The sequence below is a fragment of the Alosa alosa genome, chromosome 6 (assembly GCF_017589495.1).
Source record: "Alosa alosa isolate M-15738 ecotype Scorff River chromosome 6, AALO_Geno_1.1, whole genome shotgun sequence".
Taxonomy (NCBI): domain Eukaryota; kingdom Metazoa; phylum Chordata; class Actinopteri; order Clupeiformes; family Clupeidae; genus Alosa; species Alosa alosa.
This window is the reverse complement of record NC_063194.1, coordinates 25,051,632-25,195,810: the sequence shown is the minus strand read 5'-3', so window position 1 is coordinate 25,195,810 and position 144,179 is coordinate 25,051,632. Positions and strand designations below refer to the sequence as shown.

Sequence of the window (144,179 nt, the reverse complement as noted above, 5' to 3'; positions counted from 1 at the left end):
GTTATCCGCCCACCAGGGGTCATGGTTGCACTGCGTAGCGCTCATGGCATATCTTCTGACGTACTGTGCATCAGAGAACAACACCTCTAGCAAGTTCATGTAGTGTTTGTGAGTTCAGTGCTGACAACGTTGCATTCAGCGGTGGAAAAAACATTTTTTTTCTTCCAGTCATTTTCTATTCTCCTGTATGCTGAAATAAAGGCTGTTCTCTCTCATCCACAGAGCACTTTCCCTCATTTCACAACGGTGACCACATAATATGAAATCAAAGCATTATGTAATTCTGAAATGGAAGTGCGTGAACTCTTAACAACAGATGAGCATTCGTTTAATGGAGAGGTTTTGGTGCTTCAAGCAGGGTCACTTGACTGCTTATTATGCACTGTTAATACTTAATAAGCACATGTAATTCTAAAGCGTTACCAACAGGAAGATTAAATTTCTATGGATTCTTGTGAATATTTTAGTACCCAATATGTTGCATCTACTTATTGTGCTGCAGCTACATTGCAGCCAAAAGTCAGGGTAGCACCAAAAGCGGAGGAGGGGGAGGGGGGCATTTTGGATCAAATTTATTGAGACATAATAAAATGAATCTGAGAATGTAAAGCACTATACAGATTGTACATGAAAAAAGTTGTCATTTTTGGATTCCCAAGAGTCAAAGCTTTGAAATAACATTACACAATATTATGGTGCATCCTAGAACTCTGTTCTAGAATCTTTGGTGCATACAATTCACCCTTCGCTAAGTCCCGCCCTCCTTAGTTACTGTTGCTATGTCTGACAAGCTTTAGCACCCTGCACGTCTATTACATGGGGGAGAACCGGGACTTTTCAATGAAATGTAATTTACAAAGACATCGTACCACACTGAAAGCTAATATTTTGTCACTAGCAACCTACATCTGTCCTCTGTCAAATACAGTTGGAATTTCATCTCTGAACAAAATCGTTCATGAGTTATTTAAGCAAAAGTCGAATGTGCGTTTTGTTTCATTCGACTCTCCTGGCCAGAATGAATGGAACAGGCATGGGGGACGAAAGAAACATAACTCCCACAACTTCAATATTTGACAACATATCATGAATGGTACTTCAAATAGGTGTTATTATGACCGCCGCGCAGCGAAGCGGCGGTCATATAGGTTTATATAGGTTTTTTTTTTCGCATTCCCAAATTTCCGTCAAGGATTCCCGGAACACTGAAAGACCGGGGTACACAAAACTTGGTGGGCATGTAACCCCACATGGATAGCATGGAACCGTCGTTTTTCGTTTTGATCTGTAGCCCGTCCCGTCCCCTCCCCGCTGGACTGGACCCCCCGAAAGGAGGGTAGGGCAGACATAGTTCTCTGTGAATATCTTGAGAACTGTAGGGCCTAGGATGACCAATTTTTTCCGTATGTTTGCCTCCAGGGGTCATGTTAACCCATTTCATGTGCACACATGTGCACAAACAGATACACACATACATTCACAGTAATCATACGTATGACACATACTCACACAGTAGACATATGTACGCATGCATGCACAGGCACATACGCAGGCACACACACAAGCACACACACACACACACATAACATAAACATGTACATGCACACATGCACACAATTCAAGAATTTCTCAGAATTATGCACAGGCAAGATGGAGGTGGGCTTGTATAAAATGAATTTTACATGTGAAATCAATGAACTAATCATGTTTTGGTACTTGTTGTCTAGCAGATACCAGTGAGAATTGAGTGTGGATAATGCAATTTAGTGAGACAGTTAGAATTATAGGCCTTTCAGCGTGATTTATTTTTGTGGAAAAAATGTGCTGGACTGGGCGGCGGTCATATTTTGTACCGCTCTGCGGTACATCTAGTTTTAAATAGATTGCTGATGGGCTATACATCTTGGTGAACGTCTGTTAACAACTTCTTGCCGTTATCGTGAAGCGTGTATCTCGCGGTTATGGAAATTTCATGCAATATGCCATTTTTTACAGTTAGAACAATATGTGTTCCCAATTATATCATGTTGTTTCTATAGTGTAACATGTTATTTCACTGTGTCTTTACGTGGGTTAGGGCACCACACATCCAAATAAGTGCCCTTCATGACCCACAGGCTTTCAGTCTTCACAGGTTAACATGGCAAAACTCGAAAAGCGTGTCAGACCTTGTCAGACCGGTGCAAATTGAGTCCCGCCTGGCCTGTCTGAAAGCATCAGTGGCACTTGCTTTATAAGCCGAGCGGCCAGAGTGGGGTGACAGCTGGAACCCATGGGAGGAAGGCGGGGGAGGCAGGCCGTTGGCTGAATAGCCTTTCCTCTATAAACAAGAGGAGAGGAGGGTCCTGGGGCGCTGCTCGAAAATTTGGGCCCTATGGGGGGGGGGCTCTCTCGGGGCCCTCTGTCAGTGCTGGGCCCTTAGAATCGTCGCCCCTGGGAGGGTCTAGAGCAGGGGTGTCAAACTCGTAGGCCGGATTTGTTGGAATGAGACCTCGTGGTGGGCCATCATTGTTATGGTCATTATCATCATTATCATTTTCTGCATGGGTATCAGAGTGTTATGTAAGGGATAATGTATAGAACGCTGGTCATTACTGGGAAAATAAGTCCCTATTGTGGGCTTAACCGACCCGACGCCGCAGCGGAGGGGTCTTGTTCCACCCTGAAGGGACTTATTTTCACAGTAATGACCGGCGTTCTATACTAAACTATACAAATAGTTCTATACTAAACTATACAAATAGTTTAAACCTCGTAGTGCATTAACTTCTGTGAACAGACCACCGTGGAGTCCATTATCCCGCTTATTCCACTGTTGCCACTTGCGTTATGTTCATTTCCTGTTACAATTTAAACGTTTTAATCGCTAAAACTGTCTTGTTTGTAGAACTAATTTCTTCCGACACATATCAACTAATTTCTCAACTCACAGGACAAACTGCCGTTACTAGTTCTAAATGGATGGTTGCTACGGCCAAAGGCCAGTCGTTAGTTCTATCCAGTGTTGCCAGATGCCAGCAAGGTTTTCCAGCCCAAAACCTCGTCAAAAACCGCGAGAATGCACAAAAAACCGCCCAAATTTGCTTTTGCTTGTTTCTCATTTAAACACATTAAAATCATTAACAAGCTTTAAAATGACCCATTTTTCGACTTAGCCTATCCAATTTCAGAAACAATATTCAATCAAATGAACGCAAAAGTAGGCTACACGGACGTCAGACTATTATTCTATAAGCTTATTTTACGGAAAATAATGCAATAGGCTAAACATAGACTATTAATCTGTCTGTTTAGTGTCAATAGACGCTTGGAACAAAAGCATTCAGTAGGCTAGCCTAACATAAAAACATTGAGTGGATATATGAAGAGTGTCGACTCTTTGCAGATGCAGTGCGTTCATAACTGGTGGGCCAACTGTAGGCTACACAAAAAATATTTTCATAGGCCTACCCCAAATGTAGGCTAAAGGCTTGAGTTAAACTTGAGTCTGACACCTGTGATTTAGAACAATTAATTAATAGCCTACCTAGGCGTTATATATTCCCTGAGACAGGCAGTTAGGCCTAGAGTTTTCATGAAAATCGCGCTGAATAGGCTATTTAGGACAGTGTCAGTGCGCTCTTTGCAGAAGCAGTGCGGCCCATGCATGGCAACTACACGCAAAAAAATATATTTTCATACGCCAGATATAGGCTAAAGGCAAACTTGAGTTTGACACCTGTAATTTAGAACAATTAGTAGGCCTACCTGACAGGCAGTTAATCCTAGTTTTCATGAAAGTCGCGTTGAACGAACAGGGGTGTCAGTGCGCTCTTTGCAGAAGCAGAACGTTCATGCATGGGCCATCTCTACACAAAAAACATAGGCCTATGGCCCTAGGCCCTTCGTGAAAATCGCTTTGAGCAATTGTTATTAGGCCTAAAAATAATTAAAAAGTTCTAGTAGACCTAGGCTTTGTCAAACTTCCTCAACAACTGTCGGGCTGGACGGAACGTGGGCCGTAGTCCTATGTCAAGCCATTCAAGCAAGACCTGCACACATCCATCAACCCTGAAAGAAGGGTAAGTCCATCCTGTCTCAGAGGTAATCTTTCAGCAGTGTGCACATTCATGAAGAGATTGACTGTAATGACAAAATGCTCTTTGCCCACTTTGGCATATTGACATTGTCAGTCAGCTAGCTAAGTTTGAAAACCCCGCGAGCTGTGTGTTTGAATGGCGGTCTGCGCCAGAGTAGGGGAGAACCGGACTGAAACACTTTTTAATTAAACGTAATTTACAAAGACATCGTAAAACACTGAAAACTAATATTTTGTCACAAGCAAACTACATCGGTCCTCTGTCAAATACAGTTGCATTTTCAGCTCTGAACAAAACCATTCAGGATTTATTTAAGGAGAAATCGAACATGCGTTTTGTTTCATTCGTCCCTCCAGACCGGGATAAATGAAACGACATGGGGGACGAAAGAAACATACAGCTTAAACTTCCCACAACTTCAATATTTGACAACATCATGAATGGTACTTGAAATATGTGTTAATTTGGATAAATTACTGCTGGGCTTTACTGTCTGCTGTGAATATCTAACAACTAATTGCGGTCATTGTGAAGCGCATATCTCGCGGTTATGGAAATACCATGCACTATGCCATTTATATGGCTAGAATGCATGTTTCGATACATAAGGTGACGTGAGCTGAGAGTGTCTGTTGTGAGTTTAGGGGGGCACGTCAGCCAGAGGGTGTGTGAGTGAGTGAGTGAGAGACTGCTGCCTGCTGACCAGAGACGGTCGCTGGAAGAAGGGTCTGAAGTGCCTTTGTTTCGGCTACAAAAACCCGCCGAACTGATCCGAAACCAGCCCAATTTTTATACACCCGCCCAAACCCATTTTTGCCCGCAAAATAGATTGCAAAACCGCCCAATTGGGCGGGAAACCGCCCAATCTGGCAACCCTGGTTCTATCTCTCCCGTTGTCAAGCGGGGCGTATCCCAAGATTCTGATGAACTTTAGCTTTGAAACATCGCTATTTTACTTAGCCTGCTGTCATCCATCTAGCAAAAAGCCACCTCCGTCATATGCTACAATGTTGCAATGTTCTGAACGTCTGCATTTTACAGCTCAGATGCAACGTGACAGTTCATTTAAACTTCACAACGAGTTTGGCGAATTAATATACAAGTGTGATACGGCCAAAAAATGGATCTACTTCATAGGTGTGCAGATAACATACGGTTAATGGTCGTTCTAAATTACGTAGGACAATGGGAAATTCAACCAAGCAGTGGAATAAGTACAAATAATGTAGCCTACTGCTGTCATATACTGCTCTTTCTCTCTTGAAATGCCCTACTTCCATGTTAGTTTTTCTGCTTCTTCCTTCCTGAGGATGGTTTGTAGTGCTAGGTTATCAATTTATCATATCATAGAGATATTGCTTATTACACATTGTTGAAGACAACTGGATGTGATCTTTTTTTCTAATTTTTCCTTCCTACCTAAAACATCTGGGGGGCCGTAGGCTATGAAACCTGATGGCGGGCCTGATCTGGCTCCTGGGCGTTATGTTTGACACCCCTGGTCTAAAGACCCAAGGGACTTCAGCCTGTGACCTGCAGCCCACTGGTGGTTTGTGAAGGCATTGCAGGTGGTCCCTGCCCATGCATTCAATGATGTTGTTCACGGTGGGAATCTATTTGTTTTTCAGCAGTATAGGCTAGAGCAGGGGTCTCAAACTCCGGCCCGCGACCTATGTCAAAATACTAATGTAATCCGGCCCTTGAGGGTATTTTTAATTGCGACAAACAACAATACTAATTAAAATAGACGATAGATCCCAGTACGATGACAAATCTCATTTGTACTCTTCTCTATTACACTATTTACACTATTTGCTAGACATCCAGAGCTTGATTCAAACCCAAAATCGCTGCGCAAAGCTTTCAGGAAATACTTACATGCTAGAAACACGAAGACGTGCATTTGTTCGTAATGACGCGGAAGCGATGCAGGCCATAGTTTTGCACAAATTGAAGCAGAAATAGGCCTACACCAAATGCTGAAAAACGTTCACGTGTGATGAAGTCTTGGGTAGGCTATGTTATTCACCTATTCTGATTCTGAAGGAGAATGTCTGCCTTTTGGAGATTATGTTCGACCTTCTATTGACAGTGATAAGTCACGGACGGTGCGTCTGTGAATGGAGGTGCGTCTTTGCGTGTATACGACGGTGTTTACTAAGCACACCATGCTTATTTTATTTATAATAAAATATTATATAATTATATTATATTATTTATTTCGACCCTCTGTCCAACATAGCTTGGAGGTTTCAGTGGTAATCGTGATGATAGTGTCCGAAATGGATGTTGTACAGACAGCAGGGGTAGTTATTTGGTGTGAAACACACACATAGGGCTCTGAAGAACTACAAAGTCACCCGCGATAGGAACTGATTTGACCAGGATACTTTAATGTATAGGCTAGTAATAGTTTACTATTGTTGGTATACATCTTAGGCCTACTGTTTTCCTGTTAATTTGTTATGTGGGTAATATGACAACAAAGAAAGTAAACAAGCCATGAAAATGTTCAAGCCATGAAAATTTTGATATAAAAATCCAATGGTGTTGCTTTCTTAACCCTGACGCCTAGTTTGCCAGGTTTAAAAACGTTAGGAAAAGAAAATATTTTTATTTGGTGTGAAACACACACATAGGCCTACATGTTTTTATGTTTGTTTTTATAATTTATATTAATATTTATTTTATCATTATTTTATTTATAAGCTAAGGTTGCTAGCACAGGTGTCTAAAAATAGATAAAAAGACTTGCACTTTCTGTTTGTAGTCTTGTGTTTCAAAATACAGTATTTGAAAAAAAAACATGGCATTTTAGGAAATGAAATAGCCATTCTTTTTTTTTTGTATTATTCTTTAACACTGACGTGGCCCTCCAATCAGATGACATTGGCAGAAGTGGCCCTCAGCTCATTTGAGTTTGAGACCCCTGGGCTAGAGGCTGCTCTCTTCTTCAGCAGGGTGGTCTCTGGGTCTCAGTCTTGTTGCTTGTTTTTCTTCTGTCTTCTGGACAAAAGAGACAGCCAGTCTGTGAGTGCTGAGTGACAGCAGCCTATTTATTGTGTAGAACCTGAACTACTTGCTTGCTTGCTAAATGGATATCTTTTTTTAAAACGTACACTTCTCGGGCCCGTGCCAGATTACATTTGACACAGAACAATGCTGTTAAAAACTGCTAATTTGAATCTAATTACACATTTCTGATTTTTGAGGTACACTTAGTTTTCCACTTTCGTTCAATTAGACACAGTCTGTGCTAAAAGCAGTCAGTTGTTTTCATGTAATTTATCCTGTTGGGTTTCCAAGCGATGAACAGTTAGAGACCGTGTCGAGCATCATCAAGACTAGATGACATCAGGGATTGTTTGTTCTACCAGCCTGCAAATTTCCTCACCTTTCACTGTCCACGCTGGCCCTCTGGCAGAAGTGTGGTCAGATCTGCATTATTCAGTGGAAAGCATGGTTTGTTTGTGTTTACTCTTAGCCGCATGAAGAAAAATACATCCCTCCATTTCCTACCATTTGACAAATGAGGTGGCCAGGTGTCTCACCCTGACGGTCAGGTCCATTGTTATTCCATGCGGCCACAGAGCTCTTTATCTGAACTCCATGTGTGGGCCGTGGGTGTCTGGCGGATTCAGTGGAAGCGCTGTCGATATCCATTTCGGCTCTTAGTCGAAGGAAGAGCAATGGAACAGTCTGGAAAAGAATGCTTTCACATTCTGCATATTCCTTCAGCTGACAGCTTTCACACGGATTTTTATCATCGTGCCATTGTCTTCGTCAACATCAAGTCTCTGAATGAACAGCTGGAGACAGTTTGAACAGTTTGATTGACACTAACCCGGTCATAGGATATAATTGGTTTTCTTTTCAATGAACACCGAACAAAGGAAAGTCAAATTTAACAGGATAGAGACATTGATCTCTGAATAGGTATTGATTGTTGAAGAGAGTGAAAGTGCAGTATGTGCGTACTTTCCCCAAAAGAATGACGGATAAATGAGCCTCATGCTGACTAGTCATGCAGTGCTCAATAAAGTGGTGGCATAATGATAGATGACCAGTAAAACATCAGTTAGCCACACTCTGAAGAACCATGAAAGATTGGTGGCTTTTTAATGTCCAATGCCAGAGGTGTGCTGGTAAAAGTATGAGAAGTATGATGTAAAAGTAAAAGTATATATTAAGGCAATCAGTTTTAGTCTCAGGGCAATAAATTCAATTATGCGGACTGTGACTGCTATTACCCTAAATAATGTAAAACATTTCATTTCTGAATGCCCGTGTCCCACTGATCCGTAATAAGAAATGACTTATGATGTATTAGCGCTCGGTCTCCATTCTGTCCACCACTGCTTTCAGATTCATTTCGTGTGAGCTCTGCAACAGCACCAGTAACAGGGGAAACATGTATCCTGAAAAATACTTGCCGACGAGCAGACTTGCTAACCTATTCGACTACAACATGGAACAATACAGCTTGGGGGGCCACAGTGGGGGAGGGGAGGGGATTGATGTCTGTGACAGAGGATATTAAGACTGGATATTCCATTTGCTGGTGAGCTAAGGTCACTACAGGGGTCTTCTGTCAGGCAGGTTTTCTTTTGTATTCACTCAGCGTCCGTAAAGGGGTATTGGTCAAACTGCAGGGCTATAGATCTTGTAGGCAATTAGGCTGCTCCGGCTCCACTGGCTGAGCCCGAGTGCGGAGGAGAGGTGAAAAAGTGAAATCATTAAAAGAGCCAGCCAGGCTTCCGCCTCCTAAAAGAAGCCATCGCCACCACTGCCCTCGCCACCGCTACTACAGAGGGGCCACAGAGGAGCTGCCTGCTGGCTGCAATAAAGGAGGAGTGGAGGAGAGAACCTGTCAGGGACAGCAAGAATGCCTAGTGTCTGTGTGTGTGTCTGTGTCTGTGTCTGTGTGTGTCTGAGTCTGTGTCTGTGTGAGTGTGGGCACATATATGGTTATGGTTATGGGATTTGGGATTTGGCAGGCGCCTTTGCCCAAAGCGACACACAAATACAAAAACAACATAATATTTAAAATTTAACAGGGAACAGATTAGAATGTTGGTCAAACTATAATAAGGAGAATAGCAATAATAAACAACAATGTCAATTCAATCAATACCCTGATAAAATAAGCAATGAAAATGAGGGAAAAAGCAATAATAAACAATAATGTCCATTCAATCAATAATATAAAAACAATGACAAGGTAATACTACATTAAGGAGAATATCAATAATAAACAATAATGTCAAATTAATCAACAGCCTAATGGAAATAAAACAATATTATACAAACCATAACGCATAAGAAGCACTTAAAGAACTGTATACTGTATATATAAGTGCAACGTGGAGAAGACTGGCAGCATAGATTAATGATTATAAGGAGGCAGGGACAGAGTGTTGGCTGATTGTATGTGTGCCCTAAGTGCAGCCATTATTAATTTAGCTTCCTCGGCAAGAACGCCCACCGATGCCGTGTTGTTTGTGTCATCCTCCTGCAGCATAACACTAGCTGAGAAGAGAGCCTGCTTTTTAACTCCAGACAACGAGGGAGTCAGCTTACTGCTATGGAAGGCTGCTCCCTGCTCTCAGATCTCAGATCAGGACAGATTTAGGTGCAAGGTTGCTGGATATTTTGACTGGATATTGGGAAAAATACACAAATATGCCAAAATCATGGTCTAAGAAATGCTTGGATTGAAATCTACTCATTTCACAAAGTACGAGTGTTGTTTTTATTGAATGTTGATTTGTATTTTATGACCCTACATACTCACTGTTACCATTACCTGACCCCAGCAATGAACATGCTATATGTGGTACATAAGAAAAGAATTGGCTGAATTAATCATGCCTGTGCGCACAACTGCAAGGAAACTGCATTTGCAGCACCATGGTCGTCATAAACCACAGCCGGCACGACCGCCAACGGCGCAGACAAAGTCTACCATGCAATAGACACAGCTGGTTTACCCAAAAAGATCAATATTAGGATCAGATATTTCAGATATATTTGCTATCAGATACAGTAATTGCTGTGAGTGTAGGTGTTGCAGTTGTCGCCGCAAGACTGCTCACAAGGAAGCCTGATAGCAAAAGCTTTCAGCACCTGCAGTGTAGGAGTGACCAAGCCTGATAGGATTTAGTGTTTGTGTGTGTGTGTGTTTGTGTGTGTGAGAGAGAGAGAGAGAGAGAGAGAGAGAGAGAGAGAAAGAGAGGAATTTTCATTGGTAGAAATTGCATGTCAAGTAATGTAATGAGGCCATGGCCATGCAGTGAATAGCCTGCCAAGCCACTGGATCCACATCTGTGTTTGGTCAGATAAGGAGACAGGACACACGGGCTAAAACATCCCTTTTGGTCACTTTTCTCAATAATGTTTCCTGGGAATCAAGACTCTCATCAGATTAACAAAGGTGCCATGGAGAGGGCCTTAATGAACTCTATTTTCAGCGACTGAGTTCCCACCACAAATAAGCGCTACCTCCGGCACAGACACGGCCCTAGTCGAAGTCCATCTTGTGTGGCCATGTCAGATCAGAGTCCATGCTACGTGAGTCTCCACTTTAGACCATCACTGATCATTGATTGGTCCAAAAGTCAAAAGGAGGAGCTTTTAGGTTTCATCGGGCCTTGTTCAAACCAAACACAAACCATATAATTAATATATTACAGTGATCTTTCATGCAGTAGGAATTTGCATATTCTTTAGAGGCCGTTTCCCAGACAAGCATTGCGCGATGGACACATCACAGTCCATTACAAATGACGTACTTCTGTTTTAAACATTGAAGGAGTCAACACATGAACAAGTCAAGCTTTAAGGAGTTTCTGAAAACTAGCCATGTAGAAAACTCAGGCAAAATGTCAAACAGCCCATGAGTCTATAGCAGGCATGGTGATTTAGTGGAGGCTAGTTGGAACAACAGGTGTGTATCTCTCTCTCACATGAAAATGAGTATCAAAAAAAGAATTTAAAAAGTGTTGAATTGTTGCAGTGTTTCTTTTAAGCTTTGTTTTCACGACTTGATGAGAACCACTGGGTTGCAAAGGCAGGTACTGTATGTCTGTGCATCATCAGTATAGCTATGGTGCTGCTGACCACTGAAGCTCAGTCAATATTGATCTTAGTCACAGATTCATCAGGACAATTTTCACATCAGTGAAAATGAAATCAAATGAAACATCAGTGACAAATCCCACAGGGTCCTTTTCAGGTGCTAGCAGAGAGGTTTAGTATGTGATGTTCCTGCTCAGTCCCAAATATGAGTCCTCTGATAGTAGGTTAGTAATGCTAATGCATGCCTCATGATCAAAGCTTAACTTTCTCTCACTGGTAGAGCTTACTGCTCCTCTTCTATATAACAAGTAGGCTAATCCTATTCTTTTGATTTGATTGCCTCATTTGTAAAATCACACGTTAGCTTTAATTTGTAATTAAGACCACAATATTTGGACTTCATAGAGTTCATTTCAGTTAAGCATAGTTCCAATTAATGAAAACTTTCAGTCTACAATTGAGCGTTTTTCTTTATTCTCATAACAGTTCAAAGACATGGCAGTTAATTAGATAATGGATATGTTCAGCTGGAACCTGGAGCACTGCTGAGGACATTATGGTGGACTAATGGGGCTATAAGAATTAAGTGACACATTAGGTTGCATTTTAAGAGCCGCGAGAGCTCGGAATTGTTCACAGCAATCTGTGTCAAGTATGTGCTGGGAAGGAGGTCCATATTATTGTTCACAGGCCTAGCCTATATTAGCATTTTATATTCCACTGGCTCATTGTTTTTATAAATAATGCATGAACTTAGTGTCAGGTAGTTGATGAAGTCCACATTTTATGAATGATGATCATAATACTTCTTAGAATCAGAAAGATTTAGCTGTTCTTATAAAAAAAATAAGAGATAGTGGCCTGCCCATGCATCTATGGTTCCATTTTCTCGGGTCAAGGCACAGTTGTGTTTCTGCGTAAATCCTATGAACATGTAGACCTGCCCAGAAAAATCCCCTCTCCCAATTTTGCCACTACAGCTGTCTTGCTTTCTCAAATAAAAGATCATACTGTCAGGAAGCTGAATGTGATCAATGATTTGAAGGACAGCTATTCTGTGTGTAGAAGAATAATCAGCTTTGCGCCACAGGTTGGGTGTTTCTTCCCATCGCAGTACCCAAGGAAAAAGACTTTCTAAGTGACACTCAGTCAACAACACTCGATGATCATCATCGATATTTTATTTAGACAATGAAACCCATTCGACATGTATAATTCCTCAGTGCACAGCATCAGCACACCATGAGCTGAGAGCTGAGATGGAGCACCTTGCCCTGAAGGTCATGACTTCATTTTCAATTCAATGCTATCTTTGTCATTCATTGGGCGAATTGGCCCTATTTCATTTCACGGTCATATTATCACAGTGAGTCGTCAGCAGTAGGGTTCTCTGAAATGTTTTCAATGCTTTATGTGCTTTTGACTTTGCAGTTCTTTGTCCACTGTTGCCAAGCAGAGCAAATGAGACTTCCAAAGTCATGCCTGTCACAAGAAGACATAGGGCAGTAAGGGCAGGTGAGTTCCCAGCAGCATTAACATCTCATTAGTCAGTCCCTTCTGCCAGTCTGTGCTGACAGTGCCCTTCCTGCTACTTGCAGCCCTGGCTAATGAAGGCCAGAAGAATGAAAATATATTTGGTGCTTAGTTCACATGAGCTTTGAAATGAAAACATTAATTTCATCATGCCATTGTGCCATCCTGTAGGCTATTTAACTATAGCCGTCATTTTTTTGTTTAATGAGTGTTTCACAGAAACTCTAGTGTGCACTCAGCATATTCAGATCTCTTCACTCACTGTACCACTGGGTGAAAAGGCTCTGAATCAGGGGATATACTGACCGGATATTTTTTATGACATGCAGCATATCAGGAGCATCTTTGATCATATCCTGAGTTTTTAAGAATCAGTGAAAATATTGATTTATTTTGACTCCTGATATGCCAATGAGATATCAGGGGTATGCATACCCAAATCACAAGTCACACACACCATTTCTGGATATCTTTGGGTAGGTCTCCACCCTTGGATAGGCTTAGGCTATCATGTTAGATAGCCTAGGCCCAAGATCTGCCTAATTAAGTCACGCATGCCCTACGCCCAAAACGTACCATAAAACATCACTGATAGGCTATTTGCTGTTTGATTTCTATCTAATTTCGGACATTCAAAAAATAGACTATTTACAGTATAAAGACTACCTTTTTCAGGTCAAGGCTAGCCTACTTACCTAATTATTTTGGTTATGGTTCAATTTCAATGATATCTTTGAGATTTTATAGTTGCTATAGTCTGTAGGTCTAGCCTACTTTTTATGTATAATATGCATGAGATCTGTTGAAGGAATAAAGTCCACATTTTAAATTATCTGCTTTCCCCTTGTCCCCAATGCTGTCTGCCAAAACGAATTCGGTTCAGCTGGAGTTGCCACATAACAACAATACAAAGTTAAATTTAACAGTAGCCTAAACAATTTGAAGTAGGCCTACATTAAGAAGAATAGCAATAATAAACAACAATTCAATCAATAGCCTATAATGAAAATAAATACATACTATATGCTACAAACCATAACACATAAGAAAGGCTTATTAAACTTGTTAAAGTTGAGCATCTATAATTTCATACTATTTTAACATTACAAGCTTCCTTGTGGGCCAACACAATGGATCAATCATGTTGTAACTTGTCTATAAAACGTGGGTGACTGATAAACCAATGTTGATTTAATTAAGGAACAAGGCTTCAAATGAAATTGATGTCAAACTATATGAGAACCAATAATGTTAATAATCAGAATAGTAGTAATAGCCCACTTGGCTACTATGTTTTGACACTTCTACAAAATCAGTTTGGTAGTCAAATTTTAATGTAACTAAAATATGCAGGCCTAATAATGTCCACGATTTCTTATGCTTTGCCTCTCGATAAGCGCATGCGCACACACAGCATACCCATCCCCCACCCCTGACTGACTTTTCAAGGAACTCCTTGGTGGTGACTTCAACCGTCACTTTTCTGTCATGCATCTGACTGCAAGCTGTACAAACTCTGCCGTCATCATATCCAAGGTAAGAACTACAGTACTTTTGTATGCCAATTGAAAACTGGAATTAATTAGGAAAATACTGTTTTTAGCATTAATGTTAACCAAAACCGTTTGTTAACCGTCATGTTAGAATCAGCTAATGTTTGCTAGCTTGCGAGCTAACATCGCTAACGTTAGCTGCTAGCTGTTAATGTTAACTTTTCCAATAACTAACTTTACCATTGTGTGGAATATCTGGAATGGTAGTAATATCATATTCAACAATAAGTCTGTCTGAGATTTCGTTATGGATGTAAAATTTTAGTTTGAATGAAATGGCCAAGGCTATCAGGTACGAGTAGGTTAGCTAACCTAGCTATAACTTCTAGAAGCTACATTTATAGTGGCTGCTAATGACTATGCAGGCTAACGTGAACAGGGGGTTGACATACCTCGATATGATGCTGACAAGTGAAGGGATCTTTAGTTTGTGAAGGGTAACGTATAGTGTTATATTAAGCCATCCTTACACCAGAAGACTTGACCAGATTTGGGTAAGATTATTGAAAGATTGTAGTCTTTTGAGTAAAGCTTGAAAGCCAAATCTTGTCAAAGGTTTCTGATGTATGGGTAGCATTAGGCTTCTTCATTTCATAGCCCTTATTTGGTTGTACCTGACTTGTGCCAAGGCATGTGTTTATTTAAGATGCATGTGAGGGCATTAGTGCTTCAGTGATAGTCTTTTCACGTTATGTGTAAGCTTATTTTGCAATTTATTAATCTTAATTTCCCTCTGTTCTCTGTTTGCAGGCAGTGAGTTCTGAGGACTGCTTCCCTGAGAACACTGAGTGCATTCTGGAATATTCAAAATGTGTGCCACTTCCATACAAAAGAAGTTTCAATCCCGCAAGAGAGTTCACTCACCAGGTAGAGACAGACAGACAGACACACACACACACGTAGAATAGCAAATAACATTATAATGTGTGTGCATGTATTTGTGTCTGTTGCTGTGTTTAGTTTATCCCCTTTTTTCATGTGTCTGTTGTTATGACTGTAGTGGGCACCATCAACAGACCAGGGCAAAGTCGGTCTGTCCTGCTACTACTACATGCTACTTGACTATGTCTGGAAGCCATGGCTGCTGCCCTCAACATGCTGTGAGTGTTTGTGTGTTTTGAATGAGGGCTATGTCACTGTGCACACTCTAATTTGTTTGACAAAGGTGCAATGTAATGCATTAATACAGGAACTAATCATCATTATTGTCGTTTTTAATAATAGTCTTGAATTTTGAAGTTTAGCCATGTTTACCATTATGTTGGTGGTAATGTAAATAATGTGTTGAATATATGCCAAACTGAGCATAATCATAATTTAGTTAAATCTTATTTTCTATTTACAGAAACTGAAACCCTGACAAATAAACTGATACCAATAATTAACATTGATGGTGATGGTGGCAAGGATGCCTTCATAAGGTAATTATCATTTTTGTTTGAACACCTGATTGACTTACCAACTTATTTTTTAATGTTTGATTTTTATCTTAATCAACAATAACATAATGTATAGCAATTGATGTTTTATTTTTTTTTAGGTGCCATCCAGCAAGTCCCAGCCTGGAGCCAGAGGCTGGCACTGCACGTCAGATGGGGGAGGATCTATGCATCAGAAAGGTGGTTGAAGCAAGAAGGAAAGAGCTTCTGCAGACAGTGTTGCAATTAGGTATGATACTTTTGGAAATTTTGGTATGGAAAGTATCATACCTATCACTTTTTGATAGGTATGATACTTTTGGAAATTGATCTTAATGCCTTAATTAAAAAATTAGGAAAAATCCAACCTTTAATGACAGCAATTTTCTTTGTGAATGAATAATGTATCGTAAATAAATAAGTGTTCCTTAAAGGTTGGATTTTCTCTTTTTTTTTATTAAGGCATTAAGATCAGATGCTTTTTAAATGTATGTGTATGCTAAGGTTATATAAACTTATGAGCACAACTGTAATACATATCTCCATTACTTCTAACTATTGCACCTGACGTCTAGGCTGCTATTGTGGGTTTGCTTTTATTTGTCACACAAGCTGAGTTAATTATATTCACGGACAGGGTCAATTGTAACATATACTTTCTTTCTCTTTTTACAGACACCTGACTTTTACTGCCAAAGGGACCATCAGAGCACCTCTCCCTACCATCTATACCAGAAGAGTACGGACAAGGGCCCAAAATGTTTTAAAGGACGTTGCACGCCCAGACCATGGACTGTTTAAACCACTGTGGTCAAGCAGAAGTCTCTGTTCTCACCGAGGCAGGTCATTGAAAGGGGCGAAAGGTCACTCGTAAGCCCCCTACTGCAAGCAGAAAGCCATGTTGATTTGAATATTGATTGATAAATACAATAAAGGCCATGTAACAAATTTTATTGCCTGTCGTACAGTATATGAATTTTCATGGTAAAGTAAAATAAGTCATTGGGATTTAGCAGGTGTAAGTAAATAATGTAATTAAGTGTATGTAAAATTAATGTGAAATATTATTTAAGTTAAAGATGCACAATAAGCTCAGTGATGGTTATGTACTATCTCACATTTAAAACCATTACATAAATCACCATATATAAATCACATGATTAATTTTAAAAATAAAGGCATAAAGCCTATCGAAAAGCAAATAAAGGCATACACATAAATGCCTGCAAAATTAGCTGTATCTTGCAGTATATGGGCTGTATATGCGTAGTCCCATGTTTGACAAATCAGGGGGTATATGGGAACAAGTATATGGGAACCAACTGGTGGCCAAGGACACAGAGGGCTCAAATGTAACAATCTGAAACACGGCGCAAAGCTTATTCTTATTTTACACACAGTCAGTGGCGGATTTTGCGTCATGCGCTCCACTTTTATTATACCTTGCGCCCAGGGGTGTGGCAGAAGGTGTGGTCTGGCGCATTATCAAAAAATTGCTATCTTACACCCTCTAAAAATCTTTACGCCACTGACCAAGAGAAACCTGGTCAGAAATCCATGGCGAGTTGTTTATGTTATTTTAAGAGCGCATTATCAACAGTGATATTTGCGGATGCACAACGGGCATACAGCCTGCTTCTGTCATCCATGCAAAACATTACAAATGACATGATTGCAATGGGAAACATAATTATAATAAAGATATTAAGAAATACATCTGACAATGTGTAGTTATTTACCATCATTTGTAAACTGGGGCCTATTGCACAAAACTAGGATAAGGGATTAAGCCGGGATATCTTGGTTATTCTGGCTCAATTTATCCGTGATCCAGTTGCACAAAAGCGGGATAGGGGGCAGCAGGATATGTTATGGTATAAGTTACCATGGCGATTTATGCTAGCCTGCTCCAGACCAGGCTAAGTTCCAGGATCTATTTAATCTCATCCCTTATCTCAGTCAGCAGTCACCACAAACGGAAACCAATAGTTATTCCACTGCCCACTACACATTGTTATCACATATAACTAGACCCACTGTCATTATTTAAACGTTTGTGATCATTAATTAACTTTTACATATCGCCATTCCCGATCTGTCATGCGACAATGTGACGTCACGGGAGTGCCTAACCATTCAGTAGGGGTTAAGTCATTGAGAGACCTCAGACCCATCCAGACCAGCCTCAGTTGAGTCCAGGAAGTGACGTCAATTCCAGAAATAAGTACATAATTTACTTTTTATGGAGAATACAGCGGGAAAACACGTATTTTCTTTTACAGTTTATATTAAAAAAAATAGTCACATTAGGTAGAAGCTTTTTATTATTATTCGTAATTCACATTTATATTTATAACCGATCGTGACTGTCCACGTGATCTGCCAGAGTCAGCTGGGAGGAGCTCGTGACTCACGCATAGGGACTCACGCCAGATATACACGGGTTTCCCGTTTACCAACAAAACTAGATGCGCGCGCAGCCGTGAGGCAGAAGACGCTTGGTGGCCGTCCACAACATTATAAACTTAACCTAAATAGTCAGCTGCTGTAAGCTACAATCGGATTTTATTGTATACCACTATTGTCTCAATGATAACATCTCATTTCAGACTATATTTCAAAGTTTGCCGTTCATTAGTGTAGCAGGGTTAATTATGCTTCCCTGAATTTCCCCATCGTTTCTACAAGTTCTATGGACATATTTTGTAGTTTCCCACGCCTCTGAGGTACAGTAGGTCGTAGGGGGGTGTGGCTTGGATGTGGCAGGGGTTGGTTCCCGCGCTGAAGACCCCTTAAGTGTTCATGTAGCCCCCTCCTCTGCCTCTTTTGCTACTGTCCTGAGGCAGAGGTATGTGGAGTCTTGCATACAATACATCATATCTTTTATATACTTGTATTGTGCATTTTTCACAAATAACTGTTTTCTGGTGTTGCACACCTTATATACGAAGTTACGTTTGTTTAATCACTGTTTTATGTTAGCTCGTTACACAATGCATATTACCTCAGTTTTACATGCTACAGTCTGCTAACGTGGCTGCAGGTGTAGCGGCGTTAACTAGCTAGCTTTCAGACCTTCATACTGGTGAATTGACTGAATGTATTTAAACGTGGGTTACCTGTTTGATTGGCAGGAGCTGTGACGCGACTGGCTCGCTCCCTGCCTGATTTGTGTTTGTTTTGTCATATATTCCAGGTATGCCATGTTTGTTTTATGTACTTTTGTTGTTGTCTTTTCACATATACTTTTATGGCGATTCACGCAACTGCGTGTCTCGTGGTTTTGCCGCTCTCTTTTGCTACTGTCCTGAGGCAGAGGAGCTGTGATGCGACTGGCTCGCTCCCTGCCTGATTTGTGTTTGTTTTGTCATATATTCCAGAGAGCAATAAATATTAAAGCAAAGGTCGGTTGTGGCGTCCATCACTATTCCACTACAACACAACGCAGAGTGATTGAGGGAGGGGAGAGACGACCTCTGTTACATTTGCATTATTAATATAACATCGTATTTTGTCATTTTTGGCGAAGACATGCATTCCGTTAGGGATATTGAACATATTTAACATTCTCTAACCATCGTGATTTCGAATTGGTGCAGTTTTCAGCACAAAAACTCATTTTATTCTTTTGCTCTTTTGCATTGCTCTATGCTGTTCTATGGTGCTTTCTGCCTCTTGGTTGCGCACGTCTGTCCTTCCTATTCATTAACATGAAGATGACTGACGAAATAAATGACTATGTTTAATAAACCATTGTAGGCATACATTTAACAAGTTATCATTATATCACATCAATTAAGTGTTTTCTGTAGGCTAGGCTACTGTGTGACATGCTTTACACTACAGCATAAAATCAACAATAGGCTATCAACACGTTTGCAGTATCACTGTTGCAGAAATCACATACAAGAAGGCATCCTCTTGATTGTTTGTACATTTTTGCACATTCCAACATAAGGAAGCAGCATGAGGAAACTTGTCGTTTTTCTGCCTTATGTTCTAACTAATTTTACGAGTTTGCAGTATCACCGAGTAAAACAGCTGTTACAAGAGGGTTTGGCGTCCCTTTGTTATGATGCACTTTCTGCGACGGTCACTCGTCTCTAAATGACTTAACTCCATCTCTTACCATTTTGCGCGTGGTGGTCGCTGCACTAGTTGCAATATTCTCCTAAACAGAGGTGTTGCTGTTTGTTGCTGTTGTGAAAAGGCTATCGCTACCTACTTTACACCGTAGAAGAAGCAATGAAGCAGCTCTAGTTATGTCTAGTTGCCAAGGTGAATCTGTGATCGGTGGCAGGGTCTTTTTGAGGGAGCCGTGAGCGCGCACTTATCCAGGATAGGTTTCACCTGGCTTGATGAATCCGTGTCTGCTCATCCTGGCTTGCTCGTTGTGCAACCAATTAAGCCTGTACGCTCTTGTTTTGGATTCATTGAGAGCAGCTCAGTAACTTATCCCAGATGTCTTAATTCTGCTTTTGTGCAACAGATAAAATTGAGTAGGCACTTCACCAATAGTAGCAAGACGTGTAGGTGTTTAAATCGACAACAGTGCATGAATTGTCGTTCAATCAAAAACACGCAAAAGCACGCATCATCATTGAAAGAATATTTGGGTTGCTGAAAATGCGCTTCAGATGTTTGGATAAGTCAGGTGACACATTACAGTCCAGTCCTCAGAAAGTCGCAGCATTCTTTGTGTGTTGCATAACACCAAAAGCTGTTTTCGGTTCACGTGAAGCCTTTGCTTTCCCTGTCTCCTAACATCATTGTGGCGTTTACGGCATTGTGCAGCTGTTCTGGTGATGCCAGAAGATGAAGACACGCTCGCCGCGACCTCCTCCCACACCTGCTTAACCTGTTTTTGGTGGTGTTCTCGTGTCCCCGTAAATAGTGTGCTCGCAGGCCTTCACCTCACACACGAGCATGTCGGTTTCTTCCTGTCGTCTGGGTAACTGCACCGTTATAATAGCAATTTGCCATTCTTCAAGCGCACCTGGCTTTTTAAGGGAATGGGAGATAAGGGTCTGATTGGTTTATTGCATGTCACAGCCAAAACACACCTCTGGTTAATTAAAATAATTAGTACAACCTTTTTGAATGCGCCTGACATTTGATAACAAAACCAGCCCGAATGTGGACTGGGCACACCCCTAAATGTATTTAAGCTTTTTCGCCACTGACCACGTGTTTCTGATCGCCAAGGTAGAGCCCAGAAGGTCCTATCTTGGCGATCAGAAACGGATGGTCACAGGCGCAAACAGTGGCGCAAAAAGTGGGTATGTGCTATATGCGGCGCATAGGCGTGCAGAACCATGGGGGCGCCAAAACGATGATAAAAATAATAATAATAATAATAATAATAATATATTTGGTGTATTCTATATGTAGCTACTGTTGTACGTTTCTAAATCATTTCTGCATTTCCTCAATGTTAAATAACATTTTAGAGGACTAACAGGCTAGAGTAGGCGTCCTATCTCATAAGATTCTATCATAGAATTTTGACATAGAAGAGGAAATTAGAGCCGCCGGAGCTGAGTGAGCAGGTACGAGTAGTGAGTTTTCGTCTATGGAAAAAGATGGATAAAGCAAAAAAGCTGCTAAAATAGAAAAAGAAAGGGAAAATGAGATGGCATGGTAGGATTTAAAGTGTGACGTCTGTGCTTGGAAGCACACGTTTCATGTTCATGTTATTCATGTTACCAGGCTAACTAGCGTTTGCTAAGCATATGCCGATTGAAACAGCCTATATTCCATTCAGATAGCTAGGTGGGTACCATGCTCATACTGCACTTTTAAAGGGAAACTTGGCAGGATTTCCCCCTCTGCTGGAGAAATTGCACATTATGCTATTTCAAACTGTGTGAAAAGGTAATGATAAAGCATATGGATTTGTTTACAATCTAGCGAACTGTTAGCATAAGTTTGGCAGAACTACGTGGATGTTACAAGGTAAGAAACATGATTTAAAACGAGTTTCTTGTTTCTCACTTCTCTTTCTGGAACAGTAGTCTCAATGTTGCAAGGTTGGTTTTCCGCCTGGGGACACTAGGCGCAGCAGGGAAAGTCACCATTTTCACCGGAACAGGTCATTTAACCATCCAAATGATTTCTAAACGGGTTTATTAAGTTGAAATAGTTGCCAAGGTCCCCTTTAATGGTAGCCTGGGTGCCATTCCGAACTTAGTCCCGCCCCACGGGAAGTTCGGTCTGGCATTGCTCCATTGTGGGGCAAGTATGCTCGCCCTAAATCTGGCGGACCAATCAAATCAGGCTTTACGATGATGGACAGGTGAGCAACAGCACCTGGTCTATCACGTCATCTGAGCACGCTTAGATTAGGCTTATGTTTGAAACAAAAACGCTGTGGCTAGAAGGATACATGGCTTTTAAGACCACATATGGAAAATTCATATTATCTAATGAGTTTGTATCACTGAAAACGATTATTTCTGAAAACTTTGGCCAAAGTTGAGATGTCTGAAAACTGGTGGTTTCACTTTCATCAAGGGAAAACAGCGCTGTTGCATTGCAACATGTTCCCTCGTTCATTTGAAATCTCTGATTGACCACCTGTTCGAGGGATTTGCGACAGCCTTTACCAGCTGTTTAACATGTTTGTAGCATATCACTGTTCAACAGAATTATTTTTAAAAACGGAGGGGATATAGGAGAAGAAGGATGGTTCGTGTGTTTTCTTCCTACACCTCACGGTAAGCTATTTTGTTGTTCTGATTGGTTAGGTCTATCCAATTGAGTGCAGAGGCATTCCCCCCCCTGTATCGGTTGAAACACGCCCCATAATTACGTCCCAATGGAGCAGTATCAGACTCATATTCTGACTAGAATTTGAGTATGACAACGTCAGGCTACTTTAATGGCAAACTGCAAACAGAAATGTCACACTAGCAACAACTCATTACATGATTCCATTTCCTAACAATGAAGACTCCTTGTAATAACTTAATATTGTGCTGTCAATGTGGCGCAAACAAAGGCTAGAGTTGAATCAGCCTTATCCTTTGTGAGCAACAGCTGCTGGCAAAATGACGTTATGAGAACCGTTTAGACTCTCTTAAAGTGACAATGCGACATTTAACAATACTTCAAGTTCAAATCGGCAGAATTTCTTAAAAAATAATAATATGTAATACATTATTGGCCTTTTGTTTAACTTGTTTTACTTTTACTAGTTGTTTGTGGGTTTTTTTGGGGGGTGGAGGGGGGGCAATTTGTTGTTGCATACCCCTCAAAAAATGGGTAGCTGCGCCCCTGGGCGCAAAGCTTAAGGGTGTGTCCAGTCCACATTCAGCGTGATTTTGTGATTTGATGTCGGGCACATTGTTCAAAAGGGTTGTTCTTCAGTTTTTTAATAAGTCATGGGAATGTTTAGGGCATAACGTCCTTTAAACCAATGAGAGTGACATCTGTCATTCCCCTTAACACTGCCCATCCACTTCCCCTAATCCCTCAACACGCACATGTGGGCTACCATTCCCATCCTAATCAACATGTATATATCTATACAACAACCTCAATTAGGAACAAAATTACAACGGTCTCTTAAGGGGCTTAGGGGCCAGCCATGTGATATGAAATGTTCTGCAGGGCAAATTGAAACGTGACTAAACAATGTCTTTGTAAATTGCTGGACCAGGCGTCGCCCATCTCAGCGCTATGAAGACCAACTAAAACACTGGAGAGGAGATGTCACAGTGATTAAAACCAAGAGTTTTGTAAGAACACTGAAAGGCAGATGCACTACCGCATATAAACATCTATTTCCCTTATTTCTTCACAATGTGCGCCTTAAAACAAGATTAAAACAAGACATGAATGAAAGCACATTCTGCCTGCCACAGGGAGCACAGAATGGTAAAATGTGTCTTCTTACACATAGCAGGAGAAGTGTTAGCGATTGATAAGGTATTCCAGCATGAAAGCAGCACGTCTTGCACCTGTTGTTTTGCAGTGAAACATTTCCGCCATATAAAAAGCAGGTGTAATTCAGATTGCAGTTAAATAGTGTCAATAGGGAAAACTGTCAGAAATAATGAAACCAGTAGGCCTAGTCATAGCAGCAATTCAAAAGCCTTTTTAATATCTTACTTACACAGGGGTCGCAAGATAATTTGTGGGTCATACACAGATTGTGTGAAACATTTTAATTCTACATCAAGCCATCGCTCTTCATCCACTTTGTTTAATTTCCATTACCACACAAGCATACAAACAACACTGTTGACACACAGGGCCAGATATGTATATTTGCGAACGTAGCATTATCAGGGCCATGACCACCCGCAGAAAGCACATGCTGTGATTCTTCAGTTTACGTGGTATTTATCAAACCTGGAGTTCATCGGGTAATCGACGCATTTCTCCGCCCCCTACCACTATTTGCGAATGCCCCCAACTGAACGGCATACTTCAATCACAAGCACAGTTGAATGAAGTTTACTATGTAAAGCGACCTTGGGTTTGAGAAAGGCACTATATAAAATAAACTTGTTGTTATTATTATTATTATTATTATTATTATTATTATTATTATTATCTGATGACAACATTAAAAGGAATCAAACGTTTAGCGATCATGAAATAATACAATACATGATAAGATGTCAACAAGCAGGAGATAATGAAGAGCAGTGGTTCTACTCAAATTACTTGTGCACGTAGGCTATGGAAGATTGGTCAAATCTAACCAGCAGGAAAGTTTAAGTTGATGATGTGAAAGTGAAAGTAAGACATTCGAAAGGCCAACGAAAGTTAAGATTGCTTTTGATATAGTACAAAGTCGCAAAACTGGTGCTCTGAATAGCGATTCTGATGTTGTCTTTGAAAGTTCCTCTTATTAACGCATTTAGCCGCAATTTGGATCAACACATTTACAAGGCGGAAATATTTCACCGCAAAACAGACGCTGCTTTCATGGGCAGTATTCGTACATACAGGGGAATACCTATTAGCCGCATTTTTGTGTATGTAAATGAGTGTGTGCATAGTGTGTGTTTGTTTTTGTGTAAATGTGTTGTTCTCTGTGTGTATTCGCTTGTGAGTGTGTGTGTGGGTTAATAGGGTGTGTGTGTGTGTGTGTGTGTGCGCGTATGTGTGTGTGCGTGCGTGCGTTTTTGCGTGTGTGTTCATGCGTGTGTGTGTGTGTGTGTATGCGTGCATGGGTGTGTGTGAGCTGATATGGTTTTGTGTGTGTGTAGCTGATATCGTTTTTGCTTTTTCATTTTTAACTAGGTGGCGCTATACCTCAAATGAATGGAAATGGGATGGGTTGACATTGCCCTCTAGACTAAAATACTAAAATAATTTGGCCATCCCAGGCCCTACAGTTCTCGAGATATTCACAGAAAACTGTGTCCGGCCGGCCCAGTACGGCGGGTTGGCGACGGATCAAAACGGAAAACAACGGTTCCGTGTCATCACTGTGGGGCTACAAAAAATCTAACTAAACCTATAGGACCGCCGTTCGCTAGCACGGCGGTCAAAATAACTCATTATCATGAGTGTGTGACTGTGTGTGTGTGTGTGTGTGTGTGTGTGTGTGTGTGTGTGTGTGAGAGAGAGAGAGAGAGAGTGAGAGATAATCTGTGTGTGCATGTGTGTGCCATCTGTACATTTCAACTCCTTCATGGGTTGTCTTAGATGACACGTGACTCTACAAATTTAAATCAGGAGTAAACACATTACATTTCAACTCCTTCAAGGGTTGTCTGAAATGATACGATCAAAATCAGGAGTAAACAAAAATGTAAAGAATGTAACTTCACACTATACATGTAGGATGGAACTGTCTGAGGAGAATGAATCTGTCCAGGGTGATGAATGCATTTCTACATTTCTACATTTTGGGGAGTTTCATGTATTTTCAAAGCTCCTCTTAATTAGATTTTTTTATTCATTGATCAGTGAGCAACCACTGCACTTGCAGTTACTGGAGAGCTTTTTAAAAATATTTGGATGACGGTCTTCCAATATGCTGGATGTTATCATGGGTTTGTTATCCTGATACAATCATTTACTGTTCTGTGTTCAGCAGTAATTCATGCCAATTACAGCAAGTCATTGACGCAACAAGAGGAAGGGTTTTCTATTTTGGTCCATGGTAGCTCATACATGTTCACGTGGTAAGCAGGTAATTGTACTTCACTGCGGGGAAACAGCATTGTCACTCTGAATGTAGTTTGTGGAAAAGACATTCAAAAATGTTGTATTTTCAGTCAACTTACTGCAATGACCAAAAGCTGATAACAAATATTTTGTTATTTCAGAAACTATCATGTTGTTGTCATGTCACATATTAATATGAAAAGCCTCTGAATTGTAAGCTTAATTACCAAAAGATAAGTATGTTTAGTACAATTATGTAAAATACATTGGAATCTACTTAATGAGAGTGATTTGAATTCTATGGTCTATAACGCAGAACTTGTCTAACCATTGATTTTTCTCTAAATCACAATTTCCCCAGCACTACTAAGACTTGACTTCTATAGGATATGGGAGGTGTTTGTTCAACCAGTGGATTCAGTGATAGACATGACATGGCCCACTTTGATGCCTCAAACAAACCTTCCTTGCATGGTCCCTGGAATCTATTTAACATCCATCCCTCTTCAAAACTGTCATATGTTGCTTCCTTAATATATCTATTTCGCTAATAGATCTATTTGCATTCATCATCATATCAGCACAATATTTCTCTCTATTGACCTGCTCCAAATACATGGTAAACAGATTAAAGGGAGAGTGGCACATTGTAGCCTGCAGCTGTTATGCTGTATGGATTGCATGCTTTGATTTATTAAGTATGCTTCACATTCAAACACCAACTGATGGATTACCCATAGAAATGATCTGAATTAAACAAACTTATTGAAATGACAAAAAATGATCTTTGAAGGCTGTTAAGCTTTGCATGATCATTCTTTGCTAAATCAAATGTAGGGATTTTTTTTTTCACACCTACACTAAAACAGTTTTTAGATTCCATTGTGCTTACATAATTGCAAAAGGGTTCTGACTGTTGTAGAGAGAAATCACTGATCTTTAATGCAATATCTACATTGCTCATTATCAGCAACCATTCATCCAATGTTCCAAAGGCACATTCTGTTTACTAATCTGATATCATTTTAAAAGGCTAACTGAGAAAACATTGGAGAACCCTTTTGCAATTATATAAGCACATAATGTAATCTGAAAACGGCTGCCCTGATTTAAAAAAACCCAATGCAACTGATCTCAGGTAGTGGTTTGTCTATAATGGAGTGGAATGTAAATTTCTAAGTGACCCCAAACGTTTGACCAGTAGTGTACATGTGCATTTATAATACACTGACACTATGGACTACACAATGGAGAAAATTAAAGTTGTCAGGACACAACAGTCTTTTTTTTAATGCGAGAAAACTCACAATATTTCACAACAGTAATCAATGGAGAGATTATCAAAATCAAACTTTGAATGCAGCAGTTATGTCCTCTATACAGTGTTCAATAAATACTCACATTAAGACTGTTGCTTGTCTATGATATTATTAGCCTACTCATGTCCTAATATGAAAATACAAATTCTGCAAAGTACAAAGATCAGAATGTCCAAGTGAAAAGGTTCCTCCTGTAGCATGCTAAAGGCTGTGTTCCTTTTATACTGGCATACTGCAGTGAGGTGTGAACATTAAGCTGAATGTGGAGGAGGAGCTTTGTAATGTGAGGAGAGGGAGAAAAAGAGAGCGAGCGGGCATTAAACACAGAGAGAAGGGGGATAGAAATGAAGAGAGAAAAACAGAGAGAGAGAGAGAAAGAGAGAGAAGCAGCGCAGCACTGCCAGAGGAGAGAAGACAGACAAGCACACTGCTGAAATAGCATTGCAGCACATGTTGCCTTTTTCACTGGGATGATCACAACGTGGCTATGAATCTGGCTGCTGATTCTACTGGATTAGACACCAACCGATCTGGTGAGTGCTGCACATGTTGTTTTAGTTCCTCCTTTTTGTGCCTTTTAGTACCTCTGACATATTACAATTGCTTCTTCAAGTCAGTTTCAGTAGAATCACAATGCCTTTATCAGTAAACTACAAACATATCCATCTATAGCGAAGCTTAATATATAGTTCTGGCATTTTAATAAAATATTTTTATATCAACATAATCTACAGTTAATGACTACAGTTAGTAACTTCAAGACCTTGCACTGGAGATAAATTGGGTGTATGTATGTGTAAAAAAGAAATGAAGACCTAGAAATAAAAATAAATTTGAAATAAAAGTGTCATGCTGGATTTGTTTTGAATATAAACAAACAATGTGAAGATAGAGAAAAAGATAAAAAAGACAAATGTGTTGGTCCTATTTGAGTATTTGACTTTTGTTCGAAAATGACTGTAAACTGCTCGAAAAATTCAACAGCTAGAGATCAAAGTCTTGACACATCAATAGCTTACTCCATCACAAAGACTCAGATAAGACTATTAGCTGAATGGTTCACCCATCTCCCTGAGTCACTGACTCAAAACTCAAAGGCATCCACTTTCATACAGCTACACTTCTGTGGGAATGACTAATTCCTCCGCAAGCATCTTGACTACAGCTAAGGCCTTGTTCCCGACAGCAGTGATGGCTTACAGTACATTGTTATTGTATGATACTATTTACTGTCATCAAACATGGCATTCTCATGTCTGCACGTCACGTCAGAATGAGCAAATCAGACTTCTAAGGCATCTGAAGACCATATGTGCCCCCCCTTACACCCCCACCCCCCACACACAGCCTAAAATCATGTTTGGATTTTGAGAGGTGAGGGCTAAGGACTGATGATCAGACCAGATGTGACTCTGCAGTCACCATACAGTCCAGAGGACACAACCTGGAGACCAAAGCCTGATGGGTTTGCCCTGGCTGGTGGCGCCGGGTGGCTTAAGGGGCTGCCTCTCTCTCTCAGTAGCACTACTGGGTTTTTTTCTCTCATTGTCGCTGAGGATCAAAGTATAACATCACCTACAAAGTCAAAGCATGAGGGAAGGGATCTGAACAGGGGATAAGGAGACGGTCAGAAAAAAGTCGGAGAGAAACTCTCTGCTTTTGCACATAGGCTATATTCATTATATATTTACGGACACTTGCACAGAATGCTTTTTTTGGGGATGGGGCGGGGGGGGGATAGTAGGGGGTATTGATTGTTGATAGTTATGATTTCCCTTGTCAGTGTATAAGGAGTGTTCATTCGCTGCACGCTGTCAGTGTATGTGTGTTCCAAATAGAATGTCAGCTGCACAGTAATAGACAGGAGAGGTGTCACAGGGTGTACGGAAAACCGATAGAATCAATAACTCAATGGTTGAGACTCACAGTGTGTGCTCATAGCCTTGAGGTCTGAGATTGCTGTTTGCTGGGAGTCCGTAGCCTTGGGGATTGGGAAATGGGTCTTTGCTGCACTTTCATTTTTAAAAAAAAAAAAAAAAAAAACAGGACAGGTTTGCATGCATCTCTCTGAGAACTGTGTGATATAGAAGCACATCAGTTCTCCCCCCACCCTCTCTCTGTCTCTCTCTTGCCTTTGCCTATCAATATTTTCACAAATCCTCTTAAAGTAGCACACTGACGTCAATAAGTTCTCAATCACTGCTGGATGACTAAAAGTGAAAAATTGACTCAATCGTGCAATCATTTCTGAATCTATTTTTATCAGTAGCATAGACTTAGACAGAATTGCATCTCTATTTTTTGTCAATGACTTGATTTTTGTATCCTGAGGTTATTTTTCAGTTAGTGATCTAAATATAGGTGTTAAAATAGGGAAATAATGCACTGAGAGTCCTTTGTGTCATTCCAGATTAATTGGTTTTCGGGGGTGAAGAACAAACACTGTTACAGGATACCTTAAGACTCCATCACTTTGGAAAAGGTATACCGTTTCTATTTTCTTAATTTGGTCTGTATTTTCTTTCATACCTTATCACGCTGATATGAATTTCTATTGGGATATTCTGTCATAATAGTCTTTCCAAAACCAGGTTACCTTAGAAAAAATGGTGCATTATTATGCAGTCCCTTTAAACACATGTTACAGCAGATACCCCATCGAGTTTATCTCCAATGTCCACGGGCATCTGGGTGTCTTTCATCAGAGTGAGGCACTCATCCAGATCCCTTCACTAAGATCAGACACGATAACCCGCTGTGAATCATAAATAAACCAATTAGCGCTGCCCTCTTTTTGATGCAAGCATCAATTAAGTCTTTTGATATTTTAACACACCCATGTTTAGCCAACATATCTTTTTTGCCCATGCTCAGTGTTTTTTTTTTTTTTTTCAAGGATTCAAGGATAAAAGCAAAAATGTTCCTCCAAGTTGTCCTGCACTGCAGAGGGCTTATTTAGTGAAGTGTTCTTGATAAATGTGCAGCTGTCATATCCCATGGCCATAGATTTCAATCAATTGTAAGAAGACCTCTTCCAGGAAATCATTTCCCCCTGTTACTCACACAGGCCTCTAGGTGCATCACAATGGCTGATCACGAGGACTTTGGCAAGACGGCGGGCTACTGGAACTCGTCGGACAGCCACCAGCTTAACCCGGCGAGCGTGATCGTGTCGGTGGTTTTCTCACTCATCTTCCTGCTGGGCATGGTGGGCAACAGTCTGGTGCTGGCCGTGCTCCTGCGCAGCGGGCAGGTGGGCTACAACACCACCAACCTGTTCATCCTCAACCTGAGCGTGGCCGACTTCTTCTTCATCATCTTCTGCGTGCCCTTCCAGGCCACCATCTACTCACTGGAGGGCTGGGTGTTCGGCTCCTTCATGTGCAAGGTGGTGCACTTCTTCATCAACCTCTCCATGTACGCCAGCAGCTTCACGCTGGCTGCCGTCTCTGTGGACAGGTAAGCGGCTGTACACGACACAGCGGATATATCTATAGACCCTTTCAACAATAAAAACAAAAACAATGCTTGAACGTTCTATTTGGTTCCCAATCTACTTCCTCTGCATTAAGATAACATATGGAATGTTAAAACGGAAGCCTTGTGGGGCCAACTATGATGCTGATAATGGAACTCTCTTGAAAGGGTCTATAGATCCTAACCTCAGATTGTCCTTGGACACTGAGGAGACTTTGTAACCTCTCAATAGCCCACCCCCACCCACACAATGTAGGAACTCTGAATAGATCATCTGAGGAGATACTCGGTGGCAACTGCTGCTCAAAAAGAAAATTACACAACAAAAGAGCTGTGTCACATAAGCTAGCTGTGCTAATACATCTCATTAAGTCCAGTATTGATCCTGCCTGCCAATACCCCAATTTTGTGGAGTGACACTTGAGAACTACTTTCTGGTCAATTGACAATAAACCTATACAAGCACAGACATTTCCAACTACAAAGCAGCATAGATACTTAGCCAAGGATTGAAGGGTACTGGATTTACCTTAGCTCTATATCAGTGATGGTTGAAAATAACTGAAAAGATGAATGAGCTAGCAGAGGGTGGTAGCTTTGAATTGTGGCTTAAGGAACTAAATATACCGCAGAGCGGTATAAACTATGACGGCCGCCCAGTCCTGCACATTCTCTCCGCAAAAATAAATCACTGTTGTCAATTTGTCTCCATCTCCTACTCCATCCCCTACTCTTCTTTATGCAAATGAGTGTGTGCATAGTGTCTGTTTGTTTTTGTGTATATGTGTCGCTCTGTGTGTGTGTGTGTGGGTGTGGGGGTTCGCTTGTGAGTGTGTGTGTGTGTGGGGGGGGGTAATGGGGTGTGTGTGTGTGTCTATGTGTGTATGTTTATGTCTGTGTGTGTTTGTTTATCTGTGTGTGTGTGTGTGTGTGTGTATGTGTGTGTACGTGTGCCTGCATGTTTGTGTGTGTGTGTGTGTGTGTGTGTGTGTGTGTGAGTGTATGCATGCCTGTGTGTGTGCATGTACGCGAGTGTGTGTGTGTGTGTGTTTATGTGTGCGTGCCTGTGAGTGTGTGCGTGCCTGTGTGTGCATGCGTGAGTGTACATGTGTGCCGTGTGTGTGTGCATGTGCATGCGTGCGCATGCGTGTGTATGCATGTGTGTGTGTGTGTGTGTTTATTTGTGTGTGTGTGTGTGTATGCAGGGTTGGGTCAGGTCACTTTGAAATGTAATCCATTACTGACTACAAATTATATGGCAATTTTTGTCATCAGTAACATAATCAATTGGATTACCAAAAACATGTAACGTAATCTGATTACTTTAGGATTACTTGTAGATTACTTCAATAAATATGTCCCTTAAGAAAAAGACACCACCACTGAATTGATGAAAGAATTCTCATTCTATTTTTCTCTTTATTATTTCATTACATCTCATCCCATCATTTTCACCCCATCCCAAAATTGATCACTTAGTCATCATGGATGTGATCATGGATCACTATTCTCCAATATAATGGGGCAATGAGTATAGAACTGTCTAGTCTTTAAAATTACATGAATATCCTATGTTGTTTGCAGGTACCTTGCCATCCGTTACCCACTGCGTTCTAGGGAACTGCGCACGCCATGTAATGCAGGACTGGCCATGGTGGTCATCTGGGGACTGTCTCTGGTCTTTGCTGGGCCGTATCTGAGCTACTACGACCTGGTCAACTACGAGACCGGCAACATGTGCATTCCAGGCTGGAAAGAGTGCAATCGGAAGGTGCTGGACACATGCACCTTTGTGTTCGGCTACGTGATCCCTGTGCTCATTGTCAGCCTGTCGTACACCCGCACCATCAAGTACCTCTGGACGGCCGTGGACCCGCTGGACGGCATGTCTGAGTCCAAACGGGCCAAACGCAAGGTCACCAAAATGATCATCATCGTCACGGTTCTCTTCTGCATCTGCTGGCTGCCGTACCATGTGGTCATCCTGTGCTACCTGTACGGTGACTTCCCGTTCAACGAGACCACGTATGCCTTCAGGCTGCTCTCGCACTGCATGGCGTACGCCAACTCCTGCCTCAACCCCATCGTCTACGCGCTGGTCTCCAAGCACTTCCGCAAGGGCTTCAAGAAGGTCTTCAGCTGCATCTTGAGCAAGAGTGGCCGCAACAAGGTGCACGTGGTGCATGTGGCCAACACTGTGCCGGGCTTTGAGGCCGGCTCCACCGAGGTGTCACAGATGCACGAAGAGAACGGTCGACCGGCCAACGAACGCGAGATGGAGAGCAGGCCGCTGGCATCAGGCTCAGCAGCACCTCCGGACGGAGCTGTGGCGGCCATTTCGCTACCTTTTCAGAGTCAGCCTTGAGCGCACAAAAGGAAGTGGAAAATCCATTCTGATGGAAAGCCATCACATAAGTGGATTCGGATATGTTCCAAGGACTTTGATGCTCGGCTGCCAGTGAAAGCGTGCAAAACTAAGGCTGTCACTGGGGTGTTGTTTCAAGCCTCTTGCCAGACTACTTAACTTAAAAAATATACTGAAGGTTCAGTATGGCCAAACCTGTTGGATTTCATTTGGACAGTTCCTAGATAAATGGACCTGGTGTGCCAAAATGAGCTTTAAATAATATTACTATTCACTTTATATCAATATATATATATATATATATATATATATATATATATATATATATGCATATATATATATATATATATATATATATATATATATATATACACACATATACACATATATATATATATATGTTTCACTTCAAAGCTATTCCTAATTCAGAATTTTGTTGTAACCGATGTTGGCTTTCTAAGCATGTGGCTTTGTGATGTTTCCTGTTTGTATGAAACAAATTGACATGAAAAAGCTGCTCCTCGACTAAGACTGCACTTTAACTTGGTCTTGAAGCCTTTCATCAGTATTTTCAACTTAAAGCTGTGATCTCTTATATTCTCAACCCTGTTGCCTTCAGTGATTGCATTCTCACTGTGGATACAAAAAACAGTATTTATCATATCTTATATGTACATGCTCTTCACTGCCTCTGAGGTTAAAGGCTGATTGCTTCTGCTTTATGAGAGGAATGTAATGAAATGTAATGACCAAAAAAATCTGCAGAGCAGTAAAAGCTGTTTGTAAATGTTGCACTTTTCAAAGTATTTATGTTTACTCATTTTGCTGAAACTATCGACTTTATCATACAACTTCTGGTTATTTAATACTTATCTAAATTGCTTTCATGTCAACATGAAGATGATTGAATTATTGTTGTCAATTGCTACACAAAAATAGGAACATTGTTGTAAATTAGACTTAAATAAATTATCTCATAAAGAGATGGAATTAACCCAAACAAAAACAAAACCATTTAGAATTTTTAGTTTGGAGATATCAAATCAAACAGATGGTTTTTTACTCTCTTAACCCTTAAAGGAATGTTGAGAAATGAACGTTATAAAGAATATCTGGGTTCATTGAATTCAACATAGAATTTTAGAACCTTCAATTGTTGCGGAACTTAGAACGTTCAAAAACCTACACCTTTAAGGGTTAATAGGACTGCAGCAAAATCATGATTGGGATGCATTGGCCTTTCCCTTTCCTTTTTTTAGCTTTAGAAAAAGAAGCAGCTTGATGGCGCCAAAATGAGAGTGGATGCACTTAGTGTGAGGCAAACACTCATGGAGTGAGTGACCATGAACAGATATGAGGACAGTCACACAGGCCATTGTCTCGGATGATTAGTGGCCGGCCGGCTGCCTGGCATCTCCTATTATACCTCTCCATTCCCCAGCTGCTTCCACTCGATTGTTCCGAATCACAATTGCCTCAAGATGGATTTTCCTTCCAGAATTAACACTCACGGGTTGATTATTAGTGAGAAAAAGGAGACGGCTTCTACAACCCCAAAACAGAAAAAGTTGGGACATTGTGTAAAATGCAAATAAAAACAGAATGTGATAATATACAAGTCTCGTAAGCCCATATTTAGCAGCAAAATGGACATCTTTTACAACATACAACATATCAAATCATATCATATATTATATCATACATCATATATGGACTATTTCATGGAAAAAATATGTTAATTTTGAATTTAATGCCAGCAACATTTTTCAAAAAAAGTTGGGACGGAAACATGTTTACCACTGTGCTGCTTCACCTCTTCATTTAAAGGAAAATTCCGTTATTTAGCACTTTGAGTCCCTTTTCTGGTTTGTTTTGGATGAACTAGAGTGGTGGACACCGAAATTTTGACGATTGGTCCTGTCTTGACTTTTCTGACTCGTTTTGAATCGCCTTTGACTAGTCAGAGTGGCTGCCTACAGGCATGCTCAAACATGTCCTAAAACAACCCTTAACGTTCGTTTTTTAAAAACTGTGCAACTCACCGAGTGGTTAGTTGTTAAATTTCGGTGTCCACCACTCTAGTTCATCCAAAACAAACCAGAAAAGGGACTCAAAGTGCTAAATACCGGAATTTTCCTTTAATTTAACACAATTATGTAAATGTTTAGGAATAGAGGAGACCAGTTGCTAGAGTTTTGAGAATGAAATGTTGTCCCATTACTCCCTGATATAGAATTTCAGTTGCTCAACAGTATGGGGTATTCTTAGTCATGTTTTTCATTCCATTAGGTGCATAATGGAATGAAAAACATGACTAAATTTACCAGAATTGTGTAATTAGTTTAAGAGATTTGCAGATTATTACATTCTGTTTTTATTTGCATTTTACACAACTTCAACCCAACTTTTTCTGTTTTAGGGTTGTATAACCACCGAATGCACCACTTGGTAAATGTAATACCTCGAACAGCGTGGGGGTGGGGGGAAGGTACACAAAACGTTTTCATAGAGCATTTTGTGCCATTGTAGTTTTTAACTTCCTATCAGCAATCCACTTCAGACCCCAGATAAAAGCAAGAATAAAATTACCCTCACCAAAACAGAAAAGAAAACATCCTCATCTGTAGTTCAGAGAGCAGTCATTATGATGCAAATGGCACACACAAGTACTCTGTGATGTAAAAAGCGTGGGGTTCAATTAACTCATTTCTGACATTCCCTGTTAATGAGTGGTAACAGATTTAAAAGCACAAATTACACGAACATCCACGCTGTTCATGGTCTCTCCTGGTTGCTCTCATGTAATGTTTTCTGTATAAACAATCTGCAATTCTAAAAAGCATCTATCAACCATGCAGTACAACATGCTCTTTACATAGATAATAGGAAGAGGCCAAACGTTCTTGTAGAGTTTGTGCCTGGAATGTGCTTTTGTAGTATAGTATTATACAATTAACACAATATGGATAACAACATATACTAGATACAACCAGGGTCATTGCATGCTTTGGCAGAGTAGTATAGTTTGTTAATGGTGGAGGGGTTTGTCTGAGGATCAATACCATTGAACACATCAATGTTCTACAATATTGATCACCTGTTACATGGCAAGAATGATGGGTATTTCCCAATAAGCAATTGGGTCATTTAAGGAGAATTCCGGTGTAATATTGACCTAAAGTGTGTTGAAACATGATACCGAGTGTGAACGTATGTCTCATAGCCCATCTTGGCTTGTCCCCTGCACTCCAAAATCTGGCGCTAGTTAGCCGATGCTACCAACAGCTTTTTCAATGGTGGTGCTTCGGCATCGGGCTAGCCATGTAAATAAATCACTGTTTTACACCATTTACGAGGCTCAATGTATCTCCACACTTCATTGGTAGACTTCCGAGGGCCCTGACATTTAAAACGAGACATTGAGAACTTTAAAAAAGCACTGGTAGTTTACTTATAAGACGATTTATACAGACAGTATCTTCACGAAGTTTAGCGTTTGCAGCCATCTTGAATTTAGTCACGATAAGTCGAGCGATGAGTAAGAATGAACACACATGTATGATAAGGGATCAGATTCCAAAAATAATTCTGTGGAAATGCATGGATTCCAGTTGCTGCTACTGGAAGAAACTGGAATCCATGCATTTCCACAAATACAGTACACATTTTTCTCAAAAACAGCAGTGATGCTGTGAAAATCACAGAATCTTGTTACAGTGTAGGTTTTCTAAGCAGCATTCCTCTCACCGGATTTCTTCCCTCCCTTGATGCACTTTCTCCCTCACTTTGATGGTTTCACTCATGGTCTTATTGCACTGATCAGTATTGTAGTCGATGTTTGATGCAGATGTGCTGTATGTAGAGGCTCTGTCTGGATCATGGCCAGGGGTAAACATCATCATTAGTGCATTCATAACAGCACAGAAAAAAACATAGACTTTGGCTCGCTGATGCATGTTACTGTTTCCATATCATGCAGCCATCACCAAATCATTGATATACAACATTGTGTTGCATACGAGAGCACAGAAACAGCAGAAAATAGCAGAAACAGCAGACACTGTGATTGATGATACTTCTCTCTCTTTATTATTTCTCTACTCTCTATCCCTCTTTTCTCTTACTTCCTCCCCCTCTTTCTTCTTCCCATCTCTCTCTCTCTCCCTGTGATTGCTTTGAGAACTCTGTGCAGGGGAATGTAAATGAGCATGGCATGTGGCGATGGCCTCCTGAGACCGTGCTCCTCCGGTTTTCCTCGAAAATTTGCACACGGCCTGGACCTCTCTCTCTCTCTCTCTCTCTCTGGGTAAATAGGAGGTGTTCAATTAAAGAACCGGAGATAGATATTTTGCATCTTGGCTAAAAAGTAATTAACCCACCAGCATGTTGAGGATACGAACCTGCCACGGTGTCCAGTAAATAAATGTGACAGCCAGTGTAAACAACGCAATCATGAATCATTGTATGTATTCATAATGCAAGCTAGGGAATGTTCTTTCATTGAATGTAACAACATCTGATTTCGCAAGGTAATGCAGGGATATTTGTATTTATTGATCGTTTTGCAAATTGGTGGAAGAGAAAGAGACTGACCAGAACTGGCCATGTGTTTGCAGTGTCTTTGCCAGCGTATTTAAATTCAGTCATTACTGAACAAAAGTAATTTGGTCGCTCTTCACTGGGTCGATACCTTCTCCTCATTTTCTTTTTAATTGAAAAAATGCATCACTGCTTGTGAATGGGTGACAACTGAATAGCCTGTCCTATCAACAGTGAGACATTTTTTACTCTGAATTAAAGTGACTATTCAAATTACTTTTGTCTCAGTTGTTCTTGGCCACAGGAATTGTGGTCTTTAATGAAGAACTTGTCCCAAATTGAGAGCAGCTCTTATAATAAAGTATAGAGTAAAACAGCATGGACTGATCTGACACACACCAGCATATCTCCTACATGGACCACTGAAATTCTAAAAAATACCCTCCCCCTCAGACCCTCAGACAGTTTTTCTAATAAAAGAGCCTAATAATTACCATGAAGTAAAACTTTGAGTTAGTTCTCAATATCTGTCAGCATAGACTATACTGTAGGCCCTATCATGACAGTCTAACTGTATTTTGCACCCTGGCGCATGGCGTAAAACTCGTTTTCCACCCGACGCAAAGTTTAATTCCTTATTTTGCACGTTTATTTTTTAAACAATGCGCCCAGGGGTGTGGCAATTAACAACTTAGGGAGTGGCTTGGCGCATTGTCTAAAAATCGCTATTGTACACCTAGTCAGAAGTCTATGGCGAGTTGTTTATATGTTATTTTAAGAGCGCATTGTCAACAGTCATATTGGCGGGTGCACCTATCATCCATGAACGCACACCAGCGCACGTCCAAGCAAAACATTACAAATTGCACGATTACAATAGGAAACATTATTAGAAAAAAAGATATTACGAAATACTGTACATCTCATGATGAGTAGTTATTCACCATCATTTGCAAATTGGTAATGACGGTTAAAAGTGATTAGGGGAGCGGCGAGAGACACGTATGGAGCACAGCTGAAGACGCACCGTCACGAGATATAAGCAACTCCTCTGCAGGATAAATGTTTTTTTTATTCAGTAATTTGAGCAATATTAGGGTAAGTGTTGCTTTTTCCAGCCTATGTTTTCGATGGTAACCCATTGTCAGTCAATAGTGAAAGTCTTGTCGTTGACTGACACCATGGTGAAGTTAGTTTCACTTTGCCAATGAGTTCAAATAAGAGGAGTGCAAATGCGTGAAGGCTATGCTAGGTTTTTAGTAAAGCATGGTTTAGTGGAATGACTATTCCATACGGTCTCGCAAGCAGCCTCCTTCAAATGCGCCGTTAAATGTCAAAATACAGATGTATTTATTTGACATTGCGCTTTGCGCCGTTAAAGGGAATGACAGATGTCATTCTCATTGGTTTAAATGATGTTACGCCCCAAACACACCCATGACTGATTAAAAAAACCTAGGAACACCTTGTTGCGCCATGCGCTCGACGTTTGATAACGAAAACCCTCCCGATGTGGACTTCCCGTGTCCTTGCACTTGTCCGTCATCTATTGACGTGCTACTTCAACCACGCTACGCCACGCTATACGCTACGTCACATCTATGAAACAGCCGAAATCACTCTCAACGGAAGCGATCCCAGATGGATGTGAGTGGAGCTAGGCGGAGCTAGGCGCAACGAAATTCATCTGGCGAGAGTCAGGTTACCAGATCCCCTCCTTAGGTCGTTAATTGTATTTAAACGTCGACTTATTTGCTATGTTACATGTGAGCTACATAGTTGCTTTCAATGCTGCACAAATTTTCTTGTATCCTTCCCCCAGATCTGTGTCTTCACACAACCCCGTCTCACAGATCTACGAACAATTCTCTCGACCTTGTGGCTTGGTTTTCACTCTGACATAAACCATCAACTGTGAGACCTCATATAAAGAAAAGTGTGGCTTTCCTAATAATGTCCACTGAATTAATTTAGGCACAGGTGGATTCCAATCAAGTTGAAGAAGCATCTCAAGGATCATTGATAGAAGTAGGATGCACCAGAGCTCAATTACAAGCGTCATAACAAAGGGTCTGAATACTTACAATATGTAAATGGTATATTGTCTTTTATTATGACCGCCGCACAGGTTTTCTTTTTCGCATGTCCAAATTTCCGTCAAGGATTCCCAGGACACTGAAAGACCGGGGTAGACGAAACTTGGTGGGCATGTAACCGCACATGGATAGCATGGAACCATCGTTTTTCGTTTTGATCTGTAGCCCCCCCGCTGGACTGCACCCCCGAAGGGGAGGGTAGGGCAGACACAGTTTTCTGTGAATATCTCGAGAACCGTAAGGTTTAGGAGGACCATTTTTTTTGTTGTATGTTGATCTCAAGGGGCCATGTCAACCCATTCCATAACCACTCATTTCATGTATAGCGCCACCTAGTTAAACACAAAAAAGTAAAAATGAGGTGTTATAATCGCAGGTATCTGTGACCTAACATAGACAAAACTGCACGAAATTGGAAGTGTAGGATCATTATGACACCCTCTGAATGCACGCCAAGTTTCGTGGAATTCCGTTCATGGGGGGCCACACAATAAATTAATTTATGTTACGAAAACAATCAATGTTAATCTTAATATTCTTGCAAGTTTAAAATATTATGATGGTCGACAGTGGGCCAGAAGTTGTGGTCCGATATCTGGAAGCTGGAAGAACAAAACTTTGTGTGACAAGCAGTAATGTGAAGTGTCTATGACTTCAAACATAACTGGTTAAGTAAAAAAACCCAGATATGCTTTTAGTCACAAAGAGATTATCCAGTAATCATCATACATTACATTACAATTGTGCATTATGATTATGCTTAAAAGTGTGCCATTATCAGTATTGTACATAATCAGTACTGATATGTATTTTGCTTTTACTATTTCAGAATATTCTCTTTACATACAGCAGCGGTCATTTGTAACCTGCATTTGGATTGTTTGATATCCGAAGGTGGTTTCTCTAGCTGGGAAGGAATATGTGAAAAATCATGAAGATTGGGCACTTCTGGACAAGTTTTTGATTTTTGGCAGGGTGTTAGGTATAGGCCTAAGGTTTTCAAAAATCCATGGATACAAGTTGGGGTGGCCCCCCTAGTGGCAGTTATCCATAAAATCCAAAATGGAAAAGAGAAAAGGTTATATCTCAGCTTCCTTTAGTCTTAAATTGTTGTATAATGTATTTTCTCTACTTTGTTTGATACAAGGAATCCAATTTTGATATGTTCTTATTTTAAGTCCATTTAAATCTAGTATCATAGTCATATTTAGCTCATAAACTGTCAATATCTCTGAAAATATCTGAAAAAGTCACATTGAAATATTACTCAGGTCCCTAGACCCATATTTTACCTCCAAGGTATGCTTTTCTTTGTTGATTGGACGGGTCATTATCACTATAGTGTCAAAAATCACATGTTTTGACCAAAAGGACCATTGTTGAGGCCTTAAATAAACACAAATTCAGAATTATGCCACAGTGAAAAGTTACAGAATAGGCTTTTCACCATGTTAAGGATTAAGTATGAACAATTCATACTTAAACCATAGACTTTCTAATGAGGAGACACAGCACTCAAAAAATCCTCCATAGAAATGCATGAGCTTAGTTTGTAATATGGCAGTTGTCTACGCAAATCACACCCCTTCCACGGCAAAATGTTGACATGTGAATACATTGAACCAATCATGTGCTGTGTTGTGAATACATTGAGCCAATAATGTGGTGTGTTGTGAAGACATCGTGCCAATCATGTGTTGTGATCTCACCGCTGGAGCAAGATTGGTGTCGTGAAGCCTTGCACACGCGCATTTCTGCCGAAATGGATGCCCGATAAGTGCCCAAAAGGCGTTGCAATATGGCCGCCGAGTGGAGGGACTTGCCTAAAAGGACTTTGCTTAAACATCATGTATTTATTCAAAGATTTTTGGTTTCACTCATCATCATTATTAGTACAGCCTCCCTCACACTTGCACAATGTGGTACAGCAAAGTCCAGCTCGGTGGCACTTACAGTTGCCCATACAGGCAACCACACAGCCACAGTTGAGGAGGAGTGAGCATCCCTTGCTGGCATCTTCCAGATCTGTCCAATATGGCACCCAGTCTTTGGTTCTGTCATTCCATTCCCAACCCTACTCACTGGGGTCTGGAATCTCTGGAGTTTTGGAGAGGGACTGCTTCCAGACAAAAGCTGCAGTGTGCAAGGCACGCTTTCCATGCTGGAATAAGGCATGATGGGTCGGGGGGATAGAATCCAGGGACTTGAGGCCATGAGTGAAAAGAAGCTTCCGGGTTTCATTGACTGACTCGACACCGCAGTTCTTACTATACATGAGTACAGTCCAGCATTTGAGAACTTGCATGTGCACTGATTCCAGTGTGAGGACCCAGCTGGTTGGGTCTTGGTGATCAGAATGAGGGTGTCAGTGACTTCTGGGTAGCTGCCCACGCAATCCATGCTTTTTTTTTTTTTAACTTACTGATACAACGTCACATCATGTGAACGCTTCATTTATCTGATTGGTTGATTTGGACCGTCCAACATAGGTGGTGATAGACAGATGGTTTATCCAATCAGCTAACCAGTATTTTCGCCCCTTTCCCAAACATTCTCCAATGGAAAGTTCCCAGATGGATATGCGGAGCAAATGCGAAGCAATCTATCTGGCGGAGTCAGGTTGACGGGTCTGACGGAGTCCTCTCCAAAACTCCAGAGATTTCAGACCCCAGTGAGTGGGGTTGGGAATGGAATGACAGAACCAAAGTCTGGGTGCCATATTGGACAGATCTGGAAGATGCTTGACAGAAGACAGATCTTGAATTTCCCCTTGGGGATCAATAAAGTATCTATCTATCTATCTAGATGCCAGCAAGGGATGCTCACTCCTCTACCGTAGCTGTGTGGTAGCCTGTATGGGTCCTCAACAATGGTCCTTTTGGTCACAACATGTGATTTTTGACACTATAGTGATAGTGACCAGTCCAATCAACAAAGAAAAGCATACCTTGGAGGTAAAAATATGGGTCTAGGGACCTGAGTATTTCAATGTGACTTTTTCAGATATATTGACAGTTTATGAGCTATATATGACTATAACACTACATGGAAATAGACTTAAAATAAGAAGAACATATCAAAATTGGATTCCTTGTATCAAACAAAGTAGAGAAAATACATTATACAACAATTTAAGACTAAAGGAAGCTGAGATATAACCTTTTCTCTTTTCGGCGGGGGCCATTTTGGATTTTATGGATAACTGCCACTAGGGGGACCACCCCAACTTGTATCCATGGATTTTTGAAAACCTTATACCTAACACCCTGCCAAAAATCAAAAACTTGTCCAGAAGTGCCCAATTTTCATGAATTGCATCCTAGCTACTCCCAAATTATTATAGCTCACTCAAGGAAAATGGTGTCATCTCCTTCAAAAGCCTGAAGAGGCCTGAGGCTAGAAGTTTGTATGGGGGAGTGAATGATTTCAACTGCTCCTCCATTGCATCTCAGCAGGACCGCCACTGACTTGAATACACCAAGGCTTTGCCAGGAGGATGAAGTAAGCTAAAGTGACATGGCTTGAGGATCCGCTTGAATCCTATAGTGCTGGCTTCCAGCAAAATTGCAAACTTGATTTTGCAGCTCAGTTGCCTGCAGCAGTGGTGCTCTAAACAGACAGTTTGTGATGCAGCTTCCTACAAAAGGGGTTGTAAGTAGCTTCTGGTGTCAAAAACTAAAACTGAATTCCAATATTTTTCCAATATTTTTCCAATATTTTTCATATTTATCCAATATGAATTCCAATATTTTTTATCAATAAATAAAAATTAGAATACATAACATTCTTAAAAAATCTTCATAAATATGTTATTGTATTTTAACAGTAGGCTATATTTCTTGTTGTTTGAAAAAGCCATTTAATTTGCAGTCTTGTTTAATGTGATGATTTTGCAGAATATTTACTAAAGGCTGATTAATGAAGATGCAAATACATGCATAGCAAATGAACAACCCCTTGGGACATGGTTGATTTAATTTTCCTAACATAGCTTGATCAGTAGGCAACTTTCAGTACTTTTTTTTCTTCCTCTAGAAAAACCTTTGGTAGTGGCTACATTAAGCAGGCTTTTAGGCCAATAAAAAATCATTAAATTAATTCCTCTAATGAATGAGTGCTATGCCCATGGCTGTTCTGCTGACAGCTCTTCAGGGATGGATGATTTAAGCAAGAGGCATAATCCATCCAGAGCTCAAGAGTATTGTTCTGTGTGCTTCAAAACGAGACAGCTGTTTTTGTGTCACTTCTGAAGTATTCAGGAAAGCAATGGGCCTCAAGTATTGAAGTTTAATGATTGGTGTGTGTGTGTGTGTGTGTGTGGGGGGGGGTATAGGTGTGTTCTCGGGCAAGCGTGGGAAAAAACAATTATGATTTCAATTACACAAACCAGTGTTGTGTAGGAGTGAAAGATGGATATTTCAGCCAGAAACCGTGAATTACTGCTACAAAAAAGGGAATTACTGCTAAAAAAGCATACCAACACTCAACTGTTTATGGCTATGCTTCAAAATGCTGCAAAATATGCTTCATGCTTGCAGAGGGCTCTGTCCTTGTAGATGTGATGGAGGATGATGGAAGTGATGGTAGTGATGAGAGCAGGGAATATGAAGGCTGCTCTGAGCCCAGTGAGCAGAATGAAGAGAGGATATGAGAGGAAATGGGAAATAGTCAGGACAATGTCATACTTGCTACAGAGTCACAGCAGACCGACAAGTCGAATGTAGAGTGGCTTGATTCTTTTTGAAAATAAAAATTAAACAAAAAGTGTGTGACATGGATCAAGGGAGGAGGGGGGCCTATCATAATGGATATTTATACAAAGTTGTTATAGTTATAGTGGGCCTATACATTTAGTAGTTTTAAGATAACCTTCAAAGCTTGCATGCACAAGATAATCATAACTGACAAAACAAATGGGTTACTACATATAGAGACATTATACCGCATCAAGCCCCATTTACAATGGAAAAACGTAAAAACATAATAATAAATGAAACCCAACCCATTTTACTGTGTTGCCTGTGTTGTGAGCAGTTCTTCTGTTAATCCATGAATGTAACCATTAGCGCCCATCTCTGCACCCATACTAACCCGAGGTCTCTCACAGCCGTACATCTGCAAATGATCTGATGGTGGAGCAGGACGTGGGGTCACCAACCTTCAATCCCACAGTTGTGCTAAATATACTGGAACATGCATTGATAATTCATGCATGTCGAAGTAAGTAAGAAGTGAGTGGAGTGAATGAAAATAATTAATTCAATTCATTCCCTATAGAGAACTCTACATTTGAGTTTCTAATCTATATTTTTCCTGGCAAACGCATGGTTATGAATGTAACTTTGGTTCTCTCATGGGCGGATTATGAACTTTCGGGCCCCTGGGCCCAGATGTATTAAGGGCCCCCCACTAATTGTCGTATATGTGGGAGGGGGGGTTTGGGGGTCCTCCCCCAGAAATTTAATAATTTGTTTGATGTGATTTCCTGTATTCTGGTCCATTTTGGGGATGGCCAATACTAAATTCAATCAGATTCATAGCATACATCCTGATTTGTTGATATTGAGGCAATGATTCCATGCAAAGACTTGGGCTTCAGGGCCCCCTGACCCCTTGGGCCCCTGGGCCTGGGCCCGGTAGGCCCGTGCAGTAATCCATCCCTGGGTTCTCTGAAGGGAAACACGAGACATAATGAGAAGTCATTCTCAGATGATGTCATCGATCTGAACCAATCTCCAATTAACCATCTGAGGTATTTATTCGCTGGCCACAAGAAACTAGTTCTCTGACCAGCTCTCTTCCCTCCTCTACCTCCTCTTCTACAACTTCTCCTACCATACTTAAATAGTACTTATTTACATTACATTACATTACATGGCATATTATGTACAGTTAAGAACAAAATTATTCATACCCCTGGCAAATATTGATTTAATGTTGATTTTCTCTTGACCAATTTGTTTGCTCTGAATGAAAATGACACTGACACATTGCTAAAGGTTGTAAGACAATGTGTAGAAACATGGAATCAAAAAAAGAAGCGTTTTTTTTAATGAAAAATGGCATGTCCAAAATTATTCATACCCTTTTTAAATAATCAGTGGAAACATTTTTATTTGCATTCATAGCTCTTAAAATGGTTCTTATAATACCTACCAAGCTTCTCCATGTCTCCACAATGATTCTAGACTGCACCTTTTTAGTATCAATCCGGGGTTTTGAGGCAGGAACTATTCTTCTCTGGTTGGGCCACTCTAAAATGTTGTTTCTCTGGTAACCATTTCTTGTCAACATTGTGTGGTTTAAAGGTCCAATGTCACCTATTGGGGCAAGTCTGTCGGCAGGCTGCCTGATCTTTTCCTCCAAAAATCTTAATGTAGCCCCTTGTTTTAGTGTTACTAACTCTTGTGAAAGTGGAGAAATGTCAACTAGTGCATCACCGCTTTCAATAGCCAGAATTCCAGAGTATGGGCGAAGAATGGCAGGAAGCCTCAATAAGAGTCGCATGAGACATGCTGGTCTGATGCAGGTATAGCCTGGCTGTATGCTGGTTGTATGCTGGCCATGCTGCTGCTATACTTACTTCTGTCATTTCGAATATATGCTGCCTTTAGAAAGGCTTGATGCAGTAACCTTGAAGAAGGCTCTTTGTTGGTTTTGCTTTGAGCCAAGATGGGGAGAAGCTGGAGAGGCTCGGGCAGGGAAGTTTGGAGTCTGGCTTGTTTGGTGAGCTGTAACTCACTGGCAGGTTGGGGTCTTCAAGTGTAGGTCCGAGTTTTCATGATCGCTGAATAATAGCAAGAGAGCTAGTTTCTTGCGGTGCACCTTTATAAAGGCAGTGGCCTCCGAAGAAGTTCCTGAGACAGGTGATTGGAGATTGGTTTGGATAGATTACACCATCTGAGAATGACCCACTGGTTAAGGTCGAGTGAACATGACTGAATGAGAACGACACTCGCGGGAACAACAGTCGGGTAAACTTGTGTTTGTTCCATGGTTTGATGTCAACATACAGTAGCCTATATCTCTCCAGCGCATGTTGCTGTCCTAGCCTAGGCCTACCTAACAGGGCAGTGAATCCCCTAATCTGTCTGCGGCTTGGTTGCCAGCCTTTCCCAGTCCCAGTAGGCTATAGCAAAGTTGTGAAATATAATCGCATGTTCCGTTTTTTGAATAAGGGCGACTGGCTACATTTATATAACCGCATCTTTAAATGCGTTCATAATAACGTGCAGCTCGGGATGAAACCAGTTTTTCAGCAGAAACACAGTACCCGTCGAAACTAATCGGTGATTTTCACTCTTCCCATACATTTTTAAAAGAAGTAAATGGTTTTACAATATTTCAGTCAAGTTTTAGTTGGTTTATAGCCTACAACTGAACGTATGCAAAATGGATAGCCTAATGTATTAACTTTGATTTGCTGTGCTGTATACTGGACAATAGATGCCCAACGTAAATTAGGCCCATATGAAGTATTAAAAGGATTGTTTAAAATAGTCTATGTTTGAAAAAATATTGAAGGGAATCAGGGGGAGCCAGTTCAGTAGCCTATGTCTTCGGCAAATAACCTACTACAAACACAGGTAAGGAACAGTCAGCCTCAGCCAGTAGGCTAAGCACAACCAGACCCTTACAAAAAAATAACTGCATTACTAAGTGTCAAACTGCAGATTTCTGAGTATCAAAACTGCAGTTTTGGAGGAAATATTTGCATTTTTATGCAGCATTTTGAACACAACAAATGGCAATGTACTGCATAGTACTGTACTTTACTGCAGAAATGCAGTATTTTGGGCATGAAAAAACTAGACTACTGCACTATAGCCTACTGTAGTATAACTGAACTGTACTTAGGCTACTGAAAAAACTGCAGTTATTTTTTGTAAAGGGATATGTACAGTAAGCATCAAAAGCAAGCAGCCCAGGCCCTAAAACTGTAATTTGGTCATTTCCGTAGACATCCAAAATGGGGCGGGATGATTGTATTGGGAGCACTGAGGTGTCAGATGCGACTGTTAAAAATATGGTTACAATTTGGCCCTCAGGTTGGAGTTCAGGTTGGAGGGTCCCTTAGCAGGATTTTGCTTATGGAGGTCTGAACCGGCACTGGCTATAATGGTGGCCTCCATCAGATCATATGATCATATGGATAATTGTATGGCAGCCATTCAGGCTTAACAGTTCTATTGAAGGGCAGACAGGGAGTATATCAATCAATTGACTGCAATTACCTTGGATTACCCTGACCCTGAGTACTTCTGAATCACTGATCCTAGAGCCACTGCATTTTCATATTTTCCTCTTATGCTTTCCCTTCAGATGTAAATGCCTGCTTGAAAAAAGCAATAACCCCTTTATAATTGTATAAGATTAAGCAACATTGTTCATATTTACTATTTACAGAGTTAGTCCTATTAATTAATACAAACAGCAAGTATTCTTAGTCTTAATCTTGAACCACATATCAATACACTGAAAAATTATGACGTTTTTACCAGAAAATATATATTTCATATTTGTGTATTGTTGTGCAAGCTCCTTTTTCAAACATGCACACTGATCTAATCTGCAAGAGTTGTTCTCTTCCTCCTATTGAAAACAAGGAGAATGTGTAACGATTCTGCGGCCACCGAGTTCATTTCTCAGCCCCTTGGATTGATTACTTCTCTGCGTGCAACACCTATTGGAGGGCTGCTAATTTATCATCCAGGCCAATAATGAAGGCAAACCCCTGAGGAAGGAGTCAGTGCTGTTCATTTTGCCCATACATTGATAACATCCTCTTCTAAACTTGCTAATTAGAGCATGGGAGCAACAATAATGTGTATAAACACATGCATGGTGATTAGTGCATGGGAGCAACAGTAATGTGTATAAACACATGCATGCAAGACCACTTAAACACTGATCAGCGTAATGGATAACAGTGCCGTTGTCATGGCAACACAGAATCTTTTGACATCTAAGGCATAGAATGTGCTGAAATCACATCATAAATTTACGCAAAGTATACTCATCGAGCACGGTTAAACAAAGTGTATCCATAATGGTGAATAACTTAAGAGGGGTTAGCTTTGCTTGTGTGGTAACCTAAAGGAAACCTTCAAATCACAATGCATTGGAAGTGCAAGAATGGCGCCTGAACCTGCGACTAGTTTATATTCTATTCAGGCATGTTCAAGCCTGCCCAGCAACCAAGCACACGGAACAGGATGGACTCAACTCAACCAAGAAATGCGGTGAGCATGAGTCTAAATTTGTTCTCGTCACATTGATACATCCAAGCCTCCGGGCAGTGAGGGGGTGGGGGGGCACTGTGTGTTTATGAGTGTGTGTGTGTGTGAAGCATGTTGTGGATCTTGTGTTTTACTATTGCCTCTTGAGATGCTGTGGCATCAATATTTCACAGACAGAAGGGCTAGGTGATGTTAGAAGATGTTTCCACATACTTGGGGGTATGCAAGTATCTTTGTATTTGTGTCTGTGTGTGTGTGTGTGTGTGTGTGTGTGTGTGTGTATGCTGGGTTTCCAGGAGAAGCAGGGGAAATGGCTCAAGAAAACAACAATAACACAACACAGATGTACAGCAGGAGCTACAACTTGTTTGCTGCCATGGAATCCTGAGTATCGGACAGGGGGTAAACTGTGTGTGTGTGTGTGTGTGTGTGTGTGTGTGTGTGTGTGTGTGTGTGTGTGTGTGAAGCATGATCAAATATTGACATGGTGATTGCTAACAACAGCAGCAACAGTGGCGCACACGATTATTCTAAAAACATTGATTAGCTCCAGGCCAGAGCTGTGGCCCTATGACCTCCACTGCTGGAGATCCTGCGTTGTGGCATCAATATTTCATGGTCTGTGGAGAGAGGGCCAGATGAATGCCTAGTTAGGGGCGCACTAGATTGACAGGATGCGGGGGTTTTCATGATATTGGGGTGTATTTGGTTTAATTAATATTTGTATTTGCTCTTGGGTGCTCCTTGTTGGTGCCCCCCACCCAATCCCAATCCTCCCCACCTTTTTTATGCAGCCCTTGCCACTTAATCTACTAAACCCCTCTTCCCTCTTCTCCCCCATTAATGCACAAATAGGCTGACACCAGACATAATTTCACTGCATTTCTTACTTCCAGTAACTATATGCATGTGACAATAAACTTCCTTGTATCCTTGTATTTGTTTGTGTATGTTTGTTGTTTGTCTGTGTCAGTATGAGTGTGTGTGTGTTTGTGTGTGTGTGGGGGTGAGGGGGGATGCATCACTAAGGAACAAGGGAAGGAAGGAATCTATTCAAGAAAACCACCATGAATCCCACTCCATAATTATGTTCCGTATTAGAATGTCGGTTGTTTTTAAGTAACAAGATGTTAATTAGCAAGATGCCAATGGCTGATTTATCTGAGAAGGATTGAATGTTATTGAATTATTCATATTGGAGTGCAATGAAAACAGGTCACGAATAGAGATTGTGTGTGTGTGTGTGTGTGTGTGTGTGTGTGTGTGTGTGTGTGTGTGTAGAGCTGCTGCTGCATTGCCTGTGAGAGATCAAGATGCTGTGAACCCTCGAACGAGATTGACCCCAGCAAGAAGGAGTAGGGCACCAGTGCTTTGAAGTCTGTTTGGTCACATTAGTCAGTATCATTAAATGTCACTCTTCGATTTTGGTGAAAGGCTATTTGTGCGTAATATTCAAACCTCTCCTATCCATGCTTTTGAGGCAGTGTGTAAATTGTTTATGCCTTGGTCACTCTGAGCCAACATGTTTGTTTCAGTTTTACAGAGCCGTGACTGGGTATAAAGTCCAGAGGGTTTTTTTTTTTTAGTGGACTCACTGAACAAACGAAGAGCCCTGAATTTGACCAAAAAGTGTATTGGAAAGGAACTGCAGACCAGACATACCAACGGATCACAATGCTCTGCACTGGCTGAACTAACTTGACTGTAACATTTAAAAACCGTGTGGAACTGAGGTCAGGGGGGCCAAGAGACAAGAGGAGCTGTTGCCTATGGACCCTTTCAAGAGGGTTCCATTATCAGCATCATAGTTGGCCCCACAAGACTTCCTTTTTAACATTCCATATGTTATCTTAATGCAGAGGAAGTAGATTGGGGCCCAAATAGAACGTTCAAGCATTGTTTTTGTTTTTGTTGTTGAAAGGGTCTATTGCCTTATTGCAGTTCCAGGCCTGTGAGGAAGAGAGCAGAACACAATACAACACTCCAGGCTGGAAGAAGAGATGATCACTTCACAGGCACAAATGAGAAGTCATGGGGGTGCTGTGAAGAGGGCCTGACATAAAGCGACGGCTGCACAGGATTGTCTGTACTGTATGGAGCAAGGCTGCTGAGATTAGCAGTGGTAGTGTAGTGGTTATGGAGCTGGGCTAGCGTGCAGTTGTCCGTTCAATTCCCGGCTTCCACTGTTGTACCCTTGAGCAACTTAAGTTGCTCTGGGGACAATATGATCCCTTGTAATATAGCTGACATATGTAAGTCACTTTGGTCAAGAAGTCTCTGCTAAATGTAATGTAATTAAAAGTTGAAGGGTGAGCCACAGATGAGAATGGAGAAGGGGGACGAAAGGGCATCCTCATTGGCTGTGGAACAAAGCATTGCTTCCTCATCAGACAGCCAGGCTCTTCAGTGCACTCAGATGGATGGGGAAAGATGGAAATTCAAATGAGCTATGCTCCTCAAATAGGGAACTCTCAGGTGGGGGAAATGGAATTCAATTGTTACGTGACGTGATTACAGACACTCGGGCAAGCTGAGATATCTGGACAGATTGCACACTACAAGCTCAAAGCTGACTGGAGCTCAGTAGGAAGGAAACTTGGCAAGGCCATCAAAGAGCACTCGCACACCTGAGATTTCAGAATGTGATAACGCAAAGCTAGCAATGAGCCTTGACTGTAGATGACTAACGCTCAGTGACCTGGGCTATTTTAGGAAAGGTACATACATGCTTTGTGTTACTTTCTCAAGACAGTTAGGGCTATCCAGTTCTGCCTTCATTTGATATGATAGTACTTGTGTAAGTTTTATATTAGTTTACTTATATTAGGACAAATGTATTAAATTGTTATACTCAAGGAAAACCTTGACTCTAGTTGATTACATGGAAATGAACAGGGTTGGGTAGTAACGGATTACATGTAATCTGGATTACGTAATCAGATTACAAAAATCAAGTAACTAAAATTACCCCAGATTACAATAAAAAAATTGTGTAATCAGATTACAGTTACATTGTTGCTGATTACCTGGTTACATTTTATCATGCAAACAATGCAACTTTTTTATGATAGCCTAGCTATCTTTTAATTTGACAAGCTTCGGGCTTGCCAGTTCGATCCCCGACCAGTAGAAAAAATGTGGGCGGGGGAAGTGGTTGAGCACTGCTCTCTCATGCCCACATCCACAGCTGAAGTGCCCTTGAGTAAGGCACCTAACCCCTCACTGATCCCCGAGCGCCGCTGTAGCAGGCAGCTCACTGCTCCGGGTTGGTGTGTGCTTCACCTAACAGTGTGCTCTGTGTGCTTCACTAATTCACGGATTGGGAGACCAAATTTCCCTCACGGGATCAAAAGAGTATCTATACTTACTAACTTACATACTGTTGGGGCAGGTCTCTCGGCACACTGCCTGATCTTTTCCTCCTAATCTTAATGTAGCCTCTTGTTTTAGTGTTACCGTTTACTTTGAGAAAGTCACCAGGTCCCCCTGGTTGAAAAACATCCCAAAGAATAATTTTCTCAACCCCACAATTGAAATGGACATGGTGTCATTCAATCTCAGGCCATGTCCCTGGGTCAAAAAAATCCAGCGAAAGCTAAATTCAGTGTCCAGGTGTGCCCTTATAAAGGTTAAGCTGAGTTGTGCATGTTTGGAGAATAGTGATCCATGATCACATCCATGATGACTAAGTGATCAATTTTGGGATGGGGTGAAAATTTCAACCACCAAAACACCACCCCCAAAGTGGAGAATAGCTATAGAAATGTATTAGTTTTGGGTGTTTTTCAGACAATGGGACCTGGTGACCTCAAAGTAAATGGTAACACTAAAACAAGGGGCTACTTTAAGATTTTTGGAGGAAAAGATCAGTTAATTCGCACAGGAATGCTTTACTCAGAGCAAAGATATTTCTTAGATGTAATGAAATAATAAAGAGAAAAATAGAATGAGAATTCTTTCATCAATTCAGTGGTGGTGTCTTTTACTTAAGGGACATATTTATTGAAGTAATCTAAAAGTAATCCTAAAGTAATCAGATTACGTTACATGTTTTTGGTAATCCAACTGATTACGTTACTGATTACAAAAATTGCCATGAAATCTGTAGTCAGTAATGAATTAAATTTGAAAGTAATCTGACCCAACCCTGGAAATGAATATGTGTATATGTATGTGAATGGCCTCCTTTTCAAACCAAAACCTTTAGTGCTCAAATAAAAAAAAAAAAAAACATCCTGTTCAAAACAACATGTATTAGGCTTACTTATATGTAGTCAATTGCTATCTAATTGAATTAGATATGAGATATTTCTCCAGTGAAGGGTGTTGTGAAAATAATTGGCTCCAGTAGGAGCATATGGACATGTGGAGAACATGTATACTAGTGATGCGAGTCCTTTCTCAGCTCAAGCATGTTTGATTTTCAATTTGTTTTAATCTAGCTTCACCAATGAACTGAGTGCTTTTGAACAAAACATGCTCATCTGCGCCATTCAGTCTCTTCACCCACATTTATTAAGCTCATCTCATTAGTCATTATTGATACAGTGTCTAGCACAGCAGGAGATACACTTGTGAGACTTGTGTGTAGCCTAACATTTTCTGACAATTTGTTTTGCTGTAATGCCCAACAACCACAGATCCCAAATGTCATCATTTAAGAGACAGTTAGTCACTGTGGCTGATTGCTTGTTCAGTCTGCAGCTGAGTACTGTGGGAACACATGCAAATGCTGTGGCAGCTACCCTGGCACCGTCTCCGCAAGGGCACCGTCTGGCAGATGGCAATGGGATTTCATTGTTGGAGTCGTGTGTCTGACAGGGGTGCTTTCATTGTCAGTTAAAAGAACAACTCACCCCCAAAAATGTTACTCACCCAAATACACGATACAATTTGTTGTAGCATAAAAGAAGCACTTTGTCATCCCTTTTTATCTCCCTAAGTGACATTACGTATTGTGCATATTAAGTAGCCTACATGCAGCTCAATTTAGCATTTTCTGTTAGATTGAACCTAGTACCTGGAGATAAGTTCATATGTAGATTTGTCTGTTTCCTGGATTCATCTGAAAATAATTCCCTCCAGCCCCTGGCAGGCAGCATCACATGGACTTCTCCCTCTATTTGGTTTTGCATATACTCACAGAAAGACCCCCCTGAAGCAACCTTGGGAACAGAACAGCCTGACTGAGAGGAGTATTTTTCTTAACAGTAGGTTAGAATACTCTTCACACCTCCAACACCAAAAGTGATGATGGAGATATTTTTTTTTCCTCTAGCTAAAAGCCCTGCTGGCCTTTTCAAACTGACGAGACTTATGTAGTGTGGAAGTGAGTCATGCAACGTGTATGTACATACTGTGCAGCTGAGTTTGCTACCAGGCTGTGGCGTGGACAATAGGCAATGTAATGCAGTGCTGTAGTTTGAGTCACACACATCATGTACCACAGAGCTCTGTGAGATTCAGTCATTCGTGCTGGACACAAGTGCTCAATCACTGATCTGCTCTCTGTTGTATGTAGGGGAGAGTGGGGTAAGATGAGTCCTTTTTTACATTGTTCATCATTCTAATGTGTCAAAGAGGTTTTGTTTTGTAATCCTCACACCAAACAAAAATGTAAAGTCTTCTACTACTTCTGTAACCAAAAACTCTTTGACAACTTATAAGGGTAAAGAGATATGCTCTCTGCAAAAAAGTTGGTCTCGTGGCACAACTTACCCCATATGTCTCTTTAGCTCTTAGGAACCATATAGAATGAGTTCACAAAATCAAGGCAAACTTAAAAATAACGGATGCAATTCAAGTAGTTTGCTGGCTCAACTTACCTCAGCCCTGGCACATCTTACCCCACAACCACCATTTTGAAAGAAAATGCTTCTCACAACAAGCTATGGTAACACTCATGATTTTGTTTTGCTCTCACATCATAGCTTATAAGGGCACTAATTTAGGTGTAATGCTTTTGAATGTTGTTATATTCACATTTTCTCTGAATCGCTCTAACTCTGGACATGAATGGAATCCACTTGGAGAGCATATGTATTACTCATATATTTCTTACCACATTTGCCATGTACGGTACCTTAGTTTCCACAGATTGTAAGGAATGACAATCTCTCTTCCTTAAAATGCTGTCACATGATCAAATATGTTTACAGTTTCCTAGAAAAAAGGAGTGGCTCATCTTACCCCTAACTTATCCCGCTCTCCCCTAATTGAACGGTGAGACAGAGAAGAGGTACTTGATTAGCCTGACGAGCCAGACCCACATCAAGATGTAGGGTCTTGGAACTTGCCATTGGCACTGCTCAATCTGAGGGGTGGGATAAACGGTTGTCTTTCAAATGTCCTCTGCACGCAATAGGATAGCACTTCAACTCATGAGTCCCATACATTTTCCCACCAGCGGAGCTAGTTGGCTAGTTGATCAAACTTTTGCCAATTTAAAAAAAAAGCTTATCCATCTTCTTTGTTTTCAAGTAGCAGGAAATTCACGCGGAACCGTCGCCGACTCTACAGGGTCAGCGCCAGAGAGCAACGGGTGGGGGGGCTATGAGCACTGACAGCACCTCACCTCACTTTTAGTTAGTTACTTTTCCAAAATTGCCAAATAATACAGAGCATCATTTGAGCCTTTTGGTTAACTGAAACAATATAATCATTGGGGAAAACTGTGCAAAGACATAACTGTTAAATAGACTAGAACGCAATGGTTAGAATAGCCTAATATAATATAACGAATTGATAGCGACACTCACAGCTGTCCATTCAAAAGGTTTATTAGCTGAGAACGAGAGCAGGGACACAGACACAGACACTATACACACGGAGCACGTCAAGTAGGGGAGACCGGGTATGGTTGTAACACATTTTTCTTCAGCACCTAAAACTACCATTTCTTTTAAAGCTACAGTTCTGGAACTTTTTGGCAAAGTACCCACATTTGTCTACAAAGTGGCAACCATTTAAATCCCAACTATATATTAGAGAATTTATGAGAGGGTATACAGATTTTGTTACAACCTACCCCACTACTGGGGTGGGGTAACACCTATTGGGGTAGATTGTAACAGGTAAAAAAATGCAGAAAAACAATGGAATTCCATTTGATATACTGATTTATTGCATAAACAGGGTACACAGGGTGTGAAAATAGATTCACCAACATATTGTATACCATACAATCCGTTCTTCACATAGAGAATGAAGATCATATTAACGTTTTTAAACTAAATATAAAAAACCACAGCGTTTATACTTTTGTGTGTGTATGTATTTGTGTCTCTCGTGGAAAGAGAGAGAGGGCTGAACAGTCACACACACAAAGATGAAATTAAACAGACATTAAATGGGTCTACTAGCCCCATTCCACAAGTTGTAACATATTCAAAAATTGTGTTACAACCTACCCCACCACTGTCATCCATTGTTTAGCTAGCTGTATTAGCATGGTGCTTTGACATTAGCAAGAGAGAGCTACACCATTCTTAACTAGAGAAACTATAGTTTTACCTGATGTAACTCATACAACTGTATCTACAATGGTAAAAGCACTAGAAAAAAATAAATCTAAAAAAAAAAGTTACTTTCTTACCTCAGATGTTGAATTTTTCTCCTTACTCCAGGATAAATGGCACTAACAACTTGAAAATGTCATGTGTGATCGTTAAGGAAGTCTGAGCAGTCAGAAACTGTCACATGGCTCATATCTTATCCCTGATTGGTGGAATTGGTGATGGTGATGATGTTACAACTCCCCCCATGTTACAACCATACCCGGTCTGCCCTACACACACACGCTACACATACAGGGGTGGACGCAGCCCCTCTCTCTGATTGATGGCAGAGTTGCAACGGTTTGGCTTGAATTCCCTGCTACTTGAAAACAAATATCCTATTGCGTCCTATCCTATTTAGAATTGATTTAGATTAAGTGTTAGTATAATTTGTAATTTTGTTATTTGTATTTTAGTATATTTTTATATATTGTATTAAGTGTTAGTATAATTTGTATTTTAGTATATTTAGCATATTCTTTATCTTCTACTGTCCTTACTGCTTAGTTGTGTTTTTATATTATATACTTTAATTACTCTTCTGCTGTTAAAGAATGTGTTTGTGTTTTATGTATGCTGCTGAGACCTTGAATTTCCCCTGGGGATCAATAAAGTATCTATCTATCTATCTATCTATCTATCTATTGCGTTCAGAGGGAATTTGAAAGACAACTGATTATCCCGCCCCTCGGACTGAGCACTGCGAACGGTGAGTGCCCAGACCCTACATTATAATGTGGGTCTGGCTCGCCAGGCTATATTGCACCTATAGGCCTAGGCCTACTAATATCGCAACATTGCACGCTATGTGATCGCTCAAAATGTTCTTTAAAGTACAGAACAAATTCTAACATATTTACAAAGTGGCTAGGTAGATGCACCAACTGTGATGGAAAGTTTAAAAACGAACAGGACACTCGGTATGGCTTTTAGTATTTTGTGCTGCTCTGACCATCCACTTTTATTGACTGTTAGTCTACTGTTTTTGAGTTTGGAGATGTACTGTTTTGCAGTGACAGGCTACGAATGCCGACTCCACAACTGTCGCATTTCCCAGCCAGGTCCATGATAGGCTTTTTGTCACTACATCCAAAAATGTCTCTCTGGATGAAGCAGGTTAAGACCCGTGCTGTTTTGCGCTCACTAAAGGGCGATTCCATCTCCCCTTAAAGTAGCCTACATGATCCAAAGCACTATAAGTCTCCGTTGCTCGAGTTTATCATTAGCACTGGACAATATTGGAAAATATAGGAAATGCGACGTGTCAGTTTGACCCTTCATTTACGTTTTTGCAATTTAGAGCAGCTCATCCATTCAGCGGTGCTTGGGTCATCCTGCGGTCAGAAACGCGAAAAAACTTTGTATTTTCCAATATCTTCCCAGATCTATCTTGACACCTTTTACTGAATTTCTTATGCAGCAGTGTCTAAAAACCCTACTGGTCGAGATTTATGCTCATTTGGCGTTGCAGGAGTGGTGGTAAATGTATCGGTGGCACTCACTGCAACAGTGTCCCAGTGTGCAGAATCCATCTTCGTTGCGCAATTTGCGCACATCACCAGTAGCATAGTTACACGTGTCAGTCTGTGTCATGTTTAATTTTGAGTAGGTTAAGTGTTCAACATCAGTGTTCAATAGGGGTGTCAATCTCTCATGTAAAAGACGATACGATTCACATCTAGATACATCGGCACGATTCGATACAAGAAACAATACATGTTCATAAAAAACGATTCAGTAAGATTCGATGCAATGCAATTCGATGCCATTCGATGCAGTTCAAGAATGGAAAGCATTCTGAAAGATTTTTTAGCATTTGCTCAAGGTGCACATTCATTTTATATTATCAGTTATCATGGTCATGGTTGTCAATTAGGCAAAAAAATGAATATGATTATCTAAACTGAGGTTTGTTTCATATACTGTATTGAAATGAAAAAAGAATAGTCTACATTTCAACCAAACACAGCAGCCAAATACAACATATTTTTTTATAGACTTTATAGATTTTTTAGAGTTATATCTGATTGTTTTCATGGAGCTGTAGCCTTGTTGAGATAAGACAATACCGAAATAAAATAAAACAGTGCTTAAGACACTCTTGGCCTTTTCTCATATAGCCTAATATGAATAAAATAGGCCTACATATCAATGAACTCTCTGGGTTTATTTTGTTCCAACGGTAGACCTAATGCAGAAACCTATAATGCCACAAGTCTGAGTGAATATGAACAAAATAATTGGCTAATAATTTGTGCATCGTTTTAACAAAGGCCAAATTATTATTTTATTATTATTTTATTAACATTAACCTGGCCCCCTATGGCCCGCCCTTGACACCGACGCTGTGACTCTATACACGATGTGATTGGCCTGATAGAAGTTTCATTTTTCCAGCTCGCAAGCCAACGGAGAGTTGCTAGACTACCCTGGCTGCCGCTAGGGTGCGTCTAGATTTCTAGGCTAATACTTGATGGATTCCCACCTAAAAGAAGAAGAAGAAAAATCCTCACAAATAAACAGTGGACATAAACATTATCTCTGTCACAGATGACCATACATGCTATCTGCTACTGCTACTGCCAATGGCAGCTTAGTTAAATGTGTAATTTGCCTTAGAATAGTTACCTTAGAATAGTTACCTTGCTAACAGTACTAAGACTTAGGCTATCTGATTATTTATTAGCTAAATGTAACTATGTTAGAAGTTTTTTCTGGCTTTTATCCAGACTAAGCTGAGACTTTTTCTGACATTTATCTACATCAAAAGCCAAAACTGACTGGTTACCATAGCGATTGACTTCATAAATATTGCAGTATCTCCTCCTGATTGTGGATTGCCATAGCTTTCAAGGCAACACATTGTTGCGTGCAGAGAATTCAGTCAGGAGTAGGCCTATCAGAAAAAATGGACACACTTGTGGCAAAGAACATGCTAGCATCTGTGTGTGAACAAGAAGAGCTGCATGAGGTGCATGAGAGATCCCAGTGCATGGACCAAAAACGCTGGCAAATGATTCTGCAGAAAAGAAGCAAAACCTATAAAGCTAACAGTCTAACAGCTAACACATCTTGCTAACAGTACTAAGACTATAAGGCTAAGAGGAAGATGTGATAAGTGGCGAGTGACAAGTCATGAGTGAACCAATCGTCATGGTTGTTCAACGATTACTTTGAACAATTTCATCTAAAAGAACCCACAAGTGACACATCGCATATAAATGTGTCAGCACTGATAGACGATATGCAGATTCTCTTCTATTCGGTTCTTATGGATTCACCATCACTGATCTGGCAGACTCGCAAATGCCCAATGGCTAGCTGCTGCAAGACAAGACTACAAATCATCACCTGGACCTGAGCTGCTACTCTTCTGTATGTATGTTATGTTAGGTGTGTGTGTGTGAGAGAGTAATACAGAGGTAGAGAGAGGAGTATGTGTACCATTCCTTTTAGAACAAGCTGACATTTTGCAAGGTTTTCTGGGAATAACACAGCCTGTACAGACACCTCGTCACCTATTGTTCTGTTTTGGTGCCTTCACAAAAGAGTTAAAAAAAAAGAAAAAAAGGTGACACTGTTTTGTTACTTAGCACTGCAAAATAAAACATGGCCAACGAGAGGAAATACAATGTGACCTGACCACCATGATGATTGTAGATTTGGGCCCCTGAAAAGCATAATGGGCTAACTATACATTTACATTAAATCAACACTGGAAGGACTTGAAACTTCCATTACTGTACATCAAACTGAAGTCTAAACATTGTGGACAAAGTGATCAGTTTGTCATTAACAGATTGTGACAATACACATTTTCAAAGCTTATTTGTTTCTCTGGAGAAAGAGTATAGCCTAGTGTTCCAGAGGCTGTATGAAGGCATTAGGAATCCAGTGGCTTGAGAACGTACTGTATAGTGATGATAGAGTTTATTCTGTCCACTAACACTTTAAACTAATTCCTGTTGAGATATTTCCCTCTGTTGAAGATATGGAAGATCATACACAGGATGTAATGTATGCTGATTTCACCGGATGTATTCAGGAAGAGCCATAGATTTTATGGATATTAGTCATCATCATAGTTTAATATGTAGATACATTTCCAGATTTCCCTCTACTCTTCCCGGAAAACATGTGACCCTCAGGATGAATAAAGTATTTCTCATCTTCTCTCGTCTCAAGTTTGGTGCTTTGAAATTATTTTGGCGTAACGTTTTTGTTAGTCGTTACAATACACAAACAGATTTTCACAAGAGTGAATTTCACAGGAAATGTCTCGAAAGTTAGGGTATTCTGGAGGACCGTAAACACTAATGAGAGATTTATTTAAAAGCCTTGCTTCAGTACGTTATTTTTAACGACTTGCAGAGAGCTTACTAAAGAGGCTTATTAAATACCCACGAGAAGTTGGAAAATTTACTGCGACCAATCTCTATACAGACTACTAACTACAATGACTAAGGATCATTGCAGTATAGCATATAAAACAATGTAGACAACAATATTCTATATTACTGTGATACAATTACAGTAATGTAGAGTATAAAGCAATTTTATGCACAACACAACACTTAAGTGTTGTGTTGTGCATAAAATTGCTTTATACTCTACATGATACAGAAAAATTGCTTTATACTCTACATGATAGAAAAAAATCCCAGTTTGTGGTTATAAGGGAAAAGACCAAATTACTACAGAATTCATAATTAGGCTACACAGAATATCTGCATCTAAGTGTACCCTCCACTTATGAAGGCTTCTTTCTCCTCATTATTTTCTTTCTTTCTTCCTTTTTTTCTTGATACTGGTGTATTGATTTATGTACATCACTAGACAACTCTAATGGTCTTTGCTTTTCAATTAAGCTGCAGCGAACCTAATATTGTGTTCCGGAATTAATTGCCAGCCCAGTGCATGCAAGGCCCTTTGGGCGCACACAGCAGAGATCCTTCGGGCTCCATGATTGGACTGCACGCCAGAAGAGTGCACCGTGGACAAAAACATGCAGACAGCTAGCTATATAAAACACCTGTCTGGGAATATGACTAGCCTCAAACAGCATCCACTATGCAGTCTGTAAACATGCAGACAGCTAGCTATAAACACCTGTCTGGGAATATGACTAGCCTCAAACAGCATCTATACTATGCAGTCTGTAAACATAGTCTGCAAAGTCTGGTCCAAACACACAAAAGAAGCAGGAAAGAAAGAAGGAAAAGGCAGCCCTTCAGCTGGAGGCTGGCATCAGGGCTTTAGAGAGGCTCTTTGAGGCAGTGTTGAAAACCATCAGAGGTGTGCATGCCACCTGCCTATGGGAGCCCACAGCTTTTCATCAGCACTCTTCTGATCCAGCCCCTTAGCTGCATCTCTAAACTCCTCTCGCACACCTGAGGTCTCCCTGTTTAGAGCACTATGCCTGATGAGAGAGAGAAGTTGAAAGCAGAATGCAAATGACAGACATTTGGGTGATGCAGACAGTACAATACAGTTCAAAATGCACATAATGTGTAGAGATGGTTTGTACCCCCCGGCCTAAACATGTGTGAAAGTCTCTCTTGTGGTGTTCATGCCAAGTGAAATTATTGCTATTATACATTAATTATTGATAAATGCTTACATGTCCATACTTATCAATGGAATGTCTGCATTTGCAGTGTCTACTAATAACACACTGTGTATGAGATATGGATTGGAAATGGCCAGTCTATACCAAATTAAAAGAGCACAAGTTTTCACAGGTCAGAGCAGCAACAGCTGCCACCTCCCTCGTCATGCTATCAAAAGTCTATGGAACTCCTCACAGGAAAACAATTCTGTCCGCTTGCTTACAAGAGCTGTGGAGTACCTCATAACAGACTGAGTAGAAGTGTGATCGGATATATGACTACCAAGGCCCAAGACTGCCACCACCAGGTGACAGCAGGCAAGTGAAGTTGAGACACAGCACAAGGCTCCTTCGGCTGGTTAGGAAAAGGTCAACTCCGACGTTTTTTTTTTTTTTTTTTTTGTTGACATATTAATGTAGGTAAACTGATGTAATTTTCATTATTGCTAAAGATGAATATTGAAAATATGTTATGTTATATGTTCTGTCACATTCACTGGAGGATCTTCCGAATGCTCTGAGATGGCATGTGATTGAGTAACGAGAAGAGAGCATGGGTTACCGGTTTATTACATGTCTTTATTGTTCAAGTACCTGTAAATAATAATAGCTGTACAACCCAGCACACTGGTAATCAGAGCACCAGGAGAAGAGCCACAGTACTACTGTACATATCCCAATGGTGTTGCTGGTAGCCACTTTTAAAAATGTACATATTTACATAGAAAAAGAGTTTATCCAAAGAGTGAGGATGCATGTCTGACAGACGTTTAGACAGACACTAATGTAGCCACTAAGGAAAACAAAATCAACCAACCCAAAAACAAACAACAACAAAAAAACATGATTCTTGTCCCTGGAAACAGACAACTAAGCGAGATGAAATTATGTAGTGGAGGCAAGGGAAGGGGTTAGAAAGGCACTCGGTGATGTCTATGTACAACAAAGGCCGGCAGCAGCGAGACAAGCTCGTCAGCGCCAGCCGTCACAGTAATGGTGGTTTCGTTTTGTTTCTGAGGTCACCTCTACCCGTGCCAACAGCGCCAGGGGGCACAACGACAATGGAATCAAGACAACACATTCGAGTACCGATACTGTTCAAGTTTGAGAAAAAGCCGTTCTGATCTATTTTTTATTTAGTTAATTAGTTTATCTGGATAACGCAAATAAGAGATATGTCTGCGTCCTTCCCCTCAAATGTTGTATTCAGCACATGGAGACTTGTAAGGAAATCCTTATCAAAAGATTTTTGATAGTGTGGAGCTCAGTGATCTTCAAATTAATTTAAGCTACGTCTTTTCAGAAAAGCAAAACTTCTCTATATAGTGCCTTCAGTGTGTCGAAGCCCATGTTATAGTAACCTTGTGTTATTCTTCCTAGCTGTTCCTCTCTGTAAACACTACTACCACAATGGCTACCTCACTCAGTCTTGCACCATCTTGTACTATCTTCTTACAAAATATTACCAAATAACAATGTGCACGATTGTAAAAATATAACTTGGTTTGGATCACTCAAATTATTTAAGTAAAGCAAAACAAAAAATAACAAAATGTCAAAATGGGTGAAAAGTATTAAACCCCTGTTCTCTTTGGTGTTTGTGATCTGTAGAAAATCTTTATGCTAAAATTACTTTTTTGTATAACAATGCATTCCAACCAGGCACCAAAATTAGCCATATTAAGCTAAAAGGCTACAATTCATCATTTAGTTATTTTTATCGTAATACATTAAGGTAAGTGTAAACATGATAACTGAATCATCCAATGGCACTCTGTCACTGGACCCTAGGATCTCACACACACCCTCTAAGATGTGTGCACGCAACAACACAACGATTACAAGCCTCCCGCACACAACACACATACAAAAAAAGCGCCATCCCTTCACAAATGCTGATACTTCAACAAGCCGCTCATCTTCACACACTGAAGTGTGAAAATACACAAGCACTTAAGATGGCTCACAGGAGCCCTGGAGTTGAGTAAATGCTGATAGCTCTGTTTAAAGTTCCTACAAGTTGGTGCGCTCACTGGCTGACATTTACCACCTGCTGTTGAATGAAGCCATTCTTCCAGTCGACGTCTGTGTTTGTGTTTCACTTGGGGAGCAGAACAGGGGGTTCAAAGTAGTTTGGAAGGAGAATTAATAAGGCCGGAACTGGCCTTTTTCAAAGCAGAGGGGTGTCTTTCACATGCAGCTCCCGACATGTCTGTGGGCTGCTGCACCACTACTACAATTTGGGACAGGCCTCGACTACACAACACACTGTGTATCTCGCTAGTACACAACACACTGTGTATCTCGCTAGTACACAACACACTGTGTATCTCGCTAGTACACAACACACTGTGTATCTCGCTGTCCAAAAACGTTGTTTCAGTAATCAGTATTGGTTCCAATAGCTACAGAAGGCATCCTCATGGGGTTAGGGAGTCTCAAGGCGACTTTCCTTTTTGTCTTTTTTAATGCAATTAGAAGTGCAGAGAGGACTAATGCCAGCGGACTACGGGCGATTAAATAGCAGAATCATGGGGGGGTTAAAAGCACTTGGTAATACATGGGGGCTATGGTGTCTAGGTTCCCACACAGGCTCCAGAGATTTAGGCCCTGAGAACAACCTCAGATACTGCGCCACAGCTTCGATAAGATCTCAATCAAATAGCTTTGTCTTTTAAATATTTAAATAGATATAAAACTTTTTAACTCTCTTGTTTAAAACAAACAATCTGTACACATCTGGTACCAGGTACATATAAAAAAAATTACAAGTTGTTACATTAGAAAGGATACCTTCCGTTTGATAACATCATATCAAAAATATGCAGCTTTAGTAAACAGATTCATAGTAATTTTGTTTTTGTCCTAGTCAAACTTTTGTCTTTCGCAATGCTACATTACATTTCAGTTAGAAATATACCAAAACAAGGTAAGAGTATGATTCCTCTTTCTTCTTCTGCTTCATTCTCCATCAGTTCATTCTTCCAGTCTCTTGTTTGTCGCTTTCCATCCCATGCACAGAGCACTAACAGCTGGACTGAGTCCACTAGCAGCTGGGGGAGTAATCCAACAGTCCGTGTGCAAAGGTGGAAGCCCCTGGTGCCATTAGCATGGGGTTCCAGCGTGACCCTCGGGGAGAATCCTTCAGTCTAATGCGTGCAACCTCAGCCTCTAGCCCTCCGCTGAAAAACACATTCCCATACCATTTACTCTGCACCTGCTTGCGGCCCACTTTTCCCTTTCTCTCTCTCTCTCTCTCCCTCCCTCTCTCCCTCCCTCTCTCTCTCTCTCTCTCTTTCTCTCTCTCTCAGAAGCCATTTCAGCACTCCAATAACCACCATCATGCTTCAGGTTTTCCTCATCACAGTCTCGCTTTCTCTCTCTCGTTCTTTTGCCGTCTTCACACCATGGACTCGGCCTCAATCGATCTTCTCCACTTTCCCGATGATCTTTTCCTCGAAGATGGGCAAGATTGCGTCATCTTCGCGCACCTCCTCAAACACCACCCCGCAGTCGAACTCGTCGCTCACTTTCTTGAAGTAATACCTGGGAAAGGGCATAAGGGGGAAATGGCATCCATTTACACAGAGGTCTTGGAAAGGAAAACGATTCCAACACATTTTCCACTGGGTTTCGAGTGTGTTGCATCAGTGTTCGTGAATGTGTGTCACATTGCTGTGCGTTTAAGCAGAACATATAATTCAGTGCATTATTTGACTTTGCATGTATTTTTACAACAGTATAAAGGAAACATATCCAGAACACAACATCCAGACTTTTTTTATTAAGAATAGAGTGGTCTAAAAACACAACACAACACAACACAACACAACACAACACAACACAACACAACACAACACAACACAACACAACACAACACAACACAAACACAACACAACACAACACAACACAACACACACACAAACACAAATCTGTTTGGTGTCTTGTAAAACTTATCATTTCTGCCTGAACTCAGACACAAATCTGTTTGTCTTTCGTTCCATCAGTCGTTGTTGCATTGTGTGTGTGTGTGTGTGTCCGTACCTGTAACTCCCTTTCTTGGTCAGCAGCTCCTTGAACTGTCCCAGTGTGACGATCCTCCCTTTCACTGAGGTTCTGTAGGGGATGGGCTCTCCGCAGAAGTAGTAGGCCACCGTGATGTTGTCGCACGGTTGCTTCTTCACCGGTTTGTGTCTGCAGGCAGAGAAGCATTTTAAACAAATCATCATGAGTTACAGAACAGCACGTCAGGCTCATTTCAGGACCACTGAGTGTCCTTGTTTTCCATCCTCAAAAGGACATAATTTGCTGTTTACAGCCCCACACTGCATCATCATTACAGATGGACAGTAGAAAACGGCAGTTTGTGTTTAAAAGGTACAAAATGGTCAATGGTCATGGTTGTTGGCAACAATGGTAAGAGGTAAGAGCCAGCGATGGCGGGTCATTAAAAAGAGGAAGGACCCTCCAATTTTATTGTCATATTTACCACCAACATTTTCCACATCAATGAAGGATAGATCCCCCATATTTGAAACTGTGTTGCATGCTAAAAGGAGTGGTACTGTTAGTGCCACACTGCTACCATTTAAACTAAACTACGTAAGAAACAAACAGCCTACTGGCCTACTGACCACTGCTACGTGCTGCTAGCTATGGATAAGGAGCAGGGAAATGACAGGGGAAATGGCCGGAGAACTACAGGGACAAGGGTCTGGAGTCTGGGCTGGGCATGGCCTATGAGAGGGAGAGGCATTTGGGTGGGGTGGGGGGAGGGGGCACTGTGCAGGTGGTGATGGGGTGAGGGTTGGGACGGTGGGGGGTGATTGGAGGTTCTAAGAAGGGCAGCGGGACGTACTCGGGCTCAGAGAGCTCCGTGTCGGAGACGGCCGGGACCACGCTGAGCGGGGGGAAGAGAGCGGGCCGGACGGCGGCGCGCCCCCTCTGGATCACCTCCAGCACATACCTGAGGAACAACCCCAGCAGCGCAGTTAGAGAAGAGAGCACAGCACAGCACAGCACAGCACAGCACAGCACACACAACCCACACTACACAACACACCCAGAGGTGGAAAACTTTGGCTTCAAAAAGGTAAAAGTCTTCCCACATAGTATCTGTTCTAACCATTCAGGAAACCAGCTTATTCTAATAAGCACAACTCGTAGGCCAGCCAAGTGAAAACACCCATTTTAGGTGGTAGGTCTCTCACTTTCTGAGTTCCGGAGTTTTCCACCTCTGAGCACAACACAACTCAGGCACACCTGTAAGGGGCCCATAGGCACCTAGACACTACACAAACACTCAAAATAAAAGTCTCTCTCTCACACACCCAAACACAAAACACACACACACACACACACACACACACACACACTCATGTGGCACACATGCACAGCTGAGATGGCCATGCAGGCCCATGTGACACACAGACACTGCCTTGAAAAAACACATCTAAATCTCTTGCTCGTTTATGGGAGGGAGACACCAAAAGGCAACACAAACAGAGAAACAATCTGGGGGGGGACCGAAGGCCACAGCAGAGCAGGGGGTGGACAGGGAGAGCGCATGGAGGCCAGATCATCTCCATTCCCCATTACTGTGCTTCCCAATTCTCTCTTTCCTCTGTGCAGCTCAGGCTCTCTGACACCCCACGACACTAATAACACTCTGGAGATGCACCATGTGTCGAGATCAAAGGCACGCCACTTGCAATCAGAGCTCTTCATCCTTCTGCGTGCAGAGAACACTGAGCTGATGCATTATTTGTAGGCTCATGCGTTCGATCCTGCCCTCGAGTAATCAAAGAGAGGTCGGGTCACTCACTGCCAAGTCACTGACAAGCTTTAAGCCTGATTAGCATGCGTGTAGACATTACATTTTGATCCCACAACTGTTCAGAACTCTTCCTTTGATTATGAGAATTTCTAAATAGCATGACCGTGGATGGAAACAAATGCAGAACAAACACAAAAAGCAGGATGCTGGGCTGGCTAGGAGGATGTATGTTTACACCACTCTGCTTGTGAGTTAGTGACTTGCACATCAATCTTTCAGTTCCAATTAAATGTAACTTGACTCGCTCGGACACACTGCATTTGGAGAAGTGACAGTGATGGCATTTGACTGCTGCTGCATGGATTCCATTTTGTCAAATGTACATGCAACAAATTGGCAATCAATTGTCAAGATTGACAAATGATCCTGGTTACTGAACCAGATGATGGCATTTTACATCACCATCCACCACAGACGAGAGACGTTCAAACAAACATTTTTTCCCAGCTTGAGCCGACAGCAATTCATTTCGCCACGATTTGGTTCAATAATCATTCCATTATCCAACTGACAGGAGTAAATTTTGAGGGAAAAGGCCCTCTCCGCAGAGCAGAAAGAAAAGCCTGGCAGTGACTGAAACATTTCTCACAAGCACAGAGCCTGCTTCCCAGCCAACGTGGACGATGCCAAGAACTCCCAGAATGCTTTACGTTGCGTTGCGTTGCGCGCCAAGGCCGGCGGCCGGGGCGGGCAGCAGCGCTCTGCTCACCTCTGCTTGCTCTGCAACGTGGTGCTCTTCTTCCTCTCCTCCTCCAGGCGCCGCCGCGCCTCCTCCAGCTGGGTGAGGGGGTTGGGCGCGGGGTTGGGCGGCATGGTGGGGTCCTGGATGAAGGGGTGCGACGGCTGCACAGTGTTGCTGCGGAGCTGCGCACTCACCCACGGGTGCACGGCACCCGGACGCTCCACCGAGCTTGGCCGCGACGTCTCGTGGCTCTTCTTGGATCCAGAGACACTCCTGAGATAGAGAGAGAACAAAGTTTCAGGCAAAAGACAGCACACTTTTCACACTGTATACAAGCACTTCACTTTCTCCAATATGAGCCTTTACTATATGTATCTCACATGCTCTTTACAATTTTACTTTTTTGTGTGTGATTTTTATGGATGTGAGATATATGTGTGTGCGTGTCGTTTGTATAAGCTACTGGCTGCCCAAACTTTCCCTCAGGATGAATAAAGAAAGTATCTATCTATCTATCATTACTTGCCATGTTTCTCATTATTGCTTATTGACTAGAGACAGGATCTTTTTTCTTTAATTCAGGATTCAGGTGCATACGACATTGTGGAAGTGCTTGGATGTTGCTATAGAGGGTTTGAAGTAAGTAACCAACAGAACTAAGAACTAGTAGAACCAACAAAATATTTATAATATAGCCTAGTAGTTTACATTTAGGGTTAATATCCTAGGTAGGTATTCACTGGGATAACACACAGTGAGCTTGTTCATGATGTGGGCCTTGATCCTCGTCAGGGTTTTGTATATGATAATGACTGCTGGCTAAAGTGAACACACAGTGAGGTGAAGCATTCACTAATCCCGGCGCAGTGAGCTGAAGGGTCAAGGGCACTTCAGCCGCTTCCTACTGGTCGGGGTTCGAACGAGCAACCCTCCGGTTACAAGTCCGAAGCGCTAACAAAGTCCTTTTAGGCAAGTCCCTCCACTCGGCGGCCATATACCAACTTTTTTGGGCACTCATCGGGCACAGTCTTTGGGTCGAACTTCTTGGCGTCGCGCCAAGGCCAGCGACACCAATCTTGCTCCAGCGGCGAGATCACAACACATGATTGGCACGATGTCTTCACAACACACCATATGATTGGCTCAATGTATTCACATCACACCACATGATTGGCTCAATGTATTTACATGTCGACGTTTTGCCGCGGAAGGGGTGTGATATGCGTAGACAACGGCCATATTGGCGTTACAAACTAACCCCATGTATTTCTATGGAGTATTTTTTGAGTGCTGTGTCTCCACATTAGAAAGTCTCTGGTGCTAACCAGTAGGCCACGGCCATCTGCACCACAGACTGACAGAGCTGCCACTGCTAAGTGCCACATTTTCACATTTTTGTCAGGTCCGCTGTTGACAGCCACTTCCCCCCTGGTCTACATACAAGTCAATCAGGTTAAATCCTGCCATGACAGCTTCTCATACAAACTCACTCTATACAACTCCATCTCCACAATCAGTCCTCCAGTCACAAAAGTGATATTACCATGCCAGTCATTACTCAAGATGCCATTTATGTTTTAAAATGTTATTATTATTGCTAATACACACTGTTACTGGCAACACTGAAACAGACATTTGCTCTAAGCTTAGCGGTGTTGGTGCTAATCTGGAGGCCTCATCATCAGTTCAGTGGCTAAAGCTATACATACACATGGTGTTCTCATGTCAGTCCTCTTAGCTTCTATTCCACAGCAGTCACTATTCAGTCATCACAAAGCTACATAATGGAACTAATGACCTCAGTGTTCTGTGGGCGCCATGGAAGTCACAGTATTCTGTTATCCTGTGTTGTCCTTCACCTAATGGACACAGGCGTGGAGGGGCTGCAGTTGGTTGTTGTTGTTGTTGATCAACTGCTCTCTGTTTCTGTTCCTAGAGTAGCCTATTTTCATATGCTTCTGCTATACCCTTCTTCCACACCTTACAATGTATCGACAGCATCCACAGCTACCATTGTATATTGATCTGAGCCCAACAAGGCATGAAGAATTTATCACACAAACAACTCTCATCAGCTAATCCTGTTCAGTCGTAACTAAGCACTGAGACACAATGCCTTGAAGCCTTCAATAGTTTGTTCTTGCTCAGAGGAAGAATAGGAACTTTGATCAGTATAGCTAGTCACATCACTGTACAAAACAACAACAAAAAAAAACACTGATGTTCTCTATGGATAACTGACCCAGGACCAGTGATGGCAGTGGTTCTTGCTCATTGGAAAAAAAGACCTTTGAGTCATATAAACTGATGCTCCCTGTGGGCAACAGATCCAGGAACAGTATCGGTGTCAGCACCAGCACCAGCATGGGCTACTCACCCATAGGGGCTCTTCTTGTAGCGGCCAGCCTCTTTTTCACCCTCCATCATCCACTGCAGGATCTTCCGGGTCCGGTCCAGCTCCTCGGAACCCAGGGGCGTGTCCGTGTTCCACGAGTCCTCGGCCTTCTTCGAGGGACGCTTGGCTAGCGTGCTGCCTTTGCTGCTGTAAGACCCAGACAGAGAAAATTGTGCAGATTTTAAACTAAAGCTGGAGAAGGCAGAGGAGGGGGTGCTTACATTTGTGTCATGCGTGTGACACCTAGCACTGAAAGCAAAGGCTTTCACACTGCTTTGCATAGCATGATACAAAAGCAGAGAAATGTATTCCTTGATGCTAAGGATGCCAGCAGAGCTTGGATTCAAGGTAGTAGTGAGCATGGAAATATCCTTGTTAAAATTTATCTGCAGAAATAAAGCATTTTTCCCTCAAGGGTAAGTGGGAGGAGAATGTGTGGCATTTCTCAAAAAGTCTGACAAAATGTAGTGAAAACGTTGTTATCAAGACAAATGTTAAATCACAATGTGATGGCACAAGGTCTCATAAGTCTCATACGGCGCGTCTCATCTCTCACCCGTGTGCGGAGAGCTCCATGCCCCCGGGCCCAGCAATCATGCCGTCTGCGTAGTTCCTGCTCTTGCTGCTGTAGTGGTGCGGCTCAGCCTGCCAGGCGAAGCCTCCGTGCGTGTCCAGCTGCTCTTTGGGCTTGCCGCCCACCCCTGCCCCTGGCCCCGGTCCGTGCTTGTGGTACAGGTGCATGGGCGGCCCGCCTGCCTCCAACCCCTTGGGTCCGAAGCGGGCAGGGTGCGGGTGCTTGCCCGCCGGTAGGCCCATGGGCATGGGGGTCGCTCCCGGGCCCTTGGCGAAGCAGGCGGCGGCGGTGGCAGGCAGGCCGTCGGGCGAGCGCGACTTGGGCGAGTGGCGGCCGGTGCCGGGCGACTGACACCCGGGCGTCTTCATGACGCGCTGCACGTGCTCGTCCAGGATGCTCTCGGGGTTCTCCTCGTGGGAGTCGCGCGCCAGCGGCAGGCCGTTGTAGGCACACTCGGCGTAGCGCGCGCCGTAGTGGGAGTGCGGCGCCATGTGGTGGAGCGAGGAGGAGGAGGCCGGCGGGAGGCGGTGGCCCGAGAGAGACGGGGCGGCCGACACGTCAGCGTCGTCACCTTCCTCCTCCTGAGGAAGAGGGGACAGAGAGACAGACAGACAGAGGAAAGGAGAGACAGAGAATGAAAAAGGGATAGAGATTAAGATTCTGCTTGTTTACTTCATCTCTGTCCCATTTACTGCACTGCTCCTTGCCCCGCCCCATGTTTATGAGCAGAGCCTCAACTCTGCCAGACTTCCCTCCTTCTTAGAGCTGCAATTATGCACCACACACAATTTACCTCTAAACTCCACACCTGCTGTTCCTTTCCATGAGGCCATAATTACAGAGTACGCTACATCTGCGAACCACAAATTGAGTGGATTTTTTGCATAAGGCACCACTGCACTGTTTTTCATTGACACCTGCTCCTAATATCGTATGTAAACTTAGTTGATCATTCAAAGACATGCTTGTACTTTCCCTAGTCAGAATGCTAAAGTCTGTATGGGGACAGATGGTACAGCACAGTCCAATAAATGAGATATTCTTGCATCTCCTCTACAGCAGATTGTTTCCTTGGAGACAGTCGTTTGAGATTGGCATCTCCCTCACTGTTTTTTCTGTATATTTGTTTCTCAAGACAACTAAACAAATAGGACTAGGGAGACAATCATCACATGCTGTTGCAATCAGTATACCAGCAGGGGGCACTGTTTTCCTTAGAATTCTGCACAAACTGACACACAAAACAATGCACACGTACACATTCACTTTGTATTCCTACTCAGGTACAGCTGTAGGCAAAAATGGCAATAAACCTTGTATAATGATAAACCGAGAACAGAAAAGACTGACCGATTACGATCCACAATTACAGCCTCTCATCACCAGCATGAGTGGACAGGCGTTTTGTGGTGGCGGCCTTTGTGTGTGTGTGTGTGTGGGGGGGGGGGGGGGGGGGTGTAGATGTGCGCCTCATGCATCTTAAGCGCCCCTTCTCCAAGCCTCAGGGCTTAGTCCTCCTCCTGGCATACCCCCCAACCCTCTGCAGCATCCTCCGACGCACCCCCACCCCCAGACATGAGGAGAGGAGAGACTCCAGATAAGTTATGCATGGACGGGCTTTGATGTTCCTTCCAGGTAGTGGGCTATGAGGAGAGGAGGAGGATGGGTTTTCTGATGAGGCTCTGTGCCCCATGCTGCTCCATACTAATCCAGCCAAGGGCCGGCTGATTAGAGGGGCGCACAAAAGCCAGGGCGAGGAATTACAGGTGGACATCGTCCAGACTCATTTTACACATCGCCTCAGAGGACATGAGAAGGAACATGATAGATCCAACTAGGACAGAATTCTTCAAACGGTTCTGCAGAACTACACAAGGAGCCATCAAGGACATAGTCTTGGTTTCACTTGGCTGAGGGTGGCCTGCAAGGTATTCCATGCCAAAAATACTAACGAGTTATGTCGGCTTTCTACCTTTTTTGGGGAAATGGGGCAGCTCAAACTGTGAAATTACACTCACGTGTTCTTTTCACATTATCTCAGCACGCCTGCATGTGGTAGCTAGTTAGCTCTGATTTTGGAAGATATGTGGGAGGGAGCAAAGAGTAGCTACTGCACTACGGAGGATTTCAGTGCTTCACTCACTGAACAAACGCAAACTAAGAGAACAAACATCTGAAAACAAAGAAACCCACCAGAGTGCCATTATTTGGATTTCCACCAAAGGTAACAAGGGTAAAGGCAAAGTTCATCAGTCGGTTCATAACTCACAAGAACTGAGTAGCAGTTATGAGAACACAGAATAATTGACAGTGGTTGCTCATTCAAGACAATGCTCTAAAGGAATACTGGATTTAAGTGAATGCAATGATCACTTGCAAAAAACAGAATTAAATCTATGCATTATGAGAGTTTTGAACATCTTGCAACATAAGACTAGCCATGGAACATTTTGGGGGTTAGATTTTACTCTGGGTGAATCATAGATGAGCACTTTTGGGTGAATTTTGACGTGATACCTTTTTCCTGATTCTTTTCAGAAGGTTGAAAAGTGATTTTTTTTTCACTTTCCACTTCAATCTTCCTGGCAACATGCTTGTCGAGTCTGCCGGCGGAATACTAACAGTCTCCAATCGTGCGTACTACACCTCCAACCACATTCTGTGTGATGAGAGGAAAAGCCTGACATTGAGGGCTTTCAACCGTAATCACATCAGAATGGCACAAGGCCTCCTGTCTGATGCCGAGCTATATCAATTAAATACGGAATGACATTTCTGCCCTTCCAGCTTTAAATAATCCAAGCCTCCTGTTCCAATGAGAGAATGGGCCAAACTGAGGCCAAACTACCTAAATCATACGCCTTGAGACCTAACGCCCGGCTTCGAGTTCTTAGAGGGCTCTCATTTGCGGAAAGCTCAGGCATTCTTTCACGCGCCACTAGACTTCAAGCGGAGTCATTGCGCCAGTACGCGGCGGCAGAGCCCTGGTTACCACCATCGGCACTGGCGGCGGCAGCGTGGAGCGGAGAGCAGGTGCGCCACCTGATGCTGACAGCGACGCCGTGGAGAGAGGAGCTCCGTGAGCCAACGCTGGCCTCCAAAACAACAACAATGATGAAATGAGCGGGCCCTGGGTGTCTGAAGAAGAATGCTTTTCAAGCAATCAGACGACAAATTAAAAACATAGAGCCCATTGATATTTATTTCACTGCAATAATACCAGCACTATAATTTGGTTAACTGGGACGCGTGGTTGATACTCTATAGAAAGTGGTAAACTCAATGGCTTTCAGAGGAAATACTTCTGATCATTCTGCACAAAAAGCCTGTGTGCGTCTAATGAAAGATTTCATTGATGTACTTGTAACATCTACGCAAGATGTTCTAATGACGCTTGTAACATTATGTTTTCGATTAAAGCCTCAAACATGTCAGTATACAATATTTTCCTAAGAATAAGCGTCAACGTGATTGTTTGTTTGGTTAAAATGGGGGAAAAAAAGCAATTCTCCTCTTTGTGATGTCATATTTTGTTTGTGCCAACAGCGATGTTGTTGTTTTGTACTTTCCGGTGCTTCAGGTTTGGCATTCAAACATGCCGCGGGAGGTGTAAGCACACACAGGACGTGGACAGGTGTCTACTGAGAGCCCCTACCCTTTCAACAGCATAATGAACCATAATGATCCACAAGCTGTGTGGGTTGGGCGCTCCCGCGCAGACAGACCTTATGTAGCCTCGATAATAGAGTCCGAAGTGTGACGTAGCGTTTCCATGACTGCAGAATCACTGGATCTAAACGAACTTAAATGTAGGCTATAGCCATTTAAACGTGCTTTACCTGCTAGGCAGCAGCTTAGCCACATAACATGGATTCCCTGGCAGGTGTAATTATACTGTCTCATAGTGTCTCTGATAACTTCACTGCATTGCTGGCAACATGTATAACTGATTTATGACTTGGCACGTGATGCAAGAGTGTGAAAACTGATGTATATTGGGAGGTGGCGGGGGCTGTAGAAGGCAACCTTGATGTCCATCCATGGGTTGGGGAGGAGGGGGGCATTAGAGCTCTAATGAAGTTACCTCTACTTCCACACACACACACACCCCACCCCCTTACAGAAACTACAAAAGTCCACGGTGGGGAGGGCCAATGGGATGGCTGCCAGCTTATGTCTGAACATGTGAAATGGATCTAGCTGGTCTAGTTTACATCACACTCATATTGACATATTTTTGAGCGTGTTGGATGAGCAATATTAGGGAGGTTTTTTCAGGGGAGGGGGCATGATTCTACACTGTCTACCAAACCATATCCTCTTTGACTAATCCTTCTTTCTTTGGATGTTGTAGATGAGTATTAGTAGGCAATACTTTGTGTGCAAGCTCAAGCTCTAAGGTACACCTCAGCCCACTGTTCAGCGCTGCTACTTTCTGACCTGGTATAACCCAGCAGCTCTGTGTATGTGGAGAGAGAGAGAGAGAGAGAGAGAGAGAGAGAGAGAGAGAGAGAGAGAGAGAGAGAGAGAGAGAGAGAGAGAGAGAGAGAGAGAGAGAGAGAGATGAGGTGTGTCTGACTGCGTACCTGCCGGACCCTCTTGAGACGTTCCTCCAGCTTCTCCTGGGCCTCGCGCTCCCTCAGAACGCCCTCCAGCCGGCTGATGAGCTCAGCGGCGAACTTCTCTGGGTCCACGTGGATATCCTTTGGCATCCGGTTTGTGCGCTGGCAAGGAAAGATCCAGAACCTTCACATTAGAACTGAAATACCTGTAGTGTTCCCAAACACGAGCCGGAGACAAAAAAAAACACCCTGATTTGAGAAGAATAAAAGAAACAAAAAAAAAAATCTATATTTTTCCTTCCTAACAACTCTACCGAAACAAACCATGTACTGCACCAACACAAATCAGAATGATTGGCGAAAATAAATCAATACATTTGTACAAAGCATAGCTCGACACACAGTGAACTAACTAGGGGAATAGGCTTGAAAGACAAGAGTGTGTGTGTGTGTGTGGTCGGTGTACCAAAGCAGCGCGGCACAGGAGCAAGGAGGGGGATAGTGGAGGGGAGATTATCAGAGCCATTTCACTCCTCAGTATCAGCACACGCAAACAAAGGCCAGGCTGCAAAGACCAGCGGCCACTGGTGATAACGCTCCCAACCAAGGGTGGGCTGACCGCTCGCTACAAGGTCAGTCCAGTCCACCCCAACAAATGTTTGCAATTTAAAAAATAAGACCAAAAAGAAAAAGAGTAATAAGATTAGTCTATCTCTGCGATCTTGCGCAGCGTACAAAGGGGGTGGAAGGACTAATTACCCCCGTCGTTCGGAATGAACGAAAAAGTTCGTTCAACAGAGCTGGCTGGCTCACGACTGTAAATCACTCCTGATCGCAGCCGATTAGAGCGCAGCAGCCAGCTGTAAATTTAGATCAAAGGGCCGCATTGTACAAGTTTCTCCGCACTCCTATGCTTCTTGCTGCGGTTCCAACCAGAACAGAGGGCCCCACAAAATACATTATTCAAGACATCTGCGAAGGAATAGCAGGGTGCAGCCAAATCTATACTGTGAGGAAAAGCATGGATTAAAAAAGAAAAGAGAAGAGAGAAAAGAACATGCCAAGCTTTCTGGAGACTTTAACGGACAGTCAGAATATATTCATCTGCTTCCATCTTTGTGCTCCTGGTCTCTGCAGAGTTCAGATTTTTTGCTGTCCTTGTGTTTTGCTTTGTTTTTTCTCTCCTCTCAATCTCTGGCCCTTTTTCTTTTCTTTTTTTTTATTTCTTCTACTTTCCAATCCGCACACATCACTAGCCTATGTGCTCAGTGAAGCTGCAACTGCCATCTGGTCTTGACAGCATGTCAAGACTCTGGAGACAGGAGCTGTGGGCTTCACAGAGCACCCCTTTGGGGAGAGGGAAATGTCCTACCTGGGAGGCAGAGAGAGAGAGTGAGAGAGAGAGAGAGTGAGAGAGAGAGAGAGTGAGAGAGAGAGAGAGAGAGAGAGAGAGAGAGAGATACAGAGAGAGACCCCAGAGCAGCTAAGAACAGCACACGGCTGACATGCGACTCAAATGTCAACCACATTACCAAGCGGGCATAAATCTATTTGCCCATTAAAATATTCATCGCCCATTTGAAACGTCTGATATTTTAGATAAGCATCATTGTTTGGCAGGAAAAAAAAAAAAATAACTATGTCAAACCCATAATAGAAGAGTAATACTCTGATCCTTCACTAATTCAAGCCTCAAGAGAGATAGCGAGAGAGAGAGAGATGATAGAAGCAGAAGGAGAGAGAGAGAGAGAGAGAGAGAGATGGGGAGAAAAAGAGAGAGAAGAGAGAGGGGAGGGAGAGAGCGCATAGCTTGACGCACTGCTCTGTTTTGGAGAGGTTTTAAATTGGACCCCCTCACTCTGAGGCTTCAATTAGGCAGGAGCCAGGGAGGCAGGGAGCTGCCGGCCATCAGCACAGCACTGGGTCTGCTGGGGCTCCAGCCGACAGCCCGCAGTGGAGCAGCAATGGCAGAGGCCACACACACACACACACACACACACACACACGCTAAAACAACCCAACACCCTCTCTCTTTCACACACATTTACACAAATACACACACACACACACACACACACACACACCATCAGCTAGCGTCTGATCAAAGGCATTCTGCTGCAACCGCCACAGCACATCTTAAAATGCAGAGAGAGAGAAAGGAGGGGAGAGCAAGAGAGAAGTACAGAGAAAAAACAGAAAAATAGCAGGAGAAATAGATAAATAGAGAGAGGGAGAGAGAGGGGGAGAGAGAGAGAGAGAGAGAGAGAGAGAGAGAGAGAGAGAGAGAGGGGGAGAGAGGGGGAGCAAGGAGAGCTGAAAGCTGTGATTCATGCGGGTGCTTCGCTACACTGTCTGCAGCGAGGACAGCAGTAACTGTACCTGCAGAACAGACAACAAGGAGGAGTGCAAGAGACCGAAAAGGTAGAGAGAGAATAAGAGAAAGAGAGGACAAGGGCGAGGTGGTGGCTGGTTTGAGGACTTACAGGAATATGAGGTAGTGGCACACGTCCATTAGCTTTGGCACTTTCGTGCATCTCCCGGCGATGCTGTTTACGGTATCTGTAGGGTGGGACTCCATCTCTGAGAGGAAACACACACACACAAAAAAGGAGAAAACAACGTTAAAAACAACACTTCAGTGAGCACTTCTAAAGCCAGAAATAACTACAACATTCAATGTAATGTTGGTTTGGCACTCTAAGTAAGGTTGAGAGCAACCCTTTCAGCGGAGTTAGATGACAGCACCATTGTTCAGGTGCTGATCAGGCAGAGAAATCGGGGCTTTTTATACCAGGCAAGTCTGCTTTTAAAAGGCACCAGAATTTTCTGTGGTCAATTTATTCAGACCGAAAACAAAACTGAGTGCTGAAAATACTGGTGTCTATAAAGCCCCTGTCCTAACACAACAGATGTTGGCATTCATCGCTTAAATGCTACAGTGACTTTGTCCGCACAGTAGGTATAGCCTACAATAGCACACTGACACAGCGTCCGAGGCATTATAAACCCTGGAGGGTTTATTTGCTGAATAAACTTAGCCATACGAGTCCCCAAGGAGACTGTGTGACCCTGACAGGGCCTGTGATGTGGATGATGGGGGCCGGGGGGGGGGTTATGGTTTCCTGCTGACAGGAAGCTCTGATGCCGCAGCCACCTCCCGTACACCAACACCCCCTCCCCAAACACACACACACACACACAGACAGTAAAAACACAGCCATCCCGCTGGGTGTGAAGCAGCGAGGGCCGTTGCAAGGGGGGGGGGGGCACAAGGCAAACAGCTGATAATGGCCTCTAATCTATCCCGCTTCAGACATGGTTTTGTCCCGCTGTGCCGCCTTTGATGTTTCCTCGACGCCATTCCCCCGGTGCCATCTCTGAACTTCCGCAAACGACCGCCTCCTCCTCCTCCACCCTCCCTCCCTCCCTTCTTCCTTCCTCTTTTCCCTCCCTCCCTCCCTTCTTCCTTCCTCTTTTCCCTCGCTCCCTCCTTTTTTTCTCTCTCCTCGTCTGCCTCTCCCACTGTCCATCTCCCTTCTTCTTTTTCTCCCTCTGTTGCATGTTCAGGCCCCTCGGGCACGTCCTCTTCCGGAGTGTCTCCGTCCATCCCCGTCTACATCTTTCACAGCCTTTTCTCTACATCCTTTCTTCTTTCCCCCAGCGTCTCAGTCTCCAGTCTCTCTCTTCCTCCCTTTCTGCATCTCTCCCTCTGTACGTGTTTGAGAAGCTACACCCCCCCCCCCATATCCATCTCTCTCTCTCTCTCTCCCCCCCCCCTCCCTGCATTCCACCCCCTCTGTGTGTGTGTGTGTGTGTGTACAGACATCTCCCCCTCTCTCCTGCCAGCACATCCTTGCTCAGATCATTCAGAGGAAGCTCATTTCCTGCCGGGGCAAGAGAAAAACCCGTTCCGTGTGTGTGTGTGTGTGTGTGTGTGTGTGTGTGTGTGTGTGTGTGTGTGTGTGTGTGTGTGTGTGTGTGTGTGTGTGTGTGTGTGTGTGTGTGTGTGTTTGTGTGTTTGTGTGTTTGCCACACCACATCTCTTACAGCATGGTCCGGACTCCCGCTGCAAGTCTCTAAGTATGGGCTGATCTCTCTCGGAGACGTGCCTCACCTCGGAGCCCGCCGACACACGGGTCAGAACTTCCTTCCGGAAGAAATGGGGGTGGACGAGGGTGGTGGAGAGAGGAGCCATGGCATTTTCACTCCAGCTCAAAAATAGCAGGACTCATTTTCGTGACGTGGGCGTTTCAGCCCTCAATTTCCACACTCATCAAAGGGAGGCCGGATTAGCATGAGCACGCTTCACAGAATTGCTTGCGATGTCGCCATCCGGCATGAAATCAAAACGATTGGACAAATTTGATTACTAGCTCGTTCTTTAGCCCACGTACTGTATTACACTGCCCTTTCTGATAGGTGAGTGTGTTCCTGGGGATCGCTTTTTTTCACCTCCAACCTGTCATCCACCTCCAACCTGTCATCCACCTCTCGTCACACCACCGCAACTTGCCTTTTTTTAACTAGAATACGTTTCCACTGGGTGTCGAGGGGAGCTGGTGGGGGGGTGGGGGATGGGGAGTCAGCACCTTAAAAGGAAACTGGCCTCGTCAATGCCTTCAAATTACACTCCGTCCACACTCAGCCCACGGCCCCCTGGAGCACCGCCCCGTCTCAGGCTCTATAATTAGCATAAGTAATGACATTTAGGAGCTTTCATTGGCATGAGTAATGAGCAGATGGTGGTCTGTCGAGGCGAGGCAAAAGGCTTGTTCCTGTTCCCGGATCAGTGTGTGTGTGTGTGTGTGTGTGTGTGTGTGTGTGTGTGTCTTGGCAATCAGTACATGTGTTTATGGGGTAGAGGGAGGTGGCTGGCAGGTAGGTCTGCCCACCTCTACTCTGCTGCTTTAATAAAAATGCTTTGAAAGATGTTTATTTTCCTCCTTTTTTTTGATGGTATCTAGATCTAGCTTATGTTGTACTGTAAGCCAACTAGCAATAGTTGCTCCAAGCTACACCTTACGATAACATACTATGCTTCTCTAAGCTGAGCAGTGACTGCGTTTCCACAAACATTCATAGCAGGCGATAACCAAGACAGGAATAATGACACCTACTGTTAAAACAAGTGAGCTTCATTAAATTGAAAAGATACTGTGGTCATGTGATCAACCTAATTAATAGAGAAAATGTCCTTACGGAGCTACAGTGTGTAAAGTCAGGTGTGTATCACTCAACAGTAAAGAGACTCCTACATTTCTGGTCGTAGGAGCACATAGTATGTTTTTGTATGCTATTCTGCTGTGCAATTCATGCTTATTTTATTAATGTACAAATTGTTTCAGAAGGACATTGATGCTAGTTTGATAAGTTAGCTAGATGGCTAACCAATACTCATGGGTTGCTATGAAAAGGCAACAATAAAACACTAATCAAACATCAGCCGAAGCGTGATTTTATCTGCCCAGAAAAGCTTTGGGAGCAGCTACAGGATTGGTAACTGAGCACAACTATCAGTCAGGGGCAACATGTGTGAGAGTGTGTGTGTGTGTGTGTGTGTGCATAGATGAGGATAGATAAACTGTAAGTACTTACACACTGCTGTCGGTCAGTGAAAGCGTGTCGGCGTCACTGGACATGCTCTGCTGCTCGCTGTCGTTGGCACTGGTGGCGGGGGCCATAGCGTAGCCCGTGTTCACGTAGTACGGGTTGACGGGCTCCCTCCACTGACTAGGCCTGCACGTGGGGGCAAGGACAAAAGGGCACGCAATTAGGTATGGACAATATAGACCCTTTCAACAATAAAAACAAAAACAATGCCTGAACGTTCTATTTGGTTCCCAATCTACTTCCTCTGCATTAAAATAACATATGGAATGTTAAAACGGAAGCCTTGTGGGGCCAACTATGATGCTGATAATGGAACTCTCTTGAAAGGGTCAATAGACTTAAAACTATAATGATTTCATAGTATTTAATGCAGTGTTTCCCATACAGTGACTTATTTGTGGCGGCCCACCACAATATCAACATTGACCACCACACAATGATTTTCCAGGTTGAACTAAATTGTGCTTAAATCTGGTGAGCATCATAACCACACTGCGCTAATTTGTTGTTAAAAACTGTTGCATTCAAGTTAATTCTGCAAACCTTCCACCACAAATAGAATTCAATTCTGTGGGAAATACTGTAATGTATGTAATAATGACAAACTATATGAAATATGCTATTCAACACCCTTTTTTGCCACAGTCACATGATCAGCATACAGTCTTGAGAACTAATTTATTTCACAAATGACTAAAATTGCAGTGAACACGCAAGCACACATTACTATAATCATACCAATTACATCATGGATCTGGCACTATACGGCATATTACGGATGATACTATATGGCACAACACCAAATTCAAATTCAGTTCATTAAAATCATTGCTGTACAATTTAGATCTAGAACCATTTAACTATACATTTGTTCATCATTCAGTTTCAGTTGAACTGAAATAAAATGTACTAATGTTATTCCGAGGGGCAGGGTGAGAGTCTGCTTACTAATGTCTACCACAATCACCGAGTCATTTCCTCCAGTTTGCATTATGTGTTTTCTGTTTCTATCCGTCTACGACCACTTCAGATAAATGCCAATCCATGAAAAATGGCATCTGAAAAAGATGCAATGTTCAATATGTGTGTGTGTGTGTGTGTGTGTGTGTGTGTGTGTGTGTGTGTGTGTGTGTGTGTGTGTGTGTGTGTGTGTGTGTGTGTGTGTGTGTGTGTGTGTGTGTGTGTGTGTGTGTGTGTGTGTGTGTGTGTGTGTGTGTGTGTGTGTGTGTGTGTGTGTGTGTGTGTGTGTGTGTGTGTGTGTGTGTGTGTGTGTGTGTGTGTGTGTGTGTGTGTGTGTGTGTGTGTGTGTGTGTGTGTGTGTGTGTGTGTGTGTGTGTGTGTGTGTGTGTGTGTGTGTGTGTGTGTGTGTGTGTGTGTGTGTGTGTGTGTGTGTGTGTGTGTGTGTGTGTGTGTGTGTGTGTGTGTGTGTGTGTGTGTGTGTGTGTGTGTGTGTGTGTGTGTGTGTGTGTGTGTGTGTGTGTGTGTGTGTGTGTGTGTGTGTGTGTGTGTGTGTGTGTGTGTGTGTGTGTGTGTGTGTGTGTGTGTGTGTGTGTGTGTGTGTGTGTGTGTGTGTGTGTGTGTGTGTGTGTGTGTGTGTGTGTGTGTGTGTGTGTGTGTGTGTGTGTGTGTGTGTGTGTGTGTGTGTGTGTGTGTGTGTGTGTGTGTGTGTGTGTGTGTGTGTGTGTGTGTGTGTGTGTGTGTGTGTGTGTGTGTGTGTGTGTGTGTGTGTGTGTGTGTGTGTGTGTGTGTGTGTGTGTGTGTGTGTGTGTGTGTGTGTGTGTGTGTGTGTGTGTGTGTGTGTGTGTGTGTGTGTGTGTGTGTGTGTGTGTGTGTGTGTGTGTGTGTGTGTGTGTGTGTGTGTGTGTGTGTGTGTGTGTGTGTGTGTGTGTGTGTGTGTGTGTGTGTGTGTGTGTGTGTGTGTGTGTGTGTGTGTGTGTGTGTGTGTGTGTGTGTGTGTGTGTGTGTGTGTGTGTGTGTGTGTGTGTGTGTGTGTGTGTGTGTGTGTGTGTGTGTGTGTGTGTGTGTGTGTGTGTGTGTGTGTGTGTGTGTGTGTGTGTGTGTGTGTGTGTGTGTGTGTGTGTGGCCCATTGAACACAAACCCGTGTAGTGTGAGAGAGTGAACATAGGGGGTGGGCAGGAGGACACATCTCCAAATCCAGCTCAGAGGGCAGGAATAGGCCACGTCACAAAACTGGACAAGCACAGCCGAACGAAAATGGCCTTTCAGCCTTTCACAGATGAATGTAAACCTAGGCTCTGGTGTCAGAGAAGGCCTCATTTGGTCTTATTAGTGGCAACCGGAGGGTTCTCACCTGACTCAGGCTCTTCCACTCTGAGCACTTGGCCGAGTGTGCTCCCCTTTAAATAATGTATCTGGGTGGGAGTTAGGTTCTCTCAGCTTCAAAAAAAAGTATCCCTGATGCAAGTTCTCATCTGTGCTTTGCCTGGCTACTGCAGATTTCTGAGTCTACTTCAAGCGGGGAGCCTGTTCCTAGAAGAACTTTTTCATCAATCATGGCCACGATGGATGGCCATTAAAATTGCATTGAGTTCATGGAGATTAAAGATGTAAATCAGAGCTGTGTGTGAGCTTTCTGGGGGACTCAGAATTCAGTTTTATAGCCTAGCATAGAAAAGTAGTGAACGTGTAAGCCTAACATTAAAAAGTAGATACATCAAATTACCACAACAAAATCTTTGGTATATGGCTCTAAAGCTAAAAGGGTTCCAAACCACTGGTGTAGAGCATGTCCATCATTTTAGGACAAAAAGCAGTTGTTGGTCTCATTCAGGACGGAAATCAATGCCTTCTACTGCACCTAAAAAGGCTTTGTGAGCAATGGCACATCGAGTGTATTCAGAATGTTCCTAAAAGTCTTCATGTAACACTGCTTTTGAGACATTTGATAGCTGAATAGGCCTGCACAAGCTCTACATTATTTTTCTCTTTCCACTTGCAGATGCTCCAGGCCACCAATTCATATTTTGCAGAATTGCTGAAAACTAAGGCCCCTGTCTACAGGTTACCCTCATCCCAGCGTGTGTGTGTTTGACCCAAGCACCTGCCCCTTTCCTCCACAGTTCTGCCCGTATCCTTTCTCTGTCCCCGTCTCATCCATCCCCTTCTCATCGTACAACAACCTGTCTGTCTCTGTGTCTGTCTGTCTGTCTCTGTCTCAGGCCAGCATCAGGCTGATGAGCCTCTCTTTCTGAAGCCAACCTGTTTAAAGTGTCTGTCTCTTAAAATGGATTATGCAGATTTAACACACAAATAAAAAAATAAAAAAATAGTGTTTTCTGTAAAAGAACACCCAATCTGAACCAACAGCCTTCCACTCACAACCAATGGAGCCATTGGCCATCAACAAAAACAAGACAGCGGGACTTTTGTGAGTTCACTTCAGAGCCAACTCTTTCACAGAATAGTAAGGAGAGTCTGGAGAGAAAAGGAAACCTTTCAAAATGACACTAGTTGTATGTGATATAGACCCTTTCATCAATAAAAACAAAAACAATGCTTGAACGTTCTATTTGGTTCCCAATCTACTTCCTCTGCATTAAGATAACATATGGAATGTTAAAACGGAAGCCTTGTGGGGCCAACTATGATGCTGATAATGGAACTCTCTTGAAAGGGTCCATACATAGATAGATAGATAGATAGATAGATAGATAGATAGATACTTTATTGATCCCCAGGGGAAATTCAAGGTCTCAGCAGCAGCATACATACAACACAAACACATTCTTTAACAGCAGAAAGAGTAATTAAAGTATATAATATAAAAACACAACTAAGCAGTAAGGACAGTAGAAGATAAAGAATATGCAAAATATACTAAAATACAAATTATACTAACACTTAATACAATATATAAAAATATACTAAAATACAAATTACAAAAATACAAATTATACTAACACTTAATCTAAATGCATCATATCCCTAAAATAGGCCAGGCCATTCCCCATAGACATCTAAATATTCATTTCACAGAACGATCCATGAACCATGTTCACACTTACAAATGTACCAAAGTGTACATGGCATGGAGGCTATGGGATACTCTACTGTACACCCCCACACTACAATCTTCTCTCGCCTCAGGTTTAATACCGTAAGATGATCCGTGGCCAAACCGGCTGAACATAAGCTTTAGCATCTCACACTATCCTCAAAAACTCCAAACTTATGGTGGAACAAAGAAAGTTTCACCCAATCCATTGGCTAGAGTTTTTGTGTGTGTGTGTGTGTGTGTGTGTGTGTGTGTGTGTGTGTGTGTACACCTTTCCACTTCTCACTTAGTTTGAGTGACCAGAATCTTAATTTCATAAATACAACTAGGGTGATTATTGATACAACCAGTTTGTGATGATATCCTATTTTGTAGAATTCTTATTCAATAGAATAGAATCAAGTTATCCAATATGACATATCTGATAATAACAAGTTAAAAGCAAACACCTCTGATTAATCATAGAGGCCTACTGTTTTCAAATATGAACCACACCATTTTAAATCTTTTCAAAAACATTTTATTTTAAAATGCCAGAAATGGCAACAGAAATTCATTCATAGACGCTGACAGTTACCTTTTTTTGAGCACCGTCTCAAATGTGAGAGTTACTGACTGAACACAGGAATATAACAAACACAACCAATTTACGAAAGAGATCTCAGGCTGACTAGTAAAAGGTCCCTTTGTAGCAAAGCTTAGGCCTTAAGCTTAATAGCACAGAAGTTCAGCCCAAACCAACACAATAAAGAGCTGAAGGACCTGCTGCATCTGACACACACACACACACACACACACACACACGTATGCCTCCTCCAAATATACACCACACCACACCACACAGTTGCGTTACGGTGAGTGAATAGATCCAGCCAGCTCCTACCTGCAACTTCAGCCATTCCACACCACAAGGCATCTCTGTGTGAGCAAAGACCTTATCTCCACTGGGTCACTCAGACAGTGGGAAGCTAAGCCTATGTTTGTGTGTGTGTGTGTGTGTGTGTGCATCTGCAAGACTGAGAAGACAAACACTGGGTATGAGCAGTGTCCCGCCCCCGGCCCCTCGGATGAGATTTGGGCCTTTGGGCCTTTGTGTATGTTTACTGGACCAGAAAAGTCACTTTTACACTATTTATTCCACTGTAATGAGCTCCCTCTTCATTCTAGTAGCCTCGGTTACATGCTTAGCTTCAACCAGTTAGCCTCGCAGGTAAGCTGAGCGGACTCATATAAGGGTGACTGGTGGACAAACTGACTGGTCAACCAACTTGCCCAAAACATTCTCTTCCGTGCCCCTGGCCAGCAGGACATTCCTTACGTGGAACCCTAATATGAGGGTCCTCATGGTGAGAGGCCGTGTATCTGATATCTGGTGTTGTTGTTGTTTCCCTTGACTCTGTGTGTGTGTGTGTGTGTGTGTGTGTGTGTGTGTGTGTGTGTGTGTGTGTGTGTGTGTGTGTAAAAAGACTGTGTACTGACTAAAGAAGTGAGGGAAGCTCGAGCCGGGAACGCCTGCACTGCCTCTGGTGATTATTCTGCGCTTTCAACCATTCCAAGCTCCACTAATGATTTAAGCAGCAGGCATGTCGATATTCCGTGGATCACAGGGAAGCGCGGCAGCCAGAGGAGGGAGGGAGGCTTTCAAACCTGCACTGGTGCGCTGGCGCTCTCACACATCTTTTCCATTTATCTCCAAAACAAAGTCTTCTGCAATCCACACGGGGCTTATATACCTTTTTTTCCCAGACATCCAGACAGACCCAATCCATAGTGCCTTCACTACACAGTAGTGAAAAAAGTACACTCTCCAGTGGCTGAACGATAGCAATTTATGCCATATTAACATAATGCTATGCAATGACTAAATTAAGATGCTGCAGTGTTTCCCATACATTGACTTATTTGTGGGGACCCACCACAATATCAACATTGACCGCCACACAATGATTTTCCAGGTTGTTCTAAATTGTGCTTAAAATCATAACCACGCTGTGCTAATTTGTTAAAAACTGTTGTATTCAAGTTAATTCTGCAAACCAACCACCACAAATGGAATTCAATTCTGTTGGGAAACACTGTGCTGCCTCGTAAAAAAAGAAAGCCTTTACAATTCACAATGCAATGACCAGTCACTCTGCAATGAACAAAACAGAAACATGTAACACAGCGATGGAGGGGGCCAGAGCTGACCCATTAAGATGAAATCCCTGCATCTCTTTACAGCGCCCCACGGCCATCTCCTGTGTGGAAAGGAGCTTGATGCACATTTACAGGAAGCCTTTACCCAAGATGTGAGATAACTTCAGGGCTGTCCCAATGATTACGCCTGCCCCTTTGCACCTTGGGAACAATAACTGGCTCTTTGCGTCACCGACCTCCTTCCAGAGCGGCCTCGTGCTGCGTCCATCGAGATTGTGGGTGATCGATTGATCATCGTCGGTCAAGTGCTGGGGACCACAGGTGAGATGGTGGACGCCCGCTATCTGCCCACTTAAGAGCATTAGCTTCAGAGGAATCATGCCACAATGTGGCGATTAGTGGTGAAAGAACAAGGTGGTAGGAGTCATTAGAAGGCCCTGTTCACTTTGACAGCCTGCTGATAGCATCAGAGGGGGGAGTGTATGCGTTTCGGCAGAGCTTTTCTCTCTCCCCTGTGACTTCCCACCGTATGACCCCTGTGAAAGATAGTGACAGAATGACCACAGGTATGCTTGCTGGGGTCACAAATCCATGTTACAAATAGGTCTGAAGACAGCTGAAGATAGTAGTTTCTCAATAGAGAAAAATATGACTTTCAATCCATCTCTCATCCAGCTCCCGGGAAGACATATGACTTATGTAAAATTTAGACCTTCAAAAAGCCCGAAGGCGAGTCCTAAAAGGCTATTTAAAAATTAAGTGTCTTTCTTGCAATTCGAGCCAAATACTTCATCTACTGAAAAAATCATTACAAAACATCTAAAAAATACAAGTCTCTACCCAATTAATCCACGTCATAACCATACAAAATGGGATGGAGAGTTGCCATGGTTTCAGAACATTAAAGTCACAAGTTATAGCCTGTTAGCAAATGCCCTGCAACACATTTTAATACTTTAAATGTTGTACAACAGTCCAAACCTTTTCTCTGGGCTTATTCGATGTTAGAAAACTGGCTAAATAAACCAATACATTGTTGAACAGTGAAGACAGGAGTGATTTTTTAAAAAGAAGACCCAAAGTTCACAAACATTTAACATAGACCATACGATCTGTGACATTATTGAATAACAGACACAACACTGAACCAAAGCTGAGCAGGGTGAAATACTGTACACAACTTCTCCTTGTTAGTAAAAACAGAGACTGGCAGAGTCTATAAGCTAACAATCTACTGCAGAGACGAGATTTGAATGCAGGACTCAACTTCATCCCTTTTTATTTTTCTTGTCAAAATAACGAGGTGCTACAACATCTCGTTTTATTGTCTTTGAAACTCAAGGAAACCTTTGCAGGTTGCCTCTGCTCGAGACATGAAAGCTCCTTCCAATTTACACATCAAAACAATTCTAAATAAGGAACAAAAGAATTTCAAACAAGTTTTTGTTGTTTTTGTTGGAGAGAGATTTCTCAGGTCTTATGGGTGTTCTCTGTTGTGTGTAAATCACTACTGCAAATCTGGATTCCTTTTGGGAAAAGAGTAAAAAAAAAAAACTCCTTTCCTGAATTTTCAACAGATGTCAAGGATTGTCTTAAGACAGTCAAGGGTGTGAGGTGAGAGAGAGAAAAAAACTAAAGAAAACTGGGTCAACTTCTAGGGATAGAATTCCGGAATCTTCAATCTCCACACGCAGCACACCGCCAACAGTGAACAGAGCTGTAAAAGCACATCTGAGGGGGAGAACTACAATGTATTCCTTAGTAATATACTGGGCCTTTCTGTGTGCCCATGCAAATCCCTCCTCCAACTCATCCTTACCGGCGCCATCATTTAAGCCTTGCTTTGGTAAAGATAAAATGCATTAACTCCACATTTGGGAGAGTGTTTTTATGTTGATATTTGTGTTCTTACACCACTGGTAAGAGAGCTTTGTAATCCACCACAGCATAGCCTGCTCAAATGCCCAGATGCACAGCTTTCTGTTCCAACAGGACATGGATTAGAGACTTAAGTAGTCCCATCCCACAAAATCCCATTCCATTAATGTGTGGCAGAGGCTTGGATGCACAGTTGGGTTGTTGTAAATTTTTACAGCTAGACTGACTCCATAGATGAAAGTATGCAAGATGATTAGAAAATGCCTTCTCGACATTCTTCGAGCACAATGAGCACCAGATAAAATTGGAACAGATAAATGTCTTCAAAAAGCTGCTTGGAAAACCTTTCTAGCACAAAAGCCCTTCATCAAGTAATGATTAGGGTCTGTTTGTGTTGTCTTTCTTAAAGGCTTTTATATTCATCTGTGACCCGCAGCAAAATAACAGATGCAAAGATATGGTTTCATAATCATTTCACCCAAGCTCTTTTTAAGTGTAGGGAGGGAGGGAGGGAGAGAGAGAGAGAGGGAAGGGAGAGAGAGGGAGAGAGAGAGAGAGAGAGAGAGCTAACAGCTTTGACTTTCGGCTTCTGCTGCTGCACAACGGCGCTCCATTTCCCAGGTTCAAAAGAGGAGCCGTGTTGTGCTTTTCACTCGGATAGCTTTTGCTCTGGCATAAAAGCCTGCCATTCATAGGACACCTGCATGGAGAAAACAAAGAGCAGCCCTGCTTCCACAGCTCAAACAGCCAGGCCCGACCCAGTCACCGCCATGCTGCAACAGTCACAGGTACTTAAGGGCCTCAGCCTACACCAAGCTGCTCTCATCTACACTGCTCGGTAGGAGCATAAACTCTGAATGCCTTTTAATTTCCACTCCACGTGATAGCTTGCCATGAGATGAGGGAAGAAATGCAACCATACTGAAATCTCTCAGAGCACAGGGCTCCCCCATAGACACTGGTTTTGACTATTATATCAGGCAGCTCAAATGCAGCAGCACAAGCATTAGCAAAAACAAGCTCAACAAGCTTATCACAAATAGGCCTATTTTTCAAAAAACTACACACACATTTTAATTGTGTATTCCAGAAATTACCCTTGACTCATGCATCGCCTCCTGACGACCATACTATAATGGACCATAACCCTACTAAAAGTCACTCAGATGAAGCAGCTTATCACATCATATCTTTAGCTGTTTATCCCATTTTATCTGCTCAAATGCCCAGATACACAGCTCTCTGTACCAACACAACACAGACTTGAATCCTTAATATCGAATCACAGTATTTATGAAATCATATCTCACCATATCTTTACTGCTTAATGAGTGCAAGTGTGCAAGGAATCGTGACTGGGGAAGACCTACCTGTACTCCCGGCTGTCCTGGTATCTCTTGCTGCTGGCCACCCGCTGTGGGGCCGTGTCCAAGAGCAGCTTCTCGGTCAGCCGACTGCTGGGTGTGGGGTCGCTCTCGGGCTGCTCATCCAGCTCTTGGTCGCAGCGCCATTCCTCATCCTCGTTCAGGGTGGGCAGGTAGCCCGGCAGCACCTTGCCGTTCCCTGAGACCGAGCTCTGGTCACTGTATAGCTTCGGGCTCTCGCCACCTGTCCTTGTGTATTCCAAGTAAATGTCCGACTTGAGGAACAGAGGGTAGGTGTTCTCCTCCATCATGGTCTGGATCTCAGTCTGGGCCTGGTCGAACATGGCTGGGTCAATGTGCAGCTTCATCACACAGTCCTTGATGAAGCTCTTGGTGGCCGGCTTGATCTGTCGCGACACAATTCCGTTGTTGTCCAGGATGTACTTGCGGTAGATAGCCTTGGCCAGCTTGAGCTTCTTCTCGTCGTTGCCATCGCTGGCCTCCAGCTTGCGGAAGCCGCTGCAGGCAAACCAGAAGTCCAGCATGTCGGCGCAGTCCTCCTGCTTGAGGAACGTCCTGAACAGGTGGATGCCATCCTGGTCGTCAAGGAGCGAGTGCAGCGACTCGGCCCATTTCAGGTAAGGGGGTGTGGGTGAGGCACTGCCCTCTGGCTCGTAGCCCAGGTCAAGGTCAGGCCGTCGGGGTGTGGCCGTGGAGGCCTCACTCCTCAGGCTCTCACTCTTGGAGGCATAGAAGCCGTGGCTGTACTGGCGGCCATCACCCGACACCAGGTCACCCTCCTCACCTGGGACAGGGGGCCGAGGGGCATCCTCAGTGAAGCTGCCCCCAAGGTCCACCAGGTAGCCCCGCTTGTCGTTCACACTCATGCTCAAAATGTCCATGCACACTGCCGCCCTGGTGCAGCCCCGGAAGAATCAAATCCAGACTTCCACTAATGCCACAGCAAAAGAATTCCTCCTGTTGAGCAAAAGAGAAAAGAAGACAGTAAGGCTGCCGCTCACAAATAGAAGAAATCTAAATAGGTAGGCTACACTAGTGCCACCTTTGTACAACTGCCCACGACCTGAATTTCACCACCAACACATCACATTTTATTCGTACTGTAAAAAAAAAAAAACTATGCAAAAACTCGCCACTGTTTGAGGCATTTTTTCATGAGCAATTACCTTGGCATGTATAAACAAATGTTGACAGCGGGCTACATGGTCACGCTTTTATCAGCGCCAACTGTGTTGGTGAGGTAGCATGCTTCATGGGAAGGCAGCTTGCTTGTTTTACACCAGAGTTCCATAAGGCTGCTTTAAGCAGTGGCCTAATAAATCATCCACTAATTCTCACTAACAGTGACTGGAATCGTTGTAGTTAATCAGAAATACTACAAAATAATAGCCAGGGAAACAACAAAAGCTACCAACACATTATTTGGTTTAACAAAGTTAAGAGACTAGATCACATTTTAGAAACAATAAGATTTTTTTTATTGCTATGTTGATTTTTCCTTCAGATTATGGCATTAATTACAATATTATGAATGCATCCATGCTCAAAGCATGGGGCTTAGTGATGGCATGCACCGCAGAGATCCCAAATCTGAGCAAGTGGCAGAGCATAAGCCAACAGTTTGCAGAGCAGAAGCTGAGGTACTGTAGCCTCACAAGGACAGAGCTTTTTCAAGGTTAAAAGAGAAACTGCGGGGTGCAGGCAGAGCACAGTCTGCCATGGCTGTAATGATTGCTACTGTGGTGGTGTGCAGTACAAGCCTGTTTGATCATATCAGAGTACGACCTTGGGCAGACTGAGCCCACAAAGAACAAGAGAGGGAATACTTTGACTTTTTCACAAATTAATAGATGAACAGCCCAATCTTGAATGTGTGTTGATAGATGAGGATCTCTGACAGCACTATAATATCTACTGTGTGCGAATCACATATTTTTATTTAAAGCCTTAGTCTATGATTTCAATTACATTAAATGATCCACAGGTGAGCAAAGTAAAGTTACAGGACAGCTTTACAACATAGTATCTTTGGTAAATTGTTAAAATGTGATACAAAGTATCTGCCTAGTTGTTACATCAAAAACACAACCCTGGATAGAAGTCCAGAAGAGTGTAGCCTACAGACTCGGAGTAATATTGATGGGCTATCCAATAACAAGATAATAACGCCAAGACTTAATGTTACCTATGATTAATCCGGCATAGTCCTGGGTAAACACAAAGTCAGCCAGCAAACGAGAAGGCTTGTTTTTCAAGCTCACAAGGAAGCACTTCTAGGCACCATGTCAATCTAATGCGGGCTAGCGAACTAAGAAGCAGACAGGCTAACGTAACCTTCTCCAACAACGATCCATTCGGAGAGTTCACCATGTTTAACAAGAAACAGCAGCATACATCGACCGATTTTAGTTATATTGATCATGAAAATATATAAGCTGTTAGATATCCAGCTGACTTCCGAAGCTCAAGAGCTACACTAATCTTGGAAGCTAGCTCGCTAACTTGGCTAGCAAGCTAACGTTAGTTGTGAAATGAACGTTTGATCTGAGAACACGTTGCACTGCTTGTAAGACCTTTTAAAATGCAGCTAAAGGTAAATAACGTTAATCATTCCTCCTCGGTTTCACACAACGCCGGTGTATGACCATGCAGATTTTAAACCAAACTGTTTACTTGTGTTTGCTATCAGCATTACAACACCCCCTTCACTACCCTCCCGATTGCTTTGAAGTGAGCCCCACATTCATTGCATTCATGTCTTGGCCTCTGAGTCTCAACAGCACAGCAGCAGAAACGGATGGGGGAGGGGAAAGTAGAAACAAACTCCACACACATAGCCAGGCCCTTTCGTTGCTAACAAATCATACAACTTTACAACAATATTAACAAACTTAACAAAGCGTGTGGAGAAAAGAGTCAGTGACATCTATGTCTACGTAAACCATTTTCTTAGCCTCGGGTAAAATGCTCGCGATTAAAAGAAACTCCTCCACGAATTTGATTCAAACACAGCGAAGCGATGGCACATTTCATCTCTGGCTACCGCAATCCCATACCCGAGTTAGGAGAAAAAAAAGTGTCTGGTACTTTACCTGTGAAACCCTACTTTCCGTTTTCGAGTGCATCGGGATTACTGGCGTATGCTACTAGGAGTGAATGGTGTCATGGATGCGAAACATACGAGTTTAAAAATAACAAAGAACACAGTCCGTTCTCCACCTCTCCATTGCTGTCTCTCTCACTCCTGACTGTGTGTGAGTAGGCTATGTGTGTAAAGCGAGAATGGAACAAGAGATGTGCAGCGCCGCGCGCGTTCAGAAAACACACTGCCGCCTATCCAAAGGGAAAAGGAAGGAAAGGAGGGAAACCTGGAATTAGAAGAATTAGTTCCTCAAAATGCACGCATGGTCGCGCATCAATTTGTCCTGCTGTATCATATTGCTAATCTCGAACAATGATAAAGTATCCAACAGCCTAATCAAATGAGTGAAAACATTAAACGCCTGTCCTCAACAACAACGGGCAGCTCACATCAGGCAGAGAAAAATAAAAGCCGTAGGCTATCTTGTCTTGTATTTCTAGGATATGTTTGGAGCCAACGCAAATATCAATCTATTTAATATTTCTCATCACTGGTCCCGTACTGTCCACGAAGAAAGCGGAAAAGTGTTAAGAATCCGTAACGCCTGTGGCTATGGCTATGGCTACTATTATGGCAAATCACCTGAAAGACAGCAGTGACTATTTACATAGGCTACATAGCCTACATAGCCAACATTTTACTAATATAGGGCCAATATGATGATCAGATATTGTCGAACAACGACAAAAATCTGTGTTGTCACAAAAAATTAATTTTGACACAAAATGATGCCACAAACATAACCCACTTCCAATTGACCAGATTGTCATAGGCCATGACTTTTTTGTGACCCATATGACATCACTTTTGACAGACTAATTAAAATGGTCTGAATCGCATCCTACAGCAGGCTCTAACGGTCATTATAGTGCTTAGTTCTTGAGGGCCAAAAAGAACTTAAAAGGGCAGAGGTTATAGCCTATGAGGCATAACCCAGAGACAAGGAAACGTGACGTGTGACCATCAGATTGTTTAAACCATGAAAAGTCAACTAAACCAACTGCTTGCAGGCTATTGACAACAAGAATGCATTAATTCCACGTGACAATCTTATCACCATTGATATGATGTTGACTTTGTCATTTGTATCTGCACATATCTGATAGAATTTGTAACATGCATTTCTATGAAATTCTAAAGTGAGTCTCACTGATTCATACAATACATTGCTTTTAAAACGGACTTGACCTTCTAAGTCTGTTTGGAACCAAACAGACAAATAGAGAATTGTTCTGAATTGTCCACAGAAATGTTCTGCATGTTTTAAACACAATGGACTTGGTGCTTAAACATAATCAGAAGGAGAAGCCTGTCATGCTGCCAAATATGAGCAAATGTGAACAAGTTTCCTTTTTAAAAATGGTGTGTTGTGGGTCTCTTCTTGCACAGACCATGACAACCATACAAGTTTGCTCCACACCTGGAAATAATCTTGTGTTTAATCTTAGCACTTTGTAAGAAGATCAAAGGCTGCAGGAATGCAGAAAAGCATTTCTGTGCATGGGGATGGCAGGAGATTAGGCTCAGTTGAAATTGAAAGCATTTTTTGTGTGTGTTTCTAAGGCCTACTGATGCAAGTATGATTAAACTGTAGTTTTTTGCATTATTTTATATGGCCTCAGTGTTATGTAATATGGTCATTTAATTAGATTTATTTGACGTATCATGACTTATTGCAATACGTCATGCACAACTGACTGGGACCAAAATACTGAATTCATAAGCATTGCCGCAGAATTAATGTTGAACTCAGTTATTTAGTCTATACACAACATGCTCTTTGCCATAGATGTTCACTGTGTAATGACATTAAGCTGTTCAGATAGCCAAATGTAGCACAGAAGCGCTGTAAAGGTGATATATCCCCTAAAGAAACTATAAACATGCTTATTTAACAGCATGTAAACAACTTACCTTAAAATAACTGTCTCCTCTTTGATGCAGAGATGTAGATTCTCTATTAGTACATTCATTTGCAGAGGATTCCATAGCTAGTCCAAAAAATTCAAGTGCCGGTGAAGACCACATCTTTCTTTGTGTCACTATACAGAATTCCAATGTCAACAGTTCTGCCCCTGCAGATGCCCCCCTTATATCCATTTGCATCTGAAAAACAGATTGTGAAAATTAGCTCAAGTCAAAAGAGTAAGATATAGCTTAAACAGTGGTGTCAAGTGTTCTTCATTAAATGAATATTTAAAAGTCAATGAGACAAATCATTTTTATTTCATATGGAAATTGTTGTTTTACTCCATCAACAAAATAGTGTCCAATTAGACCCATTTACTCATGGCCTGACATTATTTAGAATTTTGTATAAATGTTTAGAACTTTGAATTCCTTAAAGTTTGGCTGCATCTCGGAAGACCTAACATGTGATTAAAAGGCATTCCTCTGTCAGTGGCTCAACGGATGCCACAAGGCCTTGTAGGCCAGAGCTCACATCAGATGGCATCAGCAGCTGCAAATTCAGCCCTATCCCTGCCCTTCCTGAGGCTTGACTTTGATAGTTGGGCCCCCCCACTGTGAGCTAACACATGGCCTTGGGTGCATACCAATTCAGCTTACAGAATCTGAGCGACGCTTGGAAATAATCATGGGGAAAGTGAGAAAAATGGAGGAGTCTGGCCACATGCCAGAGAGGGCTAAGAGAATCCATGGATCGAATCCTGCTGCATATAACCAATAATGCACTTTTCATTTGTATTTATTTTTAAAATGAACAGTCCATGATCAAGCCATGATCTTAAAAAAATCTAAATGTGTGTGTGTGTGTGTGTGTGTGTGTGTGTGTGTGTGTGTGTGAGGCACAAAATGATTTTATCCTTTATGACTCTTTGGCATGCGTGAGTGTATGCATGCATGTGTTTGTGTGTATGCATTTGTGCACATGCTGATCCACTCACAGCGAGTCCTGTTTATAGGGGTGGACTGCTTTGGCTAGAAGGAAACTATTGGAATCATTTGACAGCTGTATTTGGCAGTTTTCCTGCTGAGGAATGGATGAAGGCTCTGACAGACAGTTGCCACTGCCAATCAGCTACCTGTTGAGTGGCCTTGGGGCACTCGGACAAATGATGTGACAGGTGTAATTTGGGCTTAAGTATACCTGCTCCTCAGCTCAGCCGTTGGTAAACTAAAACAGAGGTGGTGGGAAAGGACTGACTGTCAGTATTTTGTTCACTTTTTCACCAGAGGCCCTAATTTAAATGATGAGCAAAGAGCAAAGTCAGTGAACAAATGGTCTTCTGCATGAACTCTAGCTATTGTGTGGCATATGGGAGTTACACTGTTGTTTGTCTCTTGTAACAAACAGTTACACTGTTGTTTCTCTGGTAACAAACAGAAGGCAAAATCTGTCAAATCCTGTCACAAATGGACAAAATAGAGTTGGCTTTTGAGGTCATCTTGCAAACTCTTTGCCATGTTATACTATTTTTAGGAGTTGAAGGATCTTAAAGGTCCTCCTCACAACCATCTTTTGATGGGTAGCCTAGAGAAAGTACACTGCCCAATGTCATAAATCCAAAGGTCTGAAATGTAGGCTTATGCTTGACTAGGAGCCATGACATTATCACATACATATTGGTGTCAAAGTTTTTTTATTACCAGAACCTTTGTTGTCATTAATGTAATAGAAGTACTGAGAGGTACGTGACTTCTATCATGACGGCAACCATAAACATGATTGCATGCCAGTGATCTCATTGCAACTGTAAACTAAAAGCACACTGCTTTGAACTTTGAACAAAACCTTTATTGTGTATTTTGCTTGCTTTTGCAAAGCTTTTTTGGCCTGTATAATTTGGCATTCACTGTTCCTGCTGTGCAGAAATGCACTGTGAGACACACAGAATTGTTATTTCAGTGATTTATGACAAATATGAAATAATGTTGTTGATAGGTGTTTTAGTTCGGATTTTAAAGGATCCAATTCAGGGGTGCGTTTCCCCAAACCAGTTGCTAACCTTTTAGCAACTTAGTTGGAAATTGCATTGCAACCAACAAAGTTGATTTTGGGAAGCGCACCTCGGAATAATAAACATTCCAAAGTCACTTTTTTCCACATGACGTGTCCTTATCTCACAATAAAACAACAAAGACAGCGGGAACTCTCTTGATCTTAATCATCAACAAATAATTTACTAATTCATCACAGTGGTATTGTAAGTGTGGTTGTTATCACTCAGGTCAAGGAAAGTACAGTAATTAAGTAATGAAATCATCCCAGCACGGTAATCCCTAACCTTTAAGACATTTTAAGTTACAATTTAACTAAGGAGGACACCGTGTAATTGAAAATGACCTGTAACTAAAACATTTCGAAGGACATGCTGATTCATGTTTCCGAGTGTCACAGCCACACCAAGCTCTCCATCAACCACACCCACTCTTGACTACTGAAAACACTGCTTCCCGCTCACTCTCCCCTGTCTACTAACAGGCCACACCTGCCCTCGTTGTCCCTCGTTTGTCCTAATTGCCAGCACTATGTAAACCCCTTTGTTTGTTCACTCATTGTCTGGCTTCACACTGAGCTACACGGACTTCAGCGCCTTGCCTCGTGAATCTTGCAGAGAAGAAGCCCACCAGTTAAGTTGACTTTTGTGCTTGCCTTTTGGACATTTGCATTTCTGTGAAATCATTGGACTCTTGCCTTTTTTCCCTTTGAATTGATCCAGTAACTCCTATGTTTGAAACTACTCCTTCCAAGTGTGTCCTCTGAGAATTGAAGAGTCCTGGTTTCCGTTTCTATGTTTGAATTCATGCAAACCAACAAGTAAAATCTCGGAACTTGACTTCTCTGTGCCTTGAGTCTGTGTCTCGTAACAGAAAGCCAGACCAGGCAATGGATCAGCCTACAATCAATCCAACCCCAGACCACTTTCAAAACCTGATGGACGAGTTCGGCCAACCACTCGCAGCAGCAACAGCTGCTACTCCGCCGCCTCCTTAGCAGATCCTGCAGCCCCAGCAGATCCAGCAGATGCCACAGGCCCAGCAGATGGCTCCAACAGCTCTGGTGATTGCCCACTCGCATGTGGTGACTGGCCGTGCCCTCCAGTGGGCAGAAAGCGTATGGAACAACCCCGGAGAGGCCACTACATCTCTTGACAACTTTATCGTTCACTTCAAGGAGGTATTTGGGATTCCAGAGAGATTCTACCATCCAGACCAAACTCTACAACCTGAAGCAAGGTAGAAGCTCAATCACACAATATGCACTGCGTTTCCGGATACTAGCTGCATCTAGTGGCTGGAATGAAGCGGCTTTGATAACCACCTTCCGCCAAGGGCTAGAAACTTCTCTCCACCTGCACCTGTCTTCCTATGATGACTCCATTAGATTAGAACGATTCATCCAGCTCACTATCAGTCGCCCATTGCCGTAAGGCCTGCATGCAAGATGCCAATGTGCTAGTACCAACCCCCAACCGCACGCCGAAGGGTGATGAACCAGAACACATGCAGGTGGACACCACAAAGCTCAGTCCCACAGAGCGCAGCCGTCGGATGACACAAGGACTCTGTCTGTACTGTGGATCAGAAGGACGCATCATCGCCAAATGTCCAGTTTGCCCACCACGTCCAACGGTGAGTTCAGTCTATGCTCCTAAAGTGCATCTTAAACCTCTCCTTATCCCTGTTTCCCTCACTGTTGCCCCTTCCAAACACATGGTTTCTGCACTCCTTGACTCAGGCTCCGCTGGGAACTTCATATCTGGATCCCTTTGCCATCAACTCCAGCTCCCGACGACCCGCAGCTCCACAATCTTCACTGTCCACTCAATAGTGGGAAAACCTCTTGCCCGCAAACGGGTACAATTCCAAACTAATGTTCTAGAGCTAAGTGTAGGAAGCCTTCACGTAGAGCCCATTCGTTTCCTAGTGTTAGACAATGCTACAGTCGACATAATACTTGGCCTGCCCTGGCTAAAGAAGCACTCACCTGCCATCTCCTGGACCACGGGTGAAATTCTCCGTAGGGGTGAATCCTGCCATGGGTCATGTTTTCCCCATCTCCAAATCCCACGGGCCCACACTGTCCCCCTGCCAGTCCAAGCCACAACCCTTGAGAGTCCTAACCAGAACCAGCCTATTCACATTCCTCCAGAGTACTCCTCCTTCGCAGATGTCTTTTGTCCACAACGTGCATCCAGTCTACCTCCACACCGACCATGGGACCATGCCATTGATCTCCTTCCAGGACATCCAATACCACATGGAAAGATTTACCCGTTGTCCCTCTCCGAATGCCATGGAGGAATATGTGGCCCAGGCCTTACAACAGGGCTACATTCGACCCTCAACATCGCCAGCCGCCTCTCCATTCTTCTTTGTGTCTAAGATGGTGGCCTGAGGCCCTGCATTGACTACAGGGCAATGAACAAAATCACCACCATGTTTCGCTACCCACTGCCACTTGTTCCTGCAGCTCTTGAACAGCTACGAGGAGCAACTATCTACTCCAAGCTGGATCTCCGTAGCGCTTACAACTTGGTACGAATTCGCAAGGGAGACGAATGGAAAACCGCATTCATCACACCCACAGGCCACTATGAATATCTGGTGATGCCCTACGGTCTTTCCAATGCCCCATCTGTCTTCCAAGGTTTCATGAACGAGATTCCGTGAGTACCTCAACCGATTTGTCATTATTTACATCGATGACATCTTAATCTATTCGTGTGACTACCCGACTCATGTGAAGTAGTGTTAATTTCGTCAGACGAGACGAGAGGAAATATGTTCGTCAACGACCTTTTTTTCACGACTAAGACGAGACGATGACGAGACGGCAGTAATGTCCTGAAACACTGACTAAGACTATCTTAAGATGCAATATGTTGACGAAAAAAGACGAGACTAAAATGTTTTGCATGAAATAAAAACTAAGATAAAATCTCTCCATTTTCGTCTACAAAATAAGACAGAATATCTACCTGTTACATTTTCAAAATATTCCGAATGCGTTCATACGCAACAGCTTTCCTGTAGGCTAGTCTACGTGCTGTTGCTGCAACACGAAACTACATGGAACAAGAACACTGGAGATTTCTGCCAGAGTTAGCAAGCTAACTACCTAAGCTTTATGCCACAATGCTACATGCGCAGAAGTTGAAGCTTCTCTCATACAAATTAACATCCCCCAGAATGTCCCTACGAAAATGTTCATCATGTAATGTCAACTATTTAACTAGTTAGACTGATTCAACGTTTGCTAGCAAGTAAGCTAATATGGAAAGTTTGCTAGCAAATTAGCTATGGCTAAGATGGAGTCTGTTTGGGGAATGTGTTGTGTTTGGGTGCATATCGCCATCTAGCGAGGCGGAGTAAAACATTAATACTTTGGCCTACGACAGTGTTTCTCAAACTTTTTCAGTTTCAGGACCACTTAACTAACCCTAGCTGTCTTTGCACTTTGCTTATTGTGTGGATTCATACTGTGTGATTTTAAATTGGCATATCTTGCATAGACAGTGTTGCAGAACTGTTTTTACATACAAGTTGGTTCAATATTGCAAACAACTCGTCTATATTATATTTTACCACGTCTGCTCACGGACCACTTGGGATGGCTTGTGGACCACCAGTGATCCCCGGACCACACTTTGAGAAACACTGGTCTACAAATATGACAGTGGTCCAGTCAAATCTTTTACTGTCTATGGTCAAATCCCAGCCGAGCTATAACTGTAGCTTGACTTACCTGTGAATGTAAACATACTGACTGACAAAAAATCAGAATGAGTAATTACAGTGCTGGCCAAAAGTATTGGCACCCATGCTAAAGTTGACTGAAAAGAGGAATATAAAATTCTTTTGGAAATTGATCTTAATGCCTTAAGTGAAAAAATGAGGAAATATCTAACCTTTAAGGACACCAATTTTCTTAGTGAATGAATAATGTATCATAAATAAATAAATGTTCTTCCTTAAAATACAGGGGTCATAAGTATTGGCACCCCTATGTTAAATTCCCAGAGACGGGCAGATTTTTATTTTTAAAGGCCAGTTATTTCATGGATCCAGAATACTGCATCCTGATAAAGTTACCTTGGCCTTTGGAATTAAAATAGCCCCACATCACATACCCTTCACCATACCTAGAGATTGGCATGGGTGTTATTTCAGTTAGCCTATTAGCTGGTTTGATTTGCATTGAGCTCAATGAGTATCAAACCAGCTAATAGGCTAACTGAAATGGACTCTCAAAAGGACTCTCCTCGCTTCCACCCTTGTGCCTACTTCTCCAAGAAGCTCACGGCTGCAGAGCGCAACTATGACATCGGAGATGGAGAACTGCTCGCCATTAAGCTTGCCTTGGAGGAGTGGCGTCACTGGCTGGAGGGGGCCAAGCATCCCTTCACCGTTCTCACTGACCACAAAAACCTGGAATACCTCTGTCAGGCCAAGAGATTGAATCCCAGACAAGCAAGGTAGGCCCTCTTTTTCACACGCTTCCACTTCACAATCACCTATCAAGCCGGTTCCAAAAATGTACGAGCAGATGCCCTTTCCTATCTCTATAACCCTGAGGAAGAAACCGATCCCCCTGAGCCTGTGCTACCCCCAGAGATCATCGTGAGCCCCATTCAGTGGGCGATTGATGCCCAGATTCTGCCGAAACTGACCCTGCTCCATCCAATGCTCCAGCTTCCCATGTCTATGTACCCAGAAGTCTGCGCACTCCACTCCTCACGGCTGCCCACTCTTCTCTTGGGACTGGACACCCTGATGCCAATGCCACTCTCCCTTCTCCAGAATCGCTATTGGTGGCCTGGAATGGCAAAGTATGTCTGCCAATTCATCACCCGCTGCTCAGAATGTGCAATGACCAAGACTCCACACCACTTGCCAGCTGGCAAATTCCTCCCATTACCCATTCCACAAAGGCCCTGGTCCCACCTAGGCGTAGATTTTATCACCGATCTCCCTCCTTCCAATGGCAACACCTGCGTTCTTGTCATCGTAGAGAGGTTCTCTAAGGCCTGCAAGCTGATTCCAATGAAGAGCCTCCCAACAGCAGCAGAAACAGCTGATGCATTATTCACACATGTTTTCTGGAACTTCAGCCTTCCAGAGGATATAGTGTCAGATCGTGGGCCCCAGTTCATCTCTCGATTCTGGTGGGCCTTCCTGCAAAGGTTGGGAGTAACTGTTAGCCTCCCCTCAGGTTATCACCCTCAAACCAACGGCCAAACTGAGCGGAAGATCCAGGAAATTGGTCGCTTCCTGTGCACATTCTGCCATGACCGCCAAAACAGCTGGGACCAGTTCCTCCCCTGGGCCGAATATGCACAAAACTCCCTGCGCCAACCCTCCACACTGGCCTTACCTCTTTCCAGTGCATGCTCGGTTACCAACCACCACTCTTCCCTTGGTCTGGGGAATCATCCAACGTCGTAGCCGTTGACTCATGGCACAGTGAAAGCGAGATTTTGGAACAAAGCGCACCACCACCTGCAGAGGGCCGTCCGCGGTCAGAAGCAACATACTGACATCCACAGATCCATTCCGCCTGAGTATGTGGTTGGGCAGAAGGTGTGGCTGTCGACCCAAGACATCCGGATGCATCTCCCCTGTAAAAAGCTAAGTCCCAGATATATTGGCCCCTTCACTATCACACAGAAGAGAAATCCCGTCACCTTCAAGCTGCAGTTGCCTCCTAGTTACAAGATTCATCCAATTTTTCATGTGTCGCTTCTCAAACCTCATTCACCTCTCTTCTCCCACAGAGCCTGGTGTGATTGCGGATCCTCCACTGCCACTCCTCCTGGACGAGGGTCCCGTCTATGCGGTGAAGACCATCCTTGACTCTCGGCGCCGCAGGGGTTGTCTAGAGTATCTGGTTGACTGGGAAGGTTATGGGCCCGAAGATCGATCGTGGGTCCCCCGAGTTGACATCTTGGACCCCACCATGCTTGCCGACTTCATAGAACCCATCCCAGCCGACCAGGGGGTCGACCATGTCGCCGTGGCCCCTCGTCCTCGGGAGTGCCCCCTGGAGGGGGGGGTTAAATGTTACAGCCACACCAAGCTCTCCATCACCACGCCCACTCTTGACTCTACTGAAAACACTCCTTCCCGCTCACTCTCCCCTGTCTACTAACAGGCCACACCTGCCCTCGTTGTCCCTTGTTTGTCCTAATTGCCAGCACTATGTAAACCCCTTTGTTTGTTCACTCATTGTCTGGCTTCACACTGAGCTACACAGACTTCAGCTCCTTGCCTCTTGAATCTTGCAGAGAAGAAGCCCACCAGTTAAGTTGACTTTTGTGCTTGCCTTTTGGACATTTGCATTTCTGTGAAATCGTTGGACTCTTGCCTTGTTTCCCTTTGAATTGATCCAGTAACTCCTATGTTTGAAACTACTCCTTCCAAGTGTGTCCTCTGAGAATTGAAGAGTCCTGTTTTCCATTTCTATGTTTGAATTCATGCAAACCAACATGTAAAATCTCAGACTCAAGGCACAGAGAAGTCAAGTTCTGTCTCGTAACACCGAGATAATAAAATATGATAAACACTAGCCTACAATATCATAATTGTATAACATGAGAATGTATGATAAAAAAATGTATTTGTTTTAAATCTATAGGCCTATACATGAAGTGCCACCTGTGTTTCAGCACCATATCTTTATGAACTCTTCACCTGAACTCTTATTTAGTTAGGCTATTTGGCTTAATGTTAATTTATTGTATGTTGTACATGTTAAATAGTTATGTCTACAGTCTTATCATAAATAAGATTAATCTTACATAATATTCACAAATCAGTAAATTGCAACATTCAACATTGCTATGTTTAGAATGGCTGTAATGCTGGGGAAAAAAACAGTAGAACGGAATGTTGAGAACAATAGACTGCTGCAGGCATTCTCATCTCTGAATCAACTGTAACTAAAATGTAGGATGCCTGTGGCGAAGCTGCTGTCACCTGCACTACTTCACAGGTGGCGATAGGTAGCCTGCTGCAGGCAGCCCCAACAGCTTTACATGCTTTACAGTGTTTGTGACCAGACCATCTGCTCTGATGCAATGCAGTGCAGAAAGAACAAATGAAAATGTGTCCACAGGGAGTTGCTGTTCTCTGCATTAAATCACAGTGAAATGCCACCATGAATGAATTAGTGATATAAAGTCTTTATTAGTCTCTGGTCTACTTCAGTGTGAACATGGTCATTTCTGCTTTCAATTTCTGTTCTAAACTGGGGAAAAAAGAACATCTTGCAGTGATGTAATGTTTTGCATCTCTTGCACGCAGCCTGAAACTGGCAGATCTATAATCTGAGTTGAGATTATGGGAATTCATTCCAGATTAACTCTTATCTGCCAGATAAAACCATAGGATAAAACTGTGGTGGCCGACCAGGGCCTGCGCAAATACCAGTGGATTGTTCAAATTTTAACTGCGTGGATCAATCTTCATTTGTTGCATTTAAAACAAAGGCCAAATAAATAAACGTATTCATTTCCTAATTTCGTAACAATATTCACAATCACAACATAGTAATAGCCTATGTGCCACCTGGAAATATGTCAATGTCATTTAGTCATGTGGTTGTCGTGAACTTGTCCTGAACTTGGCTGCTTGCAAAGCGCGCGCAGGCTACCTCTCAGCTCAGCTCAGCCCAGGGAGGGACGAAGGTAGGCTACAGGAAAGAGTCAGGAGGCTAATTCCGAAAAGAGTATTTAACGTTTGCAGTACGTAGTCTCATAAATTAGAATTCAAAGTCATCATGAGCAGTGCGGAACACTGTCAATATTAGCGGAAAGGGCGACCTAGCTAACTAGGCCTATCCTGACTCAAACATCAACAAGTCAAATCAGTAAAGAACCGCTCGGTTAGGCCTAAGAAATGCATTGTCACTCAATTTGCGCGTTTTTCACATTTGCAGCCTTAATCTTGAGTGATAAAGGAAACAAAGTAGGCCTTTTCTATGCTAAATGAACGTCAGCTGTGAAAATTAGCCGATCATGATTCATTACTGTGCTATTCATTCATAGTGCCGTCTAGATCGATCAACTTAGCTAAAGATGGCTTAACGTTGGACCGCGGTTAAGTTAGCTTGAAATTAGATATTCGCCAGAAATGTAAAACATCGTTAGGTCTCTATCTCAATCAACGCTGAACAAACTACTCACAAAGTGTGATGTTCATACTTGTATTTAGGTGTGAAAAGATATTAACTGTAATTGAATGCAATAAAAGGCTAAATTGTTGCAATTAAGTTCATATTTAATTTCATATTATTTCAACACATATCTAATTTCAAGCTAACTTAACCGCAGTTAACGTTGGACAGTTTGAGAATAGGCACATCAATTTGCAATAACCAACACATTGAGAGTATTTTGTGAGCAGCATGCCTTTTCTGTCATTTACAGAGTGAAAAGATGTCAGAGAAGAAAGACTCGAGCTCAAAGGAACCTCAGGTATTTTTTTTTAATTCATCAAGTTCAGTAGGCTATTAGTTTATTGTGTCTATTGCTAATTTTCTACAGACAGTATAGGCTATAGCAAATCAAAGAGCCTGATTTAAGTGTGTGAAAATGTTTTGAATTAGGCTTTGCTATTTGTAGGGTGAGTAAAAGCTTTCTCATATGGTTATTTTACACATCCAACTTATCAACTATAAGAACAAACATCTTATAGGAGAAGCATGGATCTGAGAATTAATAGCCTTTAAGGACTAGGTGAGAAGGGCCTTTGTGACAGTTTCATGGCAACCTCAAAGAATCTAGACAAAAGACATTCCAAGGTTTCAACTGTGTGTCAGCAATTCATGTACCCATTGATATAGCCTAACCATTTCAGTAACAGTGACAGCATAATCTCCAACCCAAGCCCTCAATAAACTGGCGATGACAGCTGTGACAGTTAAATTAGATTAAATGAGACTGAAGGGGAGGAATGAAACTTGCAGGTGTTCTATTAGACTCTGATCACTGCGATTTAAAGAACGTGAATGCAGATAAGTTTATCTACATTGTTTCACCAAAATATGTGGATAGGCCACCTGATGGCCTGCCCACATGAATAATTGTATTACATCATTTTTATTTGATTGTAAATAGCCAATATAATTTCACAAAGCATTTTACAGAGGAGGCATAATACTAAAATGGAGCAGTATGATGCTCATGTCTTGCTTTTCAGTCCCATCTACTTACAACTAACGCAATGAAGTCTTATTTAGGCTGATCAGGTTTTTAATCAGTAAAAACTTTTGTGACTTTTGGTGTTTGACATTATCTAATAATATAAGATGTTAACCTAGTATTAGCCAATTCCTCTGATATGAATATTACTACAAATATATGAGATACATATTGCAGTTTAATACATCAATAAAATTGGATCAATGTTGTATATTGTGGATACTTCCATTGATTCATGTCTTGAAAATAACTATTTTGAGTTATTGCTGAAAATGGACCTCATATCATTATTCACATTCAACAAGGAGGGAAAAAATCCTTTCTGTTGGTTTTTGTTACAGCTGCCAGTGTAGATTTACTCCCTTCTTCTTGGCCATGCTTGAAATTGGCTTATCTTTAGACATGTCCACTCACTTGACAATAGCCTTTTTAGAAGTTGAATATCGAATGCTATGTCTTTTCCACAAAAGGTAGTGATGATATAAGCTTCTTATACAAATGGACTTATTTATATCTGATTGAGTTGTATGGTTGCTGTTTTATTTTGATATTAGCACAACACATACACAACATGTTTTTAGATTTTAGAAAGACATGCCTTTATTTTGTATGAAAACCCCATTCAGAGAATGAAATAAGGTAACCTTCACTCAATAATTGTTTTATAATTATTTAAATAATCAGAACATCAGAAAAGAAAACCTGCCTTGAGTGTATCGCAGTCTGGCCTTTTAAGTGTGCGCAACTCTTGAAAGAGTCGAAGAACCAAAAGACTGGCATAATATATTCTGCAGTCCTGCTGATGTCCTTTGTCATAGTTGAATATATTGTGACTAACAAGCCCAGGAGTGGATTAGGCACAGAGGATTAAATGATTTGGAGCATCCAGCTGATTTGTTATTATATTTCTGAGTATAGTTTTCTTGACTAAAATCATCATATTCAATCATAGTAATATGACATTATAAACATGGAATAACAATCGTTTGTTGTACTTTGTTGATTCAGAAACAGAAAAGTGACATCAAGCCATAGTATTTTGAATCTTCTGGATATGGTCATAGATTTTGAGTTCAGTGAATTCACAGACAAAGACGCCTGAATGCTTGCCATTATCTCTAATACTTGGGTGCACATGAAGTGATCAAGACCATTTATGTGCTTCTTTTGAGAGCAGGAGGGCCATGAAAGGACCATGACCACAGATCAAGAGGAAATTCACAACAAATGGAAAAAAATTAGCGACGAACAATGCAACTTCATGTGCGTAGAAATCAACGGCTATCGCTCTTAGCGGCTTCAAAGTCATACGGATGGCATACCTACCATCTCCAATAGGCTTTACCTTGGTGTCGGGTACTTGTTTTTGTTGAGCTGGGCTGTTGGCTACTCCGATTGTCTTTCGACAGATTGAGTCTTGTGTTACGCAGTCTGCAGTATGCCCAGCCGCCATTTTTAATCACAACTGGGTTCAGCTGTCGGTGGATCTTCTCTCTTCCATGTCTTCCTCTCTTGTTGTGTTTTCCACCCCAGCCCCCCCTCAGTGGATGATGTGGGGGTCTTCTTCTTCTGACTGACATCATATCGTGGTATTGGCAGGCTCTCGGCCCGTCTGGTAGGGATGCAGAGGAAACGTGAAGCGCTGGCTGCTGTTTCACCATAACGCAGATTCACTGACCACACTCAAGTCTCCTCTCCAAACATACTGACTGCAAACAAATATTCATTCCCATTTCTTAGGCCTTTGATCTTGTCAAGGCCTGAATTTAAAGCCCTTCAATAGAGCCTTTGAAGATGTGTCTCCCTCAGATGTTCCGAATAATGAGATTTGGAGCACTATGATTAATCTAGGCCAAATTTTGTCCATACAATGTCGAGCATGCACACACAAACACAAAGGCTCGTACACATGCACAGACAGATCAAATTAACTTTGTTGTTCGTTCGCTGCGAGATTTCGGAGGAAAAATGGACCAGAAATCAAACACAAGCCAGGCTGGAGGTCTTTGATCGCGGTATTGGGACGAGAAAAATGTATCTGAGCCGCCTTTGATAATAATTTTTGAAAAGTATGACCAAACCTTTTCATCCCACTTTTGCTCCTGCAAATGCTCGCTATCCACATAGCCATACTTGCTCTATTAATCTCCGATCGTTTCATAATTTGGCAGCTGACCCTTTATCTGATATTTATCTTGTTTACTAAAATGTGCTAGCCTTGCTCCATGGAACAGTACCAGGGAACAATGATAAGGAGTTAAGTCTCAAAATGGTTGATGCTCTCACCTGCCTCTCCTGCTGGGTATCTCCTCCGACATGATTCTCGTCGTCCGCCATGGCTGGGCGCAGTCCCCTATTTGCCACCCTGAAGTACTTTCTTATACTCATGGATCTGTTTCTGTTTCTTACTAGCGTGTTCCTGAAAGATGTGCATCTTTACTTTATGTTGCAGCCTCAGCTCTGCTTCCTGATTGGTCGATCCGAGGACCAGATGATAGTCCTTAGAACCCTAGTGTAACTATGGCAACAGACCTCACAGTCATGACTGAGTTCTTCCTCATTGCTAGGTAAACATTAGAAATAACCCATTTACTATTAGTGAGGATGATCACAGTGGGCGATCAGGCTTAGTTAAAAAAAAAAAAAGGCACGTGAGCTTTGAAAACAGAAATGGCGCTGAGCGAAGTTCAGTTCTCAGTCCTGGCCATTTAAGGAGAAAAGTCTACATCCAAAAATCTGACTCTAGTAGCCACCGAGCAGCCCTGCTTTGAAAATTTCCTGGAAAAATTCTCTGCAGTTAGAAATGCAAAGATTGTATGCTGTGTGAAGCCTAAGAATGCACATAATTTCTTGCTAGCGAAGACTGGTATAACAAAACAGATGGACATACAGCATGTAGCCTATTTTTAACAAGAACACCAGATGAGTATGCTGGGGAAAATAAGAAAATGGGCAAAAGCTGATACAGCCTTTTGGAGATGATACAGCCTTTTGTAGTGCCATGTTATCAGCTGCTTACCTTTCATATTAATTTCACACTTGCATGTCTGCAGGCAGCCTGGGTCAGTCCCAGCAAAACCCTTCCCACAATGACCGATTTTCCATTCAGACCATCACGGAGAAAACTAACGGTGTCGCCTGCCACTTGCATTTGTCTTGATGTGGCCACACTACAACCAAATTTCCACATGGACAAAAACATCTTGTTTTCTGTGCTCCTCATCATGCTGCTCTTTATGGAACTGCTTTCCACGGGCAAAAGGTTGTTGGGTAGGAGCTAGGCTTGGTCACTTATACAGCCTACTGACAATGAGGACCAATGAGGAATATCACACACACACACACACACACATACAACACAGCCAGCAGCTGGTCATTATAGTCACTATAGCCACTGAAAAGAAGGAGGGACAAATAATTAAAGAAGATAAGTCATGGTTACAGTACTTAATCGTAAGAGTTACAAAAAATGACTTTGGGGCGATTCTCAACATAATCCCATGGAATAAAAAATAATTTGAATTTAATAGTAATAATGACATATATGACACATATATTATATGATGACATTACTGACTCATTAAACACAGAATTGTAGTCTTACACTGTTTATTTAAGGCTTCAAAGTGTGAAAGGCATATGAGTTTGATATTGTAATAGATAGACTCAACTTAACAAAATACAAAGTAGCGAGTTTAGTGTCCGAGACAGACAGAATAATGAAAAAGGATCTGATTTCATTTTTTGCTGACGTAAGATATGAGCATCAAACTCACAATGTTAGCATTCTGATTAAGTTGCCAATAGAAAATATAATAATAAGTCTGACATCAGTGATGCACAAAGTGTACCTCAACTGATGAAAAAAAAATAACCTTTTATTGTTGGACAGTACAATAGACAAAGGGGGGAATATTATCCTCTTCTGTAGTTTTTTCTAGTGCTTTTTATTGAAGCTCCAAACCTTTATGAGGTTACCTGGCTACAAGGAGAATATAGAATACGATACGAGGTCTTATAGGAAGGGTTGTGCAAAAAAATCATATATTTCATATGGCCTTGGCCCTGTACACATGGTCCATCAGTTCAACATTAAACATCTCGAATCATGTTATCAAGAGACAATGTGACGATGACTGGTAATCAATGAATTTGATCCATTTCAATGCTTAGGACCAACAATTGACCATGTTTCGATTTTTTTTTTAGTTCCCTTTGTGAAGGCATAGCAGGACACCATTGTCAAAGCATTGCTGGGGCAGTAGTGTTTTTTAATTCTTTTCCCCTTCAGTATCACTGAGACTGCATTCCTTCGCCTCAGAAAAGAGAGAGACGGCTTGGTGGAGGTCCCATTAATACATGTATGTCTCATTGAGCTGGTTTTAAAAACCTGGGAAATGGATTTAAGATTGTGACTGGCACTAGATTGATTTTAAAGATCACCAGAGAGAAAAGCTGTTCCCAGCAGCAGTCAGCCCATCAGAGCTGTACACAGCCAGTGAATAAAAAAGCTCAGTCCTCCCCCAATAATAATCGGAAAATGACCTTGGAGGATGAGACTGTCTTCAAAACAAGGAGGCAGGGGCTATGTATAATGCTGGTTTGAAGAATTCAACTTCTAATGTCTTATGTTATACCACAAAAGTTTTAACTGAATGTGGATATGTTGTGGTTATGTTTTTTTTTTTATTTAGCCGATGCTTTTGTCCAAACCGACTTGTCCAAACTATTACAGTAGTTAAAATTAACAGTAAACCGTTTTAAAAAGTTGGTAAGCCTACATTAAGCAGATTAGTAATAATAACAATAATAGCGATACAAAAATAAACATAACCCATAAATATACAAACCATAACTCTAAAAATTAATTAATTAGGTGTATAACAGATAAGTCTTTAGACCGCTCTTGAAAGACCCAAAGCTATCGCAGGAACACAACACTAAACAACTAATTCCACCAAAGAGGAACCACCGAGGAAGAGTCTTGAATTTGACCTAGCGTTAATGGATGGCCGACACTGCAGACACTCATCAGAGGACCGCAGTGGGCGATTGGGGATGTAGAGCTGGACCGTGGAATTCAAGTAGCAGAGAGCAGATCCAGTAAGTGTCCTATAAGGTATTCAGCGGTGATTTATATGGTCTGGCTGATATCTGCCGAGACAAAAAATACATGTTTTTATTTGTAACTCAGGACTGGCAGGATGCTGTAGGAGTGCTGCAAACACCCACAGCCACGAGTGACAGTTATTTAGGTTATTCGCAATAAAGTTACTCTGATCATTGAAAGGAATTCATTTTTAAAATGTTATAACATGGATGCTCAAATTCAAATATTTTATAACCGTGTATGCATCTCTCAGATGCGATCTATCTTTCTCTCTCTGGTTATAGATAGCATAAATAAAAACCTCCAAATGTAACCTCCATAAATAAAAAAACAGGAAATGTATGGTATGTATTTGTGGTAGGGCAATGGGGTCTATATCCAGCCAGCACGTTTTAGGCCCATCATAGGTTCTGGTTTCTTGACAATGCTCTAAAAAAAGGACTGTAATTCCCTTGTGTTTATGTTGCAAGTGTGGTAGTGATTCAGGCTATGTGTAGTAGGGATCGACCGATACGTTTTTTTCAGGGCCGATACCGATATCAATTATTACCAAAACAGGAGGCCGATAACCGATATGTAAAACCGATATGTCAGTTGTCAAAAAGGGGGGTAGATAGTAAAGGCCATATGCTGTAAAAAAATGTAATTAAAAATCATTTAATTATGCAAACTTTTCTTTCTTCTTTTGATACACAATTGTCTATCAACTTGCATCACTTTGCAAGTGTAAATCCTGTGTATCACGTTAATCCAAGAGCTGAGTGATGGCAATTATTTGCATAGAGTACAGGGATGCAAACAGCGCGCCTTTTGGCGGATGCCGCCTTTTTCACGGCTGTCTGGGGGACTTGTGTGAATCGTGCAGATCCGACGAGTTTTTCTTTGGGGGGGGGGTTGAAGTGTCTGATTATAATTTCATCAAAGTTAATTCTGTATTAAAATGACTACATAAACACAGCCTACCGTTACAGTCCATGAAACATAGGAAGTGTAAGACAACACTAATTCAAAAAGCTACGCACGTAAAAATCCCATTTGCTGCGCACCATTATCCTACTGCTACAAGGCTGCACTTCACTGCACTCACTGCAAGGATTTAACGTTACATCTATCAGTCCGGGATCCAGTAATTTTGTGTCGCGCCTGGTCTTTTTTGCAAGAAAGGTAAGGTTAACCATATTTGATGTCTTCTAATCACATAATATCTACCATTTGCATTGTGTAATGTTTAGGTTGTCCTAATGTGTCATTACAGTCTTTACAATAACTATGCCAGGTTAGTGCTAGTTATACAACAATTGGGTTCTATGGAACTATTTTTTTGTTTCTGATTGGCCGAGAGACGTTCCATGAGTTGGAATATCCCTGGACATTTCAACTCAGACTTTGCACAGCTAATAATAAATCACTCCCACATACAATGCGAAGATTTGACACAATGTTCTCATCCCAGCTCTCCACTATTTCAAGCAATGGGTTACTCCTTAGCAAACCATAACGAAACAGTGCTTCACCACATCTGTGGATTAAGCCACACAGTCCACTCAATGTAAGTAAGATAAACGAGGAGCTAATTGTTCTTAGCATTGCCAGCATTGTGTATAATATGATTGTCACTTGGAGGAGACTAACGTTAGCATAATTAGTTAACCACTGCTAACGTGCTAGCATCGTCACGTCAGGCTGTGCACAGTAATATAACATTTATTCACCATAAATTAATAAAGTTGAGTGGTTCTGCAATGTAGACAATGTTTCCGTTTTTTTGCAGTACCATGTCCCTTACATGACATGGCCCATTGTCCTTGTAACATGCATTCAGCAAACCTAGATATGAATGTGATTTCAGCCCGACTTTCAACATTTCTTTCAAGAAGACATGTAAACCACCAAGACCCGTAACGAGGGATCTGGAATGTTGGTTACCTAGCAACCAAGATGCTGTCTATTAAAAAGGGAACTATTTTTTGATGCGTAAGAACGATGTCGAAATTAACATTTTTAAACAATAATGGGGTGTTTTCAGATTATTTAGTTTGTTGTAGAATTGTTGTATATAAGCAATATAGCACTTTCGTGATGATGGGATTGGTCATGGATATTCCCACGGCTGTTGCCCTGCCCACTCGGCCTCCAGCCTCGTGGCTACGGCCAAACAACACCTGTGGGAATATCCATGACCAACCCCACTCTCACTCGTGCTATATTGCTTAAAGGAGAATTCCGGTGTGATATTGACCTAAAGTGTATTGAAACATGATACCGAGTGTGAACGTATGTCTCATAGCCCATCTCGGCTTGTCCCCTGCACTCCAAAAATCTGGCTAGTTAGCTGATGCTACCAACAGCTTTTCAATAGTGGTGCTTCGCATCGGGCTAGCCATGCAAATAAATCACTGTTTTACACCCATTTACGAGGCTAAATGGATCTCCACACTTCATTGGTAGACTTCCGAGGGCCCTGACATTTAAAATGAGACATTGAGAACTTTGAAAAAGCACTGGTAGTTTACTTACAAGACGATTTATACAGACAGTATCTTCACGAAGTTTAGCGTTTTCAGCCATCTTGACTTTAGTCACGATAAGTCGAGCAACGAGTAAGAATGAACAGGTATGATAAGGGATCAGATTCCAAAAATAATTCTGTGGAAATGCATGGATTCCAGTTTCTTCCAGTAGCAGCAACTGGAATCCATGCATTTCCACTGAATTATTTTCTAAGCCTAACGTTATATCCAACTCTACCCCCTTTCCAACGTGTAGCCTAATGGTAACGTACTTGTTTAGGCTAGCAGCTTGTTGACGTCTAGTAGCCTAATGAGCCGCTGGTCTAGGCTTTTTCAGAAATGCAACCCGAAGTGACAAGTGACCTAACTGACTTATTTTCAATGACACCTACCACATAAGGGCTTAGAAACTGATGTGTGGGCTTATCCAGACAGACCGCACTACTGTTGATACATTTTAACTGTACATTTTCGCAGAATAACGCTATTTTTGGGGCGCATTGAGAAAGGGGGCAAAGTGAAGTGAACTATTTTGCACTCTGTTATGATACTGTCAGGTCTAGGGTAACACTATGGCTAATATATGCAACTTTTCATTTACAGAATGAGAGAATTTGATGAGAGTGAGGCACTAACAGTTAAGAAAGTGGATGAGGGTTGTAAAACAAATTGGAACTGGTCTTGGTTACAGGTTGAAACGGAGATTGAGGTCAAGACAGCCAAACACAAATTCAAAATGTCAGACTTTTTCAAAATTTTTTTAAAAAAGGGACATGCCAAATATACTTTCTGCATAATTATGCTAACAAGGGAGTGCATGCTCTGTTGAATCACTGCCAGAGTGCTATACACACAGAAAGAGTGGCTACCATCATATCTACCCAGTGTGGCCCAGCTCCTCTGTCAAGACAAGCCAGCTACCAGCCAAAGTCAGAACTGGGACAGTGTATTTTCATATAAAGAACATTTTTGTGTGAATAGGGTGAGCCCTGGATGGCAGAGGTGCAGTGGCGAATCTAGACATTTTTAACAAGGGTGGCACTGGTGAGGCACTGATTAATTCAAGGGTGGCATGAGGCAAAACAACCAGATAAACAGAAACAGGCTCAAGATGTGAAATTAGTACAAATACATGAGGGAAACCAGACACAAACACCATACTCATAAATTGAAAGAAAAAAAAAAACACAAATACCTTACTCTCACATAAAATGTCTTTGTATTTGAATAAAATAATACAAACATATTTAAGTTAATTATCTAAGTTGTCTGTCCCTGGGCTATGCTGTGCTAAAACAAATTCCATCATGGGGGCATCTATTCTATTAAATGAAGATATACAAATATACTCATCCAATACATTTTCCCCCCACAATAACTAATAATATACAAAAATAAAAAAATAATATCTATGTGCATCTATTTTTGTAGCTGTTAAAATAATTTGACCTGCTTTTTTGTCTATTAGTTTATTTTCTCTATTTAAGTTCTCAAGAAACTTGAGGGTGGTATCTGAATCTCAATATTCTGATCACAACAACTGTGGGCAAATTACAAGTCAGCACCAGTGCTGCATTCATTGTTTTTCACTTTTATAATCACATCACCAAAAGTAGGTTATTGGTTTTACCAAAAGTATTTGGCAGTATTTTTAAACTACTTGGCTGCAGTAACTCAAGCTAGGTAGTACTTATTGTTTTGTGTTTATGTTAGTTTTGATCCAATTTGACAGCTTTGCTATGTTGCCCACCCAAAATTTCTACCAGCCCACCCAAATATAGTAGCCTAGCCTAGGTTAGAACCAGCCCTGCCCTGCATGGAGACATATTTTACGATAATAATGGAGAAAATGTTAGCAAAACTTTAGGTTTTTGTTAACGGAATCTCCCTCCCTCATTCATCTATTTGCGCAACAGCCCACATTCTGCGTTCAATCCAGAGAGACAAGTGAAATAAATGTTTTTTTTTTTTCTTTTAAGCGGACATCGCCATAGGCACGATATTTAGGCTACCTCTGTTAGGCCTACAAAAAGTTGCAAATTAAGGAGTATTTCCTGATCGGGGAAACCTTTCGGTCCGCGGTTCTATAATATCATTCAATTGTGCCGCAAATTAACAGACAGAAGTGGGGCGTAATTTAAATTCATGGCTCCGTAGACCAGCAATCTACTTGTCGAGGAGGCTCATAATTTGAGAAACGCTGCAGATCATAGACAGAGAAAGCTCTGGGAACAGAACGCAGGCATATGATTTTGTTGTCACGCGCTACTATGGAAAATGAACTTTATAAAGACTGGCTCGGCCAATACAAAAAAAGGAAAAAGTATGCCAGATGGCCAGTTACTATGGAAAATGCTACTGCGTTCGGGAATTATTTAATTATTATAAGCAAAAGTGGAACGTGCACAATGTTTCATTTATCCCTCCTGATCGGGACGAATAAAACAGGTATTGGGGACGAAATAAGCATACAGTTTAGCCTAAGCTATGTAAACTTCCAATAATTTCAATATTTTACAACAAATGCTTGACTGGTTGAATGGTCATACATGTCATCAGAATATCGCTACCTGTAGCCTAGATGCGACGAGTGTTTAGTGAGTAGGCCTAAGCTTGATGAACCATAAATGAAAAGTTTTCTTAACATTACATTAGGACATTATTACCATTAAACACTTTTACAAAAGTATAGGCCTAGCCTACAGTTAACACTTAATGACCTCTCAAATGTCGGCGACTTAAGTGTGTGATTAGATAAATAGGCACTGGCAGATGCAATAGGTAAATAGATATCTTTGCGTGTTAGCACAAGCAGTAGCCTGTAGGCCAATAAAGGCAAGCATGTTTGCCACTTACATTTCTGACGTCTGATACTTCAAACTGCTGCAAGTGCATCAAGAAAGGTCCTGCCTTAGACCATGTTAATGGCCAGTTGTAGACTAAGATTTGGGGGTGGCCAATCGAATCTCAAGGGTGGCCTGTGCCACCCTTCTGACTCCGCCCCTGCAGAGGTGGTGGCAAAATGTAATTATATGATATTTCCTGTGGGGGCGTGGGCTTCGATAATCTCACTCCTTTTTGACCATACCTCTGTTTGCATCCCTGTAGAGTAGGCCTGCACAATGGGCTGTGCTTGCACGAGAGAGGGAGAGGAAGAGGTGCATGCGTGATGGCAAGTGTTACGGTTGAATAGTTTAACAAAACAGTTTTAAAATAGTTCTTAGGCTGTTTAAGCATGCAATTTCTGTCCATGTGTAGGCTATAAGCTACACTTTTGAGAGCCTAAAAGGCACGTTAATAGCCAGCTCATGACGCGATTTTTTGTTCAGGTCGGATTAAATTACGGTTGGCCCTTGGTGCATGTAATCTTTTCTGACAGTCCGATTCAAAAAGGAGCAATTAGACTTTTTGACGTTCGCTATCGCATAATTTAGGACTTGTCTGTACTATGTCCGCCGAGGTGTCCCGTTATTCACAATTAACGAACGAGGCGGAGGCAGAAACTCCCCCGCCGCGAGCAGCACCGAAGTTTGTGGGCTAACTAGTAAACAGCATCAGTAATGTGCATTAATCGGGAATTCGCTAAATGAAGGAAGTTGGTGCTTTACTTATTGATCCGGATCAAAGAGACAATAGCTTACAAAGTGGTGTTTTTGTAACTTCAGTGTAGACGATTGTGATTCACTGCAACTTCAGCAATGTAGGCTACCTTACTTACTTTCGAAAAATAGCTCCGTAGGCTACAGCTGAAGCCCAGTCTGCCTCAGTGAGAATCCTAAACTTTGTCTGTGTTCAGTCTTCGATCCTGATTGGCTGCATTCGTGCTAACTAACAAATCAGACGGTGTAGTGGGCGGGACAATGCTCTTGACCACAGAGTAGTAAATGCAGGGAGTGAGAGATGCTTTACAGACAAAATAGCGCGTTTCCTTCTTTATCCATTTCAATATCGGCTTATCGGTGGAAAAAATGACCGATACCGATTATTATAAAAATGCTAAATATCGGCCCTAATAATCGGCCAGGCCGATAATTGGTCGACCCCTAATGTGTAGACAAAACATTACTGTAGTAGGTCCTTTGACACAATGGCCCTATTTTGACGATCAGAAACGCAGCGCATAGCATATTCTTATCACAACGCAAAGTTTATTCCTATCTTACAATCAAATTTTTCACTATCCCCTTCTCTTTTATTAAACAATGCACCCAGGGGTGGGGCAATTAAGGTGTGGTCTGGCGTATTATCTAAAAATCGCTATCTTACACTAATCTAAATAGCATTACCCCACTGACCAAGAAAAACCTGGGCAATAGCGAAAGGCGCAGATGAAGCAGAGTTGAAGACGCACTGTCACGAGATGTAAGCAGCAACTCCTCTGCAGGATAAATGTCCTTAGGTTTTTTATCAATAAGTGTCAATAGTGAAAGTAATTAACTGTGTATAACGATATAGTGTGGCCCTCAGTCAAAGCTGGAATTATGTATTTGTTCACATTTCACAAGAGGCAAAACACATTTGTTATACAATTAATTGGAATGCATTGACATGTTTGTCACAAGCTTTTATCCCTCTTGGAATGCTGCCTTAAAAAAATCTACACTATGTGTACTCTGTACTGGGATTGGGATATTCATCCATTGATCAAGAGATGTTGTTTGACTGTGTAAGAGTTAAATAAAAAGTGTTTCCATGTTTAAAAATAAAAAGTATTCCATGTTTATTGGAATTCACAAATGTGAGAATACCTTGATACATGCGTGAAGTTCACGCTAACAACTATACCAAACATCACACACACAGATCACGTATGCAAATCTCACGAGACCCATGCCAGCTTTACCCGCGGTCCCCAAACAGGAGAAAAACAGAAACATTTACATCTGAACATGAAGCTGTATAGGCCTACTTTATAAGATAATTTCAGATGATCACAGTAGCATTAGACAATATAATTTTGTGTATGTATCTTACAACTAACTGCATTGCCAGATGCCTTAAACATTGCAACACAAAAACAAAAAAAACTCAACGAAAAAATATGGCATTTGACTTCTGACATTCTACATTTTGTTTAGTTTATGTACTTGGCTTGGAGACTCTACCAAACATAGTGCGATATGTGGTGTGGTGGACTGAGCTGAGCTTCTGGCCTGCATCTCCTACTGATGTGGCTTCACCCACGGCTGCGGGATGTGGGAGTCTTTTCTGCACTTGGTTGTACTGGTAGTGCTTGTTCAGCATTTTCAATCAGTGTCAGATCAGGTGTGTGCTGTGGAGTGTCCAATTCGTTGGTGTGTGTGTGTGGTGATCTTTGGTGGCAATGGCTCCATTACTGGCAGAATGTCCATCCAGAGTATGAGTCAACAAGCACTAGATAGTATGGTTTTCCATACAAATATATCTATGGCGACTATACGGACCAGGGCAGGTCAGGAATTGTGTGCAGTTTTAGTAGTTCTTTTTGTTGGTGGGCCCTTCTCTTTGTGTATTCCAACCCCTGGGTGTCCCATGTGTACCACCTTCACGTGATGTTTTCTTCAATAGTGAGTTCATCACGGAAACTGAAAAACGGTCTCACCTCTGTAGGTACACTGCACACGCGTCTTGGCCATCCATTTTGAATGAAGGAAGTACGTTTCTGGAGAACAGTTTCTGCAGCTGTCTGGACGTGAAGTTCTTCGAGACGCCGTGGAGATATTAGTTGAATTGTCATGACCTCCAACTCTGGCTGTTCTGCCTTTTGTGGGTCAACACTGCACCTCGGAGCGTAGGAAAGGGTGTCAGCCAGGAAGAGATCCTTTATTTTTTTGTAGGTGATGGTCAGATCGAATTGCAGTTATAACATCATACGCTGTAGGCGTGCTGGGATTGCATAGAATGGCTTGTTGTGGATGATAATCGGGGGCTGGTGGTCGGTCTCAATGGTGACTGGCTTGCCGTAGATGTAGTCATAAAACTTGTAACAGGCGAAGACCACTGCAAGTAGTTTTTTTTCAATCTGTGCGTATCTTCGTTTGGGTCAGCGTGCGTGAACAGGATTTCCATCTTGGAGGCAGGCAGCCCCTAGACCATGCTGGGATGCGTCTCATGTAACTGTCACTGGTCTCTTCACATTGTAATAGTGAAGCACAGGTAGGCTACTGATGCACGTCTTGAGCTTATCAAGGGCATCCTGCTGATGCTGTGACCAGATCCACACCACATCCTTGTGCAGCAGTTGGCGTAGCGGTGTTGTAAGTTGCCTAGGTAATTTATCATTCCTAGAAATCGCTGCAGGGCCGTCTTATCTTCCGGAGGTGGCATTTCACTGATTGCCTTCATTTTTGTAGGATTTGCTTGTCCGTGAACCTATGTCCAACATAGCTCACCTCTTTAAGTCCGAACTTGCATTTGTTTAGGTTCAGTCTGTTTCACCTGTCTGGCACAATCCAACACCTTTCTCAGGTTCTTCTCATGCTCCTCAGGCCCTTTACAACCCACATGGATATCCTGCAAAGATTTGTTCCATGGCCAACGGCATCCTCAGGAACTTGAATCTGCCATAGGGAGTTGTGAATGTGGTGCGGAGAGATGAAGCATCATCCAGTCTGACTTGCCAGAAGGAGCTCTTTGCATCAAGGACAGAAAAGATGGTGGCACCTGACATCTGCATCAAGCTATCGGAGGTAGTGGTGTGCCAACAAAATCGATTCTGTTCAGTATCGCGATATTTTGCGTGCAAAATTATATCGATACAGTAGCTCAACGTATCGCGATATTTAATTATTTAATTATTTGTTTTACTTTCGTGTTTTCTCCATTGGTTTTCTCGGAGTTTAAGTTGTTGTCCTACCCCCAAATCAACGCACCTTGGACCAAACAAACATGATAAAGCTACCTCCGAACTCCGAAAAGGCTAAGAAAATCACTGAGGCGACACAGGTATGTGATCCCTTCGCGTAAATATTTTACCGACACTGCCATCTAGTGAGGCAAATTAGTGAAACCATCGTTCACTTTGTGATACAAGCATCAAACTTGGCACAAATATTCTTTGGGATCCACTTTATCCAAAAAGCACATTAGCCACGCAAAAAATCCAATATGGCTGCCATTTTCCAAGATGGCCACCATTGAAAGCCATTATCCTTATCCACAATGCAGGTTACACGCAACTGCATGAAGGGCATGCAGAAAGATTCTAGTGTCAGCCTCTTCATGGTTGCAAGGGTTAGGCCTTCCAGGCTGTCAGGTTTATGTAAAGAACATTTTCTTCTTCGGTCACAATCACCACATTGTCTGGACACCAAGTCACAATTAGGTAAGCTAGAAACCCAAAAAGTTCAGTCTTGTTGTCATTGTCTCGCAGGAAGCTTTTCCAGTTAGGTGGTACTTTGGTTTTGTCAGACACACATTAGGGCTGATGGGTTCTCAGTTATTCCAATGGCACCACCATCACCTTTGACAATTGCATTGGCCTGTTCATGGGCTTGATCAAAAGCCAATCCGGAAAACTCTGTGGGTCTTGTGGACCACAAAGTTCCCTTGCTGAAATTCATTGGCCAACTGAGGATGTGTTTGTTGTAAAAAGACTAAGGTGTATGGAAAGCCATCTAGCATAGTTGACATTATTGTTTGCAAAGAAGAAGGGGATGAGTGCAGACAATGATTGACAATACAAAGTGAAGTTTGCTTCTCTGAAAGACCTGATCAAAGAGAACATCACCAATTGCATTGACATCACAAGCTCCCAGAATTGAAACTGTAGACTCTTCATCTGCCTCTTTTCACACCAGTCTTCCCAATTTAAAGAAGTATGGCCTTGATCGATATTCGAGAGAGAGAATAAATGATATTCGAGGAGAAAGAAGAGCACTGCAGGGGATATAGTAACGGCCCAGAGGAGTACTTTAACATCTGAGCATGTTGACCAACTCCTTTTTCTAAACAAAAATGCCAATATTCCCAAATGAATTTTGGTTGATGACCTTGCAGCCAACAGGACTGGACTCTAGCAGTACACATTTTTGTTTATTTTTCTCAATTTGATTGAAGCTCTAAGTTACTCTTATTTATATGATTACGCTCAGGTTTATGTTCTATTATGTCTGCTTTATGCTACTCTATTGCATTTAAATAATTTTAAGTTATGTGCTGGGAGCTCACCATTCATGTGAGAGGTCTCCTATTCAGAGAGAAAATATGTCCTGTCCTGTAATAAGGTCCTGTGTCCTGAATGTTCAAGGACAAAGTTTTTGCACTTCACTTAATGTGCAGAAGATAATAAATGTGACATTTGAAGTGAGCTGAGCTGTCTTATTTTCCTCATTTTTTGTAATGCCTTTGAATAATATGGGGGACATGAATCGCAATATATCACAGAATCGAATCGCAATACTTGCTGTATCGCAATATCTTAAGAATCGCAATAATATTGAATCGTGGCCCAAATATCGCAATACTATCGAATCGGCACATTTTTGCCAATTCACACCCCTACGGTTAAGTATGCACTCTGACTGCCATACCAATGGGCGTTGCGTTGCTCTTTGCTGTTGCGGTCAAGCTGCACGTGTAGTACCCCAAAGTACGGGTTCGAGACCGGGTGGGGTCAGGGGGACATGACATTACATTTGGACCCTGTGTCCATTTTCAGCTTGAGGTTTTTGTCATTTACAGTCACAATGCAATGTCCTTCCTTTTCATAATTGGTGTTTTTGTCTTGATCGTTATATAAAAACAAGCCTCCAATGGTGAATATACCGTCACTGTGAATTTGTTACACTGTGAAGAGTGTTTCAGAACACAGCTGGTTTACTTGTCTGTTTGCTTTGCTTAATTTTGCAGACCTGCATTGCTTTTAGAAGTGATTCCGTTTCCCACAGTTGTGGCATTGTTGGCCAAAGGCTGGACATTGTTCACGTTTCGCTGGGTGAGTTCCCCCACAATTTCTGCAGCTGGATATTTATGATGAATTGTCTGATTTTGTTTAGCGTTTCATTTTACTGTTGAATCTTTTGTTTTTTACTTGAATGGCATCTACACTGGCAGTTGTCACTGTTTTTTCTGTAGAGAGAGCTTTGCTACGTTTTTCTGTGAGTTCACTAATTTGGCAGATGCGTATACCTTTGGACAGTGTGTGGTTAGACTCTTTGAGCACAGTGCGTCTGACACTATCACTGCTAATTCCACAGACTAGTCTATCCCTGATTAGCTCATCTTCTAATTTACTAAAGCTGCAGTTTTTAGCTCGGTGTACTCACAAATGCTTGATTGTTTCCCAAGCTTTTTGGTGTCTGGTGTTGAAGTTGTGCCTCTCCATTATCACATTTGTCTCTGGGATGCATTTGTCTTTACATTTTCTTTTCAGACATTGGGATCTGCTGGTGCATACTTGTGTTCAAACTTGCGCCAATGCTCTGCCACATTTCCATCGAAAACGAGTGGGTCTGGACATATGAATCCATCTGCCATTTTCTTAATCGAGCAGTTACTTCGGTGGTGACTTCAAACGTTACTGTTCTTCTTTCTGACTCGGTTCAAAGAAGTCCAAGAAGTGTGTTCACACCGGGAAACATCCCAATTCTGACACCATGTTGTTTGACTGTTTCAAGTCAAATGAAAGTTTATTCTACGTTTATTGAAATTCACAAACTGTGACAATACCTCGATGCATGCGTGAAGTTCCCGCTAACAAATATACCAAACATTACACATACACAGGTCACGTATGCAAATCTCACAAGACCCATGTATGGCAACTCATATAGCTCAAACAGTTTAAACAGCAGAGCTGTCTATAGAGACAACCCTTTAAAAGTCAAAGCTAAGAATGTAGTTTTTGTGCTGTGGCCCACATCTTCCCATAAAGGTTTGGTTTAATTGTGGTGATTGTGCTAGCATTGAAAAGCCTTTTATTTTATACTAATGGTTTTAGAGCAATGTGTTTGACATGACTATTGTGAAATATACGGACAACTGTGAAAGCCTAATATTTGCTTTAGTAGTGGTCTCGTCAGGTAGTTCCATATTGTATGTCTGTCACACATCCATGACTCTATGTTGAGCTGACATTGAAAGGGCTGCTCATAAGCTTACAGAACCAAACAGTTGACAACAGACATTTGGGATGAAATGCCTCCTTTGGTTTTCTCCAAACAGAAACCACATCCTAAGAGTTAAAGGCTTACTTACCTACTTACCGTACCTTTCTCAATTACTTCAGGTTACGGGTTTGTGCCTTGTGTTTTTGAAATGTTTTTTATGTACCTCAGGCCTTAGCATAGAAAAAGCTCATATCAGCTTTTGAGTTCACAGCACACTGTTTTTGGTGAGGTATGGATAGGTCTTATATGGATTCCATCTGTTCTGTGGTGACTTTTAGGCGGGAATCACATTGGCAAGCGGCAGCGGCAAGCGTAACGCAACACTCAGACCATAATAAGTTCTATCTCGTTCCTAAGCAACACAAACGGTTTAACTAAACTGACAATTGAATACACTCGCTAGGGTGGTCTTTATTTTGCTAGAAAAAATGAATACCTGAAAAAATTAATACCCTGAATATGTTATATTGTTGAAAAACATTAAGTTAAGACATTATATTGTTGAAAAACATTAAGTTTTATGACTTTTGGAGAATATTTAGAGGTAGCTCAATTGACTTAGTTAGTTAATAAAAGTTCATGGCATTCTCATGGGCAACATCAAACATGTCATTAAAGTCTGAGGTAAACATGTATCTTTCTTCTGCTGTGTTTCTGACCTTCTTTTTGCCGTCCATTCTGTGAACGGTTTTTCAACCTTCTTTATTCTATCTTGCTTGTGGCGCAGAGGAATTCTAGCCCTATCTCAGAATTCCTCCACTTTCTCCACTGTTCTAGTAGCAGCTAACCTAACTGTCTCTTTCTGCTGCAAATGACAATAGAGGAAGTAGCTAAGGACCTGCTGTTTAGAAGGCAGCTTTGCTCCTATAATATTATCCTGAGTGGTTATCAAATACAACTTTCTTCTATTTAATGCCATCTCACACAGGAATGACCACTGAACACTTGGTGAATAGTTGTCTGAGTCAGTGTGCAATACTATTCAATGTGCTCAACTTCAGCAGTATGCCTCTTCTTTCTTGAGAAAGCTTAACAGTTTTGCTGTATGATATGAGACAAACATTAAGACATTTTCAGTGAAAGTTTAAACATAAGTACTATTATAACCAGGCAACATTCAGAAATTATTGGCGTTTACAAACAGAAGTTCGGGAGGCCATGGCGGAATTGCCACGCCTCCTTCTTCAATCAGACAGGTCATATCAGCCTTATCCCCCTGCTCACTCAACTCAGCCAGTTATGGCAGCCTGTGTGCAGCCCTCTACCTTGTCTTCCGCTACTGTGGCCTCTTTCTCTTTTCCTGCTAATCAACCCTGCCCACTTATCTCTTTACAGACACAGGGTGCTGCTCAACCTCCTCCCCCTTGCCCCGTAGCGATCGCGTCGCTACCTTTTCCCTTTCCCAATCATCTAATGCCGGCGCAAACCGTGTTCGAGCCCGCGTTTTTCCCCAGCCAGGGACCACATCCCTGGTTCTCCCCTCACTCCCCTTTCCCTGGATTGGTGCCACCACCCTATCCTGTCTCGGCATCTCATCTGAGACCACGTCTACATGAAATAGTAACAAAATATAATCTATGTGGTGATCACAAAATGTATTTAAGGAAGCATTCACTGGAGGTCGAAAGAAATCGCCCAAAAAGTGTAAAATACCGAACTTGTCCTTTAAAGCCCTTCCCTAGCTCAAGGGAGCACCTGCACCAGCGTGTAGCTCTGCTCTGTTCCTTGGAATCCTCTCTTATAATTTGTTGCTGCTCACCACTTCTCTTGCCATTAGCTACCGCAGTTAGCTACAGTATTTTAATTGCTTATTTTGCTAAATTAGGGTGCATTAGATGTCGAACTTCACCGTGTGTTTCGGGCTGTCAATTTCGCAATTTCGACATCTAATCTCTGTTGTTGTACAACGCTGTTCTAACGCAAGTCGGAATCCCAGCAAGCCGTTACTCTACTCATTATTTTATGGTGCATCCACCAACGCGGCAAATAACGGCCTGTCCGATCAAGCTCTCAAAACTCTGCCCGTGGTCCTCCGACGCCTATCACTCTTATATCCGATCAAATGTCTCTGATCTGAGGAAATTAGCACACCTTGCGCTCTCCCATTGAATTTGTTCGCATGGTCCTGTCTATAGGGTCCCTCATCTTTTACACATTTTTTAGGGGGTATGGCGGAATCCTGCACGACTCCTGCCTGCGCAGTTGACTCCTGCAAATCACTTCAGAACCCTGGCCAGAGACTTCGCCAAACATGCTTTTCTATTATGCTATTATGCTGTTTGCAAATTACGGAATGTGAACTAGTGAACCTGGCTTCATTTTTAGTTTTTATTGATAGCTTTTATCAAAAATGGAACAAAACTAGTCATTGAGACTTGATAGAAGAATCGACAGCTAGCCATAATTTAATGGTAAAAATGCGATGATTTGGCTATTTATAAGAAATTTCAACCTCTTTGAGCTACCTCTAAATTTTCATTGATTTACACGAAAGTTTTTCTGGTTAATTTTCAATGAAAAAGAAATAAACTTAGGGGTTCAGACTTCAGAAAGTACAACCTTTTAAAATAAGGTCCACCCTAACGCTCGCGTTGCGCTTTGAAAGCGCTCAGCTTGTTCAACACTAGCGTTACGCCAGCGCTGCCGTTTGGCAGTGTGATCCCCACCTTAGTGTTGCAGCTCTGTTGTTAGACACTGCCAACCAAGTGTCAGTCCCTGTCAGAGAGCACTGTGTTGTGGCTGCAGTCTGCAGTCCTTTTTGCAGTTGCTGTATTTTGTTGTCAGATGCTGTATTTTGATAATTCCCTTTCCACCATTATGCCATGCCTGCAATTTCAGCACCAAAGTGACACAACCTATTTGTCCCCCTTGGAACACTGAAAGAATTCTCATCTTGATTTGAAAACTGCATTGAATTATTACAATACAATGCAGTTATCTCCGGAGTCCATGAGCCGCAGGATTGTAATTTAGCAGATTGAAGAAACTGAATGAATCACACATTGCCTCGTTTTCATTTTCAACAGAAAAACAAGAGCTGGTGTGAAGGGAGACAAAAGATTTGCTTCCAAAAGTAACTGCTTATTCACTGTAAAGGGATTTTGGGCACAGTATGTTTGCTGGACAGTGTGTGTGGCGTGTGTTTTATTAATAGAGCTTTGGCACAATGTTTTGTTCCTCGTTGCTTCTCGTGTCTCACTTGGCTGTTGTGCTACAAAGGAATTCATGTATGGGTAGACCTGCTCCAAGTCAAACTCTTTTGGTGGTGGTGGGTTTGAGTACACATGGCTGCTGAAACGTGGGCAACCATCAATAGACCAAAATAATACCTAAACACAGGCAGACATTTCACAACACAGGCAGACATTTCATCTCACTACAGTGCAATGCTTTTCTCCGAAGCTAAAGTTTTAGAGCTTATTCTGACATCTTAAACAGGCCAACACAGAATATATAGTTTATAGGATACTGTAAAGCATGGTGAATACTGAAATGTTCACAAAGTATGTGGGGGTTGCATAAATAAATCTTAAGTGTCAGTCATTTTCATTAACTGCCCTTCTGAGCTCATGTCTGATTTACAGTCATTAAAATTCACCTGCCTCCCACTCGCCTGTCAACAGTTTATTAATTAATCATAGATGGGATTAAAATGTATGGGTTTTCACACACTTAAATGTGGAGCTCCTCATTAAGACTGGTGGAGATCAGGGTCATGGTTTAATTTATGTAGCGTATGTAAGCTTGTTTTCTTTGACTTAAAAACGTCCCTTCTCACGTGTTGTGGTTACAGAGGATGAGTGCTAAGGCCCTGATCAAGAGTGCTATTGTACTTGTCAGCTCAGATAATATGATCATCCATTATTTTGAATATTTTCTGAAAGATGTCATGGTTTTGAAAGATCAGATGTGTGTTTTAGGTATTACCGAAATAAATTCACATTCTCTTGTACAAAAAGTTAATAGGAATTTCAGGAGCATGACATTGTTGACAATTATGTAAATACTTCTAATTATAATAATTTGCATTTAATTTGAACTGAAACAGATGGACAAAAACAGTTTTGTGTTATGTTTATTACACAGATGATGCCTGAGTTACATGGGGTTGCTTTGGTATTACAGTAAGATGACATAGACATGTTTAGAAAGCAGAAGCGGAGTTGACTGCTAGCGAAACAGTCCCACACAAAATCGAAAGGGAAGAAAATAAGTGTTAGCATAGCTAAGCAGCGAATAGGGAAAAAAGGTCAAAGTTTCAAACACAACATCTGTGCTTTTTACTGTCGACTCATTCCCAATGGAAATAAGCCGGATTCATTTCTCTGAAGTCTTTTGAAACAACTGCAGGATAGCTGATCAAATGAAACTCCCTTAAGGCTGACCCTCCTCTCGGCGCTTTCAGGAAAGACGGCAAGAGCTCAGGCAGCCTCATGCATATTGTATTATAAAAACTGACTGGGGATGCAGTGCATATGAACAAACTATAAATGTCAATACAGTAGTTCAACTTCAGCTTGTTTCTCCTGGGTGCAAACTTTCAGTCCTTCATTTACATCAAATTGGTTTCATCAAAATAGATGACACAAGGAAAGCATTAAAAAAAAAAAAACATGCTCAACTGAGCCTGGTATTTTGTAATTATAATTATATGGTATTTTGTAACTATAATTTCAAGGTACACAATGATTCAACCACATACCTTACAAGCAGCCGTCGTTTAAATGCAATACTCTAAATGGACGGCTTTAGTAAAACAGTATTTTGATCTCTGCTTCCAGTGTAGATATGGAGTGCTTTTTCATCAAAAAAGCGAGAGGCTCCCATCTCCCCTAGCTTTGCCCTTCTCCTCCCCCTCTCACTGCATGCCTGTCTAGATCCTCTCCCAGAGGTGCTTGTTTATTCCTCCCTTCAGGCTGTGAGACTGAAGCCCATTCCTACCATGAAAGAACAGTGCAGAACAAGAGAAGATTAAAGGACGAAGAGTTGCAGAGAGGGGCAGCTGACCAAACCATCTGTGCCACTTTATACACATACACACACACACACACACACACACACTAGGGATCGACCGATATGGTTTTTTCAGGGCCGATACCGATATCAATTATTATCAAAACAGGAGGCCGATAACCGATATGTAAAACCGATATGTCAGTTGTCAAAAAGGGGGGTAGATAGTAAAGGCTATATGCTGTAAAAAATGTAATTAAAAATCATTTAATTATGCAAACTTTTCTTTCTTCTTTTGATACACAATTGTCTATCAACTTGCATCACGTTGCAAGTGTAAATCCTGTGTATCATGTTAATCCAAGAGCTGAGTGATAGCAATTATTTTCATAGAGTAGGCCTGCACAATGGGCTATGTGCTTGTTAAGGGACCTGTCACAAAGAGGATGCTTTGCCATCGTGTGTGTGAGTGCACGAGAGAGGGAGAGGGAGAGGTGCATGCGTGATGGCAAGTGTTACGGTTGAATAGTTTAACAAAACAGTTTTAAAATAGTTCTTAGGCTATTTAAGCATGCAATTTGTGTCTATGTGTAGGCTATAAGCTACACTAAAAGGCACGTTAATAGCCAGCTCATGACGCGATTTTGTTCAGGTCGGTTTAATTACGGTTGGCCCTTGGTGCATGTAATCTTTTCTGACAGTCCGATTCAAAAAGGAGCAATTAGACTTTTTGACGTTCGCTATTGCATAATTTAGGACTTGTCTGTACTATGTCCGCCGAGGTGTCCCGTCATTCACAATTAACGAACGAGGCGGAGGCAGAGAACTCCCGACGCGCAGAACCCGAGTTTGTGGGCTAACTAGTAAACAGCATCAGTAACGTGCATTAATCGGGAATTCGCTAAATGAAGGAAGTGGGTGCTTTACTTATTGATCCGGATCAAAGAGACAATAGCTTACAAAGTGGTGTTTTTGTAACTTCAGTGTGAAGCCCAGTCTTCACTGAAGCCCAGTCTGCCTCAGTGAGAATCCTAAACTTTGTCTGTGTTCAGTCTTTGATCCTGATTGGCTGCATTCGTGCTAACTAACAAATCAGACGGTGTAGTGGGCGGGACAATGCTCTTGACCACAGAGTAGTAAATGCAGAGAGTGAGAGACGCTTTACAGACAAAATAGCGCGTTTCCTTCTTTTATCCATTTCAATATCGGCTTATCGGTGGAAAAAATCACCGATACCGATTATTATAAAAATGCTAAATATCAGCCCTAATAATCGGCCAGGCCGATAATTGGTCGACCCCTAACACACACACATTATATACTATCACCAAACCTGCTTTGTATGAGGATTTTTTTAGTCATGAATTATGTCATGAACAATAATGAAACTGAGGTTCTTTTCTGTCTAAAATAGGCCCATGCATGTCTGATCTGTCAAGAAACATATGGAGAGTAAATTGTAGATTAACCACATTTCCTGTCATACAGGGATGAGCAAAAATAGCATACAGATAACCAAACACCCTCATTTTAAATACATCGACATAAAATAAAAACTACAGTAACCACACCATGTATGAAAATAAAATACTCAAGTATTTTTTTTTTTCAAAGAGGCATGACATTCCTTTGCAAACTTTTCATATACCAGCTATTTTATCCCAAACGTTTAGCCAAATAAAACTCCAGTAAGTCAAAAATACCACATAGACATCAGAAATTCCAAAATTACTTCAATACTTTGACCAAAAACAGGCAACTTATGACTGTGGATGAGTAAGTATTGAGTGAGTAGGGGGTATGAGAGAAGGGGTGTAATGAATGTTTGTGTTTGTGTGTGTGCACCCTGGATTTCTTCAGTTGGATGTCTTTGAGCACAGTCACATTTTTAAAAAGTCTGCTGTTTAGACATCATCGATGAAGCCTGTTGATCAGTCCAACAGAAGAAAGTCAATGCTGTACTGGAACAGATAATGGGATGATTGTGTTAAATCTCACAAAAAGATGCTTGATTAAGAAGGATCAGGCAGATACTTTGTATTTTTTCTGTTGCATACGACATAGTAACTAACACCACACGTGTCTATTGGATTGCAATTGATGTGCTCACAGTGTAGGCTTATGTTCAACTGCTCACACTGGAAGACAAAAGTTGACAAAAGTTTCTGACATACTATCAGATATTGAATCAGACTGGATTTGAAACACTGATTTTTACATATAAGAAGCACATGAACGCTCACAGTCGGAAGAACGTCATCACTGGAAACATTCTCATTAGTCCCAGACTCCATGAATGCACATGATTGCAATCACTAAAGCCAAAAGCTAGATACTATTCATGTGAACCGGTTGACCGTGACACCCGCTCAGCTCAATTGTGACGGTTGGTGATCTGACCAGACAGCAGTTTTCTATTATGACGTATAAAAATTGCTTTGACAAAATAGAAGGGGGGGGGGGGTTAGACCAAGGCAACTATTTCCATTATGTTGGTCGCCTGCCATGAATCGCTGTTGCGTCACTTGCCGTGTCTGTGTGGTGGCCTTAAGTCAGCATCATTCAGAGGCTGCATTCATCATTTTGCACTTCATTTTGCATGAAAAAGTGCAAAATGATGAATGCAAAAAGTGCAAAATGATAAAACTGAAGTAATTATATTTGGTAAAAAGGAGGAAAGACTTAGGGTTGCCACTCTCCTTGACACAAAAGGGTTGAAGGCAAAGGATACAGTTAAAAATCTTGGTGTATTAATTGACAGTGATATAAATTTCAACAGCCACATGAAAGCGACAACTAAATCAGCTTTTTACCACCTCAAAAATATTGCCAGACTCAGAGGGCTGATGTCAAAATATGACTTAGAAAAACTCATTCATGCATTTATCTCCAGCAGGGTTGATTACTGCAATGGACTGTTCACAGGCCTTCCTAAAAAGACTATTAAACAGCTTCAGATGATACAAAATGCAGCAGCTAGGATTCTAACAAAAACTAAAAGAACTGACCACATTACTCCAATTCTTAAGTCCTTGCACTGGCTTCCAGTAAGTCACAATATTGACTTTAAAGCTCTATTGCTTGTTTATAAATCAGTAAATGGAGCAGGACCTAAATACCTGTCAGACATGCTTCAGCAGTACACACCTTCTCGTCCTCTCAGGTCCCAGGTGAAAAACCTGCTAGTAAAACCTACTGTTAGAACTAAACATGGTGAAGCAGCTTTTAGCTGCTATGCTGCTCAGCTGAATCAACTTTCGGATGACATCAAAAAGGCCCCAACTGTACCCATTTTTAAATCTAGACTTAAGACCGAACTGTTCTCAGATGCTTTCTGCTAACTGTGCAGAGTTACAAATTCTGAATCTGCCTTGATAATTATTCTACTTTATCTTTTATTACTTTTTTACTACTTTTGCCTTTGTTTTTTGCTTACTAATTATCCTTTATTTTTAAATTATTTTACCTCGTGTTTTATGTTTTCTTTTTATTATGATCTTTACCTTTTAACTATTCTTTGACTATATTGCCTTTCTATGCTTTTTATTTGTTATTATTGTTTGGTTCTGTTTATGTAAAGCACATTGAATGACCTCTGTGTATGAAATGCGCTATATAAATAAACTTGACTTGACTATGATGTCTCAGTATTTTTCTGTATTTTTTAAATAGTAAAATACACACCAATAAAGTACACAAATAAGATGTAAACAAATATAAAGCCATTTTCTTTAACCCAACACATAGAAATACAAAAATCTATCAAACATAGGCACTACAACCCATCCCTGCTGTCATATCCATATTCAATAAGATCATTACAGCTGATTCAGAATGCTGGAGCACGCCTGGTCTTCAATCAGCCAAAGAGGACACATGTAACTCCTCTCCTAGTTACTCTCCATTGGCTCCCTACTGTATAGTAGCCAGAATTAAATTTGAATCCCTCACTTTGGCCTATAGGACACTGACTGGATCTGCTCCTAGTTATTTTAATTCGATAATCAAGACGTACATCCCCAACTGCCCACTGCGGTCTTCTGATGAGCATCTGTTGTGTCGACCAGTCATAAACGCTAGGTCTAATTTAAGACTCTTTTTCTCAGTGGTTCCATGTTAGTGGAATGAGTTGCCCAGTGCTCTCTGTTTCTGTGATAGTTTTGGGCCGTTTAAGAGGGGTCTAAAGACATTCCTGTTCAACATGCACTTAGTTCTTTAAGCGCTTCTTATGCGTTATGGTTTGTATAATATTGTTTTGTTTTCATTAGGCTGTTGATTAATTTGACATTATTGTTTATTATTGATATTCTCCTTAATGTAGTCTTACTATGTTATTGTTTTTATATTATTGATTGAATGGACATTATTGTTTATTATTGCTTTTCCCCCCTTATTAATTGCTTATTTTATTAGGCTATTGATTGAAATGACATTGTTTTTTATTATTGCTATTCTCCTTATTATAGTTTGACCAACAATACAATATTTAACATTTAACAGGGAACAGATCTGTTCCCTGTTAAATTGTTGTTGTATTGTTTTTTGCTTGGACATATTGTATGTCGCTTTGGACAAAGGCGTCTGCCAAATCCCATAACCATAACCATATCCATGCAATTCACAACCACATATTTGTAGGCTATAGGCCTAGCCTAGGCTATTTCACTTGACATAGGCCTGCTGGCTCTAGCAGCAAACCATAAGCCTTCTCTTGTTTATAGTTTAAGCAAAAATCTATGCTGTTTTTGTCGACATTTAGCCTAATAAGTTGCGGTAGTTTTGTATCCCATCTGCCTTTAGTTTAAAAGCTTTGATTTCCAGCTTGTTTGCGCAGGCTCGTTGACTATCGTCATTGTCCGTTTTCTCTGGTATCGTGTCGTTGTAGCTCTCGGTAAGAGAACAACACCACCCCCACGTGGTGAAGCCAACATTTTAATGACTGTGAATGTCAACTTCACAAATTGCGTAGAACATTGGATGATGCGGTCTATGCCACCAAAATGTCAAGAATTAGGCTATAATTATTTTGCATGTTATTTAAAAATGTACCTGTTTTGTTTGTTAGTATATCGCGAAACATTAGGTTAGCTCTTAATGATTTCTATGCAGAAACTACGTGCAGATTAAAGGCAAAGTAACCTAACGTGTCTGTGAACTACCAAGCCTTGACGTTATCTGAGGTCAACGCAAGGCAGATTAGGCCTATAACATATAGGCTACTTTAAACGGTGCGTTTATATATCGCAAACTGACGACCGTGGTTATTTAAATAGGGTTTGTAGCATTCAGCAGTTAGCAGTTCACTAAAAAATAAACCAGCAAAGAAAATCCACCAGTGCGCGGTGATCCTTCACTTTCCTTATAATTTATTGACGACTGCACCTCACCAGCACCTGGAAGGCTGTGCATAGGAACTTTATCCTTTTTAGGTTTTGCAGCATGTTTTGCCTACGTTACAAATCGACACAATAAAATAGGCATAGGAAGCTGTCGTTTTGCCACGATATATCTGCATATACTTTTTGAATGGCGCAGGCGCGGTGGCCAAGTGGTAAGGCGTCGGTCTCGTAAACCGAAGATCGCGGGTTCGAACCCCGTCCGTGCCTTTTCTCTCGATAGAATTCAACCATCTATGCAAAGTCGTTGGGCACACTTGTAAACCACACAGGCAAGTGTAGCCTGGTTATCAGAACGTATGTGGCCGACATAATCGGCAGATTTAGCTTCACTGATTCTAAGCCTATTTTAAAACAAACACTCAACTTGCTCTAGTCTAGGCCAAAACGGTGTGTAGGCCAACATGTCAATGGTTGTTAGGATAGCCTACATTGTGAGTTCACATGACGACAACAAGACTTAAGTGCTCATTTTAAACATGAATAACTTGTTTGAACCCTCAGAAAACATTCGGGGCCAGCAAATCTAGTGGATTTAACTACAGGTAGACATAACACTTGAGATCCGACAGGGGGCAGCAAATGCAACAAAATAAGAGACGCCTTCTTGTCAGGTGTAACTCAATTTATGAGCATTATTTGCGTTAGGCTACACAAATACAGCACAGGAAACACATGTATACAGAAAAAGATTTAAAGAGACGGTGAAGGCTTTTCTGAACATTGTAGCTAGCTACCAGGACAAAGGCCTAATATGTAAGACAAAGAGCTGTCCTGTCCTTTTCATAAATGAGGTGAGCCACAGTGTATTTTGTGACTTTTTTTTTGTCAAGACGCTATTTAGGCTATGCCTGTGTAGTTCACTGCTGGTCCACTCTACATGATGTTGGATATAAGCGGTGTGAAGCTAGAGCAAGCATAGGCTACACGCCAGTTACATGAGTTTCTACGAACATTCATTTTCGTTTCTATATTTGGAATTTGTTATTTCCAGTAAAATAGAAATTACCAAATTGTCCTAGCCTACTTCATAGACATGTTGAAACTTTTCTCCTTTCTAAAACCCAGCGAATGTGAATGCGTCTAGGCTAAGTGTAAGTGCGTGGCTTGAAATGCTCACAGCTCCAGATCAGAATACAAGAATGCGTCTTCAAAAATGCTAAACAGCCACCCTTGTTACCGTCTCGAAATTAACTTTGTGCCTAAATTGAATTAGGCTATAGCTGTCGCAGTAGTTACTGTTTTTGAAATCGGATCTCCCCCTTTACGGCCTCTTCTTACCTCGTGGCGTGACCATGAAGCAATGTTTCAGGCGCAGGCTCTGGGAATTTAACATGCAGGGAGTCAGTTGTGCCAGACACTGGTGATCTCACTGCCAGGAGCACGTATACTTAAAGATACAACAACAGATTAAATTCAGTCAGTCAGTCGCGTGTGCCTTGTTGTCTGCTGCTGATATGGCACAACCGAGGTAAGTTTTTAAAGGTGTCATTAGATTACCTTTACATGCATTTTTGTTGTCTACCGGTGCGGTTTGGGAGACATCCGTCTCGTGTCGACAAAAGCAGGTGTGATAGGATTTAGATTACTCTCTGTAGAAAGAATTAGGGTCGATTATTTTATTATATAGGCTGTATTAATAGACAACCTATGTTATCCTTCTCTAGGACACAAGAGCCAAACGTGTAGCTGTTATTCAGACAACTGACATCTTAAACGGATATATTTTTCAAGGGTGTTGCTCTCCGACTGTTGCAGACAGATTGTGTCTGAGCGACTACCTGAACTCTCACGGGAATTATTCTGTCTAGGGCTCGACTCCACTGACGCCCAACAGTGAATCAATAAACGGGCTCCGTCCAAATCAGACAGCCATAGGCTACTGTAGATATGCTTTTTTGAGAATAAATAAACCTTTTGTTATTGGAGGTATTCGTGAAGGACTTCCTATAGCATTATGTGACTATTGTTCCGGACCAGCTATTGCTAAAATAATTTATGCGGCTCTGTGTCGCTTGCCATAAGGACGCAAAGACCTGGCTACCAGATTGGTCAAGTAGGCTGGAATGTCAAGCCAGGCGTTCCTATATTTCTTATATGCATTCTAGCCAACCTGTTGTAATTCACCTATAGAAGTTAAACTTTTTTGCAGCTGTTTGTCTAAAAGGCCTAATTTAATTATGCGTCTATAAATGTTGTCAGCATTTTTTTTATCCCGCTCTATCACTCATGATAACCTTTTTTGTTATCTCTAGCCTATACTGTGATGTAAGATGCGGGGTTTTGGGGGCGAGATGAGTTTTGACTCCTATCCAACTGGCCCGCAAAGTCCCGCTTCTGGCATTCGCCATATCTTCTTGATAGGCAATATCAAATGAAACAGATGTCATTCACGATTTACCACCAAAACCACCATCGTTTTAAGCTTAGAAAAGGTTTTTTTTTTTTTTTTTCATTTCAACTTAAAGTTACCTGCAAGTCTTATGCCGCAGGGAGAATGAGGGGCTTTTGGGGGCACTTGTGTTTCAGTTTCACCATCATAATGCCCCTAAAAATCCTCATTGCTCTTGCACTGATCTCCTTTCAGGTAAAGGGCATAGCGATAGGCTACATTGCTCACTGTAGGCTATGATTTATGTATTTGAATGTCCCATGTCCCAAAAGTCTCAAAGAACATGTCTTGCTTTAGCAAATGGCTGCTAGCCTATGTTAAATGTGACATGATCTGCAACAAAAGGAAAGATGGCTGGCCATATAGGCTACTGTATTTTGTTTCACTTGTCACTTGTTAGCATTTGGCTACTTTAATTTAATGATGATTAGGACTTACTGTGTTTTATCACTGCAGTCCAAAGGCAATTATGTATTTTAGTGCTGTACAAGACGCTAATTAATTTCCAGTGACCTCACAAGCTTTACCATACCAAAAAATGTAAATCTATCTATCAAAAAATCGGAAAACTATATTATCTATTAAGAAAGGACAAGTCATTTATTGACACATGGGACATGTATGATTCACACGTGTAAATAAGCTTAAGGGCAGTAACCAAAAAATTGGAGTAGGCCTACTCTTAAAACAAACAGTGTTGTCCCTATCAAGACACAGAGATGTATTAAAAATAACTCAAGTTGTGTTGTTTTCAACACATTCATTTTAAGAGTGTATCATCGCAAAGTCAAAAAGGTTTCCATTTTGGGTTTGGAGAAAAAGCCAGAATTTGGCTCTTGACACAAATCAGTCTTAACATGCTGATGACTTGTGACTGATGAAAGTCTCAGTTGCACTCCCTCATAGCAAACGCACCGCTAAAGGACTTGAGTGGCCTTTGGAGCAGAGTCCACACAAATCAGTGCTGTTTGCATCCATCCCATCACCTTCTGTGCTCAATTATGTTGTTTTTCACTAGGCTAAGGCTTCTTGCAGGGAGGCTCCTTAATGCCTTGTGTGCCCATGTATCAGTCCACTGTTTAAGAGCATCTGACGGAAGGCCCAGAGCATTTGGTGTGTCCCCATGTGATCACTTTAAGAGTATATTAACTCTTTCAGGGGATTGCCCTACACCAGGAGTGTCAGACTCACAGTGGGCTGGATTTGTTGGAATGATCGCATGGGGGTCGTCGTTCTTATGGTCATTATCATTGTTTTGCATGGGTAGCAGATTATTACACCCACTTGTGAGCGAACAAGGCATATACTGTAGGTTTGCCATGCAGTCTACTGCTGTCATATGCTGAAATATCCTACCTTCCATGTCAGTTTTTCTCTTCTTCACCAGCATAGAGAGTATATGGCTACACCAACAAATGTGCCACATTTGTCTTTTTGCTGCATCTTCCTCCCTGAGGATGGTGTGTAGTGCCAGGTTTAATTCCTTTATCTTATCATAGAGATATTGCTTATTACACCTAGTCAATGACAACTGGATGTAAATATCTAAAATGTTTTTTTTTATTATTATTTTCCCTACATTCCTCAAGGTCTGTGTGTCCACAGACTGAATTCTCCACCGTGACGTGGTCAAATGAGAGTTCCTACCACATAGAAGGGTTTGTCTCTATATTTGCCTACTGGTTCAGGTTACTTTATTTGTAGCCATAGGTACATTTGATTTGCAGTAGATGAGTCCTCATCTAAAGACACATCTAGAAACAACACAAGCACTTAACACTTCGTCCCTCGTTAGGAGATCCATTTTACAACCACATCATTAATGTACGACAGAATAGATGAAAATGAATACTGAGAAGACATCTGGGATAATTCTTTGTAGTGGGTCATGAGTGCGATTTGTAGTGTTTTTTTTTTATATCATATCCTATAAACCATTGTTACAACCCTTTTACAATAGATTTCAGTTACGTGAAATATTACCAAGCTTGCCATCCAAGAAAACTTTAGAAAGGGAAACATTCTAATTTGAGTAAGGCCTTTTCTGCTTGGGTAAAGTACTTGGCTACAGTAAATCTTGTTTGGAGTTCAAGACAGTCCTATTAGGAATGATATGCATAATTAATAAAGCGTCATGTAATACAGTTGTTATTATAGAAACAGGCCAGTTGACGCCATATTAATTAATCGTCCAGATGATTTACTGGACACCTGTAAAGAAGAGGACCATTAAGAGATAAAGCTCCATCTTGTATGTCCAGACTTTTAGTTTTATCATGCCAAGCACATGCATTGTAATGCCAAATATAGCTCTGAAAGATCAAGTAACCGAATCAACTCCAGCTATGGCAACAGCTTCCTGGCTATAAAAAGCGATTCTGGAACCATAATGAGATTGTTGTGACAAATGACAAGTGATAATTGAGAAGTTAAGCAATTTTGAAGTTCATCAGGTTCATTTGTAGCATTAATCTGGTTAGAAACTGTATGTTCTTAGCGGGTATGTAAATCCATTTGACTGTCGATATGTAACCAATATGCAGTGTCACCGTGGCGAGGTTTGAGTGTTGTGAGATTGGGCTGACCAGCTGTGCCAACTGCTTTAGGCTGTGTTGGGGTCCTGTCACAGGAGAGAGAGAGGGGGTGGGGGCATTTCATCTGGGAAAGTCATTATTGACACCCCGCTTACCTAAACGTGGACGGGCTCCGAGGACTCACCCCATATGATTGCAGCTGGGATGTGTGCCTCATTAAAGACCTGACAGAGATGTACAGTTGTGAAAACGATACCCATATCCTACAGTATGTAGTTTGCAAAGGCCAATGGCCATGACATGTTTTTCATACTTAGAATGCAGTAGATCCAATATTTTTCCTTGATGAGGCGATGTGCTCTTAGTGGTTATTCAGATGTTGGTGTGGGTATAGAGAAATGGGCAGGAGTCTTTGTTCACATTCTGCCTTTGAGGGACTTTGATGCCCAAGGAATGGAACAAGCAAACCATTTTGTGCTTCATGGATCTAACCATTTACAACAGCATCATATGACATCTTTCCCTATATTCCACTTTTGTGAAAGGAAGCATTGTTAACGCCCCTCCCCTCAAATCATGGAAAATAGTTGTTTGAGGGGTATTAATCCCTTTAATGAGTTTGAAATGTATTATCAAGGGATACAAAAACCAAGGACATGGAGAGAGAAGTTTTTGAGCTGTTAGATGAGTGGTTTTGGTGAGAGGAGTCGGAGTCTGTTGTGAACTCCTGAATCAGGGGTTAAGAATGCCCTGCAGAGGCCTGCACGCTGAACTGGCAGTCTGCATTAACATTGTTGCATGAAATGGTTTAAATTGTCACAACCCGCGTTCAGATTCCTGTTTCAACAGAGTTAGGCTCGACTGCCCACGTGCATCTGTAGCTCCACTTTTATAGCTCCGACGGCAGTTCTAGAGAACGTGTCCGATAGTCCGTAATCCTCAGGCACAAGAGTCACACTTCTCATTCTAGCACATCTTTCCTCCTCCTCAGTTCAGCAAAAGAAATTGAAATTTTGAGCTTTGGACATTTGTGAGAGATAAAAAAGAAAATATGAGCCGGCATAAACTGCATGTTACATGCACGCTTCATTAGACTTTTCCATTTCCTTCTCAGTGACAGTTTAGGAAATATTAAATCGTAGTCGTGAGTGTTACTGATTATAGAAACTGATACACACTACACAAACACACACACACACACATACTCTGTCTTTCTCTCTCTCTCTCTCTCTCTCATTCTCTCTCTGTTTGTGTCTCTCTTACTCAAATCATATGCACACACAGTCTTTCATATGTTGAAGTATCATGTTGAGATAAGTCAAGGGAGGCTGTGCTCTGTGGCTGTGTGGCAGCCGTTTACTGTTTAATAATGTGAGCTGGCCTCTCTCCAGGATGTCAGACAGCCAGATACAACAGTCTCAGGGTGTGAGAGAGAAAAGCATGCCATCACACACACTAACACAGATCTGCACATGTTGGAATAAGCAAGCACAAACACTCACTTTATGCATGCATTCCCTCACCCACATCCACACACACTCTCTCTTATGAACACACAGTCAAACACTCTTCAGTTATTTTATGTTTTTAAACTCTGTATTTTGGCATAAAGTGACACCTCAGTGGATGTTAATTGTGGATGTTAATTTTCTTTGAATCATGTCCAACCTCAGAGGCTGTGCGCGTCATAGGGTGCTGGTGCATTGAGTTAACTCATGTTAGAGAAAGCCTGCAGATGAAGAGCTGATAATTGAGATCTCAGAAATGAGATCTCTCGATATAGGAGGCCATTCCCCACCTCCTGGCTCACTTGAAGAAATGGCCCCAGAAGATGATGTAAATGATTAGATGTCAGGTATTTGTCTCTAAGGAAATGTTTCTGATCAGAGACATTTGTTGCACAGTGAGTAGCAATAGAGTAAGATCATTTGATTTAAAAATGACGAGCCCCTGGTAAAAGCCTCTGTTGCATTCCACATCCTGTCACTCTGAGCACCATGGTCATGCCATATCAGTGGCCTTGTGCAGGCTCTGCTGTTATGTGTCCCAGCAGTCCACAGGGCACAGTGTGCTGTGGTCATCATGTCAAACGAAGATGACGCATTTTGAAATGATAAACGATGCATTCTCGATCAGTGAGATGGGCTGTTCACTTCTCCCATCTGCTTCACACAGCTGACTCTGCTGTCCAGGTCTCTGCTCTTTTGACTCGACACATTCTGGTGGAATCATAGAAGCGCAGTGGCTGCTCTGTTCTGGGAGAAATAGAGTGGGAGTGTGCAGGGGGCTGGTGGGGGGGGTGGTGGTTGTGGTGGTGGTGGGGAGGGTCGACTGGCAGGGTGAAGTATATTGAAAAATCTCACATGACAAGCTTGCCCTCGCACCGGGCTAGAGAGGGATAGATTTCCCCTTTCTCCCTCGGTGGTTATATTTAGAGCTTCGACAGAACCCCGTGAACTGAAGACAACGTGATGCGCATAAGTGATAGTGTCCTTGCTTTTACAGTGCTCTAAACACAAAGCCAAAAGTTTGCACTCACAATATAACTTGTCTAGCCTATATCTTATTCATGCTTTAACCTAAAAGTGGATTTAATCAGAGATAAGCATGTGTGTTTGAAATCATTGATCATTTAATGTGATGACACCAGAAAGGTATTCCTGAAAGATTTTGCAGAAAGAGAAAAAGAATAATGTTGATGATGGGTTTCAGTAACACGATGGATGGTGGCTTTTATTGGTGCACGTAAAGGCACTGCATATAATAGGCACATATAAATTTAATAATAGGTTATCACACAATGGATAGGTAAGATGTTTAGGTAGTCTACTTACTCACACTCAGTTTGTAATACTTATTATCAAAACATGTTAAATACCACATATTCGTTATGTAAATGTAACTTAGTTATGAATATGTGTTCAAATGTCAGTGGTAAATAAGTGTTAAAGACTCTCCTTACCTTCCACAATGATTTAAGTATTTGATTCATGATGTGATTATTCCAACTTCCTTGGAGCACATAGATTTTGTTCAGTGAATATGAAATGGTTGTATCCAGTACAAAATGGAACTGCATTCTTGGTAATACCAACAATTTCTACAAAGTAACAAAGTAATTAAAGGTTGTCTAAGATCTTGTGGCAGAAAAACCCAATTAACAGCATCATGACTTGAGCACAGCCAGGGGTGTGTGTGTGTGGGGGGGGGGGGGGGTGCATGGAGACAGCATTAATATTCACTCTAATGTAAAATTACAGAAAGAGAGAAAGGAAAGAAAGAAAGAAATGACAATTTAGTTAGTTAAGTTAGTTGAATAGAACTATGTATGTTCTTAAGTATGCAGGTTCTTAAATTGTAACACTTCAAATTGATGCTTGAGATATTTAAGTATACATATTTGGTTGAGATAAGTTGTTATCATGGAAGGTCTATGCCATGGCATTTGGAGTTATTGTAACATTTTGCTTACTATATATAAATGTGAATGTTATTGATACTACAAGTAAAAATCAATTGCTTTCCAAAAGTTAATTGGAAGATTATGATTATTATTATATTTGTGTTTTGAGATTGTCGTAGAAAAACAATGGGATATTACAATTAGAATCCGAGCTCTTGTGTTCATACCCATTTTTTAAGGACTAGCCCAAAAGAGGAGGTGGAAATGTGCACTGGGCTGGGTAAGCCCAGATTCTGGCTGTCGGCTGGGCTTATTGGTCCTCTACCATTCAGTGGAAACAAGTCCCAGTGATTCAGAAGACTGGCATCCATCCCCTCGCTTCCTGGGCTTCACGTTAATGGCTCCCCAAACAGAGTTCTCA

General features: G+C 41.9%; 3 protein-coding genes, 1 long non-coding RNA gene and 1 other non-coding gene across 16 annotated transcripts in view; 4 read left to right on the top strand and 1 right to left on the bottom strand.

Moving 5' to 3' along the window:
* zfand2a (zinc finger, AN1-type domain 2A) overlaps positions 1–215 on the top strand; it is an 8,881-nt gene extending 8,666 nt beyond the window's left edge. For both annotated transcript variants that reach the window (XM_048246887.1, XM_048246886.1), the window contains exon 10: positions 1–215. This exon is cut by the window's left edge and continues 926 nt beyond it. The gene's annotated coding sequence lies outside the window, so the exon portion shown is untranslated.
* A 13,899-nt stretch (positions 216–14,114) lies between these two features.
* On the top strand, positions 14,115–16,488 carry LOC125296594. The gene is made up of 6 exons (XR_007193808.1): positions 14,115–14,225; positions 14,993–15,109; positions 15,243–15,342; positions 15,588–15,663; positions 15,783–15,910; positions 16,336–16,488. It is a non-coding gene; the product is annotated as an uncharacterized LOC125296594 (long non-coding RNA).
* Positions 16,489–27,352: 10,864 nt separating this feature from the next.
* Positions 27,353–33,218, top strand: galr2b (galanin receptor 2b). Of its 3 annotated transcripts, none has more exons than XM_048246309.1 (4): positions 27,353–27,640; positions 29,518–29,589; positions 30,183–30,566; positions 32,169–33,218. In XM_048246309.1, the coding sequence occupies exons 3-4, from the start codon at positions 30,193–30,195 to the stop codon at positions 32,947–32,949; spliced, it is 1,155 nt and encodes a 384-aa protein (XP_048102266.1). In that variant the 5' UTR covers positions 27,353–27,640; positions 29,518–29,589; positions 30,183–30,192; the 3' UTR covers positions 32,950–33,218. The 3 variants fall into 3 exon arrangements, with proteins under 3 accessions (XP_048102266.1, XP_048102264.1, XP_048102265.1); XM_048246307.1 differs by having other exon boundaries at positions 30,175–30,566; XM_048246308.1 differs by lacking the exon at positions 29,518–29,589 and having other exon boundaries at positions 30,175–30,566.
* A 29,327-nt stretch (positions 33,219–62,545) lies between these two features.
* On the bottom strand, positions 62,546–110,512 carry axin1 (axin 1). Of its 9 annotated transcripts, none has more exons than XM_048245894.1 (12): positions 110,392–110,512; positions 96,121–96,312; positions 91,050–92,021; positions 81,632–81,772; positions 78,520–78,616; positions 76,061–76,198; positions 71,457–72,055; positions 70,883–71,047; positions 68,533–68,778; positions 66,846–66,953; positions 66,032–66,181; positions 62,546–65,533 (listed from the first exon to the last, which is right to left on the bottom strand). In XM_048245894.1, the coding sequence occupies exons 3-12, from the start codon at positions 91,943–91,945 to the stop codon at positions 65,407–65,409; spliced, it is 2,667 nt and encodes an 888-aa protein (XP_048101851.1). In that variant the 5' UTR covers positions 91,946–92,021; positions 96,121–96,312; positions 110,392–110,512; the 3' UTR covers positions 62,546–65,406. The 9 variants fall into 9 exon arrangements, with proteins under 9 accessions (XP_048101851.1, XP_048101848.1, XP_048101850.1 ...); XM_048245891.1 differs by lacking the exon at positions 110,392–110,512 and adding an exon at positions 109,659–109,851; XM_048245893.1 differs by lacking the exon at positions 110,392–110,512 and adding an exon at positions 108,718–108,848.
* Positions 110,513–135,567: 25,055 nt separating this feature from the next.
* trnat-cgu lies at positions 135,568–135,639 on the top strand. The gene has a single exon. It is a non-coding gene; the product is annotated as a tRNA-Thr (tRNA).
* The last annotated feature ends 8,540 nt before the right edge of the window (positions 135,640–144,179 follow it).

Bases quoted from the DNA above. Each gene is read 5' to 3' on its own strand.
- galr2b (XM_048246308.1), top strand. From the start codon at position 30,193: ATGGCTGATCACGAGGACTTTGGCAAGACGGCGGGCTACTGGAACTCG. The intron at 30,567-32,168 runs GTAAGCGGCTGT...TGTTGTTTGCAG, and splicing joins GCTGCCGTCTCTGTGGACAG to GTACCTTGCCATCCGTTACC.
- axin1 (XM_048245894.1), bottom strand. From the start codon at position 91,945: ATGGACATTTTGAGCATGAGTGTGAACGACAAGCGGGGCTACCTGGTG. The intron at 72,056-76,060 runs GTACGCAGTCAG...CCTCTTCCTCAG, and splicing joins GTCTCAAGAGGGTCCGGCAG to GAGGAGGAAGGTGACGACGC. The intron at 66,954-68,532 runs GTGAGCAGAGCG...GTTGTTCCTCAG, and splicing joins ACGTTGCAGAGCAAGCAGAG to GTATGTGCTGGAGGTGATCC.